Source organism: Siphateles boraxobius, unplaced genomic scaffold, assembly GCF_051911475.1.
Source record: "Siphateles boraxobius isolate OS27281-9 unplaced genomic scaffold, OSU_SipBor_1 13, whole genome shotgun sequence".
NCBI lineage: Eukaryota > Metazoa > Chordata > Actinopteri > Cypriniformes > Leuciscidae > Siphateles > Siphateles boraxobius.
This window is the reverse complement of record NW_027508733.1, coordinates 18,546,215-18,663,500: the sequence shown is the minus strand read 5'-3', so window position 1 is coordinate 18,663,500 and position 117,286 is coordinate 18,546,215. Positions and strand designations below refer to the sequence as shown.

At 37.0% G+C, this 117,286-nt stretch overlaps 7 protein-coding genes and 1 long non-coding RNA gene across 14 annotated transcripts; 5 read left to right on the top strand and 3 right to left on the bottom strand.

The window, feature by feature from the left end:
* Positions 1-17,067: 17,067 nt before the first annotated feature.
* Positions 17,068-19,536, top strand: LOC143735914 (uncharacterized). Its single transcript, XR_013203333.1, has 2 exons — positions 17,068-17,346; positions 19,367-19,536. It is a non-coding gene; the product is annotated as an uncharacterized LOC143735914 (long non-coding RNA).
* An 18,639-nt stretch (positions 19,537-38,175) lies between these two features.
* Positions 38,176-39,485, bottom strand: fam32a (family with sequence similarity 32 member A). Its single transcript, XM_077226265.1, has 4 exons — positions 39,179-39,485; positions 38,824-38,983; positions 38,586-38,639; positions 38,176-38,500 (listed from the first exon to the last, which is right to left on the bottom strand). The coding sequence occupies exons 1-4, from the start codon at positions 39,244-39,246 to the stop codon at positions 38,432-38,434; spliced, it is 351 nt and encodes a 116-aa protein (XP_077082380.1). The 5' UTR covers positions 39,247-39,485; the 3' UTR covers positions 38,176-38,431.
* A 12-nt stretch (positions 39,486-39,497) lies between these two features.
* Positions 39,498-40,494, top strand: mrpl54 (mitochondrial ribosomal protein L54). The gene is made up of 3 exons (XM_077226264.1): positions 39,498-39,674; positions 39,844-40,000; positions 40,114-40,494. Exons 1-3 carry the CDS (start codon positions 39,551-39,553, stop codon positions 40,244-40,246), a joined length of 414 nt encoding a protein of 137 aa, XP_077082379.1. The 5' UTR covers positions 39,498-39,550; the 3' UTR covers positions 40,247-40,494.
* A 621-nt stretch (positions 40,495-41,115) lies between these two features.
* malt2 (MALT paracaspase 2) lies at positions 41,116-47,506 on the top strand. 2 transcript variants are annotated; one of them, XM_077226262.1, is made up of 17 exons: positions 41,116-41,464; positions 42,750-42,904; positions 42,999-43,165; positions 43,269-43,399; positions 43,684-43,834; positions 43,920-44,107; positions 44,241-44,337; positions 44,441-44,485; positions 44,568-44,609; positions 44,701-44,904; positions 45,028-45,205; positions 45,294-45,368; positions 45,445-45,572; positions 45,955-46,104; positions 46,220-46,377; positions 46,585-46,722; positions 46,827-47,506. In XM_077226262.1, the coding sequence occupies exons 2-17, from the start codon at positions 42,768-42,770 to the stop codon at positions 47,256-47,258; spliced, it is 2,421 nt and encodes an 806-aa protein (XP_077082377.1). In that variant the 5' UTR covers positions 41,116-41,464; positions 42,750-42,767; the 3' UTR covers positions 47,259-47,506. The 2 variants fall into 2 exon arrangements, with proteins under 2 accessions (XP_077082377.1, XP_077082378.1); XM_077226263.1 differs by having other exon boundaries at positions 41,221-41,464; positions 43,246-43,399.
* A 483-nt stretch (positions 47,507-47,989) lies between these two features.
* safb (scaffold attachment factor B) lies at positions 47,990-63,658 on the top strand. 4 transcript variants are annotated; one of them, XM_077226258.1, is made up of 21 exons: positions 47,990-48,299; positions 48,704-48,791; positions 49,238-49,305; positions 49,405-49,641; positions 51,993-52,046; positions 56,409-56,454; positions 57,219-57,636; positions 57,988-58,034; positions 58,115-58,212; positions 58,298-58,447; positions 58,730-58,827; positions 58,915-58,958; positions 59,050-59,129; positions 59,216-59,361; positions 59,455-59,751; positions 62,334-62,465; positions 62,572-62,608; positions 62,689-62,789; positions 62,886-62,944; positions 63,037-63,091; positions 63,207-63,658. In XM_077226258.1, exons 1-21 carry the CDS (start codon positions 48,147-48,149, stop codon positions 63,325-63,327), a joined length of 2,529 nt encoding a protein of 842 aa, XP_077082373.1. In that variant the 5' UTR covers positions 47,990-48,146; the 3' UTR covers positions 63,328-63,658. The 4 variants fall into 4 exon arrangements, with proteins under 4 accessions (XP_077082373.1, XP_077082372.1, XP_077082375.1 ...); XM_077226257.1 differs by having other exon boundaries at positions 56,406-56,454; XM_077226260.1 differs by lacking the exon at positions 51,993-52,046 and having other exon boundaries at positions 48,013-48,299.
* A 1,616-nt stretch (positions 63,659-65,274) lies between these two features.
* Positions 65,275-88,316, top strand: LOC143735907 (disintegrin and metalloproteinase domain-containing protein 10). 2 transcript variants are annotated; one of them, XM_077226251.1, is made up of 15 exons: positions 65,275-65,421; positions 67,062-67,209; positions 67,300-67,418; positions 67,717-67,872; positions 74,885-74,964; positions 75,464-75,583; positions 77,453-77,545; positions 78,254-78,422; positions 83,474-83,634; positions 84,512-84,683; positions 84,835-84,979; positions 85,707-85,890; positions 86,491-86,590; positions 86,768-86,988; positions 87,119-88,316. In XM_077226251.1, the coding sequence occupies exons 1-15, from the start codon at positions 65,349-65,351 to the stop codon at positions 87,218-87,220; spliced, it is 2,043 nt and encodes a 680-aa protein (XP_077082366.1). In that variant the 5' UTR covers positions 65,275-65,348; the 3' UTR covers positions 87,221-88,316. The 2 variants fall into 2 exon arrangements, with proteins under 2 accessions (XP_077082366.1, XP_077082368.1); XM_077226253.1 differs by lacking the exon at positions 77,453-77,545 and having other exon boundaries at positions 87,119-87,359.
* Positions 88,317-88,328: 12 nt separating this feature from the next.
* Positions 88,329-94,568, bottom strand: lpl2a (lipoprotein lipase 2 a). Of its 2 annotated transcripts, none has more exons than XM_077226256.1 (10): positions 94,259-94,568; positions 93,223-93,407; positions 92,938-93,117; positions 92,728-92,839; positions 92,407-92,640; positions 91,473-91,715; positions 90,135-90,255; positions 89,830-90,036; positions 89,253-89,348; positions 88,329-89,163 (listed from the first exon to the last, which is right to left on the bottom strand). In XM_077226256.1, exons 1-10 carry the CDS (start codon positions 94,362-94,364, stop codon positions 89,142-89,144), a joined length of 1,506 nt encoding a protein of 501 aa, XP_077082371.1. In that variant the 5' UTR covers positions 94,365-94,568; the 3' UTR covers positions 88,329-89,141. The 2 variants fall into 2 exon arrangements, with proteins under 2 accessions (XP_077082371.1, XP_077082370.1); XM_077226255.1 differs by having other exon boundaries at positions 89,021-89,163; positions 89,830-90,039; positions 94,259-94,496.
* A 3,676-nt stretch (positions 94,569-98,244) lies between these two features.
* Positions 98,245-104,056, bottom strand: lpla (lipoprotein lipase a). The gene is made up of 10 exons (XM_077226254.1): positions 103,759-104,056; positions 102,466-102,653; positions 102,202-102,381; positions 101,967-102,078; positions 100,989-101,222; positions 100,660-100,902; positions 100,422-100,542; positions 100,015-100,194; positions 99,707-99,814; positions 98,245-99,568 (listed from the first exon to the last, which is right to left on the bottom strand). Exons 1-10 carry the CDS (start codon positions 103,865-103,867, stop codon positions 99,517-99,519), a joined length of 1,527 nt encoding a protein of 508 aa, XP_077082369.1. The 5' UTR covers positions 103,868-104,056; the 3' UTR covers positions 98,245-99,516.
* Between the last annotated feature and the right edge of the window lie 13,230 nt (positions 104,057-117,286).

The window sequence follows — 117,286 nt, the reverse complement described above, 5'->3', positions numbered from 1 at the left end:
CAGTTCAATGCTCCAGTTCTCGCCCATCGTATTTCAAGAACCCCGAATACTGGCTTTTCTTTAGTACATGGAGCCTCATCAGTCTTCCTGAGATTTGGAGGAGAAATGATTTGTAAGTGAACTGAAAAACATTGTGAAAGCTTGTTGACGGTCAGGTGCGGGGTCGCTGGAGTCTACGATCCATGACTTCCCCTTAACCTTGGCAGATAAATTAGGTTTATGTGGATCCAAGGTACTTCAAAGAATCCTAATGGAGATTAGCAAGCAAGAGTTTGACCTGGTTAATTACCCCTGCAACTACTGCAGGTATAAATGCAACCCCCCTTTTCTTTTTGTCCGCCCCCGACGCATTGATAACATCTCCCTCCGTCATGGACCTTCAGACTAGCTTTAACATTGTACTGCTTCCCTAAAGAAGGCATTCAGACAGGCTGGAGACAGAGCTCACTAAAAATGCCTCTGTAGAGCTGAAGCCTTCTTTTATTAAGCTAATTAGACCTTGTGGAATAAGGAGGCTGGTGGAAAGTGCATCCAGCTGCTAATAAAATCAGCACCCTGACATCTTTAAACACCCAAATGCTATGTTTATCCTTTTTCTTTACTTTATACACTACAAGAAGTGATGCAGAAAGCATTTAGCATTAAATAAGCCAATTGCAGATTGTCGCGATCAGTCTAAAAGTCCAAAACTAGTGCGAGACTAGTGTGTCTCTTTGTTCAACCAAAGGCATAAATAAATAAATAAAATCCCCTTTATTTTGAAAACCTCTAATGGACCACTTTTCTTTTGAATATTGTTTTTGAATATCAGCCACTCTGCTTTCTAGATCAAACACTAGCAGCATTAACCACTGGTTAATAATTTAAAATAAGGCCAGGAATGTGCACTGAGAATGTAAATGGAGAACAATTTGATTTTACTTCATGATGATAATCCAAATTATCACTATAAAAATGAACAATTCTTTTTGATTTCCCCTCCAGCCTAGTTTTTCACTGACTGTTCTCTACTTCTCCCTGTTCCATTCTTTAGATTCACTCTTCCAACCCGAAGAATTGCTGAGAGTGCCAGGTCTGTGTTCTTTATCATCCTTCTTATTTTCCCCTCTCAGCGTTAAGGAAAACCATTTGGGAATGTTTGAGACTGTCCGTTTAATAGTATAACTGAGGACTCTTCTTAAATCTGTCAGCATCTAATTTCAGCCATGAGACCCCAATTAAACCCTGTGCCAAGATATTTAATGCATACGGCACAAGCACCTGCTTGATTATTAATATGTCCAGTTGTATATCAGAGGATGTGTGTCTGATGAATTCATTCCCTGTGGACTTCAGGAGCAGACAGGTGCTTCACAGCTGCAACAATGGAATTCCAACAGCTCTGACAAAAGAACTTATTTAGATCACAGACGAATGGAATCGCTGCTTTTAGTTCTGACCTACTCAGCTTAAAATTTACACCCCATGATTCCCATGTAGCTCTAAAGGAATCCCATTGTTTTCTGCCGTAAGAGATTTGAATAGACCTTTCTTAGGGACCAAGCTCTTGGCTGTTTTCCCAAACCCATTGTTGTGTTTTAAATTTGATGTTTCTTCATGTCATCTTCATGGATTTCAATTTGGAGTTAAAGTCATGTTAAAGAAAAAATCAGCATTTGACTTCGAAATAAATGATATATTCTATTAATTTCAATAAACCTCTAGTGATGTGACCTGAAACAGCATCCAGAGCTCAAGTGTGGCTGAACGTGACTGGTGTGAGGCCTGAATCCATTACGACAACTTTCCTGATGTTGACGCTTGTTTGCTGGCACTGAAGTGTTTTGGCAGTCTGATGGTCTCAGGTTGCACTTATTTTCTGTGTGAGGTCTACAGATGGTTTTGAAACGTTGCCCGAATCCTCCCCCGTTGAAAAGCAGCGATATTATTTCGGCAAAGCACAATTCATCCCATTCCTTACGTCTGGAGATGTTGCATCAGTGTCTCTTGGGGATTGACTAGCTTTGCAAACCTCATTGCAAAATATTTAATGAGAAGGATTTAGTCAACCTCAAGCGATGGAGTTCTATTTTTCTATATTGTTTATGGAAAACAATTGTCTTGACATGTTTGAGTCATCCAAGTGATGTATACAAGATTGTATTATTGTTTCATGTTACGCAAGTAATGCAATGCGATGAATTTGAGCAATTAGTTGTGGTTTAAAAGTTTAATGTGTGAGTTCAACCAAATTAAGTTTTAGTCAGTGCGGCTATGCTTATAGTCCAAGTGCCTTTGTTATATAGCTATTGATGCATGTACAGATCTTTTCGACTAATATCTTTCTCATACCCTGCGGATGCTTTACATGTAGTAATAATTTTCTTGGAGATCAGGCAGGTATAGCATTTTTAAGAGTTAAACTGATCTGGTTTTGATACAACAAATTAATGTTGTGTAAGTGTAAAAGGCATCAAATATTACAATATTACATTGTAAACATTAAATTAAATAAAACATTAAAATTAAATATAATTATAAAAATGTAAATTTAAAAATAATAACATTGACATTTAAATCATAAAAAATAAATTAAATGTTACAATGTAATATATATATATATATATATATATATATATATATATAATTTAATGTTTTATCAAACTAAAACGGAAAGCATAAATGTATTGATAAATGTAATATGCATGAATGAATTTTTATATTTTTATTTTAACTAAAATATATATAGTATAGGTTTATATTACATCAGTTGTGTATTTTTATGTTGAATAATTCAATTTTTTATTTTAAATTATTATTTAAATTATTATAAGTGTAACTGTAATATAATGTAATATAATATAAGTGTAATATATATAAGTGTATTATTACACTTTATTTTAATGTGTCATTGTAACAGTGTAATTATATATTTAAGTACTGAGTAATATTAATTAACAACATGTACTTACTATAGGGTTAGGGTAGGATTAGGATTTGGTAGAGGGTTAGTTGCATGTAATTATCCATACTGGTATTACTATGGTAAGTACATGTAACATGTGTAACAAGGACACTGTAAAATAAAATGTTACCATTTTATTTTTTATTAACAGTTGGGGGCAGTATGACAAAATTGAAAGGGATAGTTCACCCCAAAATTAACTTTTTTGTCATCATTTACTCATTTACTTTGTTCCAAACACAAAATAAGTTATTTTGAAGAATTTTGGTAACCAAACAGGTCATGGCTCGTGAACTGGCAACTGTGTGGTTACCAACATTCTTCAAAATGTCTTCTTTTGTGTTCAACAGAAGAACGAAACTTAATACAGGTTTGGAACAACTTTAGGGTGAGTAAATGATGGCAGAACTTTCATTTTTGAGTGAACTATTGGGTGAGCTCTATTGTGTCGTATACTATGTATATTATTATGCCATACTTAACTCTATTGTTCATATCTCACGTATAGACGTTATGTAGCCCTGCCTCTTTTCAGCACTGCGCTCATTGTGTTCTGTTTTCCATTTTGTATTTCTAGAGCATGAAGGTAAGATCTTACAGATTTATGAATTAACCTTTTGTTTTTAAATCTTCTAGGTATATTGACATTTGTTATGACATCCGCTTACAACTCTACAATAGACAACTTTACAATAAGTAAATACAATTCACTAGCTAATTCTTCGACAGCGATGCCATATACAGAGCTACCGCAAAATTAGAAATTCAAAGACAAAAATATAAAGATAGATGCGTGCTTGTTTCTCTGGTGCATAAGGTTTATAGCATTCAAACAAAGTTTTTAGCATGGAGTAATTAACCTCAGCAAATTCCTTATTTGGCTGATAAATTTCAATGTCAACTTCAAGTTCTTTACTATTTCCGTTCAGCTTCCCACAGCTGTAGGATGGCGTGTCTAGTCTTGACTCATCTTTTGATGAAACTCTGATTTCCTGGCTATCATGGCCTGCAGGAACTTCGGCCTCTGCTCAGTCCATGGTAAGTGGCGGCCATTTCCTCCCATCTACAGCTTGGCCTCGGGGTCTTGGAGAGCCAGTGGGCCGTCACCACAGGATATGTGTAATCAGCTGATAGGGGAACCATCAGAAGGTCTGGGCATGGAGGATAGATGGCACATCTGTCCCTGGCACCCTCAAACCCAAACAAGTAAATGTCACCGGAAATGAACACTGATGACAGTCGTTGAGTTGGATCATGCGAAGGGAAAATGAAAGTTTTACAGCAGCTCATGTAGCAGTTCAAGGTTTCTACATTTCCAAGTTAAAAGGAAAAAATTAAATCAACAGTACTTCATTTCCACAAAATTCATTTCCACTTTTTCTTTAAAAAAAAAACTGATTTACAGTGAGACACTTACACTTAAACATTAAAATACTCACTGATTCAATAGTGTAGCAACAAAATGTAAACAATATGAGTGTTAAATGATTTTATTGTTAAAACGTTACTTGCTAACCTTTTCTGTGTGAATTTGTATCTGGTTTTACAATTTAGTCAGCATGACGACACTGTAAACCCCAAAACATTTGTAAACATTATAATGTAAACAGCTTTACATTGCAACACATGCCGTCAACTGAGATTTAACTTGTATTGAAACTGAAATATTCCTTTAAATTACAATTATTTGCACATTCATATGTAATTTCAACATTTTACATCCTACAGTTTCTTGTAATTATTTGCAAAATTTACTAGCAACTTTGAGTTGAAGTAAATCCTACACCAATTTGTTTTTTTTTTTTTTTTCAGTGCGCATGTTATTAATTACCATCATGAAACATATAGCACACATTTCCCCTTCAGCTCCTTTCTTATAATCTCGGTTGCTTTGGTCGGATGGGAAAACAAGCTTGTTTCATGGTTGCCACGGAGAGAGGGGCCCAAACAGAGGAGATGTGATTCGATGCACTTTTTTTTCTCCCTCCTCAACAGGGGCGCGCTTTTGAGCGGACGTCTTGCGAGGGACAGGCGTGTCCGTGACTCTCTTCCAGGGTATTTTCCAGCCGCCATGTTAACTTGGCCTGACGACAGCAGAGTCGACAGCAAATGAATTTAGAGCTTGTTACGCGCCAGCAATAATCACTGGCATGTTTCGGATTTCTGTCTCTCGAACCGCAGAGAAAACACTCCGGCTGATCAAGAAAGAAACAGGGAGAGGATTCCCGCCTGACGGACGTCAGCGATGGCGTAACCTTGGCGTGCGTCTTTGTGCATGCGGAGTGTCGTCAAGATGACTGAGCCTCATTTGGAGACGCTCCAGGCCTGGCCAAGAGCTCCAAACTGGTGTACAAGTTGGTGGAGAACGCGGGAATGTGTTTGGATGGCGACCACACCAGAGGTTTGCCAAAGTCCACCTGCAGGTTGTCCTTGTGGTCTTTAGGGCACAGTGGGACAATAGGCCGCCCCACCGTCAGCGAGAAACCGCTGATCTAGTCCAATGGGGGTCACCACAGTCAGCCGAATGTCGTAATGAAGCCCATATGTGCACGCCACAAGCATCTTGATCAAATTGGCAGCCATCCCTATATTCTTTCTCTCTGGCTTTCTCTTCTTCCCCCTTTCTGTCAGGCTGCTGAGAGCAATTATCTTTCCCCCACCTTTCCAATGCAGCAAGAGTCCTCTCAGAAAAGACATCACTTCCTGTCTCATCTCACAGAGGTCTTAGGGGCCATTTAAACAACACCGTTTTCAACTAAAAACGGGAAGCTTTTTGGCCCTTCATTTACATGACAACTGCGTTTTGGGGCCTGAAAATGCGAACTTTTGAAACCAAGTTTCAAAGTGCAAGTTTTTACAAATATACCGTTAACATCTCCATTATCAAAAAGCGAATTTGTGAAAACAGTGATTTCATGCGCATGTGTATTAAGTGTTCAGATGATATTTTCTTTACAAAGTGACATAGCCAACTACTGGCCTGGCATGAATAATACAGTGTTTTTAACCGTTTTCGCGGATCAGTGTGAACTGGGATCATTTTGACAACGTTGTCGTCTGTGCGTAAAAAAATATAGGACATTTTTTTCTGTTTTTAGTACATCGTTGTTGTGTAAACATACCAAGAGTCAATGATAAATAATAGTGTTCATGATAATGAAAACTCTAAGAAACTTCTCAAAAATATGATTTTGAAAAAACGTTTAAATAATTTTCCAGGAAAGTGTCATTTTAAAAATGTCATGTAGTGTAACCAAGTAAAAAAACAACATATTAATAACTTTAAAAAAAATAATATATATATATATATATATATATATATATATATATATATATATATATAAATTTACTTTATTTTATTTTATTTTTTTAAAACAAATATCATGAATTATTAATTCATTAAAATCAAAACTTTTTGGGGAGTCAAACCACATGACATTTTACAACCGGAACTTCTCATAAAAAGGTAAAAAAAAGTTTTTTTTCGTTTTTTTTTTTACTTTTTGACTTTGACACAGTCATGAGGGTCTGCTGGGGTCCTCTCTATGATGTCACTTCCTGTTTTATATTTTGCTTTGTTGTTTTTTTTCTGCATGTTTCTACATCACATGGCTTTGATTTGGACATTTATTTTTCAAATAAATTATATGTATGTATTATTTTAACAAATAGATTTGGACAAATATAATTGTCATGTTATTGTCCCATCATCCCAAAACATACGATAGGAACTGCAACTGGAACTGCAAATTTAGTCATATTCTATACTAACTAAGCAGCTTTCCATGGCCTTCAATAGCCTTCAAATCCCAATCCAAACTCAACTCATTCACCTCAAACCTGAAGTAGTGAAGTTTCAACTCTGTAAACAGAACCCATGTGCCTGTATAAAAGTGTCCAAAAGTCAACAATGAAAATCATTGTGAATGTTTCTCCAACTCCACGTACGACCAACCTTGCGGAGTAAGTCGACACAGCTAGTTCTTTCTGTAATTGACGTTAACTAACCTCGTCTCTTACCAGGCTCTCTTCCAGGAATACAATCATAAGTCCTGCCGGAGGAATCGCTCCTTTTCTTTCACTGGAATGTATCGTTCCTTGAATATGGGTCCTGGGGGAGTAATGGAAAAATATGGGCATATTTCAATAAACAATTGCAGCAGTTGCAGAGCACTGGCCAACTTTATTCCAGCCCCTTGTTTCATGGATGACGTGAGACATTAATAAAAAACAGAAAGACTTGACGAGCCACCATTCAGAATTGTTTTCAGGTGGTCTGTTTGGGCACTTAACCTTCAAATGTTATTGTACTGTTCTGTCCGTTGCTCAGCAATTGCTATCGCTATACAAGACAGCGAAATCCCCTCGCTAGTTCCGCGGCAATAAAACTTCCTATGACTTAAGTGACGTGATGTGCTTGATATTGTTTTAGAGGCTATCGTAAAAAAAATCCCATCATTTTATTGCGCGAGAGTATCTTTTTAACCAGACTCCTAAAAGAAATTCAAGACCTTTTTTCCCATGTCTGACGAGAGCTTTGCATCTTCGGAAAAAGTGTGGCTTGCCAAATATGTGGATATGTTTCTTAATACCCCTTTTAATATAATCCCTGTTGGCTGCCTGTTTGCTTTAGTTGGATTACAGTAAATGAGCTTCAGGCTGCTATCAGGTAATAACAAGCTTTAACATCTAATAAGCACCTCATGGAGAGCCTTGGCTCACTGTTCATGCTGGCCAATTATTAATGATTTCATATCATAACAACTATTATTACATTTCAGAGAGGTCATAATGCCATGATCTAAGAGGTCATGCTAAAATGCTCATTTTAAAATGGTTGGTTGATGGGACAACATCATTTTGTGTAGAAATCATCTTGTTAATTAATAAAAAGTTTAAAATATAGTTCTCAAATATATTTCAGGTTTTTTTTTCTTATAAATATATATAATGGGATTTGAGAAATATATACACTTCCATTCAAAGGTTTGTCTTCTTTAAGATTTTTTTTGTTTATGAGTCTCTTGAGGGCGGCTCACCAAGTCTGCATTTATTTGATAAAAAAATACGGTAAAACAGCAATATTGTAAAAAATTAAGAGATGCATATCTATCTATCTATCTATCTATCTATCTATCTATCTATCTATCTATCTATCTATCTATCTATCTATCTATCTATCTATCTATCTATCTATCTATCTATCTATCCGTTTAACTATCCATCCATCCACCAACCCACCAACACGTTTGTCCATCTATCCATCTGTCCACCCACTCATTTGTCCATCCATCTACCTATCTACCTACATATTTTCCATCCATTTACCGAACCATCCATCTACCCATTTGTCCATCCATCCATCCATCCATCATCCATCTACTTATTCACCCATCATCCATCCATCCACTCATATGTCCATTCATCATCCATCCACTCATTTGTCTGTCCGTCCGTCCGTCCGTCCTTCCATCCACTCATTTGTCCATCCATCCATTTTTATTGGATAAGCCTAAAAGCCATAAAAAAATACATTAAGCTGTATACCTATATTAAAATAAATGTACTACTTCAATTTAGTTGGATTATTCAAACTTATTCATATTTATACATAGTGGGTGTGTGTGTTTGTGTGATGTGATTTGGATCTCTGTCTGATGTGTGTTTTTATAAGCCACAAGATGCTAATAAGGTGTGGCCGTGGTTCAGGATGTGGGCTTACAGCTCAAAGATACTAAATACAAACTCAGGTAGAAATGACTCATAAACAAGAGAACTACAGAGATTTAACAAGTTTTTTAGCTATGTTACTACACATGCTCTGCTGAGACTCGCCTCTCTTGTTCGCGTGTCGCTAACTTTTCTTCTCCACAAAGTATATTATGTGAAGCTGCCTTGGAATTTAACCAAAATCAGGTACCTTTTTACGTAACATAATTATTTTGGCTCCATAAGCAGCATATAACTAGGTTTTACATTTTGTTTGACTAGCTGTCTGTTATTCCACCATCTTTACCTGCTACCAGACTGTTTCAATTTCAGCAATTAAGTCTTGAAGGTTTTTTTTGGGAACAAAACACACGTCCTGTAACAATGACACCTTAAAATAGAGTGTAACCTTTTTCAAATAAAGACCCAGTAACGTTCTTGTTGGATCCAAGGCTCTATGTTTCCAAGTTTTTCTCATTTCCATGGCAACATCACAAAGCATCTCAAATGAGGTAGCCTACAACAGGATGGGCATATGCACTCAATTTCAAAGTTTACCACAAAGTAAACATACAGTAATCTTCATTGTACAGCCCTAGCAGGTGTGGCGGCATTTGTTGCTAATGTGTCTCAATGCAGGTAGGCTTGACGCTGTAGCAAATGCAGTGAGAACATTTAGCGTGACAGCTGCCTGTTTCCTCAAACAGTTCAATATGCTAGCGGCTGTATGATCTTTAGCATGTTATCATGATGAAAACATATCCTCTTCGTGCATTTTAGCAAACAGATGTGTGACAGGACCTGCTTGGAGGAGTGCACTGCATTTACAGCTCTGAGAGAAGAACGGTGCCAAAATCTGCATTCGGCATGAGGTTCTTGTGAGTCTTTGCGTGCAAGTGCTTGCATAGCTGTAGTTTTGTTCTGCTTTAGTCCTTTTTTTAAAAAGTCCGGCACGAATGTATCTCAAATGTACTTTGTTCTGACACACTGATTTGATTTTCATTGCCTGCAAGTTTTTGAGCATGCAAGCCATGCTGAAAATAAAATTCCATGCGAGTTGTTTAAGAAAGCAGATGGAAACAATGTCACATCTAAGTTTAATCTATATTTTTAAAATCGAGGCAAAAACACTGTAATGCACAACTTGGAGTGATTTGTTGCTGTTATAAAATAGATAGAACTGCAAGGAAATATATTTTAAAGTTCATCCACTTTCCTTTTGGGACAGTAATTATATTTTAAGAGCTTGAAGAATTTAGAAAATCATTTAATCAGCATTGAATTTCGATATATTAACCGCATCATCTGTAAAACGGACACGAGAACACAATCGCTGAAAAGAAATTCTAATAGGGCACTGCATACTTTTTAGCAAATCGAAATCAGTTATGACTACTAATGTTATTACTTAATTATTATTCATGAACCTGGCTGATAAGGTTTATAATCAATCCATAATCACTTCTCAGATCGTTTCCATGCATCAATAATAATTATAAAACGGATACTTCCGGTCCTTGATTCTGATTGGTTGAGCTGTGTTCAAAGCCGTTGTAAATTACTCAACAAACATACACCTGTGACCGCATTACATTAATATTACTGCGCAACTGACGCTTGTTATTCTTTGTTGCTGCCGGTTGCTGCACCTGTTACTTGGAAACCTATTTGGAACTACATTGCTTGGCGGAGGAATAAATATAAATTTTATTTTAAATATATTTTTTTGTTGCTGGTGTTTATTTTATGAATAAAATGAATATTAAAATGAATATTTTTATGGAGTTACCGTTTTATAAAAGCAATAAGCCCCTTGAAGCCATGTTTTACAGTGAATTTAGAACAGCTATGGAGCGTTGTTAGGCACAACGTAGAGCGGAGCCTTGACATGGCTCGAAGGAGCGTATTGCTTTTATAAATTGACTCAATTTAAGTTTAATCCAACCAAATTTAACTAGTAAGCATATTTTAATTTATTTAGTACAGTTTGGATGGATGGATGTACGGATAAATGGATGATGGATGGCTGCAAGGATAAATGGAAGGATAAACGGATGGATGGAAGGATAAATGGATAGATGGAAGGATAAATAGAGATGGATGGATGGATAAACAGATGGATGGATACATGGATGGATGGCTGGATGGAAAGATAAATGGATGGATAAACAGATGGAAGGAAGGATAAATGGATTGATGGTTGGGAGGATAAATGGATGGAAGGATAAACGGTTGGATGGAAGGATAAACAGAGATGGATGGATGGATAAACAGATGGATGGATAAACGGATGGATGGCTGGATGGATGGATAAATGGATGGATGGATAAACGGATGGATAAACGGATGGATGGATGGATGGAAAAACGGATGGATAAACAAATGGATGGATGAACGAATATATGGATGGATAGATGGAAGGATAAACAGATGGATGGATAGATGAAAGGATAAATGGATAGATGGATGATGGAAGGATAAACCGATGGATGGATGGATGGATAAATGAATGGATGGATGGATGGTGATGGAAGGATAAACCGATGGATAGATGGAAGGATAAACCGATGGATAGATGGAAGGATAAACCGATGGATAGATGGATGGATAAACGGATGGATGGATAAACGAATGGATGGATGAACGAATGGATGGATAGATGGAAGGATAAATGGATAGATGGATGATGATGGAAGGATAAACCGATGGATGGATGGATTTATGGATGGATAAATCGATGGATGGATAAACGAATGAATGGATGGAAGGATAAACTGAGGGATGGATGGATGGATAAACTGATGGATGGAAGGATAAATGGATGGATGGATGAAAGGATAAATGGATAGATGGATGATGATGGAAGGATAATCCGATGGATGGATGGATGGATAAACGAATGGATGGATGGATGGTGATGGAACGATAAACCAATGGATGGATGGATGGATGGATAAATCAATGGATGGATAAACGAATGAATGGATGGAAGGATAAACTGAGGGATGGATGGATGGATGGATGGATGAACCGATGGAAGGATAAACGGATGGAAGGATAAACTGAGGGAAGGATGGATGGATAAACAGATGGATGAAAGGATAAAAGGATAGTGGATGGATAAACGGATGGATGGATGAATGGTTTGATGGAAGGATAAACGGATGGATGGATGGATGGGTAAACGGATTGACAGAAGGATAAATGGATGGATGGATGGATGAACAGATTGATGGATGGATAAAGAGATTGATGGCTGGATGATGGAAGGATAAATGGATTGATGGATGGAAGGATAAATGGATGGATGGATGATGGAAGGATAAACAGGGATGGATGGATAAACGGATGGATGAATGGATTGACAGATGGATAGATGGATGGATGGAAGGACGAGCAGACTGATGGATGGATAGATAAATAGATTGATTGCTGGATGATGGAAGGATAAACGATGGTTGGCTGAATGGATGATGGAAGGATAAACAGAGAGAGGGATGAATAAACGGATGGATAGATGAACGGATGGATGGAAGGATAAATGGATGGATGGATGAGCGGATTAATGGAAGGATAAACGGATTGATGGATGAACGTTTAGATAGACAGACAGACAGATAGACAGACAAACGGGTGGATGGATGGATAAATGGATAGTCATACAAGATGTGAAATTGTATAATCTGTTTGATGTCATCTGTCAAGGTGTGAAGATGTGATGTTGAAAGTTGTTATTGTTATTTACACGCTCGAGTTGCGCTCATTTTGGAAGAATCGTTGCATAGAAAGCTCCGCAGGCGATGTATTTTACTTATCACGTTATTACCACTCAATTACACCGCTGACAAGATATGATTCAAAGTCGTATGATTTAACACAAACCTTTCTATCACACGCCAAACCACCGAAGAGATGAAAGCTGAATGTTTATTTCGGAATCAATCCTTCAAAGCTCTCGCTGAAAGACAGTTCTGTCACACATTTCTCACGGTAACCAAGCGGAGCGCTATTGTTGCTGAAGAGCCAGCTTTTATTCCACTGAGTCACAGACAGATGGACACACACCTACTCACACAACAAACCTGTTGCTCTATTGACCCCTACACACACACACACACACACACACACACACACACACACACACACAAATAAATCTCTGCTACTGCCAGCAACAGGGGGCCGCTAAGGTGTATTCAGGTGCGTCTGGGTCTTACTGAAGATAATACATGGTAAAAGACACGTGGGACGAATGATTAGGACTCCCACAATCCCCTGCAGAGCGCCTGTCTCAGGTGTGTTTGGGGATAAACAAACACACTCTTTGTTTCCCTGCGAATGTTTATTTGGCTAAATCAAAGTCTGGACCTGCATGACAATGCTAGTATCGGTAGAGCGCTCATATTCTCAATTCGGCTTCAACAAAAACAAAACAACACAAATGATAACATGATTTTCAATTAAGACTTTCAAATAGATTTCGAAATGCTAATGATTTTTTGTTTTTTTGCTTTAACATTTAATTTAAAACCCTAATTTGTTTGTTGTTGAAAAGTCTGAATTACATTATTTTCTTCATTTTTATTAATGTTTATATTTATTTATGTATTGTAGTGTAATTGACTGTAGAAGACTCTTTCTTTAAAGCAATGGCTGAATTGGTTATTTTATTTATTAATTTAAAGTTATTTTATGTTGAAAAGTATTTTTTAATTTTTTTACTAACATTTTCATTTTGGGGTGTAATCTAGAAACCTCTCGGTTATTTTATTCATTACACATTTTTTTTGTTTTTTCTTTCATCAACATTAAAAATAAATGTTTTTATTTATTTTTTGTCTAGAAACCTTTCTCTAAAACAATCACTTAATTGAACCGTCTCAATTGTTAATTTTTTTATCAACATTTATTTTTTAGTGTAATCGAGAAGTCTGTTATTCCATGTAAGATATTTTATGCTGAAGTCTTAATTACATTATTTTACACTTTCTTATTTTGTGTAATCTAGAAGCATTTTTCTCTAAAGTTATTCATTACATCTCAATTACGTTAATTTTATTTTTCCTTGTTTATTTTTAACAGTGTTTTTATTTTTAACAGACGTTTCCTTCTCTAAAGCAACCACTGAATCTGTTATTTTCAAGGGGGCAATCAATCAGCCGGAAACTGAAGCCTCGCGAGAGCCGCCATTGTAGCAGAACTTCTCCTGCTGTTAGCATTCCATTGACTCTCATTCATTTTGGCGTCACTTTGACAGCGAATAACTTTACATCTGAGGCGTCCAAAGACTTCATTTGTCCATTATTTATTTCTAAATAAACACGACAATGTATAAAAGGCTCAATTACTTTGTATCTTACGTTATGGCCCCGTAGAAGCCGTTTTTGTTAAAAACAGGCTAACGATTGAGTCATAACCACGCGACTTTATGTCGCACAATAGAGACATTTTAGTATAGACAGGAGGAGAAGCTCGCAGGCAATCTTTTACTGTCTATGAGGCAATCGGGGGAACATAGAGGCATAAAGTCAAGGGAGAAGCCCATAGATAGAGAGTCCATAAAAACAACGGGACAAAATATTTCAACAACGTTTTTGAGGAATTAGGTGATTCAGATTTTTTTGCCACAGCTACTAAAAGATGTACAACTGTCAGACTGTCGTCACGCTCAGTGTGAGCCAGCGCAGTCGCTCAGCCATCAGACAGGAAGTGCATTAATCGGGCTTCAGTTTTCTCCGTTGAAATCAATGGGGTCACTGTGTCCATTTCTTTTACTGTCTATGGTTATTTTATAAATTTTTTGCTGAACAATTAATATTTATGAAATACTATATTTATTGTATTATTTTATTAATACTATATTTACTTATGAAATACTATAGTATATATATAATAATACATATACTTATTTATGAATTAAGTTATGCTGAAAATGCTAATTTTTTATAAAAAATTATCTTTATTAATATTTTTGGTGTGACCGAGACACCTCTTATTTAATTTATTAGGCTTTTATGCTGAAAAACTCAATTACATTTTATGAAAAAGTTATTAATATATATGTTTTTGTTATCTAGAAGCCTTTGTCTAAAGCAATCAGCTGTTTCTTTTTTTTTTTTTTTTGTGTAACCGAGAAGCTTCTTACTCCAAAGCAATTGCTGAATCTCTGCGATGACTGAAAATAACCCAAAACACCTTTGATTAAATCGTTTGGACCACCATCGTCTCTGATTCATCTCTAGAGTCATCCGCCGGCCTATAAATCTCCCCGAACCCCTTCATATGTTCCCGATGTATTAAGCAGTTACTGTTAACCTTTGCAAAATGAATGGTTTCAATGTTTCAGTGTGATTTACTCCTTTGTGATGCAATGTTTTGCAATTGTGAAAGGTTAAAAACTTCGCAAATCATGTACAAGGTAACTGCTCATCGGGGACTGCCTCGTCCTAAAAAAATACTGGTGTGATAAAGACGGTTGGCAAGGCAAGGTGAGTTATATCAGCATTTATCCTGCGCAAATGTTTCACAAAGCTCACGTTTAGAAGGAACAGCCTGCTGTTTCTTGGCTCGGAGGAGTTTAAAGTACTTCACGATCTCCAAATAAGATCGAAAGGCTTCAGCTAACATCTGTAAAAACCGACATATGAAGAATTACCCGCAGTTAAACACCCAGCCTTTTCATCTCCGCTCCTGACCTGCTTTAACCCGTTTTTTTCAAAGCCTAAAGTACGCAAGCCAAGCTTTTCATTTCTTGCCTCACGACGGCCCTCAACTCGCGCCTGTGACGTCAGCTAGCCTTTTCATTTTAGCCTAGTGCAGCACGACCTAAATGCACCGACAGCAGCGCTCGTATGTGATTTTCCTTCAAATTGCAGACTCTGTCAACTCTTCAATGGCGAGTTACTAACCTAAAATGACATGCTTGTCTCAAATAGTGTAATTAGATGATTGGGGGGTTTGCGTGTGGTTTTTAATGTGTGGCCCGTGAGTGTGACAGGATAGAGGGGGACGCTGGGGGGTTTGTGGTCGGCTGATGTTGACATGTGGCGCTCCAGCGTAGAGATCGACCATCTGCTGAGGCCTGCCGGAGCGAGAGCACTTGTGTCGAATCTCTGATTCACTCCCACATGTCTAGCTCAACTGCGACCTTAAGCCCGCTGGGATGAGTCGCTCTGGAAGGAATGCAGGTACGGCACCTTCGTCTAGACGCCAGGTTCTGCTGATCCCACGTCTGCTGCTTTCCCAGATCTCCTGCAAGGCTTCCAATCCCGGGTCAGCACGATCCTCCAAGGGCTCGCAGACAGTTGTAGCTATTACAGCCTCTAGCTAAGATTGGGGACCCACTAGCAGACCTTGGTAGACATTCAAGAGGGGGCGCAAAATATCTTTCAAATAATGTTAAACTGAATTTCTTAATTTTTTATTATTTTAGATTAGCATGTGTAGCATATAAGAAGGTATTTTGAAGAATGTTGATAACCAGAAAGTTGATGGGCCCCTCAACTGTTTGGTTAATGACGACAATCTTCAAAATATCTTTTTTTGTGTTCAGCAGAAGAAATAAATTAATTCAGCTTTGGAACAACTTGAGGGTGAGTAAATGATGACAGTTTTAATTGACAGATTAATTTCTGGGTGAACTATACCTTTAAGTTACAAAGTTTTGTAACGATGATGTTGCATTGATCACGATCAATTATTTTATTGTTTTAACAACCCTAAGTTTACATTAATAAAGAAGTTTTTCATTTCTGCAGACGTACAAGAGGAGAAATCACTTGTAGTGGGGCCATCAAATATTGACCTTGACGCTAAGAAGTTTGACATGCGTAACTAAAAGTGTGTTCATGCCATGTCGTAATTATTGTACAACTTGTAAAAAGTGTTCATGTCCTCGTAGACCTTGCAATTACAACTTGGAAACTTGGAATTTTCAGAGAGCTCCTACTTGTACCATGTGACCGCTGTAGGCTACCACCAGACATTATAAATTCATTTAGGCGTTGATTTTGTTTCCATTGAAACACATAATTGAACAGCTCAGAGTACAACGCCAAATTTTGTCATCTCGAAATTACGGGCTGTGTCCGAAATCACCCACTATACCCTCATTCACTATTCCCTACATTATTCCACAAATGTAGTTCACTTGAGAAAGTGAATGAAAACGAGTGAGTGAATTGGGACACTGAGTGCGCCCGAAGGGTTTTGAGTAGTTTGTGCCTGCTGTTTAATAATCATTTGAAACTGGCAGCACCAGTAGTAACATGAAAATATGTATCTTGAACTCTATCATGGAAACCTTAATTAAACAATAATCAATTAAAAAGGAATTTATACCTGTATGATATTACGCTGTAGCCATATTGGACCAGCGGTTTGGAAAATGGATGGATGATTCAGCTGCGGTGCCGCCTTCTGGTCAGACACGGGAATTCATTCGGCGTGCGACTCTCACAGTGCATTATGGGTATTCTCTAGCCATTGAGCGTACATCAGTTGTACTCTTGTTATTGTGGTGCATTTTGGGATTGAATGGCTGCACTCCATAACATCCACTATGGTTTCGGACACCACTAAAAAAATGGCTGTTCCCTCAAATAGTGGCTTATTTTAGGGCATAGGAAGCAATTTCGGACACAGCCACGGTAATTACAACATCAGAAGAAATGGACTAATTCATCACTGTCCAATGGGTTTGTATTGGATTTACAGTGGAACCATGAAGCACTGTAGTTTGGTACTTTCATGACGTAAATTACCTTTGCATATAGTTTCATTTTCGAATCGAGTTGTTGCACTACACTGAAAGCTGATATCTGCTACACATTTTTGATTCGAGGCATTTGTGTAAAAATACTTTACGCATCACGTGTTGATTTATGACAAGCTAAAGCCTGGAGTAATTCCAGACCAGGTGTTTAATTTAACGATGCGTTCTGAGGGTATAGCATGACAAAAGTCAACAGGATGACAAAACAAGCGAAATGATATGAATATTTGTAAGTGTATGTTTTGGTCGACGGCCCATGTGATTAATGTACACTTTCACTGGAAGAACCAGAACCAGAACAAACAAACGTAACAATTTCTCGTGGGAATCTTCCAACACGGCGGCCGTACGCTGGTCTGTCCTCTCAGTTGAAAATTGTACTAATGCAGTTATTGTTTTGTGCTGAGGGAATAATGTTATTTTTTTGGCTCAATAAAAATAATTTTGTTATTTCAGTGATGTAAGGTGAGGTCTTTTCGGTAAGATTATGTCCCGTTCGTCGTTGAGCATTCCTTTGAAGCGCGCAATTTTCTGAGGGAAAATCAAACACGCGCGGAATGCTCCTCGCCGGGCCGTGTTATTTTTTCGATGTTCTTAGCGAGAGCTCATGTGTAGATCAAACTGGAGCTAATTCGCAGCTTCATATTGTAGCAGAATTTGGAAAAACAAACAGAACGTATTCAGGCCCCCTTATACCTACTGTTATATTCCTGGTAGCAGGTCAAATGCCCACTGAGAGCCGCTGGATGTTGAGGGCTTTGTGTTGTTGCTGTAACTGTAGAAGTAACAGGCCTCCGACATACAGGTGCAAGATGTGTCCATCTTCAACATCCATTTATTTTCAACAGCCTGAACCCAGTCGTCCTGGTATCTGGAGAGCATCAAACGCTATTACAGGAAAGACGGAAAACATGCTAACTGGATTACTCAATGTCAACATGATTTTATCTTTTTTGATGTCTGAGATTGATTATGGTGCATAAAAAGAAGACGGCATTCCAAGCTGACGCTCAGACATCTGGTAAACAAAACATGCAAAACTAATCCGAGACAAAGCTCCACTGGGAACATCAATTTGCAATATTTGAGCATTTGCCTTTCTTTGATTTTTTCCCAGCTGTGTGTATGAACTTCATTATTTACCATGTTACCAACCGCAAAAACATGATTTCTTCATGACTATGGGCATTCTCTCTTGCTCACGATACTTACTGGATTTCTCTGTTATTTTGAGAAAATATTATGAAATTAGTCAATTAATACAATAATATTATTGAGCATTGATATATGTGTGTGTGTGTGTTCTGTTTTATTTAATATTGGAACATTATTATATTCATTCCATATTACATATATATGCATATCAAATCAATGTATATTTATATACACATAAAAATACATGTAATTTAATCTTTGTATATTATATATATATTTACATTTATATTTATATAGAATATATGTATAATATATATATATATATATATATATTCATACACACACACACAGATATATATATATATATATATATATATACATACATATATAAACAAACTGTACACATATATTATAACATTACACATTACTTATAGGCATAGTATGTCTATAGTAAATATGGAGTAATGTATAAAGGTATATTTATATATGCATATATAAACATGTTATATATAATATAATTAACATTATAATATTTAATAAACATTTAAAATTTATTTTAAAATATATATGCACACACACACACACACATGCATTTGTTAATTTTAAATACAATTTTTATTCACAGATATTTGCAAAGTTATTTCTTAGATCTATATATTATAAATATATTTATTATTATTATTAATTATAGTTTAACTACCCTCGAAAAGCTGAAAATATTATTGCACCTCTAGAAAGATTTGTTAGCAATACTGTTAAAATCTTTGCACTTTCTGTGTGTTTTTCAGATTCGTCATTTCAAGACAAGCATCTCTGCAGAGAACCGTGAGAGTTTTGTCGTATTTTGTGCACCTTACAGCTTTGACAGCTGCTCGCCCAGAGGGAGGGAAAGACCTGCTTTCATCCATGGATGTTCACCTGACCCTTTTTGTAATGTAATAAAGCCCCGTAATGTTTACAGTATTGGTTTTGCTTCAGAGAATCCTAGAAATTTGTCTTCCAAGCTGGAGGTTGTACTTTTGACCTCATATAAGGTAATATGCTATGATCAGTTTCACATGTGCTCTCTCTCTCTCTCTCTCTCTCTCTCTCTCTCTCTCTCTCTCTCTCTCTCTCTCTCTCTTTGTGTTTGGGAACAAAATAATTGAAGGACTTTGGAGATTTTTAATGCAGAAACTATTAAAAACAGTCTGTTTGAGGCTGTATTTTCTAACAGGTGTTTTTTGTACCAATAACTCTGGTGCCATTTATAATGTATAACTATCTGGTTTATTTTGTCATTTCTGAGTTATACAGGACCAGAGGTTTTCCTTAAAGCTGTGCAAGCAAAACATATGGACCACAAGAGCAAACTTAACAGTGAACATTGGTTTGGCTCTTAAACCCGTGGTGTCTGTTAAATAGCTGAGGAGACCCATTTCTCCCATTCTCATCTCTATTTTGGAACAGACGTTCCCTTAACGTTATCAGGATATTTGCCTTTCTTTAACACAGCATGTTTGGATATAAACAAGCCTTAGTTCTAATCTGTTTTGGTTGAGATTCGGCCTACATCACAGTTTATCACATCCAATCTCGAGCTCTCATTCAAATTTGGGGTTTAAAACAAATCAGGCCTAAGGGAAAATGCTCTTGTTCTCAACTGTCCCAGTTTAGTGGGAAAACAGTGTGAAAATGTAAGCCGTTAATCCTTGCCAAGGGCTCATTTGAGGCTGGGATTCACCTGTTCCCGATCTAGTTGATAAAAATCTGGAATCCAGCTCACAGAAGCTCTAAAAGGGACTTTTAACCTGAAAAAGAAATGTATTTACTGACCCTCATGCCAATACAAACTTATGGAAGACTGTTTTCACCTCAGAGTTAAACATATAAGAAGAGGTAAAGTTTAAAATAATAAAAGTCATACTGTGAGAAATAAAGTTGCATTTTATGAGATATAAAGTCGCGATTACAAGTAAAAATGTTTTACTTTTTTACTTGTACTGTGTGTGTGTGTGTGTGTGTGTGTGTGTACATATTATATTGATTAATATTAAACTTATATATGTGTATATATATAATTATTTAATTAAACATACATGTATACATAGAGTGTTTAAATATGTAAATATGATTTTACATAAGTTAATATGCATTGAGAGATGCAGAGTCACAATTACAAGATACAAAGTCAAAGTGTAAGATTATGAATGAATACTTAGAATATAATACTTACTGTACATTGTCCATATGGACAAAAGCATTTGGACCAGCTTCAAAATATCTAATTTTTTCACACAGAAAATTGTAAGTCATTAAAGGTTTGGAATGAAATGAAGGTGGGAAAATGATGACACAATTTTAATTTTTGGGTGAACCAATCCTTTAACAGCGGGTTTGTTTTCATCTACTATAAGCCAACACAACTGGTTGTCCAAGATGGACAGTGTTTCTACTCGAGTGTGTGGATAAAAGCTGCACCTTCAATGAACTGCACACTTTGTCTTTTGATTGTTCCCATCCTCTTAAAACTAGTTTGGCGAGAGAGTTAAGATTAGAACAGGAATTGGCACACGGCTGCTGCGATTACCTGTCTCAGGTAAGAACGGTCTGTATGTACGCAGATTCCACAATGCCCCGCGGCATCCGTGGCACTGCCTCACATGATCTCTGCTTAAAACAAAAACTGTACGGAACAGGATGTCCTTGCTTTCTTTAGACCAAATACATGAATGAGCATGTCAGACGTTATGCGAACAAGTTCATCTAGTTTTTTTTCTTCATCTTTTGGAGTCTGCATATTTGGAGTTTGCATGCCAAACGTCCAATGCTACTTTGCTCTTTTATGCTAGTATTTGAAATTTTGAGGTTACATTTTTTAAAAGATAATATATTTATTAAATGTCTGTAGTGGTTTAACAAACTTTTTGTGAATCGAAGATGCCGGAATGTTGTTCCGGATTATTCTGGCCTAATTTAACCCCAGACCATATGCCAGTACACACAATTTTTGAGAGGTTATGTTTACACACCATTTGTAGAATGGTAATCACATTTATTGTAGTGCATCAGATGGGAAATGTAGCTTCCCTTAGAATTGCATACAGATTAATCATTAGTAGTTAGGTGGAAGCTACTATCACTCTGTTGTCTTAAATATTATCTCTAAATCCCCTAGTTGGCGTATAGCTTAAAGATAAGGCATGTTCCCTCCTTAGTCCAAGGATATTGATTAAACACTTAGTTTCTTTATTTGAACACTGAGTCACTCACGGCCAAGATAAATGGTTAAAGCAACAATGTCTATATGCACTGCAACATTTGACTTGAACATGAGATAGCAGTGTTTTGAAAGATTAATCGATTTTTGCAATCCCTAATGGCATTTTATAGGATCCTATCATAAGTGGCGCTTGCTAATTCGCTAATAGTGTTGTTGACACTTAGAGTGCTAAACTTTGTTGTGTAACTTACTGCGAATAGACTTACGATTTTCATGTGGATGATAAAACGGGTAAAAAAAACCCACTTGCACTGGAGTAAGCAATCTCTCAGAACACTCTTGCAAATATCAAGGGTGGCCTTAGCATAATAATGTGCTAAATACACTCAGAACTTCTTAGAAACCACCTAGCAATCACTCAGAACATGTTAGCAACCTTCTAGCAGATATCAAGAACAGTCTGAGCGTAATAATGTGCTAAAAATCATTCAGAATTTCTTAACCACTTGGCGATTGCTCAGAACACCTTTGCACAACTCTAGCAAACGACAGAACACACTTAGCATGCTAAAAACCACACAGAATATTCTAAAGCAATCCCACAGAACACTAGCAAATGTAAAAAATGTCATTAGCATAATAATGTGCTAAAAACTATTTTAATTTCTTAACCACCAATCAGTCGCTCAGAACATGCTAGCAACACTATATATCACAAACATAGTCTTAGCATTAATGATGTGCTAAGAACACTCAGAACCCCTAGCAATCACCTAGCAATTGCTCAGAACACGCTAAGAACACTCTAGCGATCAACTACTCCTTTAGAACAACAACATGCTAAAAACAAACACTCAAGGCCCGTCCCAATTCTCTTATTTATATACTATCCTTTGCCTTTTTTTAGAATAAGTAGTGCGATTAGTGTGTTCTGACTGGAAATCCCTACAAGAAAGTGCACTTCATTAACCGAAAATGTGTGGAATGTTGAACACTTCATGCACTTTCTTTACGAGTGGAAGGAGCTATCATAATATTTTGTTGGATGACAAAATAGCCTTATAACATTCATACACTAGATGGTTGAGTACATAGTACATAGTATAAGTGCAAAGTGTATAGTGCGTAGACGCAACTTGAGAACACACTAGCATTATGGCGGGAGTTTTGCACAGGCAAGCACCACTTATTTTCTTTTAAAAATGTAAACGTTTTTTTTTTTATATTTGGTGGGTTTTTTATTTAAAAATTTTAACTATGGTTATTTTCTACATTGTGTGTGTGTGTGATATTTATAGGGATGCCGAGAGGGTGCATTTCAATTAGCATGTCATTTCAATCTTTTGACAGAAGTTAAACATATGTATGCCTTCCATATGATGTGCTATACCATTGGTTTAAACGCTATTTTGGGCAATCTTCATGTGGCATAATTTAATCTTTAACTTTTCTTTCAATGAAAAAAAAGCCCCCCCTCATTCACTCATCTTGGGCCCTTTCTTGTGTCGAGCGTACCCTCTTATTTAAAGGGAATAATCTGTAAATTGCATGCTGGTTTAGACTTAATCATAACAACTCAAAGTAAATAGGTCACAATGAGTGCTTCTTTCTTTCTTTACCAACCCCCCCCCCCCCCCTTCACCTCCTCCTTTGAGTCAAATGGAAAGCACATGTGTCTACAGGGTTTATTTTTACTCCCCTTTAAAGCAGTTAGAAACCACTTCATGGCTTTAAAGGAGAGTGGTCGCTACGCAGAGGGGACGAAATTATGGGACGGAGCGCACGTGTCACCCTGGCGGTTTTCCTGCATTCCACCGAGGGAAGTATTAAAAAAGGCAGATGGGGACGTGGAGCTGCAAAAGCATGAGGATTTGCATTAGCATTAGTAACATCCTCCAGGTGTGCACCTGGACTGTGACCTTTTACCTGAGCCAAGCTATGGGAATTGCAGTCACAAAGAACACAACTAGAAACCTTTCTGGCTGCTTAGGGAAAGACAATAAAGATTGGCTTCACTAAACATTCCTAGCATGCAATGACATTCGTCTATTTGTTCTAAATACCGCTTGCTGTCATACCTTTTCATGTCTCAAAATAAACCTATTTATCTGTTAACAGAACAGCAGTTGCTGCAGGGCTTTGTACATGTTATGATTACACAACATCAAATGATAATTGGTACGCCGCATAATGATGCTGATCTCCAGCACGTGAGACACATTTACAAAACTTAAAGGCTCAATTGAATGTACTTAGTTCTTGTCTAAAGGACACCATGTTTACCAGCTATTAAAAGTAAGCTGTACGAGCTGTACAAGCTGTAATTGCTTTTAAATTATCATTTGATAAGAATTAAAGTATTTATCAGACCCTAAGAGACATACTTATTTCATATGTGTAATTGCAGATGCTATTACTTTGATCTGGTGGTAATAAACCTCAGTATTCAAGGGGGCAATAAAGTTTCCTTCAAATGTCTGTGCCTTTAAATTACGCCGCTATGTGTTTTTTAACTCAGCTAGCTTAAAACGTGTTGACTTTAACTAACTTGTTGGGCAAATGTGGCTGCTAAGATGTTCTGAGTCTTTTGAACATGTTAATATGCAAAAAGGTGTTTTTTTGGTGTTTACTAAACTGTTGTAGGTATTCGCTAGGTGGTTGATAAGGTGTTTTGAATGGTTATTAGCATGCTGCTATTGGTGTTCTTTGTGTTTGCAAGTGTGTTCTGAGTAATTGCTAAGTGGTTGATAAGGATTTTGAGTGTTTTTTTTTTAGCATGATCCTATGTTATTATAGCCTGGTTCTACCAGACTCTCGTACATTTCATTTGTACAGAGAGTCTGGCACCGCTCCATTGACAAGCGTTAACTTCCTTGTAGGCGGGTATTCTATTGAAGTCTAAAACTATTGGATCTGCCCAGAGTCACTCTATCTGCCATAACCAATCGCTAACGTTTGGTCGTGACATATGTCTTTTCCCGAACCCCGTGGGAGGATGGCCATAAACACAAAACTAAGCAAAGATTGTTCTTGCTCCGGCTTTAACTTCTTGATATTTGGCAGCGTTGCCACAACGGACCGAATGGCTTCGCTCGCATCTTTCTTATTTTGAACTACAACTCAAAATACGCACGAGTCGACATCAACGTCATCGTTCTCAGCCACTCCCTCTGTTCGCTGATTGGCCCGGTAAAATATTGATCGGAGAAAACCAAAGTCTACAGCGCAATCCCAGACGTAGTACTGAAGGAAAATGAAATTGAGCGGAAGTGCGTAGGAGGGCGGAGCCAGGCTAATGTTATTACATAGATGTTCTATGTTTTTGCTAGTGTATTCTGGGTGATTGCAAGTTGATTACTGGTATAGATATATACACATAGATTCCTTATAAGCAGCTGTTTCTATAGGCCGCTATTCGTAAGCCATCCCAGCAAACAAATGTAGGTTCTGTGAACGTTCTGGGAACGTTAGTTTTTGGTTCCCAGAACGTTCCTAGAACTTTCCCTTAACGTTAGGGGAACGTTCCCGGAACGTTTTCCTTACGTTATAAAAATGGAACCTAAAAATAACCTACATGGAACGTTCCTATAACGTTCTTGTTTTTTCCCCAAAAAAATAACCTCATGGGACCATTCGGGAACGTTAGGGGAACGTTCTGTGTTTGCTGGGATCCACCATACTAAAACAGTCAAAGCCGGTCCGTGAACACTCGGGAATAAGTTGACTGTGCGTCTGCAACCGTAGTTGTATGCACGTATGAATATCTATATCTCCAACAGACTTAGTTTACCATTACCACAATACAACAAGACAATTGCGTCAGCTAACATGACATTAAAAAGTTATCATAGTTTTGAAAAATCTTGTCATAATACTGAGTTAATAAGAAACACAAACCATTCTCACCGGTGATCCCATTTCTTCTGGAATGTAAATCTCAACGATTTTTCCAACCAGAGGCTGCACAATGTTTTGGCATCTTGGAAAACATATTGATTTTTACTGTGATGACAGCATCTGAAATGTTGACTGTTCCAAGATGGCGAACGTGTCGATGTGTCTGGAGGCTACCATCAACATCACCCTTGAAAAGTGTTTTCTTGTCACAGGTGAACATCTATTGCAGTCATCCGAGGTGAAAAAGTCGATGACTGATGGCATAACTATGTGTGAGATTGCGTCATTAGTGCTGTGAGACATAGAATGCGGTTTATGATCACAGAGCCATCATCTCAGTAAGTGAGCATGCATCAGTATGAAACCCAAGGGCACTGCAAGCTTGGGACATGCACAGATATTTCCCAGCAATGAGCTCCAGGCTAAGGTCTTACTTCAGACTGAATTCTGAGCAAGGTCCCCAGCCTTTTTCTTCACAATACATTGTAGAGTCACCCACACATCTATGTCATGGATGAGGTATTCAAATAGGATCTGTTTAAAAAACCCTACACTCCATAAACTTAAGCCTCTCTGCTTATTTCATATGTATGTTTGTGGCTGCCATCCAACTGTCCCACATCAGTCAATACCACTGTGCTGCTCCCGCTGAGGATTGGCTGCCTGCTCACGTCACAAAACCAGGTGTTCTCTCACACACACAAGGATTTCCCTAAAAAAAAGCTGGTTGCTAGGCGACAACGTCAGAGAATAACAAACAGCAGGTCTCCCAAGCACGCAACACACCTATAGAGAGCCGAGATGTACTTGATGTCCTGTGCAACTCAATACGTCGGTAAATATATCACGTCAAAAGCAAACACGAGAAATACCAGCACATTCGTAATTGGTATTTTATGACTTTTTTGGTTTCTAAAACAGACTGGTGTTTTCTACAGGCCAGGGTTACCTCAGCTAGCCAAAATTATAACGTTATATGCAAACAAAAACAATGAAAGCTGATATAGCTGCAAAAGTTGTTGATTTTGTACAATTACCTCAAAGATAAACAAACAAAAAGGATACTGTACTAAAATTGACTTAAAAACATTTTATGGCGATTATAACCATCACATTCTTTTACAATCAATCTAGCATCTATCTCTCTCAATATAGCTCAAGGCCCTAATTTGATGCTAACATGCTAGTAATATAACATTACAAATGTTATGCATGGCTTACTAAGCTAAGTGTGCTGCAATGCAATATAAATTAAGAAACAAGCAAACTGCTTTAGCATCTCCAGCTCAATTATTTGGTTTGTGCTAATCTCACTTGTTTGGGCTACACTAGGAAAGCCGTAATTTAGAGTTTTCAGTCATTTCATTCACTTAAACATTTTTCTTGGGGTCTAATGTGCCTTTTCTTAAAAGGCTAATCTTGCCGCTAGCTGCTTGTCATACCAACCTGAATTGGAGGGAGATAGTGTGTGGGGAACAGTGACCTCTACAGGATTGGTTTGGTTACGACATGGAAAAGCTTCTTTTGCAGTTTATCTTCCCAATAATTGAACATAAAGTGCACAAACCCTAACCTTTTGGTGCTAAAGTAAGACTAACACATTGTTTACTACCAAAAACGACAAGACACAATGCTGTTGTCTTATGTGTGGGCAACTTGGAGTTGGGAAACTAAACGTGTCTCACCGTAATCCTCTCATTACTCCGAAGTGTCAGACAAGGCGTTTACTGAAATCTCCTCATCCTGTCTCTCTTGTGAAGAAACACGGCTAGATATCTGTGCATGTGCGCTAGAGCCGCATTGACCACAAGCACCTCACATACCGAAGTGAGCCGCTGAGATTAGATAACCACACAATACTTGGGGGAAACGTCTGCTTGACAAAGTTCTACTCAAACAATCATAATACCAGTATCAGACAGGCAAACACTGGGTCCTGACTTCTGAGATTTCTTCAGTGCTGCTCCTTGGGGAATACTTTCACAAGTTCAAAGCATCAACAACTTTGGCTGCTTTTAAAGGGATAGTTCAGACAAAAATTAACATTTTATGGATTTTGGTTTATCTCAGTATTTCTCAATATTGGATATTTAATTGCACTGTTTTCACATTTAGATTGGATCTAACGCTGACTTAAGGTATACCTCAAAATTACGTCAATATTGATACCCACTTTTCATACTGTACGTTATAATGTTGTGATGCCTAAATTAATTTACGTAAAACTTGCAACATTTTGAAATTAAGTTCTTAGTGATTAATTTTTTTCGTTTAGATTTGGGAGTTAATAAATAAAATAAAAAATATAAATTGTAATACATTTTAATGTCTTGATTGGTTATTGGCAATAACATGCTTTTTTGTGTCTCTCACTACTTGTTGTAGATTTATATTACAGATTTTTAGAATTTATCAGTATCTGTCAAAATTAGATTACTTAATCATTTCCCCTACGTTTCCATTTAGATTAACATTGCCATTATCTAACACTCGCGCTCAAATTATTTTAATTGTTAGTTTTATTTATTTTGATTTTATAATAAATAAGTAAAAATGTAAATAAAATGTAAATGAAATTTCAAATCTCTGAGTTGAATGGTTATTAGTCATAACATGCTTTTATGATGAAAAAAAAAACATTTATACGTCAATGTTTGATATTTAATTGCATAATCATTTTCCCTATTTTTACATCATAGATTTTAGAATGAATAAATACATTTTAATGTCACAATTTATTGAATTATTGACCATGACATGCTTTTTTTTGTTTTCTCTCATTTTTGGTGCTTCACAACAACTGTCGTTTTATGGAAAATAACTGTAGCCATAGCTTTAAAAAATTCTTTCTTTTTTCAACGAAAACATAGCATGTTTTTTTGGAACGACATGAAGGTAAGTAAATTGCTAGTAAATTGTGAGTAAAATGATTTTCAAAGAATTTTTTTTTCAGTGTACTGCTCCGCATGCTAGCTAGAACTAAACTCTTAGAAATTCTCAAAAATTCTACTATATTATAGTAAAAGAAAGTTTAATTTGTTCGCAATAGCACATGCAGAAGATGAATTCACATAGAAACGTGCTTATTTCAAACCCCTTTGTGTCTGGACAGTAGACCCCCATTCATTGTGTCCTGTCCATACTTTGTCCGAGAAGAGCCTGGCAGACAGTAGCTTTAAACCACTTCCTCAACCACATTCCAGCGCTCCTAAATACGCCACTTCAGAGCGCAGGAGGTGACATCAACTGAATGAGGCCTGCTGACCTCAGCTCCTGAAATAGCCTTCCATGGTTAGCTGGAAGGAAAAGCGCTCGTAGGTCATTTTCCCCCAATTCTTTCTTGCACATTTTAGTTTTGATTCTCTCAGACTAAAACAAACCAACTTACGGATGTGCTAACCTTTAGCCGATTTCCCCATACAGAAAATATTTTTAATGGGGGGGTGGGGGAGGGGGGTTGGGTGCTTTAATCATAACCAACAGATTAACTCGCTTAAGATCACTTTATGGTCTTGGCGACATCTTGCATAGAACTGCTACGGCTGGCTAGCTAACGCTTTTGGACGCAATGCGAATTGCAGTGGAAGGATAGATTAGGGAGAATCAGAACATTATTTTGGATCCAAAACATATGTAAATAAGAAATTAATGTGTACAGCACCTCCTCAGAGCCCAAAGCAACAATCAATCTCTCAGCAATCAAGCCAAGATGAAACAAGGCCCAGATGGAGCTTAGCGCAGGGTATTCATCATGTAGTTAAAATCCAAACTTGTCATTAGCAGAGACAATAGCTGGAAGCGTCAAAACAACTTGCATAGCTTTAAATGCCACATTTTGTGGTAGTAACTAGTTAAGATGTGAAATGTATGAATTTTGAATAGCTTCACCCAAAGGATGTTAGAAAATCTTCTGTCAAGTTAGTCAGGCTTGTCTAGTTTGATGGATGTAAAGGGATTTTAGGGACTTTTTGATTACTGTTCGTTTACTTATTTTAGGCTAACCAACTGAACAGCAGCTAGATAGCAAAGAGCATTAAACCACCTTTGTCGATCTGAAGATGTCCTTTTCAGCATTTTTTTTTTTGAAAATTTTGGACGTCCAATTTCGGTCCACTGAAGGGGTTGTTTTGTAACGGCAGGCGACGTCTTTATTCAACGTCTTTTGCACGTCTAATGTTGACGTCGTTGGGACCAAATGTGGTCATTTGTGGACGTCTTTTTAAAACTTCTTTAACTGTAGTCCCATGTTTCAAAAGGGTGGAGGACGTGTTTTCTGTACCATGTATTTACATTTATGCATTTGGCAGACGCTTTTATCCACAGTAACTTTCATTGCATTACACATTTACATTCCTATTCATTGCTTTCCCTGGGAATTGAACCATGATCTTAGCGTTGCAAGTGCCAACGCTCTACTGTTTGAGCCACAGCATTACACCCTTGGAGTTTTTGGAAAATGATCTTACATAATTATAAATAATCTGTATTCATATGTATTAATCATGTTGATAACAACAATGTTGATATTTGTAAATAAAAAAATATTGCATATTAATCACGTAAATTACCTGAACCTGTAATAGACGTCCAAATGAGGTCCAAAAAATTACCCAGTTCAACGGTCAACGGTTGAACATCAAGATGACGTACAAGTTGGGTCATGGTTGGACGTCCAAATAGTGGACCTAGTTTGAACGTCGAATAGATGTCCAGAATTGGTCATGGACCGACGAACCCAATATAGACATGATCTGCACGTCTATCCGACATCCAATGTTTAGTGGGTTTAGGTTAACAAAGGCAATTGCATCCAGGCCTACCTAATCATTTTTACACAACTCAAAAAACATACCTTTAAATTCAATTCACTGCAGTTTCCAGATGAAATGCACATGTTTGTCAGTAAAAGACCAACAACTTTTATTACTTTTCACATAAATGGTTAAATCAAGAATTAATAGACTTTTCATGCTGTTTCTTGCACAATAGTAGTTTGATGACCTCAGAACACTTTTACCACAATACATGATTTGTAAAGGACGAGTAAATATTGATGTAGAATCACAACTAGCGCCATATATGGCTGATAAACTTCGGTAACTCACCTCTCGGGTAGGCTAATACGAGTCCCGCGAAACACGATCACAATAAAATACTTCACCTCAAAGATTTGTAGAAACAAACTAAAATGGCAGGGTTGCTTCAGCAAATACGTTTTATCTCATGTTTTGCTTTTTGTTAACACTATAGGTTAGGTCTGAGTAGGGTTTAGTGTAGGTGGCAGTACGTTATTTTTAAACGAGAAAGAGCGTTAAGCCACCAGCCACTGACCGGACTGTCGTGAAATAAGTTCAAGAAGAACCAAGCATCGCGAGATTCACGTTCATCTGTTTCGGATAAAACTGAAAGCGCTTTTAGCTCCACTCAAGTTGACAATTTTATTTGAAATGTCGCGAAATGTGAAAGAAGCAACTTAACAGTTTGCAGAAAAGCTCTGTCAGTTTTGGGATTGGCTACTTATTACCTTCCGTTTTTCAAAGCTAGCGTGTCCAGCTTCATTATTATTATCTGTAGCTATTCTCAGTAATGCTCAATAGCAGGATATGTAGTCTAGCTAGATACACTCTTAAAGATAAAGGTTTCAAATACAGGGTTTTTACATGATGCCATAGAAGAACCATTTAGTTCCCCCAAAGAACCTTTCAGTGAAGAGTTCTTAAGAACCATTTTTTCTTTCATGGTGCGAAGAACATTTTAATAGGCTAATCTAAAGAACCTTTCTCCACTATAACCATGAACCAAATTGTGCAATGGAAAGGCTCCATGCATGTTGAAGGTTCTTCATGGAACCATCAATGCCAAGAAAGAAACTTTATTTTTACGAGTATGCCTATCCACATTTAACGCTACGTAATATAAACTTATCTGGCTAACCACATAAACCATGTCTGGAGATTTTTCAAAGACGGCTTTTGTTTCATATCATCTTGTAATCATACTTGAGGACATGTTAGCAAGATCTCGTAAGAGCTCAGAAGGAACAGCTGTATTGAGTTTCAGGCTTTACGTTCGAGCCAAGTTGTTAGCTCTATCTGCACTGGGATCTGGAGACCAGCGGTGGAGGTGAACCTGATGTCCGGCCCAGGCGCAAACAATGGTCCACTTGCGCATGTTTGCCATTGGATTTGTCACAGTGAGAACAAACCAGCTGTTGGAGGAGAGCATATGGGGAAGGTTATACTTCAAGAATGTGACGATTTCTGTATAACAATAACAACGAAAGGTTGCCATTAGGTTTTATTAGCGCTGTAGTGTGGAGGATTATGTGTTGACAGTTAGCCATTCCCTTATAGGCTTATGGATAACTGGCTCTCGTTTGCTTTCAAAACATGTGTTTGAGAACAATTAAGGACATATGTGTATTCTAATGCAATGGAGATTTTAAAAACGACTCATAAATTCATCATGTTCATAGAATTACATCAGTGATTGCGTACATTTCTTGATTTTAAACGAGGCATTTCTCCTCATTTATGTCTAGACAATGGGTCTAAATTGCTGTTTCCTCTTTCCCAAAGGATCCTCTAAAATGACTGTCTGCTGAGCCATCAAACAATCCGGCTTCCTGGAGGGGTTGCGAGACAAGAACATTAAAAAGGCTGAAACAGGATGGTTTAGCATTCAGGGGGTTTGTAGCTGTAATTGGTAGGTAGAGTTTAGCAGCCTCAACTAGATGACGGAGGAAGGTTTGTAATTTGGCCCAGTACCACAACCCTCCCCTCAACTCATTACAAAGCTTTTATGGGGAAAATGAGAGATGGGCCAGAAAATGCACATGCAGATGATGATATTTTGGTCCAGATCTAGGCTAAGCATATTGTGTTTTTGTTATTCGTACAATCATTTTGTAGGTGTTAGGGCTAGTTCAAATAAAAATTAAGATTCTGTCATTATTGACTCACCCATGTGCTACACATGCATGACTGACTTTCTTCTATTTAAATAATAAAAAATCAGTTCACTTAAAAACAAAGATAAGTAAGTTGACAACATGTTTTTACATTACGTTAACTCATCAAAATAAGTTAAGCATTTTTTAAAAAAATTACTTATTTTCTCATTAAGTCAGTTTAATGTAACTTAAGTTTAAATGACTTAAACATCCAAGTTGATTGTACTTAAAAAAACATGCTTTAAGCATCAAAAATGAACAAAAACAATATTTTTTTTTTCGCATTTCCTTTAATGCATAAGCTCTATACAAGAGATGGCACTGAAAACCCTGATTATTCTTTTAAGATTTAAATTTTGGCACCAAAACGCAACAAAAGCAATACGGTGCCACTGATTACAGTGTTAAATCAGGTTCTGTCCTCCTCAATCTCCCCTATTGGTCTGCAACCGATTTGAGAACATGTGGTACTGTAGTAGTTGTCCTCATTTCCATTGAATTAGTGCCGATAGTAAATTAAAAACAATTAGAGCCACAAGCGGTGGTTTGATTGTTGCATGTTGAACTATTATGTGCAGGAGGTTTGCCATAAATCAAAGAAAGATGACTTTAATTTTTAACTTTAAAGATGACTTCTATTTATGCCAGCCAATGTAAAACTTTATTGTAAGTGCCTTTCTCATATGTGCCTTATGAAATCACATGATGAGGCAACCTTGAGGCATGAATCTGTAACATAAACAGACATGTGTTTGGAGTCCCACAGGGCAGCGCAACGTTCGTCATCAATGACCCGTAAGTGTAAAGTTCAGGACTATTGGCAGACTGCTCCGTCTGCGCGAGGGGGTTGGCAATATTACGCCCTTATTCCCCCTGAGCTTTCTGCGTCTTTTTCCCTATTGTTTTCATCGCTTAATAGTTATTGCAAGAGATAACATCAACGGCTGCTTTTCGAGTGTTTTCGTTTGCTGCATGCATTTGGTCTGTTCGATACTGTCTTGAACCCTCGCTCGATGTCACAGGGTTAACGTCGACTCCGGTTATGAATTATGTCGGTATTCACCGGGTCTTTCCTCTCCGGTCACTTAAATCAACTTTTATCAAGGTTGGACACTGACAGGAATTCCATTGGGATTATTTTGTCTGGGGAAAAAAAAGATAAATAACAAGTCGAGACTTTGAGGTGTCAGCAGCTGCCCTATACGTAGCATAGCATAATTGAAATAGTTAAGAAGTTAAAATGTCGGTGTATTAAAATTGTACATTTATTATAAATCAAATTAACTTTATTTATAATAACATACACGTAGGCCTAGTATTTTATTTATTGATATTTTAAGTATTTATCAGAAAGTAAATAATGCATTCATAAATAAATGTATTTATGTTATGTATAACAAAACAACACATTTATTATTATTATTATTAATAATTTAATACTTTATTTTATAATAAATAAATGTATTATAACAGTATTATTTGTAATACATATAGGCTATATATATATATATATATATATATATATATATATATATATATATATATATATATATATATATATATATATATATATATATATATATATGATAATATATTTATTTACTTTATTTATTAATAGGGTGTTTTGTCATTGTTTTTATCAATAAGTAAATAATACTTTTATAAATAAACGTATTTCAGTTGTTATCTATAACAAAGTAACACATTTATTATATGTAATAATTATTCATTACTTTATTATTTACTGATAAATCAACACATTTATTAATGTATTATATAATACATTTAAAATGAAGGTATTTCAAATTAAAAAAAACAACACATTTATTATTTTGAACATTTGTTACTTTATTTTTATAAGAAATAAATGCAGTGATTTATTGGTTAAATGTATTTATAAAGTTTATTATGACAAAATAAAGTATTTATCATTTAGAATAATTATTTATTACTTTATTATTATAAGAAATAATTGCATTTATATTTTTCAGTAAGTAAATAATAAATGTATAAAAATGTATTTATACATTTTATCTATGACAAAATAACACGTTTATATTTTATTATTATTATTTATTTATTTATTTAGTTTCATAATAAATCAACCTATTATTTATCAAAAAATAATACATTTTGAAATAAATGTCTTTATTTCATAATACATGTATAAATGCATTGGTTTTTCAGTAAATAATACATTTATAAACCAATGCATTTAAAAATGTTGTTATTTATAACAAAATAACACATTTATTATTAATACATAGGCCTACATATAACATTATTTTTTTATGATATAGATTTATTTACTTTTATTTAGGGTTTTTTTGTTTTTGTTTTTTTGCAGAGTTGTCCTGCAACACCTTAAATCTTAGGTCACCATTGTAAAAAATAAAAATAAATTGTACACCTCTAAACATAAAACAATAGTTTTTTCCCCCCAGATTTGTTTAAACTTCTGATATACAACTTTAACCAATAGTGCATCAAAATGGCTCTGCATATGGAGCATAATATTGTTTAAACTATCCTAAAATCAGACGGCGGCACCCCGTGCTCTGAAGCCCTTCTGTTTTTCATTGAGGCTCGTATCTCAGTTCCAGCACTTTCATTATGTCTGTGGGTTGGAGCTCTGCGTTTAGACATGTGGCCCGTGCAGGCAGTGCGCTCATGATTAGAGACCATCTTGGGTGAAGTTTTGTGGGCTCATCAGGGGTTAAGATTAATCCTTGAATTTCAATGCTGGGACAGAACAAGGAACCAAAGCGAATAGTAGTACACTAAAAAAAGTCAAAAACACTTAATGTATAACACAGTGAAGGTAGCAAACAGCTTGGGTTGTACAAACTAAACCATTTTTGCTTTATATAGCAAGCTGTACTTCTTAACTGTAGTCGCTAAATTAAAACTGACAGTTTCAAATGGGAATTTCCATGTTGATGTTCTAGACAATATGATTGGGTAGATTGCATAATTTAGTAATAACTGAAATAACTGTAGCCCTCCCACGCTGGCTTCAGATCTTTGAAGCATTTAATTGAATATATTAATACACCACAAACGTTACTAGCCAAAACATTAAATCTTAAAGATAAGACTAGTGCAATATAGGACAGAGAATTACATGAGTCAGATGCTAGATAACATCAATACTTTACATTCTCATCAGAACCATATGTGACATCATTCCAGTGTCACACACACACAATCCACCCTGCTAGCCACAGCAACAGTAATTTATGACTAGCATCTAATTAAGTCTGAGATTTTGTGAATATTGGCTACAGGGAGAGTTTAGTGGATAAAAACCTTAAATAAACAAAACTAAAATAAAGCATTGCAAATTATGTAATTTATATATATATATATATATATATATATATATATATGGGTAAAATATCCCTTTAATTACAAGGTTCAGGCCACTTGTGCGCGTGCACGTGTACTTTGAACACACATGGGATGAACAAACATAAAACATGGAAAACCACATAATCACCTTGTTAATTACACCCTCATAAACTGACTATCAAAGCTGCACCAGAGGGTATAATCACAGATCAGCATGACGTGACCTTAGCATCAAACAAATATTTCATATCTAACAAGAATGGGACTTATTTTGGAATGTGGAAGATAATATTAAACAGTGCTGATGTAAGAAATATCTAAATAATACTCAATGTCAACTATTAAACAATAATTATACATGATGAGAGGTTCTTTCGAAGGTGGCTGTGTGCCATGTCAGAAAACGTAACTTTTAATTTTTGAATTTGCCTACCTGCTAGCAACGCCAATGTCAAGGGTTCGATTTCCTCGGTACGCACACTGGGATTTTTTTTTATTTTTTAGATTAAACACACTTAAGTTGATCTGGATAAAGGTTATGATTATTTGTGACATATAAAATAGACATTACACATTTCACATGTCTCAGTTTTTGAAGACGATGCGTGATAGCATGAAAATATTTTAGTTCAGTCACTAGCCAACAGCGCCTTCTGCTGGAATTAGTCTTGTTTTTGGACCAAATGGCGAGCTCAAGCAGCATTTGTTTTTCTGTGCCATTATACTTAGATTGTACATCAAATTACATTTTAATTATTATAAAAACTTTTGTGAAATTAAATAACAGCAACAGCGATAATATAGCCTTTGTCAGGTTTAGACGCCATTTTGAATTTAACAGAAAACGAGACTGTGAGAGATAGACCAGACGTAGTACTGGACAGTGTTTACAATGGCACGCACTGTATAAAGGTCCTAGATCACGTAATTTTCTCAACTTTTAAAACTGTTTAGGGGGGGGGGGTTTCCCGAGAAACTTTTCACCAGGTAAACAATAGGATTGTTGTTAAACAATAGTACAAGAATCCACTGAACACAATATTCTGTAGACTACCTCACAGCCTCGTTTTCATTCGTCAAAAATTAAATATGATGCTACCCTGAATAAAGTCTATATACCCCCGTTTTCACAGACAAGGCTTACTAATCCCAGACTTAAATGCATGTTTGAGCTGTTTTAATTTAAAGCAACTTGTCTTGAATCATCTCATTGACATTGTTGTCTCAAAATGCACACTGGAATGTACAATTATTTTGCAAGTATGAACGTGAAAGTAACAGGGCTGACATGAAATCAGTGGACACACCGATACAAATATTTATATTTTATACAAAATAATGTATACTTATGCCAAAACATTGCTTAACAATGAGACACTTAGTATATTATGCAAATGTGATTTTTGTATAATTTTGCCTTCAATTTGCAAATTAAAAGTCCTGCTGAAAAAGAACAATCATATATGGACAGGTCAAAACCTTACCAGCATAAATGCAATTTTAATTATTTAATATAATATTCAATTTACTTTAATGTAATGTAATATTGAGGAAATAATACATATTATGTTTTTAAATCACAAATTTATATTTTGTTATTGTAATTCTGTATGATTATATCTTAGGGACACAAAAGGCACCGATTTCATAGAATGACCCAGTAATGCTTTTTTTTCTAAGGCACGTTTATAAAAGCTATAAATGTCCTAATTGAACTAAGCCCTACTCTGAAAGGTCGATTAAACCAGGCCATAATCTATTTATACATGAGCCTTGTTGCACTTCGTTGGCACAACATTGTCTTTGTTTACAGGCAAGTTAGACTTTGACTCTGAATGTATGGTGCAATCTAGATACATGACATTTTTATTAAATGGAAAAATATAGCTTTATAGTCTTGAAACTTATAACTAGTCTTTATTTGAAATTATTACGCAGTTTCTGGTTTCTGTATGCAACTCTGATTGGCCAATCAGACATTTAATGAACACAGAATGAATATCTAATAGAAAAAAAAAGATATCCACAAGTTTGAGTAATAAAAAAAAAATAAAGCTGTCCATATGCAACGTAAAACAAGTAATAGTGTGAAATCCACTGGTCTCAGCTCAGTCACTCTTAAACCAACAACTATTACTAATCATTACAGCATGCAAATAATACAAAATAACATCCTGTACTTATATGCCAAGGTAAAATAGTTTAACCAAATGTTAAATGATCACTGCAGGCAGACAAGTGGACCTTACTAAGCAACTGCAGGAAAATTAAACTTTTTAACATACAGTGGTCTGAAATTAAAAAGAAAAATCTATCACAGAGTATAACAGCAACATGTTAAAATCACTCTGGACCTTTTTTCCCCCCCAGTACTCATTATTCTATACTCAAAATTAGTATTATAGCAGGTGTTTTTTCTCTGAAAGCATCCAGCTGAAAAGCCATTGACATTTATTTAGTCCAGCTGACTTTGGGAATGTCATAATGCTCTGTCAGAGAGTCCAGGTGTCGGTTGAAATCCTGTAACATAAATAAACATTCACAAATTAATTAAAACACACGAACACGCTACTTAAAATATGAATATAAACATCATTGACCTTACCTCAACTCTTCTCTTGTGTGTTTTGGAGGCCTTCTTCAAAATTCTTTCCATTTGCTAATAACAAATATGATAAAGAAAGAATGAATATCACTTTATAATCCAATAGCAAGTCAGAGAAATTTCATTCAGTGAAACTGACAATTTATTACTTAGAATTCAAAATAATCACAGAAAATACAATTAGTATTTGTATACGGCACTTAAACAATATATGACAAATATAAAATGTTGTAAATACCCTTTTTTCTTGTATTTTGTCGAATGACATCTGTGCTGGCGTCCTTTTGTCAACATAAACTTTCTTAGTTCCGTTTTCATTTTGGCTGGTCATAGCCTCCTGCTCTAAGGCCATAGCCTGCTCCTCTAAACGCTTCCTTTCCTTGTCCTTCTTCTTTTTCCTATAGAAAAAAAACACAAAAGAAGTAAAACTGCATACATAATAACACTTACCTATATAACTGGAACAACATCAACACAAAGCTAGCACAACAGCTAACGGCTGTCGAGACAGGAAACGCCAACATTTTCCCACAACAAATAACAGCTAAAATGTTTTGATATTTATAAAAGAATGAAAATAAACAAATACCTACTTTTTGCTTTGTAAAGACACTCCTTTCAGGTTTAAAGACCCTTTCTGAACAGATTTGTATTCCGACATGTTGGCTGGTCTAAACAACAGACAGTCGGTGGTGTTTATAACTCATCCTCGGTCTTACTGCCCTCTGCAGGACAGGAGTGAAAAGGTATAGAGTAATAATCTGTGTTTACTTTTTATTTATTTTATATTTTGCACCTTCGGAGTTTGTTATGTTACACTGAATGTTAGTTAGTAATCTTTTTTAAAAGAAAACTGACGTTTCTAGACTAGACCGTACGCAAACCGCGCATGCGTGTTGCAGATTCATCCGGAAGTACGTCTCACGTACATGTACACAGCATGGTGGAAAATCCGATGAGACACAATGGCACATACTGTACTACATTCTATGAAGAGGATAAGGATACATTTGCCTGTTCTGAATGCTTATAACGAGCATTTTGTTAACACTTTTTTTATTCAATACCGTAGTTATGCTAAAAAACCAGGTAAGGTTGATTTTGTACCTATTAGGCTACATATGTCTTCTGACCTTGGAGGACCAATTTTCAAAACATTTGTTTTTATATAATATTATTATATTATGTTTTGTTTACATTGGTTTGCATTCATATTTTAAATATATTTTCTTAATAAATATTATTTTGTCTCTCCTAGTAATGAAAGGAAAAGGTAAAGGAATGGTAAAGGAAGTTCTTAAGGGTCCAGAAGTGTGCAAGGATCCAGTGAGACTTTGCACGCATGCAGTTGGAGTCAACATCTTGAAACAGGGCGAGGACCCTCTTATTAAATCCAAGGAGGAGTATCCAGAATGGTACGATGAGGTGTATTTGACTTTGTGATTATAATGCCTTTATTGCATCTCAGATTAGCTTGAAAAATAACATGTTTGTAACTCATGTTGTATTTGTTGTCCCATGTCTTCAGGCTGTTTCAGTTGGACCTCGGGCCACCCAAAAAACTCAATGAACTGGAACCAGACAGTTGGGAATACTGTAAGCTTTTAAGGAAGGCGCATATTTGGAGACATAATAAACTGCATAAAGGCAAAAAGATGTAAAGGGAATGGACAGAATGCTTATATGAATCATGCTTCTTTGAGAACAACACCTGGGTGAACCTTTGTTTTCCCAGCAGGCACAGCGGACATTGCCAAATTTGCTGGTGTGTTGGTTCTCCTGTTTCTGAGGATCAAGTGGTTGTATTTTTGCTAGTTTTGTTGTCATTCTTTGTATTACTATTATTGTCGTTTTGTTATTGTTCTCATTTCAGTCACATGAACAAATAAAATTCTGATGTCATCATCAATGTGCAATGTCAAAAAGTGTATTTAAAAAAAATATATATTGTGGAAATATTTAACTATAAAAAAATTAATCTCTATAATATATTTTCTAGTTATGGTCTGTGTCTGTCTATCTATCTAGCATCTATATCATCCGTCTACCTGTCTGTCTGTATCTATCTATCTTCCGTCTATCATCTATCTATCGATTATTCGTCTGTCTATCTATCATCCTTCTATTTCTATCTCTATCTGTCTTTCTGTCTATCTTTCATCTATGTCTGCCTGTCCATCTATCATCCGTCTGTCTGTCTGACTATCTATTTGTCTATCTATCTCTGTCTATTTATAATCTGTCTGTCTGTCTATTCGCCTGTATCTGTATGTCTGCCTATATCTATTTTTCATCCTTCTGTCTATCTATATGTATGTTTCTATCTGTCTATTCATCTTTCTTTCCATCTCCCTATATATGCATGTCTGTCTGTCTATTCGTCTATCTATCTATATCTAATAATTATAATGTATCCATCTATCTGTCTATCTATCTATTTTAGTATAATCCATCTTATTATTATTTATCTGTCTGTCTATCTATCTAGGTTATGTGAATTAATATGTGAGGGTTGCACCTCTTCTTCAGCAGGAGTGACTTGTCATGAAGTCTTGTCTGCTATAGGTTGAGAGGAGGTGAAAGTAAAAAGCTCTTGCTGCGTGCATGCAAATACATGCTAGAAAGAGGAACTACTGACTGAAAAAGACAGAACTGCCTGCGGATGTTTACCATGATTTGCGGATTCCGATAAGTATTAGTCGCAGTAAATCAGATTCAAAGCAAGTTAAACGGATATTTAGAGACCGATTGGCTGTTGTAAATCAAAGTGAATTCAGTGAGATCTTTAATTATCAGTATTTGTGCCTCGGTCACTTTACAATCTACGTTTTACGAACCAGATAAACTCACTTCCTGGAGTCTAAATTACCGTATAACAGGTAACTATACTTTTGTTTGCAAGCCAGTGAAGATTAAATTTAAGAGCATTTAATTTTTACATGTATCGTTTCCAAATGAAATTAAATCTACTAAAACCTATAATCTATTTGGAGCTTTGCTGATCATGCATTGCAACGATATCATAGAGCTATTTTTTTTTTAATTAATTGCTTTTACGATTGGTTATTTAAACTTACATTTCTTGGCGCATTGCCAACTATGTCATGAAATTAAAAGATATGAACATTCGGTTCCGCATTTTCATGTTACTATGTTGATTAGTTTTCACTGTTTTATTAACGTACAGGAACAAAGAACTTTATATAAAATATGTATTGAGATTTCGTCTGTTTGAGATTACGGTGTTAATATGATTTTTAAAAAATAATGATATGGTTATATTTTTAACAATGACAAATAAGGATTTCGGAGCTGATAAAAAAGAGAAGTTGTTCACAAATCGAGATTAAAACACGTGTTCAACATTACCGAAATGTACATTTGTATTCATGTTGATTTAATACATTTTTTAAAAACGTTTAGTATTGTCTACAAAATTTAGTTTTAATTAGGCTACTTTAAAGATCACTTTATTAATCGGTTACTTTAAGAATGTCAAACAAGCAGCAAGCAAGAAGTTTTAAGATTTGAATTAGTTTCCAGTTACATAATAATCACTGTTGTTTTTGTTATTGTTGTTATATTATTTTTATTATTATTATTATTATTATATCACACCACCTTTCAATTTGTTGGTCAAAAGCTTTTCAAATATTAGTAATGTTTTAAAACATTATTACTCAAGTCAAAATAAAATATTATGCATAATACAATTGGATCATAACGTTTTTTTTTTTAAGTTTTTTTTTTTTAAAGAATTGCAGTCTTTAAATGGGAATTTTTCTTTTTGGACAGTTACATCATGCACCTAAACATTTATGGACTTTTAAGCCCCCCAAAAACTACCAGTGTGTGATGTACGTTTTTTAAAGTTGGTTTTGATATTTGTTATGTGGGTTAAAAGGCTAGACATTCATCAAATCTTTTCTTTTAGTAATTATGTTTGGGTGTTACAGGAATAATATTTTTTTTTTAGGAATTTCATATATACACTGTCTGGGACAAAGTTCTGTAAAGGTTTGGTTTGGAAAGCTGATTTATCGCTTATTCTGAAAAAAGAAAAAATACAAAAGATAAACTGTGGGCTGGGGCATCATTAGAATTTTTAATATAAAAAAAAACTTATGATAAATTTAAATAAACCTCTTGTCATTTATTTCTCAGATAATCATTTATCAAATTATGGAGGACAAGAATTTGGGTGTAGAAAACCTGAGTGAGACGGAGCTAAACAGACTTGGTTACATGCTAGACAATCTAGAGTGTGGTTGGAAACAGCTGGCAAAGGCAGTGGCTGAGCAGCCACAATTCTGCTATAGGTAAGTCTGTTATAGGCTAAATTGTGTGGAATAACTAGCCGATATTGTGCATGGTTATGACCGATTCACAATTACAGAATCTCCTTGTTTGCAGTGACAAAGAGCTGACTGACTGCTCAATCAAAGTACTAAGTCCACATGGCAGTCCTGGCCGATACCTGCTTGCCCTCCTCGCAGATAGACGGTGTTCTTTGGCTTTCCTGCTTCAATGCCTGAAGAAAATTGAGCACAGAGATGCTGTTGGATTTCTTACTACACATGGTAGCTAAATATACATAGGGAAACATCTAATCTAATCTAATTGGAGGTGGTAACCCAAAGGGGTGGTTCATATCACCCAGGTGTTATTTGTGTTTTTGGGTAGTGATGGAGCATATTAACATCACACTGCAGCCACAGAGTCAGCGGGTACCAGAGGGAAGTACCGTGGTTCTGAGCTGCGGAGCAGTTGGACCTGTGGAGCTCACCTACCAGTGGTTCCGGGGCAAAGATGAGGTCTGCTGCACTACATTCTGTAACTAAGCTTACTGATTTGAAATCAAATCAAATCAAAGTTTATTTATAAAGCACCTTAAAAAACACACTGTGTACCAAAGTGCTGTACAATTTCAAACGAATTAGCTAAAACACAATACAATACAAGGAAGAATATAATGTAAAAATGAAGAAGTAATAAAATACTATAGATATAAAATCAAAGTCTAGCGGTCAGCAAATTCTTCATCAAACAAATATATGGGAAATGTCCTCCCTAGACTGATTTTTTATGTTCTCGGTAGATGCCAGGAGGCAGTGGCCCAGAGCTGGTCCTGAATCCTGTAAGTCCATCTCAACAGGGCCATTACATCTGCCGTGTAAGTTCTGGGGACAAGTACGTCTTCTCCAACTGGGTCAATGTACGTCTACTGAGGTCTGGAGGCGCAAGTGCAGGTATGTGAATATTTCATCTAAAAACTTACTTCAGACTTGAAGGAATCAAACTTCCTTCAACACTGATACATTGTGTCATCTGCAGGTGCCAGCGGTAGCTACTTCCCTTCTTCAACTAGTGGGTTGTATATTACGCAGCAACCCAGTCCTCAATTGTTGATGGAGGGAGACACTCTCTATCTCGAATGTGTTGCTCAGGCCAACCCACCTCCACAGTTCCAATGGTTCCTTAACAAACTTCCAATGCCAAAGTGTACTAGAAGCTTCTTAAAGGTACTCATTAAGTTGAATTTTAAGTATCCCAGTTGAATGTATAGAATTAAAGGGTGACATATAATGCAAAGGGTTATGCCAAAGTTTGATGTACAGTGTACTTAATTGGGCATCTACATGGGCTTGTCCACAGATTCCATGCATTACCACAGCGGACAGAGGTACATATACTTGCAGGGTTTACAACCTCTATCATGAAATGTGGAGCGATCAGGTCCAAGTTAACATCGGTAAGGAGCTTGAGACAACATGATCCATAATCATTCCCTTAAATATAAATGAAATAAATCGACCAAAGATTTTTTTTTCATAGCATGGCCTATTTTCCCTCAGGTCCTGGTTCTTCTTCTGATGTCTCATGGGAAACAACTGAAGTGGGTAAGAATGATCTGTATAATTGTATGATTAAGCATATGTGCTGATGCTTTCTTGTCACTCACATGCACCTTATGTTTTACAGGTACTTCTGATGCGGGTCCAAGGCAAATGGGGGATTGTTGCGGTAAGTGATAAGGAAATTACTCTTGGTATTTTTTGTGTTCATAGGATCTGTTATGTCAATCTTGTCACTTCACTTCACAAATTTATACTAGCCACTGACAAGGTAGCACTGCTTATGGGGAATATGAACTACCTGCATCACCGGCAGCTGAGAGCTCCCATGGCAGATGTGCATGAGTTGACAAACCTTTTACGCCAGTTGGACTTTAAAGTCGTCTCTCTACTGGACCTCAACTGGCAGGAGATGCATAGTGCTGTTACTGAGTTCCTGCTGCTGTTGGATCGAGGTGTTTATGGTTAGTTCCATGTTGCGTCAGTTGGATTTCTGCAGCTGTAGAATGTTACTCCAATCCTGATTGTTTGTTTATTAAATGTGTTTGGATCATCTGATCTCTCTTTTCCATGTTTGCCATTTCAAGGGCTGTTGTACTTTGCTGGTCATGGCTATGAGAACTATGGAAACAGTTTCATGGTACCCATCGATGCTCCAGCCTCTTATACCTTCAAGCACTGTCTCTGGGTGCAGGACGTGTTGCAGCGCATGCAAGAGCGCCAGACGGGACTTAACGTTTTTCTTTTGGACATGTGTCGGAAACGGTGTGATCTGATTCATAAGTTTATTATTTCTGAATTACTGTAATTAAAATGTTACTTGAACCTGACTGCAGTTATGTTGTTCATACAGAAACCCAAACGATGAGAGCATCCCACAACCTGGCCCCTTGAGAGTGACAGCAAACATAGTGTTTGGCTATGCAACGTGAGTCTAATACAATGACATGTAATTTTATTGATATCTAGAAATTGTGATTGCAATCTTCGCATTCTGGATTCAGGTGTGTTGATGCCGAAGCATTTGAAGTAAATAAAGATGATCTTTCTAATGGAATCTTCATGAGCTTTCTTAAGAAGAGACTGATGGAGCCAGAGAAGGTCACGGTTCTACTTGACAAAGTAGCAGAAGGTGTGGGGTTAAAGATGTTCCCTAGTTATCCACAATTCATTGTTGAAATTAGTGTTTTGTTTGAATTACTTTTCAGACAAGAAAATTTGACAAAATGTGCAAATACTTTTAAGCCACATCTACATCATAAACTTCTCTCAAATTGATATTTTTAGTCATTTTTTGCAAATGTTCACATTTGAACTGCTCTGGGCTGCGTTTCCCAAAAGCATGGTGAGCCAAAGTTGATTGTGAAGACCATTACCACCAGTGTTCTCTACGATCATATTGGCTCACAATACTTCTGGGAAATGCAGCTCTGGCTAGCAGATAGAATTATTAGATGAAATTCTTGAACGTCAAGTGTGACTGCACAGTTTTACAGAGTTTATGTCCATTGCAGACATGGGAAGGTGTAAAATCACTCGTGGCCGGCAGGCTCTGGAACTTCGCAGTAATCTCTCAGAGCGTCGTGCCCTGACGGACAGCATTCAAGCTCCAACGTGCCAAGTCACAGCGTCAACACGGAACTTACAATGGGCAATCGCGCATGGTGGGATCTGTTCATAATAAAAACCCTTTAGTTTATATCCTTATGCAAAGTACAATGGCTGTAGATAAAATGCAGAAAATATTGAAACATAATGATTTTGTGTAAATGGTTCCAGTCATCCCACAGAGCCGCTTTCTTCAGTTTGAATGTGGTGTCAAGGTACAGCTCGGTTTCGCTGCAGAGTTTTCCAATATCATGATAATCTACACTCGGATATTGGACACTCCTAAAGACATTTTGTCATGCTCTGCTCAGCTCTCCGACTTTACAGAGGTAAACTGACATTCTTGTAGATCTGTAAATAATTTATTGAGTTAGTCATGAGAAAATAACATAAAGATGTATCATTAACTGATTTCCTGTGAATAAGATTCATTAACTATTCATGCCCCACTTCAACTTGTGTATCTTTGGTAGATTGTCAAAAACATAGCCCAAGACGCATTGTTTTGTATTTAGTTTCGACTGATATCATTTCAGGGCCCCGAAATAGACCTGAAACACAGCAATCAGGAGAGTCTCCGTGAGGCTGGCAGCTTACTACTGAACCTAGATGATCTACTGCCTGTGGAACAACCTCGGCTCTTTACTCGTATTAGTGCCCTGCAAAGGCTGAAGGTATAGTGTCTCATGTTTGTACAATATGTGCAAAGTATATCTAATGTATTACTTGTATGGAATGCATATTATAAGGCATATCTTACTTGCTTTTCCCCTCACAGAAAGAGCTCTCGTTTACTGTGTGTCTACACTACAAGTATGCTAATCTGGATGAAGAGGTCTTGGAAGAGCAAAGGGTCACTGTAGGCAAACCTCTAGTGTCAAAACTCAACCTCCACGAGCCACGACTCTCTCCCGCTTCCTCCTCTGAACTACAAATGTCCAGTATAATGGAGTCTTCATCCTTCAGTGAAAGCTTCAGAGCTAACCTGTCTGACTCAAACCTTTCCTACATTGGATCTCCATCTACATCCTGGTCCTACTGTCAGGGACCCAGGGAATCACCCACATACACTAGTTTAAAGAATGAACCTGAGGAAACCATAAGTCCAGAGTTTCTTGAGTCTGAAGAACCTCCCACCATCAAGAGTTTGCCTAGTGCTTCTTCTGTGGAACTCCAATTTAAATTTAGCAACTTACCAAATTCCATTTAGCAGGAAAGTGTTCAGTGCTGGGCGTCGGATTCGTAACAGTTTGTGTATATAATATGTATACAATATGTTACAATGTAATTTTTCCACTATATCTGCCATATGTTACAGAAGCCTAAGAATGTAATATAATTGAGAAAGTTGATGTACTCTTACAGCTTACAGTATTGTTTTGTTGATAAATCTACCAATGCATTAAATTATCTTATTTTGGATTTGTACGGTTTTTCATTAAAGTACACCACAAATGATTGTGTCTGTGGAAATTATTGTAATACATCTATTACCTGAATTTCGACATCTAAGAATAAAATACAAATTACTATTAGAATGATTTTTTTTACCCACTAAAAGTGCAAGTACCTTTTATTGTTTTTTAATAAAAGGCTAAATATTATATTAGGTGGCCGCACTTCTGTCATAGTGTACTTAAACAATATATTGCATGTGTGATTGTTATGTATCTATCATATCTGCCTAATTAAATTAAATGACTATTAAATAGGTTATTTTCATTTTTCAACAATTCTCAGCTGTTCCAAAACTGTCAAAACCGATCTTGCACCTACAATATTTTCTATCTATTGCCACCTGGAGTGTATGTATCAGCGAAAATTTTCTTATAATTTATTACAAAATAATATCAGCAAAAAAATCTCACATTCCCGCGCTAGCAAACTCCTGTCAAACTGACCGCGAATTTATGACGTCTATGCGCATGCGCCAAAAATTCCGAAGGCAGACGCATGCGCAGGGCTGTAGTCGACTGCGCCATTTTGCTTCGAGTGAGAAACGCTGTATATCGTGTTCTATCTACAATCCAGTGAGTGCTCGCGGGGTAGAAAGAGACTCATTGGTGTATTTCCACTATTATATTCACAAACCGAAAACATGTCAGACTCTTCGACAGCAGATGTGGGGCCTGTGGAGGCGGGGGTTCGTAAGTTATCGGAGCTGAGAGTGATCGATTTGAAGGCCGAGCTGAAGCGCCGAAATCTCGACATTAGCGGCAATAAGAGCCTGCTTTCAGAGAGACTCAAAAAGGCAAGTGGACGCCGAGAAATATCAATATCTAATCATTTTTCAACTCTATACTACATATGAATAAACATGCTTTGCATGGTCTGAGTTACTGGGGTGTATGCTTACCGCAGTAACGTTAACGTTACATATGCTGTTTATATTCGTGAATGATGTTTTGGATTGATACTGTTTTTTTGTTATGCGCGCCCTATAAGTTAATGTATATAATATTTTATGCACTACTGTCTGACTGTTTCAGGCATCAAACTGGCCTTGCAGCATGTTTTGAATTCAAGGCTTACGTAATATGCAGCGAATACAATGGTTTGTCAGTGTAGAATAAAAATGAGTTGTGTGACGCTGTAAACAATAGGTAATGGATGGAAATCATTCTTGAATTTGACTGTGTCATGCTTTCGTTTCAGGCTATTGAAGAAGAGGGCGGAAATCCAGATGAGATTGTTGTACACCTTGAGATAACGCCTAAGAAAACACCTAGGCGAACTCTAAAAGGTAAAAGCGAGATGTTTTCTCGTTGATGAACTGATATACAGTGTTTTAAGTTTTTTCATTTAAATATTAGGGGTGTAACAATGCACTCGTGTCGTGATTCGGTTATATAGACAATACTGATCTCACGATAGTTAAAGGGTTAGTTCACCCAAAATTATAATTTTTTCAAGCCTATATGACAGACTTGTGCTGCACATGTTGCACTTAACTGTATTTTCCTTTTTTGAAGTGATTCCAATCATATTTCAAGCAATTCAAAACCATCATGGCGAACAGTGCGCATCTGAAGTGTCTCAGCTGAAGGAAATAATCCATAATTAATCTATTAATGACATAAAAAATTAACATATATTGGCCGATTCCAATATGGTGGCTGATATATCGGTCAGTTTTGGTTTAGTTGGGATTTTAAGTTGGTTTGAAATGGTATTTGTTTCTGTCTATAGGGAAGGGCAAAGATGAACCTGATGAGGCTGAAGATGGCACCCTTGAGGAGGACTCCATTGATGGCCAGGTGCTCTGTAACATGAAGTTGTTGATGGATATGGTCTGAACTGGATTGAGTTATTTTGCATAGGTTTATCAAAACTAACAATTTCTTTACCTCCTTTAGGAGGACCCAGATGCTATCCCAGATAACCTTCATGAGATGGATATCATGGACATGAATGTTCTGGATGAAGCCGATATGGGCAATGGAGGTGGGCCTGATGGAGACGAATATGACGAAGAGGTCCTAGACACTTTATCAAATGAAGAAAACGCAGGCAGCCTGAGGGAGGATGCCGCAAATAACCACGATGCGGAGGATGCTGATGATGCAGTTATGAGTAAATCTGAAGTGGAGGAGGTGAGGTTTTAATATTAGCTAATGATACCGCAGCTCAGTTCATATCAGTGTTATTTTAGTTTTTGATATTGTTTTATTATTATTTTGATCTAGCTTTTGTTTTAGTTTATAGTTAGTTTTCATGTAAATTTGTTTAATTTAGTAATTTCATTGTGCTTTTGTCTTTCTTTTTTTTATATATTGCTATTTAGGTTTAACTTATTTTTGTTTTAGTTTAAGTTTTGCTATTTATTTCCTTTTAATTATGCTAGTGCTTCAACTTAAAGCTGCATTCCGTAACTTTTGGGTTAAAAATTATCCAAAATAAATTTGAGCAAGTACATAACCAGCCAGTGTTTAAAAGTATCTACTTGCCTTAACTCGATTCAAAACGGTAAGCTTGTTGTAATGTTTTTAATTCCAGTGGTACTGGTGGATTTCCGCGGGAAATTCGACCATGTCTTTGTGCCATTACGTCACATCTGTACACATAAAGAAGATGTCCCGGCTAGTAGGCTATATTGCGTGTGAGGATATTTGGAGGAGGCGGAGATTTATAGCTTTTTCTCACAGCACTTGATATAATTAAACTTATCAATTTAATGGCGGGTCCAGAATGGTTCAAACGACAATCACCAGCGACAACTGAAGATTCACCCATTGTAAAATGAACAAAACAAAAGTGGATGTTACCAGAGAATGTCTAATAGAAGAGAATTGGCACTGTCTGGTTACTTCCGGTTTCTGGACTGGCTGCAGTAACATGTCTCTGTCCATGCAGGGGCGCTCGCAGGCGAGTGCAGAATGAATGGGAGTCTATTGGGTTTCACCCTCAGAAATCCACTTTTCTAATCTATTGGCGCTTTTCCATTACCAGTACCAGCTCGACTCGCCTTGGCTCGCCTCGACTCGGCTCGCTTTTCGTTCCGTTTTCCATTGCAGAAAGTATCGCCACAAATAGTACCCGGTCGTCATAGCGACGCCTTTCGTTCCTCGTTGCCCCATCAAGCTCTCGCTGGATCCTCTCTTCGGCAACCAAACAAAGGAATGTCTGCACCTCCTCGTTTGACCACGGCGTATTCTTCCGAGTTGCCATAATAACAGTAGTAAGTTTAGTAACTATCTCTGGCTAAACTATTTAAAAAAGGCGGGGTTATTCTGGATACTCCATCTGGCGCGTGCAATGATGACGCAGTGAATAGTGACGATTCTCTCTGACCAATCAGCAGTCGGCATTGTTTTCACGTCACATTTTAGTATCGCCTTAGCTCGCCTCAGCTCGCTTAGAACCTCGCCGGAGGTGGTACGAAAAAAAGTACCCGAAAGCAGGTACAGGTACAACTTTTACACAGTGGAAAACCAAACAAAGGCGAGTCGAGCCGAGCCGAGGCGAGCTGGTACTGTGTAGTGGAAAAGCGCCATATGTAATTTTTTGTCAAGTAATTTGAAAATTGCATTCAAGAGGGGAGGAGGGCTAAGATAATACACTCAGCTGAAAATTGCATTTTTAAGTTACTTAACTGTACTAAAAATCCGTTCAAAAATGTGATGACGTCACATAATAGCAGAATGCTAGCGTGTTCCGGCCAACAACGACCTAACCTGTAAGAAATCGAAAGGACATAAGTACTCGTTCATTCGACTTTTGGACTACAATCTATAATGAACTTGTGGAATCAACAATAAAATCTACGTTGATTCAAGACAAGCAGGAGAAAGGCATACATTTAGCCGTCTAGCTCCATAGACTCCCAATCATTCTGCACTCGCCCACGATCACCTCCAGTGGAATTCTAATGGAACTGCTACCAAGATGATATACAATGGGGCTAATAGGAAGTGCCAAGGCTCTCCGTTAGACGGGCTCTGATGTTACTTACTTGTTCAGATGACATTTTCTGGGGAAAATTCTTATGTTGGTCATAATTCCAAAAAGTAGAATCTGTGATTCTGAAGGACAGTATCCACACCGACACGGTGACTGATAGCCGCACATTCTCATCAAAACATTGGATTTATCCATGCTGTGCCGTGCCGAGGCACAACCCACGTAAAGTTGATCATTCCGCGAATAATTGCAATTGCAGAATTTGGACAGGGATGGCGACAAAGAGCAAAAACAACGGACTGCAGCTTTAACCTTATTTGTTTATTGCCAAGGCAGCGTTTCTAATTTCAGTTTAGTTTGTAGTTATTTTATTTTATTTCAGCTTTCTTTAAATTAACAAAGTTTTTGTTTTATATACAGTGTATGTATGTATATATATATATATATATATATATATATGTATATATATAGTTTTAGTTAACAACAATACCACTAGTTCTTATTGCACATTGAGCGATACTTACATACTTACTTTGGCTTTCAGGAAATAAAGGCTAATGACGAAGACATGGATGAAAACCAGGAAGTGCCGTGTCAGGTATTCAAGGAAGTTGACATTTTGGGGGGAGGGGGTTTGTTCCGTTGGGTTCAGCATAGGGATGCCAACGATTAACCGGCGATTGATTAATTGTCGTTAATTGTTTCTTTGATAAAACGTATCGATGGTTGATTAAGTAAGGTCATCATTCGAATGCATAGAATGCATCATCATGGCTTATGCGCAAAACACGTGCAGAGACACAAGGAAAAATGAATTGTGCGCACCGTAGTTACATTTTCTAAGGGTGGGTTGCACCAATAAGGATTCCTCTTAAATCTAGATTAAATCAAGGTTTATCTAATAATTCTGTTGCACCAATTTTTAAACCTTGTATTCAAAAAAACGGGTTTAAATTTAAACCATAATTTTGATCCTGGATTTAATTAAATTTAAGATTAACTTTAATCCTGTTGTCCATAACTTTAAACTCAGATTTAAATCTCAATTAGAGATTAACTTCAAATTTACAGGTGAGGAAGTTTAGATCAAATAAGGTGCACCTACAATTAGAATAAGTGGCTGACAAAGACAGAAAGAGTGGTTGTGTCCTCAGGCCTCTTTTATTACAAATAAAAATGAAAAATAAAGCGTATTGAGCCGGCAGAATCTGAGGGTTGTGTGAGGCTGTTATCGAGTCTGGAATGCGGATCCCTCGCTCAATGTCGGACAAAGAAGAGAATATATTTATCATTTATATACTCAAATGGACAGTGTGGCTCTGTCAAGACCAGAGATTGTCACTCCGTGAATCATACCAGGTTTTTTTCTTATCGCGGTTGTTTTGTCATACGTTATATGCTGCCATATTACTCCATTAACTGATACTATAAGTTTATTTCCAGGCTTATGAAATCTCGTACGTGCTGCTGCAATATTTTCATTACCTGCTTTATCAGTAACGGTCTCTATACGTAGCAGTTTATTAAGACGGCTGATATTCTACAAGTTTATTTCCTTTATTGGCAAGGGCTATTATCATCAGAGAGAGTTTCATGTGTTCAAAATAGGAAATGGAATATAAACATTGTTACTGTTTAATTACAATGGCGAATCCATCATGACGGAGGAAATTAATCGTAAATGGAGGTTTTAATCGCAGGTTAGAATTCTAATCCCCAATTTGTTAATCTAGATTAGCTTTAAACTGTGCTTAATTTAATCCTTATTGGTTCAACTCGTTTACACTGTCAGTGAAATGTGACCCAATTCCGATGTGTTTTTTTTTGGCTCATATGTGACAGAGATAGGATGTGTTCTATGACGGTGTAAACAGGAAAAAAACGTATGCATTCGGATATTTCGAGATCGGTTTCAGGCTTCGTTCATATGTGGAAATAAATCAGATATGTGCTAATGTGTCATGTAAACAGTCAGATTGGAGTTTCTGAGGCATTAGGCGACGTCTCAGCGGTTTATGAGATAAATCCCGTGCATCTGAAAAGAGACGAATGGCCAGACGAAGCGTTGTCGTCGTAGGAGATGAATGTGGCCAAACGTTGACAACATATCAAAGGTGGGCTTGCTCATCCTAAAATTTCCGACCCACTGCTCCTCGTTAAAGCCAATATTTAAACACAATATCCTCTTACCAGTCCTGAGATCTCACACACACAATAACTGAAGCATATGTGCAGGCTGCAATGATGGCCCTTTTCTTCATCCTCCGCCTCAAAGTCATGTTGATGTTTGGCGAACTTCACATATATCGCAAAGCTAGCATCAAGAATATTTCGCGTTCGTCCATCTGTGCAAGAACCCCCTTTAAGCATGCTCGATGTTTCAGATAGTATGGCACGTGTAAACGCATGAATCGGATATGGGTCACAATTGAAAGAACGTGTAAACGGATGGTTAAAAAAATCGGATATAGGGAACACATCAGAATTGGGCATCAAGACCTGCAGTGTAAATGATAGGGCTGTGACGGTTATTATATAACCGTGAGACCGACGGTTATAGTTGAACACCATCATTAGAACTCTATAACCGCCAAAACAGTGTTATTAAAATATTTTTTACAAACATCTTTTAACATAGAGAATGTTTAAATACTAATATCAGCTTACAAGGGAAACGGAGGGTGCTTCAGAGGCTGCTGCTGGAGATGATCAGGAGAGGTCTATGTGTGCCCCTTTACCGATCAGAGCGCGCGCTGACACGGAGATACTCGAGGCGTCCGTTTCTTTACTGTCTACGGTCCGCACGAGCGGAAAGGTGCGCGCGGCAAAAATGTTGCGCTCGGTGCGAAAGACCGGCAAGACCTCATTTCGCTTTGCTGTGTGCAAGGCTTTTTTTGTAACAGCGCGCGTGGCGCCGCATCCGAGGATGAACGACTTCAAGCCGAATCTGCCCAAGCATGTACGTCTCACCGCACCGGCACTTAGTTTGAGCATCTAAATTGCAGTTCATTGCGAAGTTTTTTTTGTTAAGGTTTTGTTTACTGTGTGTGATTCATTTAATGGAAAGCACATTCACTTCTAGTCGTCTTGCTGTTAAGTTTAAATAAATGTAGAGCAAGTAGCTTATCAGTGTCTGCTCGTTTATTTAAACTAAGTTGTCCTATTAATAACAGACGAAGGTCGCACACTTCTGTTGTGTTTGGGCTCTTTTGAGACTACCTGCTCTAAAAAAAAGAAATGTGATGTACTATGGTTTACTTACATTTCATGAAGTTACAAAACAAGACTAGTCCAAAAGCTGTATACTGTTTACACGTGCGTCAGCGGCTCTTTTTTTATATACAAATAATTCTTGTACTCTGCTAGTTAAGACCTCTTCAACAATATATGACTCAAGTCTATCTGTGATGCACAATGATTTTTCATGTAAAGCAGGGTTTTTTTCATGCTATGAAAATAGAGCATTTCAATTTAAGGAGGCACTGAAATGAAAATTCTGTTTCATCCTTGCATCTACTATAATACATTGTTGTTAGTCTTGAGAGTATTTACATTAGGGAATAAAAATGTAGACCCACATTAAGGATTTGTGTGTCCTAATGGACTGGTGGTAGTATTTTTGTTGATGTTCATCAGTGATTGTATATGAAGAGCAGGGACAAAGTTGTGTGCATTTTTTTTTTTTTTTGTTGATTTCTCTGGAACGAATAGACAGTCTGCACAACAGCGTTGAGCAATAAATTGAAGTCTATGTGAAGTAGGGCTGCAAAATTAGTTGAATTTCTAATCACGATTATCGATGTCACGCTTACATAATCGTTCAAAGCCGCAATTACAAAAGAAAAATCGACTCTGGATGCGTGTGTTTAGAGCATGTTATGTTATGAGAGGCGAATCACGACTACTTCAGAGAACTCAGCACAATAGGAACTACCAGGCAGTGACGTAATGCGCTGAAATAAAGTCTTTCACCTCAGAAAAACTTTCCTTAGATTTCCCTGTCCTGTCAGCAGTTATACTGTGCTCGTACTCTTCAAATGCACACACAAATTCGGCTGCGCTCGCTGTGTATCGCTTCACTGTATATAAAGTCCAAAAGGAACTACGAGCATTAGTAAGTCCTAAATTAGTAAGTCACAAAATAAAAGTGAAATGCCAATAAATCACGTTAGTGGTACGTTGTGTGTTAGCTGAGAAGGATTTGCATGATGGTATGATTTTCATTCTATTTTCCATCTCTCATTAACAGTTCTTGTTAGTATTGTGTATTCACCATGGTAACTGTCTTTCCATAACCCCAAAATGCCACTTTATTTTTACTTTGTGTTATTTTTTATATTTTTAAAATGACTGGTGGCTCATACCAACATTGTATTAACAAAAACTAGTTTGGGACTGCTATTTAATAGCTTTAGCATAGGCCTAATGTTTATTTATCAGTAGTCTTTACTATTAGTCATATTTTTACAATTTATGTGTATGTTAAGTAAATGGGCACAGTACTTGTGTGTGTTAAGAATTTATGTGCAAACGTATAATTATATGCCTATATATATTTTTTTTCTATGTAAATTGTGATAATCGTAATTAATAATCGCAATTACAATTTCAAGGGAATAATTGGCAATTATGATTTGTCATAATCCTGCAGCCCTAATGTGAAGACTGCATGAGCACCAAGAGAACACTGTTGCCTTCGTCATTGATAACAGCCGCTATGAACACTCTGCATGATTTAAATAAACAACACATTTCAGCGCCAGATCGCCTCTTATTTAACATGAACAAACAAATTGTTAATCAACTGGAGTATCAACATTGTATTAGGTACATCTGTGCTGTGAGTTGTTTCAAAAAGTGGTGGGGACAATATTAACCCTGACAAAAAGTCAATACCTGCAAAGTATGCCCATGGTTGGGTTTCTTTTGTCTGTCTTCACTAATTTTCTATCTTTAGCAGGAGGATGATGGAGAGCCTGAATGCGAGGACACCAAAAGCGAAAAAGGTACTGTATGAGGTTCTGGAATTGCTCTTAATGTCAGGGTGAAGCCTTAAGGTCCTTTAGTGTAAATGTATCAGGTTATTCAGGAAAAAGAGACTGGAAATCCAAAGTTGATTACTGGCTTTCTGCATTGCTGACATTGGGCATTTAGCCATTAATATTTATTTAGAACGACGTTATAGTCCCTCATAAATGCTCTTTTGTAAGGCAAAGATATGCAGAGAGTCAGTAATCTGTTTCAGTTAGTACATTGGTTGGTTTAAATGGTTGTTGCAGATGCAATTTAGTCTTTCTAGGTTGCTTAAAGAAGACAACGAAGAGAAGAAAAGAAGAACTGGATCATGCTGAAGCAAAATCACTGTAGGACTCAGTTTGTTAATTGGAGATTTCACTAATGGACCATTTGCTTGTTTGAAAAGAAACAAATTTCCTGTAAAGACAGCACAAGCTGCTTCTTCCTTATCATGGACACTTCAAGTACTAAAGTCGACGATGGACACTCGGTTGTGGTGGAGGTCTTGTGGCTTTCCCTAGTCAACAGTGCACCCTCAGCTTCAGGGTGCAGGTGAACTGAAAAGAAATGGCCTGTTGTCTGGAAGCTTGTTGCTTGTTCTTGCTTTGGTTTTTCCAGTCTCTTCATAGGGTAGCTTGCCTTTGCTTGTGTATGAGAAAACAGAGGGCCACGTCCTATTCCAGTTCCACGATAACATTGCAATGTCTCAGAAGTGATTAAACTCTGTGCCATTCTATTCCTGTTAAATCCGTAGAAAGTGAGAAAGTAGCCGGGTCTTGTATATCAGAGCCGCTTAAGGAAGACTTCGCTGAAGAGCCGACTGAAGACGAGAAATCTTCAGTCTGGGATTCTCACAAAGAGGAAGACAATGTGCACGACCTTGCTAACGCAGAGGAGGCCGCCAATTTGGAAGCAGACGTTGACTCATCAAAGCAAAGTGAAGTCGATTCAACAAGCAAGGACCAAGAAAATGTTCGGGACAATTTGGTGGACTCTGAGAGCACTTCCACTAAGGCCGCTAATGCTAGCGAAACATTACTGCGCGATATCGCAGTTGATTCGGAAATGGCGTCTAAAGGAGAAGGTGATGAGGAATGCAAGAAGACTGAACCTGCTGAGTCTTCAGAAGTCAAAGAGTCCTCTGTACAGGGTGGTGATGATCAGAAAAAGAGGTTTGTTGTTTTCTGTCTACTAGAACAATGGCTTTCTCTGTTTCATTGGCTCCTTTGTTAACAAGTATGGGTTCTCTTGGGAGGTGTAAACGACTGCGCATTTCGTCTACCATTTTGTCTTTTTTTTCTACCTTCAAAAAGTAATGTACCAGAAATTTGGTTTGCCATCTTAGTCCAAGGTATGTTTAACGTAATTGGGCTTCACGTGACTATTCAAGTTGTAATATCCAAATCTTTGTTCATTGACTATGGTTGTGTGTTTTCACTAGGTGGGTATTTGTTAATCAACACTGGTGATCCCGTTCATTTTGCCCATTCAATTTCTCATAATACTATTTTCTTTTTCTCTAGCGGTGATGAGGATACATCAACCAAGCCTGAGTCAAAAGATGATAAAGGTGGGTGTGCAATGAAGTACTACTTTTGACCAAGAAATTGTTTTTTGAGGACATTGTAAATTGATCTTCCGACACATCAGGTAGTGCTGCTGCTAGCGGAAGGAACCTCTGGGTCAGTGGACTCTCTTCAACCACAAGAGCGACAGATCTAAAGAATCTGTTCAGCAAATATGGCAAGGTCTGCATGTTATAGAAAACTACACATTGGAAATGTTGTTCTTAGGTTTGAGGGTGTCTTGATCCATGTTTGCTACTACTTGCAGGTTGTTGGCGCGAAAGTAGTAACAAACGCCCGAAGCCCAGGCGCTCGCTGCTATGGGTTTGTTACGATGTGCTCTACTGAGGAGGCCACAACGTGCATCAGCCATCTGCACAGAACCGAACTGCATGGCCGGATGATTTCAGTTGAAAGGGTATGTGATTTTTGTTTATTATTTGGGTGCTAACATACTCAGAGTTCACCAGAGATAACTGCGAGTGTCCATTGGTGCAACTCATTCACCAATGACAATTTCTGGTTTTGGACAGCTGATTTGTTGTATTCCCATTTTATTTTCACTCCCTCATGTGGATTTTCTTCCAAAAATTTTGGCTAGTTTGCAAGTGCCTTTATTTCTAAACTCTTTTGCATCAGAATTGGGTGGCTGGCGAGGTGTGGAGTCAAAGCTATTTGCTTGATCTGTATCTGTATTTAGGCCAAGAACGAGCCTGCTGGAAAGAAGCCTGCTGAAAAAAGCGATGCCAAAAATCCTGGCAGTGACAGAAGACACTCCACGGACTCGAAGACCGAGAAGTAAGTTGTAAATCAATGGTATTTATTTACAGACATCTCTGCATGCCAAATAACTAACGATCTCATCATACGGTTTCATCCTTACAGATCTGAGAACAAGGATGAGAAGTCTGAAAACTCTGATGGAAAAGGTAACAAGATTAGCTTGCGTTCACATTTGTAACTACACTCAGTAACATGCAAAGGTATCCAAATCTTAATGGTTCAATCTTGCTGTTACAGAACAAGGAGAGAGGACTGTTGTGATGGACAAGTCAAAAGGAGAGCCAGTCATCAGTGTGAAGACAAAAAGCAAAGAACGAGTATGTTTTGTGGTTTTAACCGTTTTGATTCAGACAACTTGTGTAGTTTTGAAAATTTTAAAATGACATACCAATCTTTGTTTCAGAGCACTAAGAGTCGTGACCGTAAATCGTCTAGCAAGGATAGGAAGGACATTTTGTCATTTGACCAAATTAAGGAGCAGAGAGAGAGAGAGCGTCAGAGGCAGAGGGAACGAGAGATTAGAGAGGTGGAGAGACGCAGGCACTCTGGGTAAATTTGATGCTTCTATCCTTTGGCCCTGATGTAGTCTTGATCTAAAAATCAATCTAGCAATTTTCCAACTGGGGTTTATTTACGATGTAGCGAGCGAGACCGCGACAGCCGTTCGGAACGCGAGCGCATCCGCCTATTTCGGGAGCGGGAGGAGAGGGAGAGATTGCTGAGGAAGCGCAACTTTCTGGAGGTGGAGAAACAGCGGCTGGATGCCGACCGCAGGGAGCGCGAGTTCCTGGAGCGTGAACGTCTCCGAATAGAGTATGAGCGGCGGCGCGAGCAGGAACGTATTCATCGGGAGAGGGAGGAGCTGAGACGCCAACAGGATCAGCTACGCTTTGAACAGGACCGACGTCCCGTCAAGAGGCCTTACGACATGGATGGCAGGTATGCATAAAGTAGGGTTGCTGAACAGTTTTGCCAAACCAGTAAAAGACAAGGTTTCTACACCCACTTGCAACTCTACTTGATTCCTTGGGTAAGTTAACGAAGCAGGGGCACCTTGATTTGTCAGCTTTGTGGTAGGGCTGCACCATATTGAAGAAATATGTGATAACTCGTTCGAGTTGTTTAAAATAAATTTAAAATGAAAAACTAAACATGATATAATGTACGTTTCACATTCTATTTAAGCATCCCTTAAACTTTTGAAAGTAAATAGCAGTGTTTTACTGTAGCATTACATAAAGTGTCATTTTAACGTCGGTTTAAACCAGGGGGTTTAGGGTAGTGATCGACCGATATTGATTTTTTATTACCGATACAGATTATTTGCAAGTGTATGTGCCCGATAACCGATATGCAGAACCGATATTTATTTACTGTTATACTTCTGTTTTTGGCACAATTATTACAACACAAATGAACTGAACAAACCATTTTATTTATAACAATCACTCCCTCCTTGCATACAAAAAAAAACCTTGATATTTATACACAAATAAATAGAGGGGTCTGAGTCCAAAAAATAAAGTGCGCTGTTACTAAGTGTCTTTGTTTAAAAATAAAAGCTTTGATGAGGTAAAAAATAAAGCACAAAAACTATTCTAACATATTTGGATATGTTTATTTGTTTTCATAAATGGTAAACTAATCAAATTACAATAAAAAACATTTATATTATTACATTATATAATTTATATCTAAATTATACATATCATTTATAAGCATCAGCAGCAACAATGTTAACAATAGGCAAAATAAATGTTAAAAGTCTAATGTTTTCATATGGAAAAAATAATTGACAGGGGAGTCATATCACCTTTGCAGAAATGTAATTCATTTTAAACAGTTTTAGAAGGTTTATGTGCCGTTTAATAGGTTTAAACTAAGAGTGAGGAATAATTCACTGGGTAATATTAATTCACTGCATAATATTAGCTGGAATAGCCTATAACATCAGGAAAGTAACAAACAAAACAGCATATACATCATTGCATTTTCCAACTAGTATGTTATTAATTATTATTAATATTTTTGTCGGTCTAGATCATGAAATGCTTTATGACAAAGTGCTGTTTATCTATGCATTTACACATAACTATAACATTAGGCTATACGTTACTCAACCGCGATCGCGCGTGCAGATAATAAATAATTAATTTCCACAAAGCGGTATATTTAGATGTGTATTAGCGAAATAATTGCTATGTTGTAAATGATAATATAATCTAGGGTGTTTAAACAAGATAATCTTGTCAAAAGTTTCATTCAGTGGCCGTGCTCGAACATTCCTGATCATCAACCCAGTGAGTGCTCAGCAATATGAACAAACTTTTTTTTCGAGACTAATGGTGAGCAAATACAACAGATAAAGAATTAAATTCAGCGCTTTTATTTTCAACATGCACTCATTCATGTCTGTTTTATTTAATTAATGTAAAGTTACGTCTTTATTGGGGAAGGACGTGACGGATTACGCTACGTGGCTCAATGAGTTCGTCTCAATTTTTTAGAACCAAGCTGCATAAATAAACTATATCAGGCATTTATGTCTCAAATCTCATTTCTGCATGTCTGTTATGTTAAATAAAGTTGAATAATTAAAGCAAAGCAAGTAGAACATATACTTTACCTGTGCACAGAGTTGTTATTGACTGATCTCCTCAGACGCGGGCTGCAATGGCGGAATTCTCAAAACGGCCACAAGATGGCGCCGTTTATCGGAAAATCCGATATTACAAAACCGATTCCCGATTATGGGAAAATGCTTAAATATCGGGAAAAATATCGGTAAACCGATACATCGGTCGATCACTAGTTTAGGGTTTCAGGCAGGCCTACATTAGGTTTACTTGACAACAGAAATTGAATAGTCAAATGTAAAAATATAACACTGCTTAGTTTTCACTGTATTAATTAAATATACACTGATTTTTATTAAAGCCACAGAAGTTTTCAGTCAAGAGCAGTGAGTTATTTTCTCTGTCTGTTATTGTTTGATGAACAGTAAGCACACACACAGAAGCAGGTTTATTAGGCTGCTGTCGCTTTGAGAGCTGCATGGAACTAATATATTCTTACACACGCTCTTTTTTTTAAACTGTTTAGTCCATTCAAGACACAACTGACTGCGTTTACGTGAATACTCGCCACGATGGGCATTTTGACATTTTTTTGACATCATGGACATTTTGAGATTGACATGCATTTTGTGTGCATTTGATCATATAAGCTGCGGAAGAGAACTGAAATTGGGCGTCACTTATTGCGCATAATAACATTACGCATGTCACGCGTATGTAACAGTCATGTGCCCAGTCTATTCTCTGCTGTCTGCGTCAACCTAAAAATCTGACTTTTCATAATCTGTTGAAGTATTAAAATTATTCTGTTAGCGTAAACCATTACAATATGCATATCACAATATATATATTTGCGATATTTTGATATATCGTGCAGCCCTAGACTGTGGGATGCAGCGTGTCTGTATTACAATTTTTTATTTTTTTCATTTTCCAAATATACAGAAAAGATGACTGGCAGATGAAGAGAATGACAATGGATGATCGCTATGGACGATCGGATTTTGGACGCCAAGACCGCTACCAAGACTTTGACCACAGAGACCGCAGCCGCTATCAGGATGATATGTTGGACAGGTAATGCCAGCTCTGTCTAACATGTCTAGCAGCAGCCAACTGTCTAGATATTTGTCTATAGATTTTGCTACTATATCGTAATGATTTACATCCCCCTTACAAACAGGAGAGACAACAGAGGTGGTTTGTCAGGAGACAACCAGGTAAGAAAAGCCCTTCACAGACCTTCATTAGATTTGATCCTTGGGAATTGGAAAATATCTCATCCTTTCTCCATTTACAGCACTTTTCAGATCGGGAAAGACATGGCAGGGACAGTCGTGACAACTGGGGTGGCGGCTACGATAAGCGTGGAATGAATCCTATGAGGCCGGTGCCAGGCAGGTAGGTCTTTTTTTCTCATCTGGTCAGATGTGCCGCTTCATTAAATGCTTGCAAATTCTCTTCACTCAGTTGTTTTGCTCTGCTTCTTGTTTGAAGTCGTGACAACAGGGACTGGGAGCCTGGACGTAAAATGGACGGGGACAGAAACTGGCAAGGTATGTTTACAATTTTTTTTATTTTTTTTTCTATTATGTTCAAAAGAAGTTGCATGTTATCCTATCTTCTAACTTACTACGTTTCTTTTTAGGAGCAGACCGAGGTGTTCCTGGACAGGGTCACATGGCACGAGGTGGAATGGCAAGGTATCAAGGTTTAGGCTTTTGTTTGTCATGGCTAGACATAACTGTGTAAATAGATTATCATGGGAAATGTCTTTTGTTGCACATGAAACTAATATTTGTCTACTCTACTCCATAGCCGAGGGGGATACATCCAGACAGGGACGTCCCAGTCACTCGCTGGAGCATTAAATCGACCGAATCAAATGATTCAGGGCAGTGGTATACAGGGTGGCGGAGCCTTTGGTCGACGCTATTAACTTAAACCCATTGTGTATCTGCTATTTGAAAAGAAACTTTGCAGCTTGTACATTGCCAATCGTGCTTTGTAATTGTATTTTTAAGTCCACTTTTATTTTGATGGTGTAAAGACAAGCAGATAATTGGTTACATTGTGTAAAGTTTGAGATTTTGATTTTTTTTTTGTCCTCCCCCTCCATTCCACATCTTTAGATTTTAGGCTTTTCTGTTTTTCACTTGTTGAATGCTCAGGAACGTTTTGCTAAAATGGAACCTGTCTATAAAACCATTAAATTGTTGTTAAATTGTTTTTGATGTTACAATAAAATTGTGGAGTTTTCTTTACACAAAGGTGGTACTCTCGTCTTCCTAGGATGAACACGCTAGCATTCTGTTGCCACTAGGTGGCGCTCTTAGTCTAAGCAAAATTGGAGGAATTGAAGAATGCTTGTGAAAATGGAAGTAGATTTTTACATTTCCTGACATCCAATCTGAACAGGTTCATTTAGTACTTGGGGTTAATGTTATAGTGATGGCTCCCTTAGCAAACACAGCTAATAATATGTGGCATCTCTATAGTCTTGGTTACAGATTGAGATGTTATATTGGCATATTGGAACTCTAAATTAAGCAAACGGATGGCATTACGATCATGACCACCAGCCAATTGCTCAATGCATCTTGATTATTCAGAGCTTGACTTCCATGTCGTAGGAGTGCTGTGGCTTTTAATCTAATAAACGGTCAAAAATAAATGCACTTGTTACATGCTTTTAAATGTCAGAAGATCAAACAGTCACATTGTGCAAGTCTATTCACTGGAGTATTAATCACTTATATATCTAATAATAACCCTCAATTTTCAATGCCTTACTAATAAACCTTATGGCCAAGGGAAAACCATTTCCTGAATATTTTATTTTGGTGTATTTTCTGAACCCATGTTTAAGTTCCTCACAGTTGTTCTCAGAATTTAATTCATAAGTTAGGGGGTGATGTTGTCCCAAATTTGAGGCTCTGAATTCACTCCTGTATCTGTTTTCAGTTAATCATGACAACAAACTGACTCCACAGGGGATATTGTGCTTTGCTAGCTTGAAATTAGCCATGGTAACGTGGGACGTTGTTTAATACTTTGAAACAAACCACTGCGGTGCAACTTTTGGTTGGGGGTGGGAATTCATAATTGTAATGGTCATTACATATGTTTAACTCTTGTAGTAGAGTAATTAGCTGTCAATAAAGATAAATGATACAGTTCAAAGGAACTCAGGGGAACCCTCGATAACAGAGACATCCTGGGAGGTGATGTTGGTGTGCGGTGTATCAGTTCCACAATGTCCTAAAGTAACCTATGCCTAAAGGGATGCCTTCTGGGGAGGCATCTTGAATGATGTCACTAACTTAGATCAGGTCGTGCATTGCTGGCCAATCACATCCAGGCTGAAGGTTTTGTAGGTGGAGTCAGACAGATTTTCATTCCTAGAAATGCCTGGGGGGCATAAAACTCTCGTTATTTATCATACTGCTGAAATGTGCCAATAAATTCTCGATAAATGTATGCTGTCTACAAGACCGATATCCTAGAACTGCTGGTTGTCCTCACTCGGCGATATTGTCCATTGCTTCAGGTCTGAGCAATGTTTTGCTGTTTGAACTGGCACATGTTCTCTTGTGGACCAAGCCATTTGGAACAAAACCTGAGCAGAGCTGGAATTTCAATTACTGTACCACACACCCATGAGAATTTCTGTTCTCCCCCGCAGTCAACTATACAATGAGATTTCTGGAAGTTTCCCAAAAGAAAAATCCTTTTTAAAGCCTTGGAAGAACATGGATACGGGGGACCCAACATGTCATTGTTTCCCCTAAGCAAACCGCATTAAAAATTCCTGTTATATTTTAGAAAATGAATAAATTGTGGTCCTCCTTCAAAACAGATCAACAAGTCTGTATATGCCTAGTTAGTGTAGTTCAGACTTGTGTAGCCAGAAACATTCCTCTCGGAATAGGTTTCAAGCACCTAGTGAGATAAGAAGACATGGTAGCCAAACTTTTGAGTGCTTTCAAGATTTATCTGCTGATTTATATTTTATGTAGAGGACATTTTACAGGTAAGAAATCTCTTTATGCTTTGTCTTGCAGCAGGTGGTGGGCTTATCTGAGATCAATATAAGGACATTTGTCTAGATTACTGAATTTTTTTGGCCTCTTTCATTGTAGTTTGCCTCAACTTGCCTGCATCAAAATAAGATTCGGATATAGGACACTTTTAGTCATAGAGATCTTTTGAACACTATGAACACTATTGTTGTTCATATAGGGTTAGTTATTTGGACAAACCCCAAAGTATTACACTTTGGCAAGTAACTTGACCTGCCCCGTTTGTGCTACGGCTTGTGGTGGTGAGGTATGCTATTACTTTTTTTTTATTTTTATTAAAGCCATATGATTTTCATTTGATAGACGATAAAATGGACAAAATAAAATATTTGTGTCCAAAGATTATTATCAAGACATTTGGGTTCTTTTAATTTGAGCCACTCAAAACACTAGCATTATGTGAGTATTAGCTGTTTAAACAGAATGACTTCTTGCGTTTAAAATGTAACAAAAGTGCACCACAGAACAGGGGTGTCTAATGCAATGTGCTCAGAAAAAAAACGTTACAACTGACAATTGTTAAAAAATAAAAAAAAATAAAACATGCTTGAACAAGCCTAAGCTGTTTCGCTGGTCTCCCAGGCTGCTCCAGGTGTTTAGCTGGGGGCGAGCATGTTCTCCCAGCTTGACCAGCCGAAAAGTTCCCCAAACCTCTGTAAAACCAGTCAACAGACCAGCAAATCCACTTTAGGCTAGGGCTGCATCCAAAATCACATACTTCCCTTCTATATATTAAGCGAATAATAGTAAATAATTATGTCCGAATTCGCAGTCCTCTTAACTAAAAACTCACATATTTCCCTTCTATATAGTAAGCGAATAATAGTAAATAATTATGTCCGAATTCGCAGTCCTCTTAAAAGAGTAGGCAAAAAGTACCTTGATAACATACTTTCTTCAGCGAGATTCTGAAGTGTGCATACGATGGATACTTTACTGTCCTATGAGGTAACTGGAGAGGATTTATAAATGGCAGTGAAGCGACACAACTGACTAGTAGGTCACATGATAATGATAAAATGGCGATTGTAGGCGTGTCCAGATACTAATACTGTAACATACTTTTTTAGCGGTCGTGAAATAATACTAATCAAAATAAAATTTCGGACGCAATCAATGTGCCTGTGATACCCCAGTTTCTTCTGATTGGCCCACTGTTTTGACATCGAGGAGCAGTCACACAACTTTTAACTTGACATTTAAGTATACAGTATTTATTATTTTAAAGCTTGTGTTGTATTAGTTCAGCCTCCCTTAGTGTTGGATTTTTTTATTGTTTATTTTATAAGCCGATTCATTTTAGCTACTTGAGTCTAGCTAACGTTGTAATGTAGCGTAGGCTATGTGAATAAATGACTAAATATACAATTGTGTGCATTTATGTTTTTTTTTTTGTTTTTTTTTTTATTGAGTTGTTGTTTCTTGAGTTTGTAAATGGAAAATGTTCAATTAAAATGTCGTGCGCAAGAAAATGCGTGAGACGGTGAAAAAGCAGCGAGAGACGCCGTGTCACGCCGGTCTAATCGAGAGAATTTGTGGTGACATAATTTGGAATCGAATTTAACTCTATATTTTGTTCCAAATATTTCAGAAGCTTTACAAGACATTAGCAAGTACATAAAACACTATGAAGGCATGTCTTATGACCGAGAGCTCTTAAAACAACAACACCAGCGCATCAGACGAGAGACACATTTGAACAATCAAGAGCTTCATCTAGACTTCAACGCCTTTCAAAGGTAGCTACCTATGATGTCCACACGTCTTCATTATCCCACCATACGTTATTATCCATTTACAAACTTTTACTAAGAACTGATTTCTTGAAGGGCATTCCACCTGCGTCTCAAGCCAGATGTAAATAGCTTCACTGAAGATTTTAAGGTCCAGTCAGAAGATGAAACTCAGATGGTGGATCTCTCTCACATATATTCAGGAGTACTAGAAGGTAGGACTTCTTGTTTTGGCAGCCGCACAGTTTGTTATCTATAATTAATGTTAATAAACTGTAAAAAGTGATCAACTTGACTCAACTTAAAAAAAAGTGTGGAAACCTGTTGCCTTAAAATGATTAAGTAATAAACTTCATGCATAATTGAAAAATTAAGTTATGTTAACTTGACAATCCACATAACTTAATTTTTCAATTACACATGAAGTTTATTCATAATTTTAAGGCAACGGGTTTCCTCACTTATGTAAACTGATCACTTTTTACAGTGTAAGATAAAATGTGTCTCTCATAGATGACAGTGGATCCTCATGTCAAGGTTCTGTTGTTGAGGGTCAGTTTGAAGGCTCTATCACAACAGCCAATGGGACGTTCTACGTGGAGCCAACTGACCGATACAACACCTCCAACTCTGACCACCATTCCATTATTTATCATGAGGATGATGTGGGTAAGTGATTATAAAACGTATTTCTTACGTTTAAGCTGTGATTTAGTCCCAACAAAACTTTCTCATGTCCTTTCTTGTGTGTTCACCGTTGTATTGATCAGTATTACTTGTCTTTTTCTAATAGACTAGCAAGCCATTAAACAAGATTAATATACAGGTTAAATTAGAACTGGTCAGTGTTGGGAAGGATACTTTCAAAACTTATTTCGTTACAGAATACAGAATACATGCCCAAAAATGTAATTTGTAACGTATTCCGTTACGTTACTCAATCTGAGTAACGTATTCTGAATACTTGGATTACTTCCACATTGAATTGCATTTTAAAAGTGTAGGAATGCGGCCATCAAATCCTGCTTACTAAACAGGCCTATTCTGGTGTGTTTTTCTGTTCCAACTGGCTGAATGTGTTAGGCCCATGTCTTCCCATAATTTGCTATAGAAGAACAAAGACTATAAGTGTATGTTGCGGTCACCGGTGCGGTGATGCGGTGGTGACGCACGCGTTCATGTAACATGTAAGGGGGGCGCTGCCAATAAAGCACCTAAAAGCTGTCACAAAGAACCGGCAAAAGTAATGACTGAATATGTTAGTGTCAGCTGCAAAGATGAAGTTGACGATGACTCGCGATCTTCGCAGCACTCTAGTGAACGCGCCGGAGAGAAATGCACATTTCATACGGATTACATAAACAGAGAACAGTCTGTTTTCTTTCGTTTTGAATTGTTCTGTTTAAAAGTACACATGTCTGTGAGGCAAGTAGGCTAGCCTACCTTAAACGCTAAGTTTCGGTTCATTTATGAGATGAGCCCCAGTTCACGCACCAGCGCCTCCATGCCGTGATATCTATTGTCTGCTATATTTACTTCTTATTTATTAATTCCAGCCAATTGATGAAACATTGATTAAAATTAAGATACAATTAATACAAATCGAAATTCACTTTAAAGAAAGGCTTTGTGCATCTGTTTGATGTCACTGTGAAAGTTTTAAAGCAGTCTTTTAGTGCCGCTTTCAGAGTGGTCACGTCCGTAACATTGTTTTTTCCTCATAAATGCGAACAAGAAAAATAAAATAAAATGAATATTTTGTGTTCTGTGGAGAGCCAACCCTTCTTCATCCGGTGGGTATTACTTTTGGTTTGCGCCGTGTAGCCTAATTCATAGAAGTAGGCTACAAAAAAATATTTGGCCTAAAAGTTAAATATTTTTTTGTGTCACGCATGTTTATTTCCCTCATATTAAATATAAAACGCATGTGTAGACAGATATTTTTCTAATGTCTGGACTCCTTTATTAAGGGAGTATGGATATACAAACAGACGTTTCGATATATTGGTATTAAATGACATTTGCAGTCAAAACTTGAAATATACATTCTCAGAAAATGCATGTCCTTAACGCAATTGCTAAATTTTAAATAATTATTCCGCAACTAGTTTTGTGGTGTATGTCTACGTATTTTATTATCTTAACTTCAAATAATACTAATAGTAATTTAAAGATGTGGTAGCATTGGATCTGGACGGGAAGGATAACTCTGGGAGTTGGAAGGGGTGTATGGCGATTCTGCCTTCTCACACGCGACACAGGTTCGTGGATCTGAGTGTCGCGATTTCGGTTTCATATCGCATATTGTTACAGCCCTGTAGCTAGTAGCCTACCTGATACAACTATAAAATAGCAAGGTGACCAGTAAAACTACAGCAGACGACTACCCCTGGCTAATTAAAAAAAAAAAAAAAAACTTTAAAATGCTTCTTCAGGTTGGAGGTGGAGTCTTTGGACGCTGAAAGGAGGATGGTTGCTTGCAAGCAGAGGTTGCACTGCACAGTTATATTTGTTCTCCCTTCTCTTTCTTTAATGTGAAATGCTGTTTGAATTTCCACGATAGAAACGCATTCTTGCCCTGGCTCTGTTGTTCCGGCTCCATTTCTACATCTAGCTCCCGCTGCTCCTCTTCCGACTCCATTGTGACTGATCACGCAAACCGCGCATTTTTTTGTTTTCCTATTGGGGCTTCTGGGAAATGCATGGAGTTGCCTTAATTTATTTAGAGAGTCAATAAACTCACGAAACAGAAAAGTATCGTCATGTAATCCATTGATTTCAACAATGTAACTGTATTCTAAATAGCAACTATTTAAATTGTAACTGTAACGGAATAAAGTTATTCGTAATTTGTATTCTGAATACGTAACGCCGGTACATGTATTCCGTTACTCCCCAACACTGGAACAAGTCAATATAATAAAACGTTTCCAACTCGATCTGATGAAGTGGCGATTTCGTATGAATTTGTATTATGCGATTTGTGTGGAAACCTGCAGTTTTTAGGGGAATAAGGAGGCATGAAGGTCCACCCCTAAACCTAATCATCAATGGGGCATAAGCTGATTTATATGAATTTGTATGAATTAGAACTGCATGGGGTATTTTACTGCAGTTCAGTGCCCTTATAATATAAGTTTTGCAGGCATAGGAGCTGGATGTGTTGCACATTTTATTTATTGTTAAATTATAAATATTGTAAATCTCACAAGTGAGTAGGCCTATGTTTATACCTGAAACTACCATGATAAATGGACTTTTGTATAAAAGGTCAGATTTGCTTCAGATGAAATTCAAGATGCTCAATATAAATTTATACAGGAGAGGCAAAATAGGTGCATTTTCATTAGTGGTCCCAGACTTTTCTACCCTGTAGTGTTTTTGATGTAATTTCTGGGATTTCCATTTGTGTTTGTGTACTTCCTTCGCTGGGGTGGAAAAAAAGAAAGAAAGAAAGAAAAAGAAAAAGAAAAAAAGGAGGGGGGGGGGGGGGGGTTGGATCATGTGTTCCTGTCTTTGTATAGCATGGAGGTAAACATTGGCAGAGAGACGTGTAGGTATAGTCTGTGGATATTTGTGGTCATGTGATCTCGTGGTTGAAGTCACACCATTCCCATGTGGTTTCAAGGTTACAAAGTTTCAAGGTTTCCCATGGGTCCAGGGGCAGTTTATTCATATATTTAAAGCTTTGGATATGTTTTTAAAGGTGCACCAAGTGCAACTATAGTATGCTAGGAACGTCATAATATGTGAGAAATATGAACAGAATTAGCATATGGTGAATCACTGTTGCAGTAAATAATGTTTGTCATTTTAACAAAAATGTTTAAAATGATGCTACAGTAAAAAAGCTGTAATTTACCATTACATTTTTTATTTGCATTTAACTGTATTAAAAATTGAATCATTTTTACTATAAAATACTGTTTTACAAAACAGCAAAAAAATCTATTACATCAATGTTCTTTTAAGGCAAGTCATTTGAGTTAAGGCATTAAGGCATGCCACTTTATCCCATTCGTAGTAATATTTGTTTAGTAAATGTCTTTGAATGCATATAATTAATGTGAAAATCGAACAAAACAAAACTAACTGTAAAATACCAGTAAAAGAATGTGCTAGAAATATTATATAATCCATTGCAAAAAGTGAAAATCATGTGACCTTTTATTTTAAACCGTGTACTAATTTGCACTGTAATTTGCAGCAATTTTAAGAGACGGATTTCCTGTTTGAGTTACTTGATGACTGAAGCTGATTGTACAGATCTGTTATTTATATACCGATTCATCTCATTTTTGGACAATGCCGTGGTTTGTCTGCCATCTGGAAGTTAAAACTAACAGGAAGAGGAGCAGTTTTGATTAGGTTTCACTGCAGCTGGCTGAATAAAGAAAACAACCAATCAGTAGCAATGCATGAGAAACATAGATATAAACACAGAATTAGGATGGTTTCCCAGTTGAATTTCATTATCAATTTATTGTCCCATCTTAAGTCAAGTCAAACTTGTTTGTATAGCGCTTTTCACAACACACATAGCAGCTTTACGAAAAAATAAAACGTCTTTAAAATCGTAATTTTAGCAACACCAATGTTTGATTCCCAGGGAACTTGCATACTAATGAATTGAAATGACGTAAAAAGAAGAAGAAAAAAAGTAGTCTCCAGATTAGATTCTGCAAGTGTTCTCGGATAAACATTCATTATTATTTCCGCTCCCCTCTGGTGTGGATTGTTTTTCAATAAATTCAGGCATATTTTCCTCAAACATCTCCTTAAACCTTTCTCCCCTGATCTCCACATGCACAACTTGAAAGAGAGGCACGCAGGATGAAGCCAAAGTCTGGAAGTAATTCCATCAATGGGTCAATGTCCGACATTTGCCCTTCCTTCTCACATGCTCCATTTCTCTCTACTCAAACTCAATGATCCAGGAACGACTCTACTAGCCTTAATGTTTATAGAAACTATGATCATGTTGTTCTATCCAGACTGGACTATTGTAATGCTCTCCTTGCTGGTCTTCCAGCTTGCACTGTCAAACCTCTGCAACTGATCCAAAATGCTGCAGAGTGGTCTTTAATGAGTCGAAGAGAGCACACGTCACTCCTCTCCTCACAAAATTGTGGCTCTGCTCCCTTTTACCTAAAGTCATTACTTCAGACTTATGTGCCAAACTTGCACTCTGCAAGCGAACGTCATCTTGTGGTGCCATCTCAAAGAGGCACAAAATCTCTTTCTCCGACCTTTACTATGACCGTTCCCTGCTGGTGGAATGATCTGCCTAACTCTACCAGAGTCCGTTGCCATTTTCAAGAAACGGCTTGAAAATGACGCATCATTTTCGGCAGCACTTGATCCAGTAATACTAATCCTTTCTCTTCTATTCTATTTATATTAAAAATAATAATAATTGCATCTACTGTGTTAGATTAAACTGAGAAGGGTCATAGCACTTGCATATTGTTGTCCTACTGTTAGTTTAACTGCTTCTATTGTTCCCATTTGTAAGTCGCTTTGGTTAAAAGCATCTGCTAAGTAAATAAATGTATATGTAATGTTCTAAAGCATGATCTTCGATCAGCGGTGGGACCTTGTTGTCCACTTCATTTACATGAAAGAATTCTTATTGGTTGATTCTTGCACACCAGGATGGTGTGATCCAATCATGTTGCTTCACTAGTTGAAGTCAAGGAACTTCCTGACATTTACTCCTAGCTAAACTCCCAGTCATTTTACAGTGTAGGTAAAACTTAACCAGGCTGTTGTGGATGTCAACCACCTGACTTTGCATGAGCTTTTTTATTTCCCTTCAACTTATTTTCAAATTAATGTTTAATCTGATTTGTGTTATTCTAAGGACCGTCCTGAATGTGAATTCATAATGTAAAACCTTGTTTTTGAAAGTCTTTTACCTTGAGTTTTAAGGTCATACCACTATTGTTATGTCTGGTTGGGGTCATGATGCACTGCTATCACAAACAATCAGTGCAGCATAAGACCAAACATTGCCTTGCTATTCTTTGTAGTTGATTGAAGTTTCCATGTGAATGTTTTCAAGTTCTTCTTTAAGAAGAATAATATAACAGCATTATCAAGGTGTTTCTTTTCTTGAAAGACTTTAGGAGCACTGTGGCTTTTGTAGGAGTCTATGAAGGTGAAATGTTTTTAATTCTGTTCATTATAAGCATGCGCTGCAGTTATGTCGTCTGCTTTAAATGCTAGAGCTCTTTAAAGCAAGTGGATTCTGATTTGCTGTCAATGTTTTAGCTGGGAAAAAAAATACTGTGAAAGTGATTCCAATGATATCGTTCCTCTGTGTCCTGATCATTATAGTTGGTATCTGGACTCCACTATTCTCACAGAATTAAAGCTATTATTAAAACGTTATAGTTATTATCCTTCGTGTGAAAGGGACTTAATGTACTAAATAACCCATAGTGTACACGCATTTGCTTTTATGTTTCTAAGCATTCAGACTTTCTCTGTCTAGCAGATGATAAAATGGGTGAATAAAACAATTGACTTACTGTAGGCTATATTTGGGGCTGAGCAATTTTGAGTTGGCCCAATAACAAACCTATAAATCACCCTCAGCAATGCGTTAAACCTCCAAAACCCCTTAGCAATACCCTGGCAACCAGCCACAAAACTTTTGCTTGGTCCAGCCAGCCCCACTCATGTTTTCTCCAGGAAATGTACAAATCTTGTTCTTCCTTTTAAATTCAGACTGTGATAAAACATATAAATAACATAAAAGGTTGGACTTTTTATTAAAACTTTTTCCTTCATTAGTCGTAAGTTGGTGGTACATCTACCAAAGTTTAGTACAGTTAGTAATTATGTCACAATGAGAGTTTTCGACAGGGGTCAGAAAAGATACAATCGCTTAAGTCTCTCTTGAGCAAGCACCTCGGTTTTGCAATGCATTCATAATTTCAAAGCAGTACAAGCGGGTCCAAGATTTTTGCAATCTTTGTAAGATTGTCTGTGCATCATCTAGTCCAGGATTTCACTGGACACCAATAAGAAGTATATTGGGCATCGTTAATGAATTTTTAAAATGTATGATAATTTAAATTAAAAAAAAAGCTTGTTTTGTTTTTCTATCTGAGAAGAATCTAATTTAAAGAAAATTAGGATGGTGCCAGAAACCATCGTCACTTAAAACCAAAGAGTTACTTAAAACTAATCTGAACGCCTTCCTTTTTCTTATCAAATCAACATTCTACATTTACAGTGTTATTTTAGTATTATTTATATACTATTACAGTATTTAATATTTTGAATCAGCTTTTATTATTATATTTTCAGTTTTCTATTTAATTTTAATTTAACTTTCAGTAATTGTGCTTTTGTCATTTAAAAAAAAATATTTCTATGTAGCTTTAATTTATTTTATTTTTAGTAATTGTAGTTATTAGTATGTCAACTTATTTCAGTTAGCTGCCAAATAAACATTTTTAATTTTAATTTAGGTTTTTTAATTTTAAGTTTTTCTTCTATATGTTTTATCTCATTTCAGCTTTATTTCATTTAATGAAAACGATTCTTAATAGTTTTAGTAATAAAAAAGTTAATTTTAACTTTAACAGGATTTTTATCCCTTGTTCCCCATCGCCTTAGTAGTCGACTCCCATATCGCAACCCTTTAATGTGATTTTTTTTCCCCCCACAGACAGCACTCCCTTGAGAGGCGGTCATGTTGGCTTCTGTGGTGCCGAGCGGCTGCAGCATCTTGTCCAAAACCACCAAGAGGTCAGACATGACCTCACCTTATTTTCAGTTCAGCCCCATAGAGTGTGTCCTTACATTATGAAATAATTTCTTTAAGAGGTCCACCAAGTCTAGAAAATAAATCAGAAATCAGATGTTCAGAGCTTTCTGAAATCGGCTGACATTACATCAACGGTTCGTAATTTCATTCAATGATTGTTTCGCCCTACCACGATGTCCTGTTTTTAAGAAGCGACCCAAGCTACTGCTTGGGAATGAGTACTATCCGTCCGATCTATCTATTGTTTGAAGGTCCTGATTGGGTTAAAGCCATGTGTTCATTTACCCAAAATGGGTGCAAGGACAACCTGCCGTGTTTTTAAATCAGATAACATGCTTCTGTTATATTTTAAGCTCATATTTACTACAACACAAAATTTCCAGTTGTTCGGTGGCAGGATTGAAAAAACAGATGTGAACCTTCTCCTTACATTGTTCCTTCACGCCTTTTTAAAGTTCTCCATCTTGTGACCCACAACAGGTACCGTTCTCCAGGTCAAAGCGAAAGGTCGACCAGTCCAAAACCAGCTGTCTTCTGCACCTCCATGCAGACTACCGCTTCTACAAACGCTTTGGAAGTGTTGAAGCTGTTGTGTCTCAGGTGAGTTCCCATAGTGCTCAAAAGATTTGATTTAAACTTTGATTTAAAGTCTACAGGGTGATAAGCACAATATTTTTCCTGTTGACTCTAAAGTTTTTTCCCCCCTTCGGTACCCAATATCCCCGAAGTGGGATTCACAGCATGTTCCTTTCCTCAATCCCATTGGAGACTTCTGCGAAATTGTGGGGTTGTGTGTCACCAATGGACCAAAGCCAAGTTCTTTACTATGGCTGCTGTGAAAAACAAAGGTCTTGATTGGCATTGGTGGAACTTAATGTTATGTAACGTTTGTATGCTGAAGATAAAAGACAGGATTTCCACAAGTTAAAGTAACCATTTGTTATCTTTTATCTGACGAGTTTTCCAGATTGGTGTGTTCTGGGGCCTGGGACGCCTGCTTTATGCCTGAGGTCACTGAGCTTTTACTTTGGGGGTAGTTCCCATTGTCTGCATTTTATTTTTGAAGGTTACGCAATGTTTTTGTTTTACTGTCCGCAGCTGGTGATTTTTATTGTTTTACAAAATCACTGCATGTACAATATTCCTGAAAAGCAATGTTTCTGCCAAAAGAATAACTTAAAAACACCCTTTAAATGATAATGCCTCTTTATGTTTTAATTATTTTAATTTTCTTTTTTTTATTTTGCTGGTTTGTGAGCTGTTCAAAACTGTTGTATGTCTTTTGGGTTTTGCTCCATATGTTTGTGCCCAGCAAGAATGATTAGTACTAAATTAGTACAAAAATAAAATACACTACCGTTCAAAAGTTTGGGATTGGTAAGATTTTAAAAATGTTTTTGAAAGAAGTTTCTTATGCTCACCAAGGCTGCATTTGTTTTATCAAAATAAAGTAAAAAAACAGTGAAATATTATTACAATTTAAATAGCTATTTTTTATTTTATATTATTTTAACATTTAATATTTTTATGTGATGGAAAAGCTGAATTTTCAGTATCATTACTCAAGTCTTCACTGTCGCATGATCCTTCAGAAATCATTCTCATATGCTGATTTGCTGCTCAAGAAACATTTATTATTATTACCAATGTTGGAAACATTTGTGTGGCTTAATATTTTTGTGGGAACTGTCATACATTTTTTCCAGGATTCTTTGATGAATAGAATGTTCAAAAGAACAGCATTTATTTGAAATAGAAATACTTTTAACAATTACATAAATTAGTTTTGTTCAATTGAATGCATTGTTGCTGATTAAAACTATTATTCCCTTTAAATTAATAAATGACCCCGAAACTTTTGAATGGTAGTATATATAATTTAATCCCACAATTTAAATGAAATTAATAAAGATATGTATTAATATAATATTTTTATATATAATTTTAGATAAATATAAGGAAGTGTGTGTGTGTGTGTGTGTGTGTGTGTGTGTGTGTGTGTGTGTGTGTGTGTGTGTGTGTATAATGTATTTATATAAACTGTAATATCTTGAGTTGTGATTATTATAAATTTTTTGTGTTCTTCCACATTACTGTATTCACCCAGTGCTGTGTGCTAATACGTTGGTTTTGGCCTGCTCATTGTAAGGAACAGCGGCCAGATTGTCACTCATATTCCTCACCAGACTCTTTACCCCAGAGTGGTTTCATTCCCTCAGAGGTGAAATGTGCCTCATTCCACTGACAGTGACTGGGGCAAGAGACTGTCTGGAGAATTCACTGTTGCAACCAAAGCTTTTAAGAACAGTGTCTCAATTGATCAAACAATTTGATAAGATTACTGTGGCAAAATGAATCTGTCTGTCGTTCTATTTACTGCTCTGTCGCTATTTCTGTCTTAATGAGGTGTCAGGAGTAGATGATGAAATTGTGTTAATCATAAGCTTAATGCAACAATATGTTTTCCAGGTCGCCTCCTACATGAAAGCAGTAAACGACATTTATGACAAAGCCGACTTTGATGGCATAGAGCTGGTCAACTTCAAAGTGAAATTCCTCACTGTAAGGTCCTTGTTTTGCCCATTTTCACATATCATTTCAGTCATGAAGTTTTCTTTTCACTGTCCTCATGACTTTATTCTTCATCTATGTCAAAGATTTAAAGTCTGGATCAGTGTTGCCAGACTTGACGACAAATCTAGGGACTGTTTGTACTGCTGTTAATTTTGTCAAACTCGTTCCATTGTCTGACAAAAATATGTAAATGACACTGCTTTGGATATATGTAATATAAAAGTACAGTATGTGAACATGGATTAGGAGAGAATGCAGATGTAAAGTGCTGACATTAGGCAGAATGCAAATATGATGCAATGATGTCACAAATATACTAATTGGCTTAGTCAGGGTGGCACCATATTTAATTTTTGACAGGATTGAAAACGAGGCTGTGAAGGACAGAATACAGTGTTTTTTGTGGATTGTACTTTTGTTTAACAGCTGACAAAATGTCGTTCTAAAAGACAAAAACGTTTAGTACACAACTCTAGGACCTCTATACAGTGCGTGAAATTGTAGTCACCGCGTGACTGTTGACTCTAAGTCTCCCTCACAGCCTCGTTTTCATTTGCTTTAAATTCAATATGGCGTCTTACCTGACTAAGGTTTATAGCGTCATCTAGCAACTTTCCAAGCAGGCTTTAGCTACTTTCCATTGATAATAGTTGGCAACAGTGGTCTGGATTGACACAAAACTGGTGATAATTTCAGGTGATCACAGAGGAAGATCCCAGCAGTCCTTTGGACAAGACTCACATTGGATCTGAGAAGCTGTTGACTGTGTTTTCCGAGATGGACTGGAGCGACTACTGTCTTTCTTATCTCTTGACTGACAGAGACTTCAGCGGGGTTCTTGGCCTGGCCTGGGAGGGAAAAGCAGGTAATATTTCAGCCCATCCGCTTTAGACGGGATCGGGAACACAAGCCGCCACATTGACGCCCACGTGGAAGAATATTATTATACTCAATGGTGGCCATCTGGGCTTGTATTGCATATAGGGCTTTGGTATGTGACCTCTATCCACAGTTGTCCTTGACGCGACATGATATTGATGTGAAGTTATCTGATAACATCACTCAAACCCTAGACACCCTATTGAAAAATTGCAGACAGTGCGGATGGTGGGGGTCTGGGTGTGGAGTGGTGGTCTTTGGGAAGTACTTCTAGGAAATGCCTAGGACTGTACTCGCATGTAAAATTCAGAGGAACAAGCTTCCTGTGTGTTTTTGAGTAATTGCATGTGCAGTTTTGAGAATTTTATAAGAAACAGGTTGACAGATTTACTTCAAAGCTCCCCGGTCAACTATTTGTTTTCAGTGATTCGTAATTGTACAAGCAGACACAATTGAATGAGTAGACCAGCATACAGTTGTCTACTTAATTGTACAAGCAGACATAAGGTATATCATTTGAATCCCTTTTAACCAAAGCAACAACTGTTGATTCATTGTTTGTAGCACCGCTAAACTGACCTTGTAATTAACATTCTGCTACACAATGAATGCTGCATTTCTCATTAGCAACTTCCTCTACATGACAGGACATTACCTCATCTGTCGCTCCCTTTAATCTAGACATTATCAAGATCCTGAATGTCAAAAATGGGACATCTCCTATCTTCAATGTTCAATTAATTCATAAAAGAACAGCATTAATTTCTATAGTTTATAATGGTCTAGCTGTTGAACTAGCATAACCATGCAGTCAAGCATTGGCCATGGAACTCTTGCAGGTTAAGCTGGTTAGTTAAGAAGCCTGCTGGAGACACCAGGGGCCAGTTGCACCAGTTAAGTTACATCTTAGCATAGTTATGTGACAACAGTTACAACTTGCATAATATGAAATTTTTATGCATTGCACCATTTAATTTTTCCACTGGACTTGTATCCCTGTTTAAACAAAATGATTACAGAAGCTGTATGATATATATTTTCATATTTATTTACTACCTGATATACATATTTTGTATTTCGGTTTTCGTGTTAGTTTATTTATTTATTGCCTCATAATAATTTAGATGATTCTGGTATAGGCCTATATAATTCATTTATTTATTTATTGTGTCTTAATTTTACATAATTTCATTATATATATATATATATATATATATATATATATATATATATATATATATATATATATATGTTTGTTTATTTAATTTTTTGCTTTATAGTATTTTTTTCTCTCTTTATTTAACATTCATAATATTTTTTTCATTTTTTGGTTTTTATTTATATATTGCCTCTTTTTTCTATTTTGCCCATTTGTTTTTAGTGTGTATCGCCCCTTAATTTAAGTTGATTTTGTATAATTTATTTATTTTCCCATTTGTTTATTAGTATTTATTTTAGGTATGGTTCCTGAAAATTAACTTATATAAATATACTAAATTTATTTCATGATTATTTATATATTTACGTAAGTGGATTTTAATTTTTTTACCCTTGTCAAAAAAGTTTTAAATATTACCATAACATGATAAACCTGAAATTTACAGCCTTACAACTAAACTTTGGTTAACCAATTTGTGTCCATGTTATGTCCCAGTTCAAGTAAGATCTAACAAATGTGTCTGGTGTAAGCCAACTGAGCAAACTCATCCCACCAGTCCAGTGTTGGTCTTTTCAGCAAGGTATTCACTCATATACCAACACATTCCTTAAATTTTGACTCTCAATGGCTCTCAGATCTCTCAGAGTGTATGCTTTCACAGAGGTAGTGCTTTGTAAATGTACACTGTCCTCAACTTGGTTTCTGAATCTGAATGTCACTGGCATCTCATATGGCTAGAAAACTGAGCAGTCATTGTTTTGATTATTATTGTTGCGGTTGGAGGTGCAGGCCACCAGCTGAGGTCCTAGAATCTTGCCATGGGATGCCACAGGGCCCGCTGTGATTGGCTGAGAAAGGGGGCGTGAATCCACGGCAATGGTGACATGTGACCAGAGAGTTATGCATGCTGGACCTCTGCCCCCACCACAAAAAACTTGGATAACCACATTCCTTTTTCCACATTTGTCTCCATGGCAAAGCCCTCACGTGAGGAGATTTCATTAGACACGCATATTAGGATTTAAACACCATGCAAATCCAGTATCAAGTTGCGTTCAAATCCATACGGTATGAGCCTCATGTATAAACTTGTTAATTCAGGCTTTTTTTGGACAAACTTCACAGCAATGATGACTTTGATGTGACTTCCAGTGCTTTTTCCAGTGCTCGATAGATACTAATGCTAACATCTGAAAAATTGAACCAACACATCTGCAAGTCCTACAACAGTCTTTTGGTCTTGTTTTTACTAGGCTTGTTATCACTAATTTAATCCATGGTGGAGTAGGCTGCAGGGGTTGCTTTCTGTCAATCATACTTGCCCAACAGAGGTGCATTACTCTACTTCAACAGCTTGGGAAGTTTTTGATAGATGGGTGGTTCTTCTAGTATCTTAATGCATTATGACTTGGACCATATCTTAAATGTGTCCTCCCATATTGTTTGTTGTATAGAGTGCTGCAGGGATGAGCACCCAGAAACAAGTTAGCATTTTTGTCCTGAAGTCAATTCATTTTTTTAAATATGGGTTTTTGCAACATTCCTGAAATGAAGTGTCTGGTTAATACAGACTCAAGATATTTCACGTTTTATTCTACAACATAAAATATATCAGTAATACCTCCTTGTGATTGTTTTTAAAGCCTTAACCTGTCTTGTATAAGGCAGTTGCTAACAAGTGGCTAATTGGGACTATAGAGGTTATCGGGGACATTAAACATCTAAATGGGTAAACTCATCTACTCTCTAGTTTACTTCCACAGCCTCATTGTGTTTATAATCACACTCTTGCAAACTATTCTAACTCAAAGTTTCAGGGAAAATTTATTTTAAATAAAGACTGAAAGAGTTGTCGTAAGCTTATTTGTGGTGATGTTGAAGTCATGCGGCCCTGTTATAGTTCATTCATAGTCTATGTTTAGATTTTTACTTCTGGCGATTGTATTTAGGCTTCAAATTTAATAAAAGTTGTGTTCATTTGCGAATATGATCAAAATGTTTAATGGTGTGGTTACATTAGTGAAACTTCATCAAAATTTCATAGGCAAAGTAGGTCCTTTGTCAATAGTGCTGAGATGCATGAATGCTTACTCAGAGGTCACTTCCAAAACTTCCAAACTGCTTTAAATAAACGCAGCAAATAAGGCTTTAAGATTTCCGAAATTTTCACCTCGCGTGCCACTCACGCAGAATTACAGATCGTGGGGCTTCCGGTAATGATGACTGCATTTCGCCTGCAGCTTATTTTCTGCAATTATCCCAAAGCCAATGGAAAAATCCTATTGAGTTGTTGTCGATGGAACCATGGTGATGCTAATTTCCGGTTTGGCCTAGAAAAATACATCATCACTGCAGCACTCTATTGGCCTGTTACAATAAACCCTAAAAATATTAATATTCCCATAGTCCTCAGCCTCAGGTATCAAGTTAATTACTTCTGCATCTCTTTGTGGTTGGTTTGGACTTTTCCCGGATACTTTTCGCAGAGTATAACCCTAGATCATGATGGCTTGTCTCAAGTGACTGTGTTGTGGTGCCAATCAACAGCCTTGTGTCCTAAAAACCTTCCAGTGGAAAAAGAGCCTGTGAAAGTAGCAACTGTGAAAGGCAGCAATGTCCCTGAGACACCGTCTTGGTCACCTAACATGTTGTTAAATGAGCTTAAAGTTCTGTAAAGATGCCTGTGAACTAGAGTTCACCGGAGTAAACGGTTCACCTTCATTTAATTTGGCCCTGTTCCTAGTCAGTTGGGATGACTAAGCTCTGCAACCATGCACTTTATTTATATTCAATTGCCTAATTGAATATAGCTCCTTCTAATAGCACTATAGCTGGATAGACATGGTCTGCAAGACCTGAAAATTTCAATGTGTAGATTATTTCTTATAGTAATAACATATAAAGTTTAATAATCCAGAAATACAATAATAATAATAATTTATAAATAAAACTATAATATATAAATACATCTTTCTCAGTCAGGTGATTTAGCTGTCATTTTGAATTTTTAGACATTTACATTTGAAAGTTTTATTTTAAAACATTATAAAACTTCTGCGTTTCTGTTAATTAGAACCAGTGACAAGTGACTTAGCAATTTAAAAAATGAAGACCTATTCCTCATGTGAGAAGTGTGGCGTACATGAGATACAGATGATGACCATAAAACCTCTATAAACCCACAGTTCACATAAGTTTTATGTTTATCCAGCCACAATGTATGGTTCTTGTAAATTCCCCCCGACAAGCGAAGAAAAAAAAGAAAGAAAAAAAAAGAATCCAGCTCCCTGGTTGGGAAACACAAATCTAACAACATCTGAGGAAGTCATTAACTTGACCTTTGATTTTGCTAGACCAAAAGAGTTCACAGCCTGGTTTAAAACAATCCAGGACTTGGGACTTTGATGGACCAGCTGATCTTGACCAACTACAACTCTAACCTCTCTTACCACCCACCAGCAGACTTTAGTCAGCGATGATGTAATTGGTTAGGGCTGTGCGAAAAAGACCAGCTGCTTGTGATCAGCAGTAAAATAGTCTGTTGGCATTATATAAGCTTGAAACACAGGGGAACTCATATGAGAAACGTAAGCAACTCTACTTGCGGGTTCTTCTCATTCTTTTCAGTATGTAAATCATGACAGAAGATATTTTTGCCAACCTAAACCCCACTGCCACATCGATTTCCAAGAAACAAGTAGTAAATGCAGAGTTTGCAGCACTAAAGCACAAGCTAAACTCTATAGAATAGTGGGCCCTCCTGGAGCAGGACTGGACTTTGATTTAACACATGTGCCTGAAATTAGCATTTTTATGTTTGTGGACTGATGTTTTTAGTTTGGAATCTCATTTCAGATTGTCCTTTCTCTGATTCTCAGATAACTGGGGAGGAATCTGCTCTGAGATGATCGTGAAGGGTGGTCGCAATTCCAGCCATAACACGGGTCTAATCACCCTTCAGAACTACGGATACTACCTTTCTCCCAAACACGTGCATCTGACATTTGCTCATGAGTTGGGCCATAGTCTTGGAGCCCCTGTAAGTCCTATGTCTGCCTTTGCTGTCACGACCAGCTGGTTGATATCACCGACAAACCTCTGTCAGTTTAATTAATAGTTATAATCAATGTAGGGTTTGCAACTGGGTTTGCAAATCAAATCTGCAATCTTCATTGGCTTAATTTGTCTTGTTTTGAAAATGTATCCTGCTATGCTGTTGCCAAACGCTAGCTTATTTTTGTTAGATTGCAGGCTTTAGCATAGCATGTCACACTATAGAACATGATCTCCATGTTGCATATCTAAATGCCTTTCAGTGATCTTTTCCACCTGTTGCAGCCATGTTCTTCACACCTCCTTGGACTCTTTGGCAGATTAGCTCTGCGCTTCTCCGGATGTCCATATTCCCTTTGCATATTAAGTCACATTTGACAGCAGAGGGCTGACAAGCATAGCTCATTGTTTCCAGGCTGAATTTGGGATGCAGAGCAGATCAGAGGATCTACATCACCTGTGATTTATGGGGAGGTCTGGGAAAGGGGCCAATGGCCTTTGGCCCAGTTGTCTCGTTACATTCCTGGAGCCACAGAGCTTATGTGAATGAAAGCTCAATTTGTATACCTGGAAGTAGTTTTATAACTCCTTCATAGCCATGGAAATGTAGATATTTAACTGACAAAAGTAAGAAGAAAAGATTTTCAAAGTTTTCACTGACCAACTTAAGTGACCTATGTTAATGTCCTGTGCAGAGACTTCTTATATTTCCACAAAAATTACATTTTGGAAAATGATTGCAATGCAGTTTGTGTGTAAGTGCAGAATAGAGATCAGCCAAAATAAAACTAAAAGCCACTTGTGGCCGGTCAACCGGAGCATCTTTAACAATTACATTTTAATTTGTGATTTATCTGGTTCAGCACGATGAGAATTCTAACTGTGGAGGCCAGGAGATCACTGGTGGCAAAGGAAGGTTCTTGATGTTCCCTCAAGCCACCTACAAGATCGAGGAAAACAGTGACAAGTTCTCCCCTTGCAGCCTGCGGCACATGAGTCACATTCTGAATATCAAGAAGGACAGATGCTTTGTAGGTATGACCCCTGTATAAATTCTTGGATGGGATAGATATGCTAATGATTCATGAATGTTAGTTTGTCTCAGTCCTAAATTATACCTACAATGGGGCTGATCTCCATGGGGTGAGGTAAACTGACTGGAGATGTACCTGTTTTGCCTTGTCAGTAAGTGAGCAGCCCATTTGTGGAAACCGCATTGTAGAAAAAGGTGAGGAGTGCGACGTGGGCCACAATGACAGCGATCCATGCTGCTACAGCTCGAAGGAACCTTCAGGCGTTGAATGTCGACTGAAACCCGAAAAACAATGCAGGTTTGCATCAGTCCATTTTGTGTCAGGAGGATGACCTCTGGACTTTTTGGACAAATTAAACTTCTTTACTCTAAGGTCCCAAATAGTGCTGTCAACCCCATCCTTGGTGGTGTAAAGTCACATCAGCTATTAGATAGCAGAGGACTGTTAAGACTGCAACAGGGGGCTTTCCAAAAGGATGTATCAATGGTGATAGTAAGTGCTGGGGGTGGTAGTAAAATCCCTTTTAAATAAAATGACAAATGGGAGACTTTACACCAGGAGTGTCCAGTCCTGCTCCTGGAGTAGCCACCTTTTTTTGGAAATCTTAGCTCCAATCTCAATTTGACAGCTGAACCAGCTAATCAAGATCTTCAAGATTATATAAAACTTCCAAACAGGTGAGTTGGAGCAAGTTGGAGTAAACTCTGCAGAAAGGTGGGCCTCCAGGAACTAAGTTGGACACCCCTGCCATAATGCGTTTAGAGGACTACCTTCTTGAGAGGTCTTGTAGAGGGTTGGAGCTAAACACTTCAGGAAGGTGTCCATCCCGGAGCTTGGTTGGACACCCCTTCCGAAGCGTCTTGTGGATTACATGGGAACATACAAATAAAGGCTACATCAACAGCACCATTTGGGATAGGCTCTAAGAATGCCTGAACTTATCATAGTTTTTCAGGTCCACAAAATCTACATTCTTGAATTTGATCTTTGGTAAATGTTTGACTTACAGTTCTATCTATCTCAGTCCTAGCCAGGGTCTGTGCTGCAGTTCCCATTGTGTCTTCAAGGAAGCTGGGCTGATGTGTGAACAACACTCTGAGTGTCGCAACCAAAGTGTATGCTCCGGTTCCTCTTCTGTATGTCCAGAACCTGCCCCCAAGCCTGACATGACAATATGCAGTGATGGCACACGTGTCTGTTTCAACGGGGTACGTCCAACATCAGGGCCAATATGGATTTTTGTTTATCTTTTAGCTGTGTTCACTCTGTACTAATCCGATTTGGGTTCAATCTGTGTCTGTTTCAATTCAGTGTAGTCCATATACGGTGTATCTGCATATTTACATTGATATCCGGTTATACCATTCAGACTGAAACATATCCAGATTTGAATCCAATTTCAAACCACATATAATTTGAATTCCGTTTGTTAACATCAGTTTTCATGCATTTTTTTTAACTATTCAGAATACAAAAAACAACATGTTTGAGATATTCCACAAATGTCAGAGCATAGCCTTGAGGATATGTGCAATATGTTATACAAAATACCCCCTTTCTTGGTCCAAAGTAATAAAAGCTTCATATTGTCATAAATAATATCTGTTTGCATGAAGAAGATTGGGTAGGGATTAGGGAATGAAAAGACAAAATAAATCCAAAAAGATTGCGTGGTTGTGAGCTAAACACATGGAATTATTTAGGCTTAATGAGCATAGTGATACAAATTGGATACTTGTCTTTGTGTATTACCCTATTATACATTGTGAGGTTCTTTATAACCAATGTCTTGTGGCTTGATGTCACAGGAATGTGGCCTGTCTCTCTGCGCATTGTACGACATGGTGCAATGTGACTGTCCGGGAGAGAACAAGATGGAGAAGTGCCACATGTGCTGCCAGCAGAGAGGTAACCACAATGTTCCGCCACATCAGAACGTGTTTACTGCTCCAAATAAATTAGATGCATAAACAGCTGTTTGTGCTGACATTACTGCTTTATAAAAACGTAAATTAAGCACATATGTTCTTGTATCCGATTTTTAGTTTACTACTTTGCCATTTATTCTTTTTTCTCTCTCTGTAGATAAACCTAATACCTGCGCTAGCACCACTTCTTCGGTTCTTTTGCACTACTTTAGCGGGAAACGTGTCGCGTTGGTTCCTGGATCACCCTGCTCTGGAAACAGAGGCTACTGCGACAGGTTTAAAATCTGCCGAATCCTAGATGCGGACGGCCCTATTGCAAGGCTCAAAAATTCTTTTCTCAAATTGGATGAGTTCGATGACCTTGCCGCTTGGATGAAGGTTTGTTGTTAGCATTTGAAACAGTCTAATGTAACATGCTAGCATCTTCCATTGGCTGTTTTTTTGTATTTCCTTCATTTATCTTAACTTTTCTTTATACAATTTGAAACTTCTCTCTTCTCTTTTGTAGGCACATTGGTGGGCAATTCTTCTGGCTATTCTCGCTATTTCAGGAGTAATGGCTGGGATTATCTGTGTTTTTGGACAGCCCCTTGAGATTGATGACAGGTAAACATCTCTCCATCTGGGGCCTTCCAACTGGAAAGAAACCCCAGCAAGCAAGAAAGCAACGCTTTTGAAGCAACTTATGAATGTTCAAAACATCTGACTGATCATTGAAGGCTGTCCAGATGCACAGCTGAGAGTCATGCACAGCATCTGTCCAAACATGATTTGAGTTTACTTCGCCCATGTGTCACACACCATTGGTCTTTAGAAAGTTATTTTAACTCCATTGCTGATTTGAGGATTGAATATTCTCCAGCTTTTTAACTATAAATCATTGCTCTCAATAACTTTGTACACAATGTCGCCTACATTTATTTCAGAGAAATCCTAGAACATGACATTCTAATTTTGAGAAACAGAAAACAGATGATTACAAAACAGGTTTTTGAGAATGCTACAATACAAAATCTGTAGATGTTAACCTGCAAATGGCTTTCTTTTGGTTGTCTGCATATTATTTGGTTCTTCCGGCAAATCACAGGTTCAAAACAATATCAGCCAGGTAAAAATTGAGTGTTTTACAAACTTTTGGCTATGATGAGTGATATCACGACATCAGTTTGTTTGAGTTGCTTGATTTACTTTCATGATTTTATCTCTTCGTGTCGTCCTTGGGGTGGTTACCATGATAAGCACAGAGAACTAAGTGACATTTAAGCTTGTATGGGGTAAAAAAGTTAAACTATTTAATAGGAAATTTAAATGTTTTTTTTACCATATTCAATAGAATTAAATTAGTAAATTTATTGATATGAGTATAGTGTACTCTAAGAAATGCAAAAAAGCAAAATAAATGTTTAAAATATTTCACGACAATGTTTAGACAATTAAAAAGACATACATTTAGCTCAAAGATATATATATATATATTATATATATTTTGACACATTTACAATACAGTTCATTTCACAACACATTATTTTTCATAAAAAAGTATAAAATGTTGTAGCAGTTTGTATGATGTAGTAGTCAGATTAAATGTCAGTTCCAGTAGCCCTTTTTTGGAATATTTTTTTCCTGCTTATGAATGTCAATTACCTATATAAAGTGCAAAAGAGGAATCATTTAACTTCTACCAATAATAAAATGCATTCAACACAGTAGATGCTTCATTTGTTTTCATTCCTTTATGATTTTTAGATGAACTTACTGCAGTTGATTTATTTGTATATAATTGTTTCTTTTGCTCAAACAACATACTAAACATTCAATATTTCATTAGTATTAGTGCACGTTTAAATTTTCCTCAGTGGAAACGTACCATCAAAAAGTTATCCGTGTTTACAGACAATTTAGTCAAATTACCAAAATTGTTTACTAGTTACATTAGCGAAATTTTGCGGGTAAAAAGTTTTGTTATTTATTGTTAAAGGTATAGCGATCTATGAAGCACAGATCACAGAAGTCACTATCAAAACAAGCATCTTTCTGTTTATTAACGCGGTGAATTCATGTGACCAACTTGAACGAAATGCGTGTGGAAATATTTCAGCCCCACGCGACATTCCCAGTCACGTGAATTCCTACTAAAATTGCAGGATTTCGTCTGTGAAGACTCGCGGTGAAAAACGATAAATGTGATCTCACCTTTAACATGAAACTTGTAGAGTATAATTTATAACAAAACACTTAAATTTGAATACAGAACAGATAGATAAGTAATGTAATGCAATGTATTCTTGGACAGTGATTGTAGCAATGCAATGACCATTCAAATATAAATCCACTACTATTCAATGAAATCAATCACATTTCAAGGCTTTTTAAGCCTATTCCATATGATAGCACAAAAGTCCACAATCCATTTGCATGAATCCCATTTATAGCAATACATTATTCAATACAGTGCAGTTGCAGTCTTAATAAATAACATCTGTATAAATACATTTGTTGAAGTGCTTCATCAAAATCTCTTGCAAATCATTTCATTGGCTCTTTAATTTAGGCCTGTGTTGGAACAAAGAAAATGGCAGTTATTAGAATTATTTTAGAATAAATGTGAGGATATTAATTATTGTAGCCTTCGCTTTTATCACCTTTTAGATAAAGACCTCCATGGTTCCCTGCATTTCACAAATACAACTTCTTGAACTGAACTTCCTGTTTGGTGATCTTTTAAACACAACACAATTCTAAAAAAAATGAAAGAATGAAAGCTGTTAGATACTTAAAAATATGTGAATATCACTGTGTTAGATGAAACATGACATCATGTGGCAATTACTGTAAAGAAAGCAAACTTTTCAACCAAAGCATTTCGCAAAATTTAATTTTGTTAGGTTTGAAATTATATTAGTAGATACTAATCAGCCAAGGTCGTGGGTTTGATTCCCAGGAAAAGCAAGAACTGAGAAAATGTAAAATGTGTACCTTGAATGCAATGTATAAAAGCGTCTGCTAAATGTAAATGTAGTGGTTCATTATAGTTAATGTGATGAATTACACCTAGAGTTACTCTGTTAGAACACATGTGAGAACTTGAGGAATACTGACTTCCTTGAAACCAATTAATTCAAGTCATTTAGCAACAGAGGCTCAGAAATGTTAATTTTAAGTGTCTGAAAGCTTTTTAGGTTCATTATACTGTATCTAGCAAGACTGGTAGGAACATACTTTTTTTGTGTCTCCCCAGCTCTGACTCGGACTTTATGGATCTGTACGTCAAAATTTGTGAAATCTCCATACCACCACGAGGAGAGTAGAGTGAGTAAAGAGGAAGTGGACTCCTCCCATTTAAACTTTAGCATCAGAAGATCTCCAATGTCCTTCTCGGTTATAACGAGGAACGAATGAGTCTTATTGGTGGTGATCTTCTCCTGTCTGCTTGTTGAAATAATTTAAAGATGGTTAGCATTGACATTTGACTGGTGTGAACACAATATAGCCATCTTTAGAAGATATAAGTATTGATTACTCACATGTTCAACTTGAGATCTTCTGCTTCACCATTGGTACCGTAAAGTGAGACTGTCAGGGCTGCTTCCATCTCTAATTGATTTATTTTTCCAAGGAAGTTGATTTTCAGCTGATAGTGAAAAACTATGAAATAAAAAATGACCAAATGTTGTAGCACCCACAAACAGGGTTATTTTTTTTAAGTGCCCCTAATATGCTATTTTAAAGGTTCCTTATTTTGTCTTGGAGGTCTCCTACAATAGGTTTACATGCATTCATTTTCAAAAATCATTTTCTTACAATATACATTGCAGCATCACCTCTTTTCTCACAGTGTCTGAAACGGTTCGATAAAGGATTCGGTCTCTCTAAACCCCTCCTTTCCGAGATCATACTCTGCTCTGATTGGTCTGACGGCTCAGTCTGTGGTGATTGGTTTACCATTTACAGCGCATGTCGGTAACAAAACACAAATTACCAGATTTAAGTAATTAAGCACCGGATCTTTCTCAGTGCTTGCAAACACAGTAATACGAACTGTAATAATGGCGCCGGTTTTACCGTATCAATTCAAGTGCGAATCCTTATCCTTTGGAAGTGAATGCAAAGTGAATTTGGTTGTGCAGAGTGTAAAACAACACCTCGACGTGTCAACAACACAAACCAAAATCTTTCAGGTCTCTGCTGAGGGCGGGGCAAAGTAGACGTTGCTCGCAGGCAGCCAATGAAGACCATAGGCTGGCATTATGCAAATGAGTTACAGACCTAACGATGTGTTATAAATGTGTTACAAACCTACGCACATATGCAGTGTTACAGGATTGTAACTCACATCCTGTTACAAACCTACTTAAGATTAAGACCTACATAGGTTTGTAACACATTTGCAATGTTACAGGTTTGTAACTCGCACCCTGTTACAAACCTACATAGGCTTTATTACATAGGTTTGTAACACATTTGCACTGGAAAAACTTGTTTCAGGCAGTTCAGAATCGGTCTTTCGTTCGTGCATTTTGATTTTAAAAACTTTTTTTGCAGACCTTTTACATTCACAAACAGCTTTATTACACTCTACATGAAAGATAATATCAGAAAAAGCATAATTGGGGCACTTAAACTAAAACCATAAAAAAACATTCATTACTTGAAATAAAACATTAACTAAAATAAAATATAAACTTATTTTGTATTTCAGCTAGTTCCCATCGCAACATTTCTAATTTTCGCTTGGTTTAAGTTGAATTACTAAAATAACTAAAACTAAAACTTAATAAAAACTATAGACATAAAAAAAGAAGAAAAAAAACACCTTTAAAATTAAAATAGAAAACAGGACACTAGAAAATCTTGACACTGACCTCTGAATGGCATGGAACCTCGTGTCCTGGTGAACATCTTAACGCTTCGTGCCTTGCGGACTTTGCTGACTTTGTATCCCACAGTGTTGCAGCGGTTCTTGCGACATTGGAGGCACATGCCGCGGTCGAACATGTCATTGCTCCCGCAGCTGTACGCTCTGCTAGCTTCTTCCTTGTTCAGCAGGGAGTCGATGTACAGGTGGATGGACCTCTCGTGCTCGCATCTGATGGCATTATTCATGGCTATGGGTATTAATGAAACTGATATGATTTTGAACTTTACAGTCACACAAGTAAATATCTTGGTCCTTAGCAGAGATTCCATTGTCGAAAGGTTGCATTAGTTGTAGCAAAGGTTTGTTGTAAGTTGCGAAAACAGATTAGAAAGCCAGATTATGAAAAATGTGATTATGAAACGCTGTCACAGCTTCTTGATATATAACTAATCTCTTTCCATCTTTGGGAAAGTTACAAATAACAGTCATTTCTAAAAAAGAATTGCTACGATAAATCAGAATTTATTATTACCAGTAATTAAACTAGTAATTAACTTATTACTAGTCTTTTGCATAGTTTGTGTGTGTGAATATTTTACAAAATAATATTTTATTTTGTGTTATTAGGATTTATGGCCAGCATTAATTATTAATTAGAAATAAGAAAAGATCAATTATATTAATTAAATTATAATTTATTATGAGAATAATAATAAAAAATATATATACCATATAATTTTTAATATTTAATTTTTAAATAAATATATTTTGTCAAATTGCTACAATGCTACAATCAACTTTTCAACAATCAACAATTCAAGAACCAATGGCCCCAAGTGCATGTATGCTTACTCTTTCTATATTTTTCAATCAATTTTGGTGAAATATTTAGGTAAATGGTAATCATATATTTAGATATCCCAGATCAAGTTCTTTACCAAGTATTCCATAACTGGCAATTTTCTCCAGAGCTCCTCTCAAATTGCAGCCAGGCTGGAAGCTTCCTCCATTGGGGTATACATCTACATGGCCGACCGGCTGCTCAATACCGATACTGAGACCCAGGGAACTTCGGGTGAATGTGTGGAGGACATCTACAAAATGGGCATCATCTGGGGACAGCCGTCTTTGGGCGTGGACCCCTTCAAAGTCCGGCCCAGCAGGGTCTAGACCTGCAAAAAAACCAAATTGTTGTCCATATACTGTGCTTTTAAGACATATTGTAAGATTTATTTCCAAAAGAAAGTCAGTGAACCTACCAGTGATTCTACCAACTTTGTTCGTTGCATGACTTCCTGCAAAACCCGCAACGTGGGCGCCAAGACTATAGCCAATGAGGTGCAACTTCTCCAGAGGAACGTTGATAGTCTCCTTTTGAATCAAAGTATGAGCACAATAATACAAATTAGCAGTGCAACTTGCACAACATGAGAATGATTATTTTCCTGATTTGATCTGCTGACACAAACCTCCAGCCAGTCTATGAAGAGTCCGATCTCTTGTCCCACCATCTTCGTGTTTTGTGCTGCCACCGCATAATGGTTCTGCGCCATGTCCAACCAGTCCACGACAATGACATTGGCGTTTTTCTCCCTGTCATAAAGGGCAGCAACCAGTTTCTCAACCCAGCTCTCGAATAATCCACTTACCTAAAGGGAAAGAGCTAAATTAACACTAACATATATGGGATGAGTTGAAAAAGAATCAGAATCAATTGAAAAATGCATTAAATGTATGTAAAAGTGTTGAGGTACCGTCCACCCGTGAATGACTAGAAAGGTTTTCGAAGTGTTGTTGAAGTCACAGCTGTTGAGGGTCTCTGGTTTGCCACGCACAATGTAACACACATCATCATCTGGTTGGGACGGGTTTCTCAGAGAAAACTTGACATCGGCTTTGTTGACATCTGACAGGTCCCTGAGATCCTCCAGGAAATTACCTATATGTAATGGTAAAAATGGTAAAAAAAAAAAAAAAGTTAAGTCAAATTAATTTTTTTTTTTAAGAAATAGGGCTACGTCAAAATAGTGAAATATTAAAAAAGTCAAATTAAAAATAAATTATAAAAAATAGTTATTTATAATTATAAAAAAAAGTACATCTACCTATATAAAATTAAAATGAAAACTTTTTAATAATTTAATTTAAAATAAAAAAAATCAATATATAAAAATAAAAACAAATTATACTTCTAAATCTAATTATATACAATTTTTAATTTGAATAGAGGGCATTAGTAATTGGCAATGTAATTTAAATTGTAATAAAACAAAAAAGAAAAATTATGTAATGAAAATCTGACAAAAATATTTTTTTAAATATTTATGATTCAGATGTAACATACTTGGCATGCTTTATGAGACAGGTTACAAAAGTAGCTACATAAAATATTTCCATATGGGTGGGTGGAGCCATAATATCTTCAGGCTACTATACACTATTACCTTTAATCGATGCAATATCAGATTGCAATGTAAAGATTACCTATAGTAAATATGAACTTGAAATGTAGCCTACTTTCAAGAAATAGGCTACTTGAATAAAACATCAACTAACATTTGGTCGACTCGAAGAAAATGTCAATGGACCATCGTCTTCTACATGCTAATTCATGGATTTAAAAACCTCAGACAGATGGCGGAAATTAAAATTGTCCCATGAAAACACAGGATTAGCTGTAGGTTTTGAAAACTCAGACATTCAAAACGAAAGAATCGCACCGCGTCCAAATAAATTAACCCCTCAGGTTATCCGAATCCCTTTCTCACGGAGCATCAACAAACATCTTACCAAAGACTCCGTTGGAGAAGTTTTCTTCCTCCAGAGCAGCGACGAACAGACCAGTGAGGCTTAATAATACGAGCCACGAAACGCACTGGAATGAGAAAATGTTCATGTCTTTATTGCCTAAACTTTGTGCACTTGGTGACCTTCACCAATTCTCGCTCGCGCAGGCTGCTATACGATATACGGAGAAAATAAAATATTCCCAAACTCCTGAGTCCTGGTGCTGTTTGAAAACCTGACTAATGAAATCCGAGCCTCAGACTTCAGTTAAGTTCCTAAATAGCACTACTAACTAAGAGCACAATTTGTCTCAGCCCACAGGCGGGGTAGTCACACATTTGTTAGTCAGGAGCTGTCGATGTCTCACGAGGTTTCTTTACCATAATAAAACATGCAGTTGTGACCTTGGAATATCTATCTATCTATCTATCTATCTATCTATCTATCTATCTATCTATCTATCTATCTATCTATCTATCTATCTATCTATCTATCTATCTATCTGAACATTCAGCTTTGCCATCAGAGGAAAAATACATTTAAAAAATATTTCACAATATTTCTATTTGTACTGTATTTTTGATCAAACAAATGCAGCCTTGGCTAGCATTAGAGACTTCTTTCATAAAAAAAGGGGGAAAAACGTATTAAAAAATTATTCCAAACAACCAGTATTGTATCTATTAGCGGGAAAAGGGCCAAGAAACTACACATATAGTAGTTTGTAGCTTAGGTTGAATTACTAAATGGCTCAAACAGGTTTTAGACAACTTAAAACTGACATTTTGTGGCAAGAATCTGTTATGTCATGAATATTGACAATGACATAAGAGGTTATGCCAATATTCATGCAAAATATTACGAAGGAGAATGAGTAAAGAACAAACAAAAAAGAGAAAAATTATACCTTTTACTCAAAATGTTCTCTTTCCTTGCCATTCAAGACAGTAAAGATGTATAACTCATTATGTGCCAGTACCCTAAATGCTCTTTGCACGCATTATGTCATAGTCATACCATAACACTTGGACCCTGCCAAAACTCTCAATGACGCTGGTCATTCCTTCCGTTTGTAATACCGTAACAAGGACCAGGCAATATGTTTGCCTCTATCATCCAAAATATTCTTCAAGAACAAACCCATAACTAATGACCTGTCACATGCTCTAGCTAGCAGATGGAAACGATTCTAGAAATAATTGTCCACCATAGAAGAACTCAGAGGAGGTCGAATATGTTTTCTCAGAAGAATTCGAGTGTGATAAGCCAAGATCAATTTAAATCTCCATATCTAAAATTTGTATCCCTATATGTGTGATATGTTGCCAAAAATTCTATTTCTCAACAGTCTCCTTGCAGAAAGTTAAGAATTGGAATGTGAAAAGGGGTGGGTATCTTGAAAAACAAGCTCCTTGTGTTTTGATTCGAGGTTACTACACGTGAGTCTCTCTCACTAAACAATGTGAGCCATTTGAGTGTTTTACACACACATTGTGTTATTTGAATGGATGACGCTCCATTTACATAACATCTTATAAGAATGAAGCTAGCGTAAACAAAACACTGACATGTAGTTTTTATTAGAATAGATTGAAGCGTTGCCAAAAAAGTCAAACTTTCCCAGATTTCTGTTGATGCTGTGAAATGAACAGCCAATTTCAAAATACTTTTAATTTGTTTGAAACATACTGTACAATATCCAAAACACTCATTTAAAATTAAATTTAGTGTCACTATTAGTTTTTTTATTCGCTTTGGTACTATTTTCACCAAAACTATATTTTTCAAAACTCTTAGTACAAAAATCCAAACTGATCACACTTGTAACACAGCTAGTCATTCTTTCAAAACCTGATCCCATGCTTTCATTACAGCTATACAGTACATATTTCAATCCACATAATCATTGTTTCAAACACATAATTATTGTAATGTGTAATGAGAACATTAGGTTTAATCACAGAAACACAACAGTATAGGCTAATCTTCTTTCACTTTTGTACTTTTAACAATCATTTCATTCAACAGCAAACAATGCAAGATACATGTTTTAAATCACCCTTGTAACTTAAATAATTACAGTAATACAGGCTACAGTTGCTACATTAGAAAATACACAGAAAATACGTTACCTACCGTATGTAATTGAATCCATATGTTTGTAATAGCATCTATCTAGTGTGTTATCAAAAGGTGTGATGAAGTTATGAAACTGCCATGAGGTTTTGTGCTAGAAAAAGTTTTCTGGCAATACAGTAAATGTTCTCACTGTGCCATATTACTGTATCTATACTGTATGACCTTTATAAGTGCGAGTTACAGTAATGTGGCAGTCTCTACCATGGTAATCCGTTTACAGTATCACATACATACTGAAATGTAAAATTTGATGCCATCTGTCTCCCTTCTTCTGATGCATCTTTGATCAATTTATGTTATACAGTCATTGACTGTTTCCTCTCCTTTATACCCTATCCTGCTCTATGTTCACAAATTGCAAATTTCACTGTCTCTCTCTCTCTCTTTCTCTCTCTTGAGCACACACAAACACACACATGCAAACACTTTGGACATAATAGTGGTTATTATCTATAAATCACTTGTGTAAAAATTATTTATTACATTTGGTTATCCATATCGGGAATTGCAAACAAGTTCTATAGAAACTGTCTATAGAATTAATATCTATTGAACTCTGTTGGTTTACCACATGATTAATTAATTAACCATTAAGTTTGGTTGGATAAAATAATAGACAAATGTATTAAACTGAAAAAGTTTGACAGTAAGAGCTTTATGAAAAGCAGTTACTGTGAATGAAACATTTATGTAGATGAAACACTTATTTTGTGTAGTGAAAAGGATACTGTGTGATTTTGTGTTTTGTATTAGTTGAAAACATGCTGAAATGTTTGAAAAAAGTGCACTTTTGATGATCTGTGATATTAGTACTAAGAGTTTTGAAAATGTACACCCCTCTTGTGAAAATAATACCCAAGTAAATTAAAAAAAAAAAAAGTAAAACATTTCAGCGCAATTTAAAGGGATATTTCACACAAAAATGAAAATTATGTCATCAATTCATCTCGTTCCAAACCCGTGTTTATCTTCAGAACACACATGAAGATCTTTTTGATGAAATCTGAGAGCTTTCTGTCCCTCCAATGACAGCTCCGCAACTACCTCTTTCAAGCCCCAGAAAGGTTGTAAAGACATCATTAAAGTAATCCTCAATTTTATGAAGCGGTGCTTTGTTTGTGCAAAAAACACATAATTTACCAAGTTTTGTTACAAAATATGAATCTCTGATGCGTGTTTATGCAACGTCTACTCTTGCATCAACAATTTTTTTAATTAAATGTGTTCTAAGCGATGTTGGGTGACATCACTTCTTGTTGACGTTTAAAGTATTGTCAAACAAAACAGAGGCTAGCTAGACCCTCCCTCCTCCTCATCCGCGCACTAACCCCCCAAATCCTTCTTGTTGGTTATTGGCTGGAACAGTTTGTTATGTTTCGTGGTACGGGTTAGCCCAGTTTGTTTTTTGTTGCCGTTTGTGGAGACTGGGGTGTCTGCAGAGACCGCGTTTTTTTACAGTGTGTTCAGGGGACAGGCAGCTAGCGGATAGTGAGGAGATGTTTGCTGTATGTGACAAAAAATGTTTTGGCCTAAAAAACGTGTGACATCGCTTAGAGCACCTTTAAGGTTAAACCACTGGAGTCAGATGTCTTTACTACCTTTCTGGGACTTGAAAGTGGTAGTTGCGTAGGCTGTCAATGACAGACAGAAAGCTCTCAGATTTCATTAAAAAGATCTTAATTTATGTTCCGAAAATGAACAAAAGTCTTACGGGTTTGGAACGGCATGAGGGCGTGTAATTAATGACAGAATTTTCACTTTTGGGAGAACTAACCTTTTAACACAGACATGGCATTTGTACATAAAGTAAAGACGGTGACGTTTTAAATGAAAAATATTAAGTGTTCACATAGCGTAACATAATGTTTATTAAAATGACATCATACAGTGCACGGCTAATAGATTCATGTGATCACAACAGGCGACCAAATACTGATCAGTTCCAGTAACTTCATTCACTCAATGTTTGTTTATAAAAATAGAGAGTCTACATGACTCAAAAGAAAAGGCAAGATCACTTCAGAAACATGGAATACATATATTAGGTGCTTAATATACAAATATATACATTCAATAAATAGAAAAAGGTAAATTGTTGATGTATTTGTAGCTATTATGTGGGGAAGTCAACCCCGTAAGGCTTGAGAAAAAACTGTTGCCATCATTTCTTAAATGCTTTTTTTACTTCTTGGCTGTGTGAATGAAAGTACTTTCTTGCCTCATTACTTTTTACAAAATCCAGACGAAACACCTTTGAGGTGCTTTGAAAGGGGTGATGAGAAGCAACATAAAAGTTGCAGAATTGTTTGTTGATTTTGTATGTTTTACCAAACAAAACAGAATCAAATGGAGGCAAAGCCTTTAAAGTGATCTGTGCCAGACAATAACCCAAGAATTGAAAGAAAGGTAGACATTTGAAGAGCTGTTTGTAATTGTATATATAATGACAATTACATATATTTACAGTAATCATTTCATCTTCATTCAGTAGGATTTGGCCCCATTTTATGCTAAAGCATTTCATTGAGACTGACTGAAGGCTGCAACAAAGGCAAATCTGAAGGTTTTGCTTTTGGAACTGAGGCAAAGAGGATTAGCATAGCTAGAAAACAGCTTTGGTACAACCTAATTCACAGTACAACCAAACAAACGGCTACATAACATAGATGTTTAGTCTATAAGTGGAATTTCAAGAGTAATACTGATGAAGTAAACGAACAGCAACATGTTTCGAATGGCATCTTTCTCCAGAAAGAAAAGGCTCTTTTGTGGACAACTAGCAAACCCTGTTAACTAAGTGCAAGTCCTTTCAGACTATAACTGATTACTTGTATAAATATATTGCATAGAGACATGATTATCATTTTATGCATTAAATGATTTCATTAAAGATTGTCTCACAAGACAAGTCTTGAGCAGTATCCAAAGTGATTTTTTTTGTTTTAAAACTGCACAGCAGTAACATTTTCAAGATGTGCTTTCTTGCAGGATGTGTTTCTGGATTTGGGTCAGGTGAAGGCTACTAGTCCAAATATATACGGGAGAAGTCAGTTTCTACCATTCCAGTTTCCCCGGTAGATTCGGTGCCAGATCCCAGCAGAGGTGGATTTCGACGTGCTTCTTTACTCTGTGTCCTGTTTGAACAAACTTCCGTGCATCTTCAACTTGTGCAATCTGCCAGAGTAAAGTGCAGAGGGTTTAGTCAAACAAAACTCACCACAACAAATAGAACAAGAACATAATAACTGAACGGGGAAGGTCACTTTATTGAACTGTATCAATAGACCGGCTGGACGACGGTTGGAAATTTACCTCTGGTTTTTGCGGCTTGACTGGGATTCTTTGTCTTTCACGAAGACGGCAGCCTCACCTCCACGAGAAAGGTAGGAAAATTCATTCTCTTTTGCACTGAAGATGACCCTGGATCAAAAAAGACATCAATTTTAAATTAAGGTAATCTGAAGTATGAAAGGTATCAAATAAACAATAAATGCAATAAAATACAGAAGAGTAATATAAGAAAAACAGAGGATTATTTAAAGCAAAATAATATATAATAATACATATAAAGAATATTATATTTTTATAATTAGATAGAATTATGTATTCTCTCTGCTTACTTAGATTGTCTCTCTCCTGATTTGATGCGTAGTTTGCGAATGTGAAAGATATCAGGGTTCCACCAGGGCCAGCTGATGAGGGAATCTTTCTCCCAGAGAAGTTTGACCATCAGCAGCTCTCCGATGTCTGTATCCGTGGTCAAAAGGAAGGACACTGTGGTGTTTGTGTCTAAAGCAGGCCTGTGGAATCAAAAACCATCTGTATCGTCTTTGTCAAAACTGTACAGCTATCTCAGCACAGGACAAAGTCCAGTCGTGACCGGTTTTCTTGGTACTTAAAGTCATAATTACTGAAATCAAAGAAAAATCTATGGATCTTAGTAAACTTCTTAACATTGCATTTTCAGGCTTATAGTTGTTAATTCAGAACCTGTCCAGACATCTATCTGAAAATGCTATTAACTTACATGATGTAAGGGATATTCTCCTTCTCGCCGTGGATTCCGAACAAAGAGATCTTCATGGGCTGGTCGTTGTAGCTTATTTTCTTCTTGCTAAAGAAGTGGATCTTCACTTGATAATGGAAAACTGTGGGAAGATGGTTATATTAAGAAAGGATATATATATATATATATATATATATATATATATATATATATATATAAATAAATAAACATTAAAACCTTGAACTTTGGTGCTTCTCACCTTTATATGGCATCATGTCTCTAGTCTTCATGTACATTTTGCTGCTCCTGCGTGTGCGGATTTTGTTGACGCTGTAGCCCACCTTGTTGCAGCGATTCTTGCGGCAGCTAAGGCACATGCCTTTGTTGAAGCTGTCTTTGGAGCTGCAGTGGTAAGCCAAGCTTTGTTGCTCCTGGTTCACCAGTGAGTCGATGAACAGGTGGATGGAGCGCTCGTGGGAGCACTTAACAATCTGATCCATGTCTGCGGAGAACAAAGAGAAAAAAATTAAACCTTTGTGATTTTGAAATCTAAGAACGTCTGAGGAGGATAATGGAGGACAAACGTACTTCTTAAGCCAGAAGAGGCCACCATCAACATAGTGTTCTGGAGGTCACAGCCAGGTTGAAAGGTTCCACCATTGGGGTAGATGTCTATGTGGCCCACCGGCCTCTGAATCCCAATACTGCGATCTGGAGAACCGCGAGTGTTGGTGTGAAGAACGTCCACGAAAAGGGCATCATCTGGGGAAAGAGTGCTTTGGGCATCTGCATACTCAAAAGTAGGGCCAGCAGGATCCATGCCTAAAAATCCAAGAAAATTTACCAATTTTAAATTGAATGCATATTTAAGGGTTTGAATGGTAAAATAGAAAGCTGACACCCTAAAGTCCCCAATATACTTAAAGCAAAATCGAAGATAAAACTGGTGTGATGTCATTTCAAACAAAATCAGGGATCGAAACATATTGGCAAAGAAACTTTTCCAGGAAGAGTTTACTCCGGCTGGTAAACACCTCTGAACTACCATTGGTCCATAACGAAATTGGTAGGTGTGGCTCTGAGGCTCCTACTTCTCTGACATGGAAATCTTCTCTGGTTCATTTCTTCTCATTGTTCCTTCAAGGTCAGACGCGAGTAAAACATGAACACACTGGAGCTGCTTTATACCAGAAATTGAAGTAACTCTAATTGAAAGGGACACTGACACAAATTTTTTGTGTTTAATACTGTAAACTGCGATTTTAAGCAATCTGTTTTATAAAGTGCTATATAAATAAATGTGACGTGACTTGATTGGAGAGCCGAATTGCAGAGCTGGTGCAACATTTATGTCGCTATGATCTGTGATTTTTTTTAAGGAAAGCGTGCAGCACACATTTACATATTTATCTAAATGCCGCTCTCAGCAGTGTGGGTGTTGTCAGGATGTTCGCTAACCGTAAAGTGCTGCTTGCGTATTTTGAACTACTTCTTACCTCCAAGCAAAGAACGAAAAAGAACTTCACTGTGAGTATATTGGGGCATTAAGAAACAAAATGAAGTTACCTGTGATTCTGTTAACCTTATGTCTTGTGAGAAGGCCAGCGATTCCTGCTACATGAGCGCCAAGACTATAGCCCAACAGATGCAGTTTCTCCCAAGGATAGTCAATCTCAGCCTGGATGAAGAAGCAAGACATGCAAGATAAAGTTTACTGCAGAAAACCATCTCTATATCTTCATCAAATGCTATTACTTGTCACCTTGACATAGCACTAAACTTGTCAGAGGTTTTGACATACCTGTAACCAATTGACAAACTTGGCCACATCTTTGCCCACTAGTTTGGTGTAGGCGGCAGATGTTGGGTAATGTTGTTGCGCTCGGGACAACCAGTCCACCACAATCACATTGGCAGCTGGCTCTCGTTCAAACAGGGCTGTTACTAGTTTGGGAACCCAGCTCTCAAACATACCGGTGACCTGAGACGAAATCATTCACGTCATGCTTTGGACTGCTTCACACATTCAATTAATGACTTCAACAAGTGTCGGAGAAGCACCTACCGTCCATCCATGAATAATTATGAAAGTCTTGTAGTCTGGATTGAAGTTACACTCTTTGATTGTTTGGGGTTGACCTGGAACTATGTAGCACAGATCTTCCTCGGGTTCTTCGCTCGTTCTAAAGGAAAACTTGGACTCGATGTCGGTGAAGTCCATCATCCATTCTGTGGCATTTTCCATGAAGTTACCTATCCAAAACCAGATCAACAATAAGTTTTCCAGCCAGCAATATACAATAGCTACACTAAGTGCTGCTTATATTACATGCCTTTACTTGTAAGCTGCTTATAATTATTTAAATTAACATTTAAAAGAAGCTTATCTTGCATGTGCTTATACTTTTCCCTTATTTTGAATGTGAGGAATTATTTCCAAATGGCAAGCTTGGATCCTTTCCCAGTGCTTGACTGACTATACATAAAAAATGTTTAGCTATAATCTCCTTCAGAATGTCTTCCAGCATGTCAAATACATGTAAACAAAATATCAAACAAACCTTTGAGCTGTCTTTAACAGCTAATTACCACTATGCATATTGTTAAAAGTCAACAAATTCGACTTGTTTTTTAGATACTACGTTTTATATATATTATGTTTACAAATCTTCACAGTAAAAAAAAAAAAAAGATAATTTGGAAGGTAAACATTGATAAAATTAAACAAATCGCAATTAAAACAAAACAGGCTGACCATTTAAAAAGATATTTGTATGACAAGTATATTTATTTTATGTTTTCAAGTGTCATATTAATAATAAATGCTAGTTAAAAATATTAATTAAAACAAGAAAAATTTTGTTTAATAGAATCTTAATATTGTTTTGCACCACAAAACATCGTGTGTGTGTATATATATATATATATATATATATATATATATATATATATATATATATATATATATGCACGATATAAAAATGTGATTACGTAACTTAGAATCTTAATATTTTGCACAAACCAATGTTATCTCCAAATGCATAATAATATAAGAATAATATAAAAGATAACGGTATAAATTGATATAGGCTGAATAATGTATAGCCTACCAATATGGAAAAAAAAATACAAAACTCATTCAGGAAAAATAACCACGTGCCTCGGGACTCATGCGGTCATTGGTCTAATATAATCGGTTTCCATTATTGTGTATATTAAAATTAATTATGCAACTGCTTCATCAAATATATTCACAGTCTGGCCCCGGGAAAAAAAGTTTTTTTAAAGTTCACTTTTGAACTTTATAAACACAAGTTAATTCGTTGATTTTATAAAAACAAATGAGCTTTATACTTACCAAAAGCGGGAAATCCAATCGTTGGCTCAATCGTGGTTTCAAAACCCGAAGAAAAGACGAAATAAATCCAAGATAAAAAACAAGCGATGGTTAACGTTACTCTCCCCATATTAATATAATGATCACGGATGCAACAACTTATTAATTTAATTAAAAGCTGTTGAGATCCGGTTATTTATAGTGTAACAGCAGATTAAAATTCCAGTTGGGGGTAGCAGCTGCTTTAGATGTCTTATGTCCAGAGTTGCTCTCAAGAGTTTAAATCAGTACCGCTACTAGCGTGTCTTTATCCTGCAGTGCGGGACCGTATGCAAATCAGAGAAATTCTATTGGTCGAAAGAGGCGGGGTAAGGTCTGATGTGACCAATAAACGGCCAGGAACCCCCACACTGACTCATCACTAACAATTACAAATCTGTAAAGTTGTGTGGCCCCATGAGAGTCTTCAAACAAATCGATTTCTCAAGGCTTTTCTTTCAGTTCTTTCTTTTTTGGGGGTCAAAGATGACGCCCATAAACATTGCAAATGCAAAAATTGCAATACACATAGCTATGATGAACATGTTTTAAAAATAAATGAATTATGATGAATTATCAATTATTTTAAAATTACATTTTCAGTTGTCATTCGCAAGTCATTTTTAAATAAAAGTCACGTCTTAGTTAAGATTAAAAACAAAACATTTAAAGACATGAAAAAAAAATATATATATATATAAATGAATTACATGGCTATGTGGCATAAGCTTTTATTTTTTAATTAATTCCTATTGAAAACATAACAAATAGTATCATTATAAAATGATATTATAACATGAAATACATTTTTATATATTTCTGTATTAGGGTTTTTTTAATGTTGATGCTATTCCTACATTATAGATCTGATTTAAGTTCATTAATAATTCCTTTTTGATCATCCAAGTCCACCCAAGGTCAGCACAAGCTGATAAAACCGCCCACACAGTCTAACATCTAAACATTGTACACTATGTTCACACAGAATGCCCCCCACTGAACTAAAACACCTGTGTGATTATTTGCCAACTTGAAAACCAACAACATAATGTGTGCAAATCACAGCTTGCGCTTGGCAGGTCACAAATATCAGTGTGATTTCCATTCAGGGAGACGGTCAATGGGTGTTGTTGGCCACCTTGCGTCCCATTGGCCAGACAGCGATGAGCAGACAGACGGCCAAGTCTTTTTAAAGCTTCAACAGAAAAATAATGCAAATCAGCTTTGAGAACAATATTGTTGTCTCACCTTTATCTTTAACCACAAGCAATTCTGAAACGTCTTATTGCGGCACTTCATCTGGATGAGAGTGCTAAACAAATGCAGCTCAGTATTTGAGATTAATGCTAAAAATAAATGCTAGAAAAACACATGCACATGCGCTTTCATAAACACACTCCTAAGTGCGCATAAACATTTGTAGTCTTCGATTACAAGTATAATTTTTACACTCAATTTCTACACAAATTTTCACAAGAAAATATTCTCAAAAGATATGAAATTGAGTGTGATTAGTCTGGCACAACAGTTTACGCAAACCACGAGTTTAAAGTCAAAGATGAAGTGATCCTAAAAAATTCTATGTCAATAAGTTATGACCACATATGTTATTACATTGCTTTAACTCATCAAAATAAGTTAAGCAATTTTCAACCTTTTTTATGTTATACAAGAATCAACCATTTTTTTTGGTCAGTTTAATTTAAGTTAAACATAGTGTGCTAATGATACAATAGCTGAAAAAATGCAACATTGCTATATGCGAAAAATCGTTTGATTCAATGTTTTACAGTTCCACTGTAAACATTGATTTTTCTTAAAAACAAAGGTTCTTTTTGGAATCAATGGTTCCAAATTTTTGCAGTGATGTGAATATAAGCTTCTGTATATCAGCATCGATGGTTCCATGAAGAACCTTTATCATCATGGAACCGAAAGGCTCTTTGTAGTGGAGAAAGGTTCTTCACATCTTCTGAAAAGTTCCTTGGGGAACCCAAAACCCTTAATACACTAAAAAAAAAAGCGATGCCTTAGAAGCGATTTTCAAAGCGATGCCTTAGAAGAACCATTTCTGGTTCCCCAAAGAACCTTTTCAGTCAACAGTTCTTAAAAGAGGTGAATAACCTTTCTCCACTATAAAGAACCTTTTGTGGTTCCATTATGATAAAGGTTCTGAAATATCAGTGCCGATAAAGAACATTTTGAGAATTGGAAAGGTTCCTTGGATGATAAAGGTTCTTCACGGAATCATCGATGACAAAAATCGCGTTTGGGATCGGTTTCGAAATCTTAAAAATGTGGCTTGCTAAAATATTAAGGTGTTTAGTTTCTGGGAAACCATATTGCAATGACAGATTCACACATCATTCTGTTAAAAATAGTATTTTGTCTTAAATGAAGAACACTTAGGTGATCCTAAAAACCCAACCCAGAAATTCCAAAGCAGACAACGCCCAACAACCACTTATGGTTACGGCTTAGTCACATAGTAATCAAGACTGGTAGTATGCTGTGCTTTGGGGATGACATGTAGTTTCTTCTTTAAACTTAGTACAGTAGGATTTCCATATCACATTTCCAATGCCAGCCTCCTCAAATGTGTTTATATTTAATGCGTATTTAATTTATGAAGCATTGAGAGTATCTGGCACTTGGTAACGTTTAACAACAATTGCCATTTAATTAGTCTCATTTTTGTAGCATGAAGCGCAATGCAAATAAAGACAGGCTCACAGATTTACCTCAAACACATTTGTCTATACACAGTTTGGGGAAATACGTTAACAACAGTGATTCCAAATGTTTGCAAGAGCACTAAATAAAACCCATCTGCTCAAGGCTGTGACTCAAACTTCCAAGGCTTTCATGTCTTTAGTCTTATCCTTCATTCCCATCTGGAGTTTAGCAAAGGTTTTTGATTACAGAAATGAGGCCAGTGCATAAGTCTCTTGATAGCTGCATGCATCCACTGTGCTCCATGTTGAAACGTTAGGATTGCAGAGTCAGATCCCGGTGGGCATCAAGCTAATGCCCCTTTCTTTCAGCTGTGAATGTTGTAACTCTGTCTGCCTAAACCCTCAAAAGGGGGAGATGGAAAAATTTAGATTTATTTCTTTGTTAAACCCATAAAATGTAAAAAAAAGTACTATTAGGATATATATATATATATATATATATATATATATATATATATATATATATATACACACACACATATTAGGACTATCAAACTATGTAAAAAAACTTAATAAATTTGACATGATTTAATATAATATATAATAAATATTTAAATAAACGTCAGATAAAGGTCTCTTGCACAATGTTTTAAAGGACACTTGTAATTGTTTTTCTTGATTTGCTACTATATATTTAATTCTTGAATGTGTAAATTGTTGTAGGCTATTGTTCATTTTGTGATTCTCTTGTGTGAAACTTTATGTGCTGCCGTCTTCTTGACCAGGTCTCTCTGAAAAAACAGATAGTAATATCTCAATGTGATTCTCCAGGTCAAATAAAGGAAAAAAAAAAATATACATATATTTAAATATTATATTTATGAAATGCATTTAAATAGCCTAATACATTTATAAATATTTTATTGAGTATAAATATTTTTGAATGCTTAAAGCATTCCGTTTTTTTAAGGAAGGCAAACAATGTATTTAGACATTTTTATTCGCCCACTCTATAAGAGGATGTGAGGAGTCTATAAAAATAATCAGAAGTCTCACTTCCCAAAATCAGTGCGTTTTGTAAGAAGTTACTTATTATATTCATCGTTTTTTAAAAATAGAATGTTTAATTTTGTCAGCACTCACGTCACTCGTCGGAAGTCATGTTGAAATTTTGGCCAACGAAATTCCTAATTAAATGTCAAAGTATGACAAATAGCAAGTGTGTGGAATAAATATGAATCGTCATGCATGTTATAGGAACAAATGAAAACGTAAAACGAGTTATAGCCTACTAGAAACAAGCATTATTATTAACATTCTCTCATATAATGTGTTTAGGTGTTTTTTTTTTTGACGACTTAATTTGCTATGTTTGAAGTTGTAAAAGTAAGGTGCTTCTTATAAAGGGATTTTAGTGCTGATATTTCTACAGGCCATCTTTCCAAAAACAATTGTTCGGTAGACTAGATACAGAAATCATGGTAACAGATTTGACATTAAAGATTGCCAATAGACCTTATGCACCAGAGAAACGAGGGCGCCGCCATCTTTAGAATATTGTCTTTGAACTTCCGTTTTTGCGGTCGCTCTGTATATTTCTATGGCATCGATGTCCAGGAGTAATTAACTGGTGAAGTGGATTTACTTATTGTAGAGTTCACAAAAGTTATCATGAGCATTGTAATGTTTATCATAAGCATTGTAAAGCAGATATCTTAACAAATGTCGACCGGGAATTTTTTTTTACGAGCAGTTCATTCATACCTATGCATGATCGCTGTGAAAATACAGACCGGAAGTCAAAAGACAACGAGCGCAGCGCTGAAAAGGGGCGGGGCTACATAAGGTCTATAAGGTTATAAGATAAAATAATAAATAGGTGAGTATTTACATGATGATGGGTTGATGATAACTGGTGACCACTTTTAAGACTTTTAAATAATAATTAAATAATAATAAAAAATGTGTGTATTAAGTATACATAGGCTATATGAATGTATAGCCAACAATCAGGGGTTCCGCTAGAAATGTTGGGCCCTATGAAAGAATATGAGGTTGGGCCCCCTACCACAACCATTCCATTAATAAAATTGCTCTCTGGGGGCCCCAAAAGTGTGTGTGACGCCCACCCCCTTTCTATTCCATTATTTTTTATCAAATGTGCATGTTTGTTATTAATACCTTAACATTTTAAATTAAGTTTTTCCTATGATGTTCTTATTTAGACAGCCTATTCAGGATGGGTTTAGACTTTTTTTACCGAGCAAATTGGCTACAAGCCTTCTAGCAGAATCCAGTCACGTGGTGTTTATGGCTTTCACTCAGCGTGAGATAAGCCTCATTGTTTTGATTACAGGACTGCAAAACCGCGAATGGTGAAGCTCAGCGAATGCAGCGGATTAGCATCACATTCAGTTGTGGCCCTTTTGGGTCCGTAAAAAAAGGAACGCGTCTGAAATGTAAGGTTTCAGCTGAGCAACAGCTGGTCAGGTCGCTGCTCTCAGAGAACTGTGGGAGAAATCCAAGTGTTTAATCTTTCATAGACAGCTGGCCCCTGATGAAGAACTACTATGTGATTCCCTTTGCACACCATTATTTTCAGGATATTGAAAGCGACGTTGCAGAAGAATCAGATGTTGACTTTAATCCCGGTTGTGATGATTCAGTTCTGTGACTTTTAAAAGTGATTCATTTGAACGACAGCACATATGCGACACGTCATACGGCGTTGAACGTAGCGCTGTTTCATGGAATAACACGGCTGTCAGGAGGGGTCACTGAGTTATGTTTTTTTGTCAGTGATACTCGTACCATACATTCCCACCAGAGACCTCTTTTCCATATGCCACATCTGTTATGCCACATGTTGTACGTAAAGCACGCAAAGAAAAGCTTCATGTTTTGCTGTAACTCTTGGTGCTCGGCTATGTGTTGAACATTTATCTGTTATTTGAGAAAAAAAAAATAATTTAATTGCATCATCAATGCAATTTTTGTATCCTTTTGCTAATGGGAAAAAAAAATCTCTGTAAAATGCTGTTTGGAACGTTTCTGTCAGCCCAGTTTGAAAAAACATTTTCCGCGCGAATGCCAATGAGCCACTTTTGAATAAACCGTATGTTTTTGAACACAAAAAGAGATGAATGATTACAGGATGTTAAGATGGATTTGAATAAGTCTCCAAATGGAGAAAATCATACAATAAAATAGTTGGAACGCTATATTCAAAGTCATTTGTTAGCTTTGTATAAGGAAAAGGCTACAGTGAGTTGTTAGCCTATTCACTAAAACTTCTTATTCATTTCAACTGTTAGTTTGGACGTTGCATAAATTAACCAAATACAAACGACTCACTGATGTTAGCGTGTAGGTTACTTTTAGTGAAGTTCACAGCGTAATTTCGGGAGGAGTGAACCCATCTAATCTTTCAATAAGCAGCCACTCGCCTTGCTCTGGCATCAGCTGTTATGGCGTCCCTCCACCTCCCCAACTCCACCAATATAATTTAGGCATCTTGCTACCATACTCATCATCCAAGCATTAGTAGTCCCATGTATATCTTAGCTTGAGTTGAAGGTGCTTCCTCGAGGCCCTCCACTGTGGACAGGAAGCCAAATATGCTTAACCTTATTAGCTTAAAGATTATATAGGCAAAGGAACTTGTGAACTAAATTTTTTCTGCAGGAGCTTATGTAACTGAACAACTTGAGTTGTTAGCATTAGCTTATAACCTAACATGCATATTTAAAGTAGCCCCAAAAGTAATGGGGAGCCCTGCTTTTTATGCCAATGCTCTGTGCATACTTGTGTGTTCAAGCTAATAACAATTTATTCTGTTAGCTTGTAGGCTATAGCTACAGTAAAGTTACCGTTTCAGAGCAACCATAGCACTGACTGGCAATAGAGATATTAGGATATTACCTGTCCTTTCATGTCTTTTTGGGTCCATGTGCTCATCTTGTGAGTAATCGTGCAACATTTGAGGTATTTGATGCAGCAGCTTTCATGGGCCATGCCTGCCACACAACTCAAATGCACTTGCACAACCGGTAGGCTTTTTTGCTTAGTGGGGGCCTCACCAAAGACAACGTTTCACAAGTCTTCACTCCCAGGAAGACAGCGGCTCAACCTCTCCCTCCTCGTCTTTCACAATACCCCTGATTAGAGCGTGCTAAGTTCAATTCCAGAGAATGTGTGTTGTTTCTGGTGTGCTGCCCTTTTTAAAATCGCCATTTTTTTCTTTCTGTTGTAAGCGGATACTTGTTCGGCATTATTCGCATCTATGTGCTCTTCTAAGAATTCCACAGAAACACAATGTTTTCACAGCATGGAATAACTGCATCCTAGAATACTCTCTGATGCTGCACAATTTGTATGCCTGCCACTGCAAAATACTTAAAGCTATGTGAAGCATCAAGCTGTATTAAGGTTTAAGCCCAGCAGCGAGAACATCAGTTGATGTTTTTTTCTGTTTGAATGAATGCAGGGTGCCGGTAGATTGTTTTCAGAGCAAATGGAAGAAAGTTTTTAATGTAAGCGGAGAGCTCATTTGGGAATAGGAATGATTAACTTTTAAAATTAGCTTGATGGATTTGGAAGAGATTTATGTTGGCAAGTCCACATTAATAATTCCCTTACTTAATAATGTGATTAGTAGGTTGTTTGGTTATTCATGTGCTTCTTTATAAAGTGTGTGAAACAGCTGCACCAAATGCAGTAATGATGAGTAATGATGGCTCTACATGTCTGACATTGGTTGGACAAACAGTTAGCCTGACCCTCAAGATCTCTTTAGTGGAATTAACCAACACAAATTATTAGGCTATTACTATTTTTAATATACATAATTAATTACCGCCATAAAAAAATCCTCCCTAACGTCTATGAAGCAATGTGTTAAATCTGAGAGATCACCGGTTGCAAAAAGGGCTTTAGCAGCAAGATTTTACGCATATTGGAGTCATTGCTCCCTCTGCTGGTCATTATGAAAATTAAAGGGATAGTTCACCCAAAAATTCTGTCAGTATTTACGCACCCTCATGTTGTTCCAACCCCGTAAGACCTTCGTTCATCTTCGGAACACGAATTAACATTTTTTTTTGATGAAATCTGAGAGCTGGATCACTACGGAGCCCCTAAAGGGACGTGGTGGTGAAAAAAAAATTAGGATGGGAGAATTAAAAAAAAAATTTTTTTTGCGTTCCCTCGCAAAACTTTTGCGTTCCCCCGAGAAACTTTGCGTTCCCACGCAAAGTTATTTGCGTTCCCACGCAAAATTTTTGCGTTCCCTCGCAAAGTTATTTGCGTTCCCACGCAAAACCTGTTGTGAGCTCGGACAGACACTTCCTGTTTAATGTCCCGCTGGGAGTGCTTCAGAGCTCCGTACGTTACTGCAGCGTTTCATAGTGTTTGAACTTGGACTCATATAAAGAAATGCGGTCCGTGTTTAACTCAAGGAACTTCCCGGATCAATATTCTTGAGCTAAACGTTATTAAAATACAAACGACACCTATTTACAACCACTGTAACCTAGACAACGGGCTACAACCCAATTTTCCTCAAAACGAGCTTTATAATATAGGATAAATGGATCTTTATGTGCAGCGGCTGAGAGACAAATCAAGGGACCATCTGCAAAGTACAATATAACCCAACAAACGACTACAGCATCAACTCATATTCAAAAATACAAAAATAGTCATTAACTTCAATGTTACAAACTGTAGTGCCACCCAATTCAGCTTACAAATCAATGGTGACCCACTGGTCATACTACACTGCTTTTGCACATTTTATATTATGAAAAATATTCAATAACTCCACTGTAACACACCAAATTTAGTTCACACATCACTGCTCTAATATTGGTTATACAACACTTTGTCTTCCAAATGCATAACTGTTAATGTAACTCTTTTATCCAAAGGAAGAGCAAGAACTCATAAGAATGTAACATTCTTATGAGTTCTTGCTCTTCCCTGGGAATCGAACCTATGACCTTGGTATTGCATGCACCAACGCTCTACTGTTTGAGTTACAGGAAAGCTAGTATGGGAAGTAATTGCACATAAAAAATAAGTAGGCCTATTATTTACTCAAAATTATATTGGTACTGTGCGCAGCTAGTTACAATCATAGCTTATGCATTATATTTGCTTACTGAATTTCGATGGCATTACACATAACAGTGTGAAGTTATTGATTTTATTTTATAAAAAATCATAACAACTATGCTTTTTTAAAATCAAACTAAGTATTGTAGTATAACCAGCAGGAGAGTGGTGATGTGTGAACTGAATTTGGCCACAATGTCATAGTGAAGCTATAGAATAGGTTTAATAATATAAAATGTGAAGGTGGGTTTGGGATTTGAACTTTGCAGACGGCCCCTTATTTGGACTTGTCTCTCAATCGGCTGTTTAGAGATACATTTATATTATGAGGAGAATTAGCTCGTTGTCTAGTTTCCTGTGATTGTAAATAGGTGTCGTTTGTGTTTTAACAACGTTTAGCTCAAGAATATTGATCCGGGAATTTCGAATAGCCTATTTGAATATTGCCAGCATTTCTTTATATTTGAGTCCAAGTTCAAACACTATGAAACGCTCCATTAACGTACGGAGCTCTGAAGCACTACCAGCGGAACATTAAACAGGAAGTGTCTGTCCGAGCTCACAACAGGGTTTGCGTGGGAACGCAAATATCTTTGCGAGGGAACGCAAAACTTTTGCGTGGGAACGCAAATAACTTCGCGAGGGAACGCAAATAACTTTGCGAGGGAACGCAAAGTTTCTCGGGGAAACGCAAAAGTTTTGCGAGGGAACGCAAAAGATTTAAAAAAAAAAAAAATTCTCCCATCCTAAATTTTTTTCCACCACCACGTCCCTTTAGGGGCTCCGTAGTATCACTCCTCCATACTAGTCCAAAGGCTTCTTGAGGGATTGAACTTGCCGGCCTCGAAAACTTATTAAAGACATCGTTAAAATAGTCAAAGTGACTACAGTGGCTCAATCTTAAGTTTATCAAATGACGAGAACACTTTTTGTGCGAAAAACAAACAAATATAACGACTTTATTTCAACTATTCATTGCCTTTTTTTCTGGGCCTGGAGTCAGTTCACTAGTTTAACAGCGTATGATCTGTTGTACGTCACAAGCATCACACACATGACCAGCGTCGGCCAATAGTGAGCCTACGTGTGACGTAGCTCTACGCAATTACACTATAGTTTAACTGACTAGAGGCCCAAAGAGAAGGAAATTAATAGTTGAAATAAAGTCGTTATTTATGTTTGTTTTTGCGCACAAAAAGTATTCTCGTCGCTTGATAAACTTAATATTGAGCCACTGTAGTCACTTGGACTATTTTAACAATGTCTTTAATAACTTTTCGAGGCCGGAAAGTTTCAATCCCTCAAGAAGCCTATGGACTAGTATGGAGGAGTGATCCAGCTCTCAGATTTCATCAAAAATATCTTATCTCATCTTCGTGTTCCGAAGATGAACGAAGGTCTTACGGGGTTGGAACAACATGAGGGTGAGTAAATACTGACAGAATTTTCATTTTTGGGTGAACTATCCCTTTAACGTAAGACGGCATGGCCTCATGGATGTCCAACGCTAATGTTTGCCAGATGCTTTTGTTTGGTTTTAAGTTTTATGAAACCGGTGGCATATTTTTATTAACACAATGTAAACATATTTATGTTTACATGTAAACGAATTGTGTTTAATTCAGTTATTTTATGTGTTATGTTACAGTACTTTTGATATTTTTGATTTTGTGTCCCAATGCCTATTTTTTATCTTTTTAAATGCATTACATCATGTAGCCACTTTTTGGTTCACATTCACAAGATTGAGAGATTGGGCTTGGGAAATGTTAAGGCGGTAAAGGGACAGTCCACCCAAAAACTAATTTTCTGTCATTTACTCACCCTCAAGTTGTTTAAAACCTGTATGAATTTCTGCTGAACACATAAGAAAGATATTTTGAAGAATGTAGGTAACCAAACAGTTGATGGACCATTGGACCCATTGACTTTGATAGTATTGTTTCTAGATTATGGAATTCAGTTTCTTCTTCAATATCTTCTTTCGTGTCCAGCAGAACAAAGAAATTCATACAGGTCTGGAACAACTTGAGGGTAAGTAAATGATGACAGATTTTTTTTTTTTTTTTGCGAACTATCCCTTTAAAGGAGAACTCCGGGCAATTTTTAAGTTAATCTTGATCGTTAGACCTTTGTGAGTACTGACTATAGAAAAAAAAATGAACCGGATTGGTGCTTGCTACGCGGAGCTGCGACCGCGAATGCCCAGAGCTCCCACCCAGCTAAAACGGCAGCTATGGGGGCATGGACATAAAGAGCGTTTTTGAGCCTCTTAACAGACACAAAATGCAATTGAAATGTCTGTGCAACATGAACAGGGACCCTACATGTGAACAAGATGCGTTTAGCAACTTAGCCATTGTTTCAACTCACCTAAATAGTCTTTTAGACGGCAAGCTGTAGTCTCGCGCTGCAGTCCCGTGCTGTAGCCGGAAAAGGTAAACAATGTCCAGGTGGGAGGAGCGTTGATCATGTGCGACGAGTTAAGATCAGAGTTGTTTACAAGTGAAGAAGAAATGGTTCGTGTTTGTGCCTTTACGAATTGTGGCAACAGAATGCGAAAATATAAGAGCTTAAATTTTCATCGTCTTCCTTTTCACGACCTCGAGATTCTGCAGTTGTGGCTATAGTTGTACTTCAACTTGATGTGCAAACTCCCGTAGAAGTACTACGCTCTAAAGATTACCGCATTTGCCTCCTCCGAAGTCAGCCCTTGCAGGTTCACCACCTGGTCCCGGAAGGGAGTGGAGGAAACCTTGGGCACGTTTCCGGGCCGGGGTCTCAGGATTATGTGGGAGTTACCTGGGCCTAATTCTAGGCACCATTCGTCGGCCGAAAATGCATGCAGGTCCCCTACCCTCTTGTTGGAGGCCAATGCAACCAGGAGTACTGTTTTACAGGACAGAATTTTTAACTCAGTTGACTGCAGAGGCTCAATGGGTGGTCTCTGAAGTGCCGAAAGGACCAGAGACAAATCCCAAGAAGGTATAGAGAGCGGGCGAGGTGGATTTAGTCTCCTGGCCCTCCTCAGGAACCTGCCGATCAGGTCGTGACAAGCTAATTACAAGGAATATAATACATGATAATGCATCGTCCAGAGGAGCCTAAATGGTCCTTGTGGAAGAGTGAAAAAGTTTGTAGATCTCTCTCAAATACTGATAAAAACTGCTGATTTGAAGTATGGGTAGGTTGGTACACTTTCCATTTCAGGTGAAATTAAAAACTTAGAAATGTTAATAACTGAAACTTGTGTAAATACAGTACACTGTTCATGACTCAAAAATATAAATTACATCAGTTTTGAAAAGATTGTTAAAAAACATCTTTTTTGAAGCTTTATTTGTCAATGACACACACATATATATATATATATATATATATATATATATATATATATATATATATATATATATATACAGATCCTTCTCAAAAAATTAGCATATTGTGATAAAGTTCATTATTTTCCATAATGTAATGATAAAAATTAAACTTTCATATATTTTAGATTCATTGCACACCAACTGAAATATTTCAGGTCTTTTATTGTTTTAATACTGATGATTTTGGCATACAGCTCATGAAAACCCAAAATTCCTATCTCAAAAAATTAGCATATCATGAAAAGGGTCTCTAAACGAGCTATTAACCTAATCATCTGAATCAACTAATTAACTCTAAACACCTGCAAAAGATTCCTGAGGCTTTTAAAAACTCCCGGCCTGTTTCACTACTCAAAACTGCAATCATGGGTAAGACTGCCGACCTGACGGCTGTCCAGAAGGCCACCATTGACACCCTCAAGCAAGAGGGTAAGACACAGAAAGACATTTCTGAACAAATAGGCTGTTCCCAGAGTGCTGTATCAAGGCACCTCAGTGGGAAGTCTGTGGGAAGGAAAAAGTGTCGCAAAAAACGCTGCACAACGAGAAGAGGTGACCGGACATTGAGGAAGATTGTAGAGAAGGACCCATTCCAGACCTTGGGGGACCTGCGGAAGCAGTGGATTGAGTCTGGAGCAGAAACATCCAGAGCCACCGTGCACAGGCTTGTGCAGGAAATGGGCTACAGGTGCCGCATTCCCCAGGTCAAGCCACTTTTGAACCAGAAACAGCTGCAGAAGTGCCTGACCTGGGCTACAGAGAAGCAGCACTGGACTGTTGCTCAGTGGTCCAAAGTACTTTTTTCGGATGAAAGCAAATTTTGCATGTCATTCGGAAATCAAGGTGCCAGAGTCTGGAGGAAGACTGGGGAGAAGGAGATGCCAAAATGCCTGAAGTCCAGTGTCAAGTACCCACAGTCAGTGATGGTCTGGGGTGCCATGTCAGCTGCTGGTGTTGGTCCACTGTGTTTTATCAAGGGCAGGGTCAATGCAGCTAGCTATCAGGAGATTTTGGAGCACTTCATGCTTCCATCTGCTGAAAAGCTTTATGGAGATGAAGATTTCATTTTTCAGCACGACCTGGCACCTGCTCACAGTGCCAAAACCACTGGTAAATGGTTTACTGACCATGGTATTACTGTGCTCAATTGGCCTGCCAACTCTCCTGACCTGAACCCCATAGAGAATCTGTGGGATATTGTGAAGAGAAAGTTGAGAGACGCAAGACCCAACACTCTGGATGAGCTTAAGGCCGCTATCGAAGCATCCTGGGCCTCCATAACACCTCAGCAGTGCCACAGGCTGATTGCCTCCATGCCACGCCGCATTGAAGCAGTCATTT

Excerpts from the sequence above, each read along its gene's own strand:
- lpl2a (XM_077226255.1), bottom strand. The coding sequence starts at position 94,364 with ATGAACATTTTCTCATTCCAGTGCGTTTCGTGGCTCGTATTATTAAGC. Across the intron at positions 93,118-93,222 it reads TAGTCATTCACGGGTGGACG|GTAAGTGGATTATTCGAGAG; the intron begins GTACCTCAACAC and ends CTTTCCCTTTAG. Across the intron at positions 89,164-89,252 it reads TGGAGGTCTTTATCTAAAAG|GCCTAAATTAAAGAGCCAAT; the intron begins GTGATAAAAGCG and ends GTTCCAACACAG.
- malt2 (XM_077226262.1), top strand. The coding sequence starts at position 42,768 with ATGGAGGACAAGAATTTGGGTGTAGAAAACCTGAGTGAGACGGAGCTA. Across the intron at positions 44,108-44,240 it reads GTACTAGAAGCTTCTTAAAG|ATTCCATGCATTACCACAGC; the intron begins GTACTCATTAAG and ends GCTTGTCCACAG. Across the intron at positions 44,610-44,700 it reads GCAAATGGGGGATTGTTGCG|CCACTGACAAGGTAGCACTG; the intron begins GTAAGTGATAAG and ends AATTTATACTAG.
- LOC143735907 (XM_077226251.1), top strand. The coding sequence starts at position 65,349 with ATGGTAGCCAAACTTTTGAGTGCTTTCAAGATTTATCTGCTGATTTAT. Across the intron at positions 84,684-84,834 it reads GAAGGACAGATGCTTTGTAG|TAAGTGAGCAGCCCATTTGT; the intron begins GTATGACCCCTG and ends TTGCCTTGTCAG. Across the intron at positions 84,980-85,706 it reads AAACCCGAAAAACAATGCAG|TCCTAGCCAGGGTCTGTGCT; the intron begins GTTTGCATCAGT and ends TATCTATCTCAG.
- safb (XM_077226257.1), top strand. The coding sequence starts at position 48,147 with ATGTCAGACTCTTCGACAGCAGATGTGGGGCCTGTGGAGGCGGGGGTT. Across the intron at positions 48,792-49,237 it reads ACCTAGGCGAACTCTAAAAG|GGAAGGGCAAAGATGAACCT; the intron begins GTAAAAGCGAGA and ends TTCTGTCTATAG. Across the intron at positions 58,959-59,049 it reads TGAAAACTCTGATGGAAAAG|AACAAGGAGAGAGGACTGTT; the intron begins GTAACAAGATTA and ends TTGCTGTTACAG.
- fam32a (XM_077226265.1), bottom strand. The coding sequence starts at position 39,246 with ATGTCGGAATACAAATCTGTTCAGAAAGGGTCTTTAAACCTGAAAGGA. Across the intron at positions 38,984-39,178 it reads GTGTCTTTACAAAGCAAAAA|GAAAAAGAAGAAGGACAAGG; the intron begins GTAGGTATTTGT and ends TTTTTTCTATAG. Across the intron at positions 38,501-38,585 it reads CACACAAGAGAAGAGTTGAG|GATTTCAACCGACACCTGGA; the intron begins GTAAGGTCAATG and ends TTTATGTTACAG.
- mrpl54 (XM_077226264.1), top strand. The coding sequence starts at position 39,551 with ATGGCACATACTGTACTACATTCTATGAAGAGGATAAGGATACATTTG. Across the intron at positions 39,675-39,843 it reads TAGTTATGCTAAAAAACCAG|TAATGAAAGGAAAAGGTAAA; the intron begins GTAAGGTTGATT and ends TGTCTCTCCTAG. Across the intron at positions 40,001-40,113 it reads AAGGAGGAGTATCCAGAATG|GCTGTTTCAGTTGGACCTCG; the intron begins GTACGATGAGGT and ends CCATGTCTTCAG.
- lpla (XM_077226254.1), bottom strand. The coding sequence starts at position 103,867 with ATGGGGAGAGTAACGTTAACCATCGCTTGTTTTTTATCTTGGATTTAT. Across the intron at positions 100,903-100,988 it reads GGCCTCTTCTGGCTTAAGAA|ACATGGATCAGATTGTTAAG; the intron begins GTACGTTTGTCC and ends TGTTCTCCGCAG. Across the intron at positions 99,569-99,706 it reads TCAAGCCGCAAAAACCAGAG|ATTGCACAAGTTGAAGATGC; the intron begins GTAAATTTCCAA and ends TTACTCTGGCAG.